General features: G+C 39.6%; 6 protein-coding genes across 8 annotated transcripts; 3 read left to right on the top strand and 3 right to left on the bottom strand.

The window, feature by feature from the left end:
* Positions 1-16,677: 16,677 nt before the first annotated feature.
* On the bottom strand, positions 16,678-18,579 carry plac8l1 (PLAC8 like 1; the record flags this gene model as incomplete). Its single annotated transcript, XM_083927229.1, has 4 exons — positions 16,678-16,809; positions 17,134-17,270; positions 17,422-17,654; positions 18,554-18,579. 4 exons carry the CDS (start codon positions 18,577-18,579, stop codon positions 16,678-16,680), a joined length of 528 nt encoding a protein of 175 aa, XP_083783355.1.
* Positions 18,580-21,504: 2,925 nt separating this feature from the next.
* Positions 21,505-43,679, bottom strand: lars1b (leucyl-tRNA synthetase 1b). The gene is made up of 32 exons (XM_083926629.1): positions 43,555-43,679; positions 42,868-42,989; positions 42,358-42,445; positions 42,165-42,245; positions 41,793-41,930; positions 41,482-41,643; positions 41,148-41,260; positions 40,120-40,183; positions 39,715-39,803; positions 39,341-39,566; positions 38,955-39,042; positions 37,947-38,023; positions 37,595-37,648; positions 37,298-37,438; positions 36,520-36,597; positions 36,230-36,315; positions 35,873-35,938; positions 35,504-35,586; positions 34,236-34,374; positions 33,624-33,836; positions 33,078-33,135; positions 32,741-32,804; positions 31,458-31,641; positions 30,739-30,829; positions 30,329-30,469; positions 29,370-29,510; positions 27,529-27,639; positions 26,191-26,301; positions 25,094-25,198; positions 24,090-24,185; positions 23,669-23,801; positions 21,505-22,502 (listed from the first exon to the last, which is right to left on the bottom strand). Exons 1-32 carry the CDS (start codon positions 43,558-43,560, stop codon positions 22,297-22,299), a joined length of 3,555 nt encoding a protein of 1,184 aa, XP_083782755.1. The 5' UTR covers positions 43,561-43,679; the 3' UTR covers positions 21,505-22,296.
* A 985-nt stretch (positions 43,680-44,664) lies between these two features.
* On the top strand, positions 44,665-62,120 carry rbm27 (RNA binding motif protein 27). Of its 3 annotated transcripts, none has more exons than XM_083926401.1 (21): positions 44,665-44,830; positions 46,111-46,229; positions 47,329-47,456; positions 47,685-47,755; positions 48,368-48,579; positions 49,076-49,372; positions 50,080-50,307; positions 51,119-51,295; positions 52,746-52,892; positions 53,089-53,242; positions 53,834-53,990; positions 54,267-54,500; positions 54,593-54,724; positions 55,082-55,207; positions 55,364-55,438; positions 55,542-55,712; positions 55,892-55,996; positions 57,967-58,194; positions 58,292-58,375; positions 58,519-58,638; positions 59,456-62,120. In XM_083926401.1, the coding sequence occupies exons 1-21, from the start codon at positions 44,772-44,774 to the stop codon at positions 59,552-59,554; spliced, it is 3,123 nt and encodes a 1,040-aa protein (XP_083782527.1). In that variant the 5' UTR covers positions 44,665-44,771; the 3' UTR covers positions 59,555-62,120. The 3 variants fall into 3 exon arrangements, with proteins under 3 accessions (XP_083782527.1, XP_083782528.1, XP_083782529.1); XM_083926402.1 differs by having other exon boundaries at positions 55,542-55,670; XM_083926403.1 differs by lacking the exon at positions 51,119-51,295.
* Positions 62,121-65,490: 3,370 nt separating this feature from the next.
* pou4f3 (POU class 4 homeobox 3) lies at positions 65,491-66,900 on the top strand (the record flags this gene model as incomplete). The annotated part of the gene is made up of 2 exons (XM_083926405.1): positions 65,491-65,610; positions 65,953-66,900. The coding sequence occupies 2 exons, from the start codon at positions 65,491-65,493 to the stop codon at positions 66,898-66,900; spliced, it is 1,068 nt and encodes a 355-aa protein (XP_083782531.1).
* A 12,268-nt stretch (positions 66,901-79,168) lies between these two features.
* rad50 (RAD50 homolog, double strand break repair protein) lies at positions 79,169-100,762 on the bottom strand. Its single transcript, XM_083926927.1, has 27 exons — positions 100,718-100,762; positions 99,383-99,520; positions 99,091-99,174; positions 98,688-98,839; positions 98,394-98,579; positions 98,041-98,245; positions 97,160-97,288; positions 95,855-96,020; positions 95,539-95,597; positions 94,778-95,119; positions 94,491-94,673; positions 94,153-94,310; positions 93,876-94,051; positions 92,925-93,162; positions 91,111-91,300; positions 90,656-90,782; positions 89,896-90,089; positions 89,324-89,434; positions 88,817-88,909; positions 88,477-88,590; positions 87,796-87,923; positions 87,478-87,579; positions 87,000-87,122; positions 81,520-81,605; positions 81,265-81,407; positions 80,035-80,168; positions 79,169-79,877 (listed from the first exon to the last, which is right to left on the bottom strand). The coding sequence occupies exons 2-27, from the start codon at positions 99,509-99,511 to the stop codon at positions 79,691-79,693; spliced, it is 3,939 nt and encodes a 1,312-aa protein (XP_083783053.1). The 5' UTR covers positions 99,512-99,520; positions 100,718-100,762; the 3' UTR covers positions 79,169-79,690.
* Positions 100,763-121,293: 20,531 nt separating this feature from the next.
* Positions 121,294-122,685, top strand: drd1b (dopamine receptor D1b; the record flags this gene model as incomplete). The annotated part of the gene is made up of 1 exon (XM_083927547.1): positions 121,294-122,685. One exon carries the CDS (start codon positions 121,294-121,296, stop codon positions 122,683-122,685), a length of 1,392 nt encoding a protein of 463 aa, XP_083783673.1.
* Between the last annotated feature and the right edge of the window lie 21,494 nt (positions 122,686-144,179).

Below are 144,179 nucleotides of genomic sequence, written 5' to 3' on the forward strand. Positions count from 1 at the left end.
AAGCTGATGTAAAGCATGCTTGTGGCTTCATCTTCCTTTCCCCTCTCATTTCTCTGTTACACAAATATTTGTCTGTCTGTCTTTGTCTTTATCTCTTTCTGTCTTGCTATTCTTATAATGCTCTTGTTTCCTGTCTATTCTTTTAGCCTCCCTTGTCTCTTTTCTGTCCTTTACTCTGTCTCTGTGCGAGGAGCACAACTCACAGTACTAATGAAAGAATGACTGATGTAGATGTCTGCTGGGAGGTGTAGCCTGTCATTTATTTTCCGGTGTTCTGTGGGGCTTGCCTGGGGTCAAACTCACCTCGACCACAGACTTCACCATAAGATCTTTTAGTCCATGCTGAAATAGCACACAAGTGTATGGTACAATGTACTGCATCCATACACATGGACGGACCACACACACACATACAGCCTCTGTCCTGCTGTTGCCACTGTCAGATGGAACCTGTAATTAACTCCCTGTTGCAACTGTGTACCTCCCATCCTCTCTCTCATTGTGGCAACAATCTCTCTTTTAAAGGATGTTTCGTTTACTTGGCACTTTGGCACCCTCTCCTCTATATTTCTTTCAGTCTTTGTGTCCTTCCAGAGGCTACTTTTCTCAGCATTTCTTTCACTATGTTCATGTGGGACTGGTATGGCGCACATGTATGTGTTGAGTATCTCTTCTGGGTAAAATTATTTTAATTATTGTGTATATTTCTCTGCATGTGTCTATGCACACCACTTACATTGTGGGTGCAAATATACATTTCCACATGTGTGCGTATGAGTCTTGTATAGGTGCGTCCTCAGTCGGTCCCCTCCATGCCTCATCGCTCTTCATTGTTTTGCTGTTCGTTTGACTGACATGTCATCCTCAAAAGATGTTTGCATCGCTGAGGCACTCTAGATTGGACACGCTTGCGCGATCCCAGCCTTGGCTGTGTTTGAAGAAAGACAGGCAGTTTGGCTGTGGTTTATTTATAGAGTCCCACACTTGTTCACACTCTGGAGACTATGTTTTGATAAGATGCCTCACACAAAGAGATCAGAGTAACTCACTAGTTACACATTATCTGTAGTATTTGTTTTATAGGTCCCATATTACGCTCATTTTCAGGTTCATACTTGTATTTTGGGTTTCTACTGGAAAATGTTTACATGCTTGATTAAACACATTCATGTTCTCATACTGTCTGTCTGAATATACCTGTATTCACTCTCTGAAACATTCTGTTTTAGCACCTGTCTCCAGAAAAAGCCCCCTGATCTGATTGGTCAGTCTTTCCATGTCTTCCGCATCTTTGCTCTCTGCGTCTCGGCACCCTCATTGACGATAACGGCACTTCAGTGACACTGTCTTCCTATATATAAAGTATAGTTGTGACATCACAGGTGTACAGAAGTACTGATGGCTCATTTAAAAGGCATAGTTCATGAATACAGGCTGTGCACAAAGTGCATTTCTCAGTGGATTGGGTGTTTGCTACTTCCACAGTGTTTATACAGCACCTTCACTTGCTTTATAATCAAAAAAGACATCTCTTTTGGAAATCTCACATTTTACAATATAAGAGCTGGGACATTAAAATTAGGACAAATAAGATCATTTCTGGAAAGTTTTCCATTATATGGAGACAGGTCAAACCTGCAAGAGCTTAATTCAACCACACTGCATAGCACACAACATTGCATTGAGGTACAACATGCACAATTAAAATCAAATAGCAACTACATATAGCTGATTATTAGCATGTAGGTCACTCTAAACTAACACAAGAAGGATATCTTGTTCATCAGCATCACTCACTTAATTTTAAAACTGAGAGCCCCACTGATCTTTATTAAAGGTCTTGAATATTGACTCAAATAGAACTAAATATTCCCGGGGAATTCATTCTATATTGGTATTTTCATTAGCTGTCAGCTATCAGCCTGACGTCCTTCTGCATTGCAATCTCCAGAGATTTTGGAGAAGAGAAAATTTTGGCCAGATTGCCAGGAAATTATGTTATGTTCATGGTCCCCAGGGGATAAATCCTCATGACAACAGTGATCCCCTGATTCATTGATTTATTGCCCCTCACAAGGTTGACATTTGGGAATAAAATGTATGTCCCCGTCAGGATGAACTAAAATCACTTTGTTAATTTTCATGTATGACTAAATACCTGCAGAACTAACAACTTTCTCTTCAGCCTCAGCTAGACTTTGTGGTCAGTTCCAATTAACAAATAGTAGCATGCTAACATCCTGTACTTCGCACAATGCAGTTCAGTTTGTATTTTATAGCTGAAAGGTCGGTGGCAAAGTTATAAATAGTTACAGTCTGAAACCACAAATGAAAGAATTCGCCCATGCTTTACCATCTTTGTATGCCCCAATATCTCCGTTGCTATTCCCCTGACATCCCCTAGGGGTGCTGCATCAGTGGCTAATAAGGAGTCAGGCCCCGCCATATGTGACATCAGCGCTGACCATCCAATAACTCAAACTTTGATTTTCAACACAATTATGTAAGCTGGAGCTGGAGGAGGCATTATGCAGCATGAGAGCAAAAAAACAAAACAGGAAAACGTCAGACTTGATGACGACCCTGTCCCTGTCTTAGCAGTTACAGTGTTCTGCAATGTGAACATGATATTAATATTTTAATATGAAGCTAATAGTCTTTGCCATGGCTACTGAAACTACTTTTTACCAACTCAACCAGTGAACCAACCTTTAAAAAATGTCACTGTAATTACCTCTTAAAGAACACTGTATATGATGTATGGCCATTTTAAAGCAGGAGGGTTGATTGAGGGAGAGAACAGAGTGAGGGATGTGGACAGGTGAATGAGAGCAGCAACCCACCAACCTGTAAGCAAAATTTTCTGGTTATATCTTTAAGTGACAACTTTGACAAGCACACACACACAAACACACACACACATGAACGCACACTCACCTAGAGGTCTATGATAAGGTAATCCATTTACTTGTGGGGGCTGGTATCATGCTGAATGATGAAAACTGGCCTTCATCTTTTCAACACCCTCTCTCGCTCACACACACACACACACACACACACACACACACACACACACACACACACACACACACACACACACACACACACACACACACACACACACTATCATTTTCAAGGATTAACCAGCTTATGAGTATATGTAGGTGCGAGAAGAAAACTCAACCCCACAAAGATAAGCAGATGAATGTTTTCGGTTGAGCCACAGTAGTAGGCAGATATAATGTAATTCGATAACATGTTCTCAAACGGTTGTTTGAAAGATCCTATTCAGATTTTAGTGTCTACATAGCATTTCTTTCTGAGCACCAGAATCTTTTCCAATTGTTCCCAATGCGGGGAGAATATATGGCAAGGCCATGTACGTCTTTTTTTGAGCAGGAAAGCACTGTTGTTATCATGAGTCTGTTCTCATGCATTTGTCGCACATATAACAACGAAAGGTTATGCACAGTCATTTGTGCATTTTCCGAATTTTTGTTACTGAAGAAAGCAATGCAGTAATTTGTGTCTATTCCATGTATTTATTTTGTGTGACACAGAAAATCTCCACTTAAGGAGGCAGGTTGGGGTTGTGGATGGTATCCAAAAAGACAGGACTTCGTTTTTTTGTACCAGGCCTTGAATAGGTTTAATTATGCTGTTAAAACAGCCTGTTTAACATGGGGGTCAATGAGAAATAGTTTAATTGTTCAAACTCCCCTAGTGGCCACTCAGAGAACTGCAGTTTTTGGCACTTCCGTATTGGATCAACCAGGAAGTCGCTGTGGTGGGGGCTTGGCTAAAACCAGTCGACTAAAGCACCAAAAAAGCAACAGTTGCGGTCCACATCCGTCACCATCTGGCAGTTGACATCTGTTCACCGTTTCATCAGCTATCGTACGATATCCTACAAACCTGTTGATGAGAACAGGTTGCTTGGGTGCTCCTAAAACTATGACAACAAACAGAAAAGCCCATTTGTCTAAGCTGTTTTTGGCTGGTGAGTCTTTAGATGTGCTCACTGTAGACTTACAGTTTAGCTGTGTAGTCACCTAGCTAATGTAGATGCCGTTGTCAAAGAAACAAAACTCACGGGCAGCGCTTCAAGGTTCCCCAGTGCCCTGCCAGCACCTTTCTGAATAACAGGTACGTGGACACATGCCCTAATTGTTTACATGATTCTGCAGACGTAAAGTAAAAATATTGAAGGACATTTTTAAATAAAGCAGATTATTATGGATGTACAGACAGGATACTTCAGGTATTGGATTATTTTCTGTGTATTTTTTCAGAAGATTTAGATTTGGAAAGACAAAAGATTCAGGGACACACAAAAACATATACATACCTGCACAAAAGGTTCAAAAACTTCTGACAATTAGTTTATTCTTTGAATTAAGCTGTGGTCCATCTGTCAACATGCATGTGTGTCTTAATGAGCTCCACAGAGCTACTTGTTTTGATGTTTTATTCTATTGTTTATTCTATTTAAATCTTGTGCATTTGGCACCATGCACAATTCTTTGTTTTTGTGTATTTGCGTGTGTGTGTGTGTGTGTGTGTGTGTGTGTGTGTGTGTGTGTGTGTGTATTTGTACAACTATGCATAGGCACTTTATTTGTTGCTAATTAAAAAAATACGTTTTGGACATGGAAGCCGATTGACTAATGTTCCAGTTATAGCCCCAGAGGAAATTCAAATCAACAACAAGGGCCTTATTCTGAAAAACACAGAAAAGGCAGCGTGCAGCTTGATCTCATGGTAATTCTTAGAAAATCCTTGAAGAAGCAGCAAATCTGGTTTCATCGCTCTGTGTGAATATGTGATTTGAAAAATACAAAACCGCAAATAAAAAGCAATGGTGGAATAAGCCACTTAAACATTATCTGTTAACTGACACTGAAGGTCAACAGAATAGAGGTAAGGACACCCTGTATGTATTTAAATGAGTTAATAATTAAAGGGTACTTTAACCACATTGCTTTAAAGTTATTTAGTCATTATGCAGAACTATCAGCTGACAGCTGAAGATTCTGAAATGGGAAATAGATGACACATCAGATCGCATTACTGTTTTTCATTGCTCAAGGGTTCAAATATGCACTCCTCACATTCATGGATGGATTTCTGAACAGACCTACCAGGCCCCTGAGGGGTCAACAGGGCCCCTAAAAAGCAAGAGGTTCTTTGTGAAGTGACTATGAAGATTTCTCATTGCGCAGTGAAATGCCAAAAAATCCTTCTAGCAAATTGAAGAAATGACCTAAACATTCACACCAAAATTGTCACAAGAAAGAAGCCATCCTGACACCTCTAAAGGGAATGTTTATCCCTCAGGTTTTCAGTTGGATGCTAAGGACTACTGCTCTGCACTGACAATATTGGTCCTTCAAGCCTGAAAAACGCAGAACAAGCAGCCTGAAGCTTGATCTCATGGTAATGTGAAAAATCCTTGAGGAAGCAGTGAATCTGATTTCATCACTCTGGGATGAGTAAATATACGAGTTGGCCGCTTAAACACTGGCAGCTTTTTCAGAATGTACTTAAATTAATTAATAATTTAGGGGTACTTGCTTTTGTAAATATGACCACAATTTAAGTGTTTATCACTCGCAAGGCCATAAACTAACATCAGATGCTTCAGGTTATGGTCTTTTTTCTGAAAAGATATCTATGTATGTCCCACTATGTTGAGGCTACTGCTAAGGAGAACAGCTCAATATTCATGAATGTAGCCACAAGGTTATACCACTGTGGCGTCAAGGGAGAAACATTGGGTTTACAGTCGAATACTGTAGAAAGACTGTGACATTTTAACATTACGCATAGGAGACTCTTGAGCCATTAATCACAGCCTGTTGCATGGAAACAGGACTATTAATCAATCAACCCATGTAAACACCCTGATTGGAGTGATGCCTTGCTCTGATTATCAGCCATAATGTGATTATTATGTGCATGTAAACAGAGCCATTGTCCCCTCATTCATTTTTAAAATGCATGCTGTATGTAATCAGATATTTAAAATTGACTTGAAATGAAGTCATGCGCCAGCTAACAGTAATGCGACAGACAAGTGTTAGCCACAAGCAGAAACCGCCACAGCTGAATGTTAAGGTTAATGTAAAAATGCTTTAAAGGACCCCTACTTGAAAAAAAATAAAGTGGGCTGGTATTGCCTCCACACGGCCCTTACTCCAGCAAGAGTGACATACAATGTGAATGAGAGAATGATGATGATTCTTTCTGTCATTTGGGCCAGTTATTTACACTGTACATCACAAAATGAATTCACATTTTCGATGCGTTCATATTTTTAATCAGTTGAATTAACACTATAACAGCCTCAAATGGCCATGATTATTAATTACTCTGATATAATTATCATGCAAGCAGTTGCAGACATGCAAGAGTCAGATTCTTTCATAGTTTAATCATTAGTGTTCTGCAGCTGATATGTTTGTAGTTAAGATGAGGAATGTCTGTGGACCACATCTGAAGCTGTGACACAAGTCTAGTATGAGGGGAATGAGGGAGAAGATGAATGATGGCCTGAGGGAGGGATTGTAGAGAAGGAAAGAGGATGAGCAAGATGAATCCCAATGACTTTGCATCATTCGTTCTCACACTCACTCTCTTTTCCTCTCTGCACCGTTGCAACTGCCTTCACAGCACACACCTACACATTTTTCCACACTTACTAAGACACATTGCAGACTTTTGACATGTAGTAATCACAAACACACACACACACATACGTACACACACACGCACACTTGAGGTCCCAGATGAAAGAACACCTACATCAACGGCAGGACTGGGGAGCGCATGTGTCGCAGAGATAAAAGCATTATGCAACACATGCCAGCCTGTAACAACCCAACGTGTCAGCTATGAGGCACCCCACACACCACACACACACACACACACACACACACACACACACACACACACACACACACACACACACACACACACACACACACACACACACACACACACACACACACACACACACACACACACACACACACACACACACACACACATACACACACACACACACACACACAAATATAGGTCACATGATATTAGGCATAGAGGGACATATAGACATGCAGTACAGTAGAATAATGTGACAGGACTAACTGATTGAAAATGGCCTGTAGGAGTTTTCGGCAAAAACAGAATTATAGACTAAGGCCACCGTGATGTATACAACCAAAGGTAAATACATCCGTAGCACAGCATTAGAGTAGGCAGGCATGAAGCCAGACAGGAAATCAAAATAGTTGATGATTATTACTGTTTTATTAGGTAAATCAACCAGATGCAAAATTCATGACACATTTGCAGAATAAGTAAGATGCAGCTTTCCAAAGCAAATGTCCTGGCCTATACATGTCAACTGACAGAGTTGTTATTAAACCTTTATTTATCCAAGTCAATGTAGCACATTTGACCTTTTTCTGCAAGCTGTCTTGCACTGTTACGCACTGACTGTACAGAGATAGTACAGGATAGAATCCCCAGAGCTTACAGTGAAGCATCATTCTGTCAGAGCTGCATGCCATCTACCCTATGTCACATCAGCCAGCAGTAAACAGAGTGAATAATAAGAAGTAAATCTCTTGGGACAGCATCAGGTTTTCTCTGTTATGACAGTTTCTACCTTTCTGGGCTGTTATGTGGAGTAACACAATATTTTTTGAGACATAGTGAATCATTTTTTTTTTTTTATGGTTCTGGGTTCTGTTTTCCATGCAAATGGGCAAAAATACATCACATATAGAAAATAATTATACGACAATCAATCTAAAAATGCTGCCATGCAGGTAAAGTCATTTTTGAACACTGCAGCAATCATTTAATTTAAACAAAAGGTTCTTTAAAAAGTGTTTTGTTGTTATTTGCTGCCAACTTACTGACTTAACAGACAGTTGCATTAATAAGAATAACAAAGTTTAAATAATTCACTGCACAATTATGCATAATTCGAAATAAGTTAAAAGCTCATATGCATACATTATAAGCCTTTACATGTGATGTATGTGTAATCTGCCCTGCTCGTATGTGATGCTTTTTCCTTTTTTTGATTCATACATTCCTTATTTTATTTTGTAACTCCCCTCTCCTCTTGTAGCAGTCAGTCCTTCCCAAAGGAAGGTAAGAGAACTCTAAGAGATCCTTTGTGTATTTTCCTGCCATATTAATTTGTCTTCCCCGCCCTGATTAGTTTCTCCTGCCCCCCGTTAGCCCTGCAGTCGCCAGACCTCCTGCTCACCTATTCCCTCTTTACCATTAGTCACTTACTATTCATGCTGTCCTCTTTCTTTGTTCCTTTGTCAGTTTGTTATCATTTGCTTAGAGTTTTTGCTGCCTGTTTTTCTATCGCTCTTATACCTGCGTTCGGGAGTAAAGCCTGAGTCTTTTGAAATAAATCATTGAGTTTGTCGTCCTGCCTCCTCATCTGTCATCTGCGTTTGAGTCTGATCATGCTGCCTGCTCTCCAAATTGTGACAGTACTGGAATTGGGATGATCAGCTAGTAGTAAAATGCTTTCCAAAGATGCCACTTTCATGTCTGTGTGTTAAAAATGGAGATGGAGCCAGTACATAATTAGCTTTGCATTTTTAAATCGCAAAACATGTGTAAAGTGTAAAAATGAATAGCTGTAATTTCACACACAGACTCCAAGATGTTCCTTTAACTGTTTTTTGCCAATACATACTTACCCTTAGGAGCAAATACACATTGCCCAAAATGTTTAAAAAAAAACATGACATGCATGAGACAGAATAAGCTATTGGAGAAAAAATACATATGATGCATTAAGGCATTGGGTCTGCATTTGCCTCGAGGACAACCTCAGCCCACTTGGATTTAGCCTATATTATACAAATCCTTCTTTTTTTGCCAAATCTTTGTCTTTGAGGAATAAAAGAATCTAGTTCACGGATATTTAAATAGAAATTATGTTTACATCTGGTGACTGGGGAGGCATGAAAGATACCCGACTTCGCTCTGCTGTTTAAAAAACATATTTGAATTGTTAAACAGTGTGTGTGGGAATATTATCAGCTAGGAGTATGCAAACATCTACCTTGCTCCCTAAAATGGTTTAAAGTTCTTTCAACATTATGCAGCATTTTCAGATACATCCCAGCTGGCAGAGAGTGTGCTGAAGATGTAAAAGTGTTGAGTGAGAAAAAGATGACTCATCAGACCACATTACTGTTTTCCATTGCTCATGCAGGTTTGCACCCCTCACATCCTTGGATGGATTTCTGAACAGGCCTACCAGGCACACAGCAGAGGCCCTGGGGGGTGGGGGGGCCTCTTAGCAAGAGTTTCTGTGTGAAGGGACTGTGATTAAGATTTCTCATTGCACAGTGAAATGTTGGTGAATGTTAAGGCCAGAAGGCCAAAAAACCTAAACATTCACTTTGAAGTTGCCACAAGAAAGAAGCCGTCATGATACCTTCAAAGGAAGAGTTTATCCCCTCAGGTTTTCCATTCGACTTTTAGGACTTCTGCTATGTACTGACATCTTGCAATATTGATCCTCCAAGCATGCAGAAAGAAATCAAGGACCTGTCATTTCATAATCCATGTTCACGTCAAAAAATGCATGTTTTTTTTTCAAGAAGAAGATTCAAATGAGTTGATAACTCATGATAGAGACTGCAGCCAAGACTTCATTTTCTTATTTTGAGACCAAATGTTACTTTTAACTTTCTGAGGTGATTAAAGCTATGTAGAGTGAGCAGCCAGATCACATGGTTGTTTGGGCCATCCTACAGAGCGTCATTGGATAGAGAATTGCATCATACATAGTTTGGCAACGTAACAGTGAAACTGAAGCCAGCATACAAAAAATAGCTATGAAGATAACAGGGAGGAAAATAATATGAGCCCATAAAGACCCTGTACAAACAGGCAGTCATGAAACAAGCATTAAAAAAAGATTGTGGATCGTCAACATCCCTCTTCTTCTCAGAAGACTCAGTGTGCCAAAGTGCAAATCAAGCCGCTTGAAGCTATCATTTGTTCGAGCGCCCATCAAACTGCTGAGCTCCAATGCTTAATCTTAGTGCAACAGAGCAATGTCTAATAAATACACAAGAACTTGCCTCTTTATTTTTTACAGGTGTTTTTAAAGCTGCCATGTTGTCAATGTCAAATGTGTAGTCAAAAGACTCTTCTGGGTTTTTTTTTTAAAGTGAAGTAACGGACTGTAGCACTGTGCCCAAGACAAATTTCTCCTCAGAGAAAAGAAAGTTCTCTCCACTCGACTAGTGTGAGCATTTGGATTTCTGTATGCGAACTCCACAGGGGCTCAAAGAAATGGTGGAAAATTACACCTCTACAAGAATAGCAACATGTATAAAGCAGCATCCGGGCACAACTGTGAGTATTGATAAATCTATGCGGGAGGGCAAAGAATAAATCAAGAAAGCACCTGATTCAGCAGCTTCCGCCTTTTAAGATGTTCAAACAAGAATGAGTGACATTCTTGACTTTCAACAAACGCATTTTTGTTTCCTTTTTTTTTTTCAAATGTTTTTTTCTTTTACATTTTTTTCTTCTTTCTTTTAGCACCATTCAATTAATTTTAAGACATTATTCCAAAGATCTTTTTTCACCTATTATTTGTGAGTAGCATGTCCTCCTCAACCCGTTCTCACTCCCAACTCATTAAGTACAGCCGCTTGGTCGGAGACCTTCTGCGTCTGATAACGTTGCAGAAGGTAGCGTTATGCTTCTGTATGAGACGCACCAGGCTTTCGACTTTTCGACCGTGGAGCTATGAGATTACGTAGAATAAAGACTGCCACATTCTGCATAAGGAGTATAATAATAAACAGCAACAAAGGACGTAGGGTTGGATGGATAGGAGAAAGCTATTTGTGTCATGTGTGAAACCAAAGGTCAATGTCGACTTATTTTAACTTAGTTAAGTTATATGCATGTAACATACTTAACTTGCATGTCTAACTTAATGCTAGTTAGACATGCAAGTAGACATGCATGCTTAGGCTTAGTTGCCTAAACCTAACCCTCCCCTGCACATTGATATATAACGCCAGTGTTAAAAAACGTGATGCCAAGGTATCCTGATCATCTGACGAGTTGAGAGTGAAAATGAGTCCGGATCCTCCTTCTAAATGTGTTTTTCAGTTCAGTGTTGAGTGGTTTTGGAGACTCTCTTTGCACATTAAAGATGTTTTTCTGCAAGAAACCTTATTTGACCTATTTTGATCTCTATTTCTTGCCTCGTGTTGCTTCAGCTCACTTACAAATGTGGTCACATAAGACATCCTTTGAAGTTGACCGTACATCTAATTGAAATGTAACTTTGAAGTCAAATTTGGTGTCTATAGACTTTCAACATTTAGTTAAGATGTACGAATCTTTTTTCTTTTTAAGAAGAATGATTTTTACAAATCATTCTTCACTTCTGGGTAGGGTGGCAATACTAATTTGCAACTATTGATATGAGAAATGTATTTGTTCTTCTGAATAAATCCTCAACAGCTTTAATGTTTTCAGATGACTCATTTTTCTAAAATGCAACTACATCTACTCGGTATGATCCAGGACAAAATTGTAAACATAACCCGTATTTGTTTATTTCAATTAATGCTAGAGGAATAGAAATCCATCTGCCATGATTTTCTAATTCTGGCAACAGATACATTTTAATGACCTCAAAGGACACAAAGCTTATTAAGAAATGTAAGGATAAAATTTCACAGAGAGGACTATAGCCCTATAGACAAAAACTACAAAAGCAGGCAAATCTGTAGAATTATAATCCTTGTGTATGACTGTGGTTTTTTTTTGGAAGTCAAATCATTCCTACAATGTATTCCTCCTCCTGTCTGTCTTCGGGAAGAGAAATCTATAAAACTGCCTGCTTAGTGGTAGTGGAGCGGTGCCAACCAATTCCAAGCTTCCATCATCGCACAGAAACACACAACCCAAAACAAGACTTCACTCAGTAGCAGAGCTTGCAGACTCTCTTACAAACTGCCATTGCTTCTTGCTGCAGGCTAACCAGCCGCCGAATGCCACCCACCTCCCTCCATGATGACATGTGTGTGTGTGAGAGAAAGACAGATAGCATATGAAGGGCACGGATGAAACAAAGAAAAATATCAGAGAGAAAGTGATATGAAGAGGGAGTGTGAGGGAGTGTGAGGAAGTGTGTGTGTGTGTGTGTGTTATGTAAACCCCAGGTGGTGCATGTTGTCCTGGATAGAAGTATCACCGGGGGACGACTGCTCCAGCTTAGCAGGTCTCTCCACACCTCTCTCTTTCCATCTTCCCTCTCTTTTTTTCACAAACACACTAGCAGGATCCAGGAAAACGAGAAATAAATAAGACAAGCCATAGTGAAGGGAGGAGAAGATGTGAGACTATTGAGGTAGTGGAGGGAAGAAATGAATGAAAAGACTAGGGAATAAATGTAGGAGGTAGACAAAAGAGAAGGAAGAAGTTAAATGCCTTAAAATTCCATAACCATAAACTCTCCACCTTGACTCTCCACGGGCGGTTATGATCTGTTTTACCCATGTGCTGTGTTTTTATATTTTATCTGTTTACTAGGGGTTTCTCTGTACCAGTTAGAATTTGCAGTGATCACAGGAGCCTTTTTTGATACATCTGCATATATCACACTCATACACACACATTACAACGCCCACACAAACACAGTTCCCAGAGGGGCTGTTGTCGATAACAGCCTGTGCTCTACACCTGATGCATCCGTGGAGATAGTCGTCTCCATGCTGAAACAGCAGGGGAAAAAATATCAGCGGAGATGTTTTATGGTCCCTGTCCGACTGCTGACTTAGGATGGGGCTTCACTGTTCCAAATCTTGACCTCTACTACTGCTGTAGAAATCCCAACTCTGACCCCAGATCAGCACTTAAGACTGAGCAGCTGTGGGAATAGGAACGGGACAGATCTGGGACAACACTGCCCCCTAATGGTTCAGGTGTGGATGTGTATCTGAGAGAGATGACGTAAGGCCAGGCTGTGCTGGTGTGCATAGTGACACAGTAAACCCACAAGGTGTAAATGGATTTGGGGTTTAACTGTAAGAGGATGTGAAGGCTCATTCATTCATTCGATATTTGGAGTTATGTTCCATAAAAACAGCAGTAGAATACATGTGACGTAATTAAAGGGTCTGCTCACCCCAAATTAGAAAAATTCTATGAGCTGACCCTTTGGTGCCATTTAGACACTAGCCATAAGTCATGCATTATGTATTGCTGAGGCAGGGAAGACTTTTATGGGGGGATTGTGAGAATAGTTATATGCCCCTTGTAATGGCAGCCACTGCTTTGGAAGGTGCAGTCTAACTAAAGTCTGTATGAACATAAAGTTTGCAAGAGCATAGGACATTTTAAGCTTGTTTTTGATTTGTAAAGTGAATAGATTTCTAAATTGCCAGCCAAATTTAAGTTTTTCAGGCTGAGACAATAGCATTTGGTCATTGCACAGGGGGAAAGATGTTACCGCGGTGCCTGAGGGCAGCCCTACTTGAGCCAATCCTGCTCACTAACAACCCCCAATAGGCAGAAAGCAATGGAGCTGCAGGAAGATTTATCCATCCAGGGCTGCTCAGGAAACGCTGAAGCCTAATGCGGACATAAGTAAGATATTGCTGGACTTATTACTGCTGTGGGCATCTGGAACCTACAGTATGTCACAGCTGTCATGGAACTGAAATGGATAGTTTAGTAGCTGTAAAGCAGGATTGTATGACATTTTTTTGTCCACAATGTGGAAATTTGTCTTTGGCTTCACCACATAAAATCACACAATAACATGTCATTCAATACATAAAGAAAGGGTTTAAGTTTATGTGTGGGGAAGTGAGGACATCGCGGTAAACAGACTTGTACTTACATGGTGCCTTTCTAGTCTTCTGGCTACTCAAGGTGCTTTTACACTACTTGCCACACTCACCCATTCACGCGCATATTCATACACCAATGGTAGAGGGTGCCATACAAGATGCCATCAGCTCACCCAGATCTAATCTAATGGTTCACACGTACATTCCCACATGGATGACACAGCCTTCAGGAGCAATTTGGGTTTCAGTATCTTGCCCGAGGACACTTTGACATGCAGACCAGAAGAGCTGGGGATCAAAACGCAGATCTTCCAATTAGTGGATGACCTGCTCTAGCTCCTGAGCCTCTCTTCAAAGCCAGCAGCAACAAGTGTGACGAAAATTCACACAATAACACAAACATACTAAACAACCAGCGCTACATAAAAAAAATCCAGACTACTCCTTTCACACGAATGTATAGCATGTAAGAGGTGACTGAAAGTAAAGCAACATAGCTCTGCATCCTGTAACAACTTCTGTTTCAGCCTTTCTAGCTTCTAATGGATTTAGTGATCTGTGCTAGTTGCCTGTATTTAAGTCTACAAAAATGTGAACACATTATTTTATTTTAAATATGATCTCCAGCTGGGAATTTGCAAATTGCAAAAGTTTCTTTGATGTGCAAAGGAACACAGCAAGGGGTGTTCTTTGGTCTCAGTTTAGAGTATATTCAAAGCGTCCACTGGGTCCCCCACAATGTAAGTAAATTGGTATGTTCTCACTAAAGCTTACAGCATTTATAGGCAAAAATAGCACGCACAATGCTGTGTTAGATTGTATGGTGCAAGGACTATAATTTGTCCTCACAGTGAATGACTTTGCATGAGAGGCATTCTGACACTTCCTCCATTTTTAGTTGAGTATCAGAATTAGAATCAGAAATACTTCTTAACTACTTTAATCCCAGGGGGAAATTATTCAAACACTGTTGTATAAGGATGAAGATTTCTCATATCCTCAAAACCAACAAGAAAATAATCAGATAAGAGAGAAGTGGACACTTGATGATGTCAAAACATTTCCATGCAGCAGACTAAAGTGAAGTGTACTGTACAGTACCTAAAATATGACTAGCTTGTATTATTCACATCGCCCGACACCAAACACATTTCTCTCTTTCCCTATTTCATTTGAAGCAGCTGCCAGGTGACCACACTCACATAAGAGTTAACAAATTACATATTTGCCCTTTGAGGACCCATGTGCTTTGTGTAGAAATAACATTTTCCACATCCGTTTTCACTGGTTGGCATTTCGGGTTCAGGGAACCATAGCAATCAGGACTGGATTAATAATATGACTGAATGCCAGAGGGGAACTAAGGAACAGAGGGATAAAAGAATATTAGAAATATGGAAATGGGCTTTATTATCATCTGACTGTACTTGAACTGTTGGCTCTAATCGGAGCTACGCTGTGGCCGGTTTGCTGGGCAATCAGGACAAGTGGCTCTGCATACTAAATGGTACACTTCCCACATGATGAAATAAATAAAACTCTCAAAACCACTAAGGTTTGCTTAAGAAACCAAATTACTGCTGTTATCAAACTGAGCTGACTAGGCTTTTTTTGTGCTTCCCCAGCTTTACTTGGATTTAGTTTTAAATGTGACGCTGAGAATGAGATTTATTAGTCTGATTTATAGATATTGTCCCTAATGTTGAGTTATGTCCTCATTTCACAATTTGTGCCTCAAGGTCTAGAAAGTTTTATGGTTTCCCCACTTCATCTTCCCTTCATGTCTGAGAGGGACTGCCCACAATGTCTGGTGACCTTTAGAATACTAGACAAAATTGAAGGGTGGGTTTACCCAATTTACTTTTCTTTCATTTTGTACCACTTTCTTTCAAAGAAACCGTCTCTATTAACTGTTGTCAGCAAACTTCATTGAATATCCAGAGCATAGGGGACATTGCTTTTGAAAATAAATGTTGTTCCAGATTTGTTCAAATTAAATTGTCACTGTTTTGAGCAGCATAAACAAACGTTTGCCTCCATTACATTCTGGTAGCCGCAGAAGTTCTTTAGACTGATATTTCAAATAAAACCAAGTGCTGTCCAGATACAACCCATGCTGACTGAGAAAATGTTTTTCAGGATTTGGGTGAATTGACCTTCCATAGAAATCTGTCAATAATGTTATCAAACTAACCTACAATATTTTATATGTAATAAACTGGGTTTAATGACTTTCATTATGGATGTATCCTGAATAAGATTAACAAGAAAAGCTTTAGCAGTTGGAGTGATGCATTTTTGGGTTACGGTAGAAATAATCAGAATTTAAAAAAGTTGATTTTTGAACATTTCTAGTGTCTGATTTTTTAAACCAAATAAGTGCGTGTCCACCTGCCCAACTCTAAATGCAGTCTATGAGTCCTTGTCTCTGCAAAAAAAAAGCAGAATATTATTACCAAGTTTATTAACAATATCCTGTCTAAAGAGAATTCCAACAACAGTTTGGAGGTTTCAGTTACAACCTATAAACCTCTGAGGTCATTATAAGCCCTCCACACTGATTCAGAATATAAAGCTTTTGATTTTATTAGCTTTTAATGCAATTAATCAAGGTGTGCCCTTTCCAGTCTTCTTCTTTTAAGGATAGACTTGATTCATTGTCCAAGGCAAACCCATGGGGCATTTAAAACCTTATAGTATTGATTCTTTGTGCTATCCATACAGTAACAGTAGATTCAGGTGGCCATCTACAGTCTCTGTTGCATTGTAAAAGGACAGGCCTCATTGACTGTCTAGAGTTACTTCAGGAACTTTCGAGGGTGGTGGACACATGATAGGTCTGTGTCTTCATTCTCCTCTTCATCTCTCTTATCATCTGACATACAGCCAGAGGGTAACAGCAACACACTGTGGTCCAGTCCTCACACACACTTCCCTGTGGATGAACATGCGGACAGGCACGCACAAATATGGAAACAAGAAGCACACATGCAGACAACAATGCAGAAGGAACACGTCCAGAACCATGAAATACATGTACATGAAAATAAAGACCACTTTACTGTATGAGCGCATTTAGTCATGTTATTGAATTGATCGTCTACTTCCCTGGTAGCTTTTGGTTTTCCATTTATTGTGATTGCGTGTTCTTAAATCCATTTTGTAAAGGCTACCCGTTTTGTGTGTTAAAGGATGTTCTTAAATAAATCTTCACTTGCTATTGACAAATATGTTTTTGCACTTGGGTACACACACTCACCCGAATCTTGTACCGCTCCCTGATCCCAACTCGCATGGCAAAAGTGGATCCTGGTAGTAGAGGCATGCACACACACTCACCATATTGGTGGGCTAAACTCAGGTCTAGACAGCATGGCACCAGAGCACCGAGAACACCTGCAAACACAGAATAGCACAGTGTGCATGTTAAGTTACATGCGTAGAGTAAAGTAAGAACTAAAAATTATACAAAGATTAAGGGAGTCATAAAGTTGTGATTGGTGTGTGAAAGTCCTGAACGTAGTTTCTGTCTGTGTTTTCATGTTACATGTAGTCTTGTCTCCGCAGATGTCAAACAGGCCAGTGCTCCAGCCTCCTCCTGTCTGCGTGATGGTGGTGATGGTTGTCGTGGTGATGCCTAGGCCGGGCTGTGTTAGCACTGGGTCTGTCACTGCAGTGACATAGTTTGACCTCAAGTCATCTTCACTTCCTGTGGTGAAGCCCCCCACTTCTCCCTCTTGAAACTCTGATGCTGAGGCGTTGATGACTGACAGCTTTTGTCTGAAATTAGATTTTGTCACATATCCGTTTTTAAATAGATGGTTGATGAGCTCACGCCGGTTTGTCTAACTGCAGCCTTGATTAAAAAAAAATAATTGTCTTTTCTGAGATTTTCCAGTAAGCAGAAATTAAATTAATTTCATTCATTCAGCTAATTTCATTTTCTTGGAGCCAGATGTTTTTTACTAAATTGGCTTTCTATGGAATTTCAGCAGCATCCCACTGTAATCACATTAATTCCACTAACAATATCCTACTAGTGTATGTGATACATAATGTATTCTTGCTGTCAAGTGATTAAAGGTCCCATACTGTAAAAAGTCATATTTCCATGTCTTTTTTTATTATAAAGCAGGTACATAAATACTGTGAAAGTATCAAAACTCTCAATCGACAGAGAAATGCACACAGACCATATACAGAAACTGTGCCTTTAAACGATACGCCAGGACTTCCCTACTGTGAGGTCACAGCTATACTATATATAGATAGAAAGTGCCCCTACAGTCATTCACTGGCTGCAATGCAGCAGGGAGGCAGAGTGCAGGTGAGAGAGGCTTAAAAAGACAGGTGCCAAAATGGAGTGTTTCACAAAGAAGGGGCAGACTGTATGAGAAAAAATGTGTGTAAACATGTTCTCGTAGAAATGTAAAAATTAGCATATGTCCACTTTAAGGCCTTCAGTAACACTTAAATCACTGCAAATTTTAGTGAATTAAAAATTAAAGTAAGTTACAAATGTTTGTATACAGCAACAACAAGTTTAAGCAATGTTCCTGTGTATTATAGTGACATAACAGCACCATAAAAAAGCAGAATAAGCTAAGAGAGCTATAATTCCATTTTGCTCAGTGGTGACAACACTGTGTGCTGGTCGGGGAAAAAAAACCAAAACTTACTGTTGTGTGACTGTTGTCTGCTCCATGACTAGAAGCTACTGGCATCCAGAGAAGGGTGAGGCGAGCGAGGAGAGGGTGAGGAGGGAGTCAGCAGGAATGAGGAGGTGGAGGGGGGCGCAGAGTGACAATTCCCCAGTGAGAGGGTGTGTGTCGGAGCAGATAAACCGGCAGTCGAATGGCTCGGCCAGAAGCTGCATGACAGAGATAAGTCTTGTAGTTGTCTTCTGTCTGTGACTTCACTGCGCCACCCGCTAATACAGCAATTGCAGAGAGGGCAGATGCACATCAGGGTGCATGAACATTAATGTCTGGCATAAAATAATCAGATGAGAATGCATTCATACACTTAACACGAACACGCCAGCAGCTCAGAACAGGCTGGAATCTTGTAAAAGGCCATTATTTATTTACATGGTTAATTGAGTATAACAGAGATAGACTGCACATCTAAAACATGCACAAAGATGAGAAATTACATAAAGAAAAAACTAGTTATGTGAAAAGGATGTCAAACATAAGCTCAAGGACCTAAATAAACAATAAGGAAACAGTTGTCTGAACCCTGACATTCATTGTTTCTATAAAACAATGAATGATTGTTGAAAATAATACATACCCATACCCTTAAGGCTGAAACAGTCTTATGCAGTGAAGAGCTGGGAGGTGAAATGCGCATTTAAAAACCGAAGAAATAACTGTGGCTCATATTTATAGAAGGGATCCGTATTCATGCACTTCCTGTGATCTGACATTGACCTTTAAATTTAGACTAATGCATAGTTTGTGCATGCGTGTGTGTGTGTGTGAGAGAGAGAGAGAAAGGGTAGCAGAAAGAGAAGTGAGGGTAGCTTTACGTGATGGAAGGACATGTAGTGAAACTATGGTGGGTTTGGAAGCTCACACAGTTCAGTCACATGCACATTAGGTCTTCTGGAGATACATGTAGTAGGTCTATATGAAAAGTTGATGCTTTTTCACTTCATGTAGCTCCCTCTCATCTCATCTCATCTCATCTTCAAACACTTATCCGGGGTCGGGTCGCGGGGGCAGCAGCTTTAGCAGGGGAGCCCAAACTTCCCTTTCCCGGGCCACATTAACCAGCTCTAACTGGGGGATCATGAGGCGTTCCCAGGCCAGTGTGGAGATATAATCTCTCCACCTAGTCCTGGGTCTTCCCCGAGGCCTCCTCCCAGCTGGACGTGCCTGGAACACCTCGCTAGGGAGGCGCCCAGGGGGCATCCTTACTAGATGCCCGAACCACCTCAACTGGCTCCTTTCAATGCAAAGGAGCAGCGGCTCGACTCCGAGTTCCTCACGGATGGCTGAACATCTCACCCTGTCTCTAAGGGAGACTCCAGCCCCCCTCCTGAGAAAACCCATTTCATAATGAAAATGTGACATTAATTCTAAGTATGCATCATAGAAAATAGCATCAAAAAGGATTAGTTGAACAGGATCTTTGAAAACAACAGGAAAGGCTTTTCTGAAAATGTATCTGTTTGCATTTGATTATTAGCAGTTAATAGATAGTGATCCTTAATGGAAAGCTGTTCTACCAAAAGCCTTTTAAAGCAGAAACCCACAGAGACCAACTGGCAGAGACCCCTAGCACCGTTTGGCTCTGCCAGATATTATATGAGGTCTATTTTGTGCTGCAATCAAATTTTGGTTGGCACATTTTAACTTAAAATGTAGTCATCAATCATCACTTTTAAACACACACGCAGTACAATATACTTCAAACCATACTTACATGAGATTCACTTAGGCTACTTTCAAGTTTAGTTCCAACACGCATCCTTTTTTACACGTACGTCAGTTCTACAGTATTTGGTTTCCCGGTAACTTTAAGGTTAAAGGTTAAAGGAACAGCTCGCTTTTTTTTGGAAATACTCCAATACTTTCACCTGTAACGTTAAACCCAGGAAAAAGGTTTTTTTTTTTTTTTTTGCTGGAAGTTAACTTTAAATTAGATGACTATGTCTTGCCCTGGACCAGTTGCCAGGCAACAACGAGGCTAATAGAAAGTTACTATTCCCAAACATCGACACTTTTCTAAGCATCGACTTTTGCACTGATTAAACTACATAACGTGTTAATTAGTGAGCTTTAGTGGTGCTGGTAGACAGACTTTATCTTTGAAAAGAGCCAGGCTAGCCGCTTTCCAGTTTCCAGTCTTTGTGCTTAACTACGTTGGGTAGCTGCTAACTACGAGCTTCAAATGTAGCAAACGAACGTGGGTATCCTTTTATCAATTCATCATTCATTCATCTTCAACCGCTTGACCCTGTCGGGGTCACGGGGGGCTGGAGCTGATCCCAGCTGACATCGGACGTGAGGCGGGGTACACCCTGGACAGGACGCCAGTCTATCGCAGGGTACATAGAGATGCACAGAGACAGACAACCATTCACACCTACGGGCAATTTTATAGTCATCAATGAACCTAACACGTGCATGTCTTTGGACTGTGGGAGGAAACCGGAGAACCGGGATACAATTTTATTCAGCGTGCCAAATCATAACAAGAGTTATCTTAAGACAGTTTACATATAGAGTAGGTCTAGACCACAATCTCACTTATAATTACAGAGACCAAACAATTCCTCCAGCAGCAGCAAGTTGCAATCTTTAATTATTTATGTATTTTTTAGTCTACTGAAGGAGTTTATTGGCTATTCCATCTACTTTGCACATCCCCACTCCAAGTCATCAATATTGCCTGTATGTGTCTTTGCTTGATACTGAATAATAACCTCTAACCCCTCAGAGCATCCTCACCAGAAGTGCATGCTGATCCTCATCCTATCTACACTACTAGCCTATAGGGGAAAAGAGCCAGTGGCTTTACCAAAACCATGGCCGCAAACAATCGTATGTTCTTAGAATAAATAAAACTGCACAGAGATGTGGCAGGAAACAATAAACAAGCAACCTGAATATTTCATAGGTTTTATTATTTCTCTGGAAAGCCCGAGTCAGACAGACACCATCCACCGCTAGAAAATAGGAAAGCTGTCTGACAAGATGACAAAACATGAGGGAATGGTATTCCTCGCCCTCAATGTATAAAACAACACAGCAGACACATTACCATCTATATGAAAACCACAGGCATTCAGGGGGATGCAAGAGCAGTCTCATAATGTAATAACATAAAAAGTGGCTGGCCAGAGACAAAATAAGACATGTTGGTAGAGGCTCGTTTGCCAGTGCCGCCTTCAGGAAAAAAGAACTTCAATTAAAAGCTTCATTATACAGATAGTTGACTATGAAAAAGAGGGGCCAGTAGAGAAAAAATACACGATTCAACTTAAATGGAAGATTACAACACAGAACAGAATAAGAATTATGGTGTTATCCGCCCATTCCAAACCCTTAAGGAAAAGTTTAGGATGTTTTTCATACCAAGAACGTTATTTAATTACCAAATAATTGTATCAGGGAGATAGAGTTATAAGAACCCTGAACTATCATTGCTTTGTGCAAACCAAACGCAGATCTGAAAGTACTGCAATTGCATGTGTTTTTCTTAAGGAGGATAGAAGCATAACTTTAAGGGCCTACTAGATTTAGATATTCCCCTTGGTTTAATTCAGCAGTGATAAGGTCCAAAACGCATGCATACATGTTCGAGTCTGTGTTCAAAATTACCCTTTTTTTAACAACATTTTATGATGCACTTTGACAAATAATTCACTGCTGAATGTGCCCAACGTGTGCCTGTGTGTGTGAGTGTTACTCTAATGAACCAGATAAATCAGAGAGTCCCCGATGTCCACAGTGAGGCCGTTGTCGGCCAGAGTGACCCTCTTTTCCTCCAGATTGATGCTGAACACAGATTTGTTAGAGATGGGTAGTTTTCCCTGTTCCTCATGTCCCAGGACGGGCACCCGGCGAGGCCCCATGACAGGGTCTTCGTATCTCATCAACTTCACTCTGGACAGATCTGGTGGAGGGGAAGCCGGCAGAGTCACAAGGGTCAGAGGAAAGAGGGCAAGTGGTGGAGGTGAGACACATGGGAGGGATGAAATGATGGCCGTGAAGGATTGAGTGAGAATGTTAAAAGGTAAGCAGGGAACGTGATGATGAAATGAGATTGGGGAGGAAGAGGTAAGATGTTAAGGCAGATAGGAGAGGGAATGGGCTAAACAGCAAAATGGCTCAACACTATAGTGTTCTGTTTTCCTCTTTCAAATCTGACTGCGTATTAAAAATACAAAACCAAAAAAAAAACATGAAAAACAATAGCCTTTGATGAGAAGCCAGAGTGCATGGTGTTGTTATTTTCTAAGAGGAATATTTATATAGAAATTGCTTACGCCTATGTAAGGAAGGAAAGGTTGGTAAATTGTCATCATATAAAGCACATAGCTTGGTTCTGGACATAATGGTGGTTAAATGTGGATTGATATTGCATGCCATAACTGCATTACGTAAAAACCTGGGGCCTATAGAAATAATTTAGAGAGGGCATAAAGACGATGGTGGAGACATTGGATTCATGGTATGTTAGTAGCTAACAGTTCATTTATCATGTAATTATCCCTCATCTTACATTAAACCCACAGTATCTCATGCTATTAAAATCATTTAAAAAAAGATTGTATATATGATAAAGAATATCGTCACCACACTGATCTAAGTTTTAGGACATGCTCATGCACCAGTTCCCAGATACCACTTTCACGGCATCAGGCAATTTAAGTCAACAGCACAGAAAAGCACAGCTAGTAATTTTTCTGGTTCTAGTTAAACTGGAGCCATTCCCTTCCACAGTTGTAGTGGACAATGTGGTAGATGGAAAAGGATGGGAGGGGTAATATGGGACAATAGCCCTAAACCAGATTCAGCTGTTGGATATCACTTACATAACAATGTGTCTTAGTTAGCTGAGCCACCAGCATGCGTGATGTAATTTATTCCATGAATAATCTGTGCACGCCCTTTTAAGCTTTGACCCAACGGTTCAGAGGCATTTTCATCTAAACTGAGTAACCATTTTAGACTCTTTAGGTTATAACATTCATTTATGCATATTAGCAGGTCTATTTCCACTTCCAAACCATAATTCATGAATTTCCTGTCTGTTGTTTATCCATTTATCTTACTAACCTTTAATGAGTCTGTTGACCTTGGCTAGCCTACGGATGATGCTGTCTCCGCTGTCCCCCTGTCGGACTTCAAGCTTTGTAGAAAACTGGCCATTGCACGGCTGAGGGTTGACCAGGGTCACACTCACTCCAGGCTGGGGAAACAGATTCACAACAAAAAGGCACAAACCCACAATTTAATTGTCGACAAACATTTGGTTCATCAGAGACACAGAAATGCTCATAGTTAAACAAGCACATACAGAGACAAACACACAAAATGAACATACAGTGGATATGCAAACAGAAAAGATGCAGGTCTTAAAAGCTGATAAGTAGGTGACGGAAAAACAAGGGTACATCTGTCCTCTAACACACACACGCACACATACACTCACACATGCAGACTGCTTTCAGAGCAGCCACAGAGCCAAATCATTTACCTCTGATCTGAAAACACAGAATGGTTTCCCTGGGCAACAGTCCTCCTTCACTTTGTCATCAGCCTCAGATGCAAACAAGACGTCGATCTGTTCCAACTATAGCACATGTGAAAAAATAATCATTATCAGTGATTCAGTCCACTATCAGAAAGTGTGTACACAGGTGTGTTTGGTAGGCACACTGGCAAACGCTGTTGGTGTTAACCAGGTTCCTGCAGAGATCAGAGATGTAACAGCTGGCTTTACGCTAATCTGTCAAACATTCCAAATCAGGGATGGTGTTTCAGTTGCAGATAGCACAGAGTAACAGGACTGTAAACTAGTTTAGAACAAGTAACACAGACACTTCTGAAACCACATCTGCAGCACAAACCACTGACCATCCTTTTAAAAACAGCCACCTTTCAAGCCTGCAGATTTCAAGTTGGAGTATCATTAAAACCATTTGAACCCCATTCATGGTGTTAGTTTGTGAGATAAGTAATACATCACCATTTAACAGTCCTACATGATAAAACACAATTTTTTTTAATCATTTTTTCTTTTAAGGTTAAATCTGCGCTGGTTTCACAAAAGTATTTTCAGGACTTGGGTTTTACTTTTCGACTAGGCTTAGCTTCTTTTCAGACAAAAGTATTAAGGACTTTCCGACTGACAACTGAGGATTCTGAACTCAGGATTGTCTTCACTGTTTTTTGCAGGTAGTGAAACTCAGCTTTAAAGCTGAGGTATTTTTGAGCAAACCAAAATGATGCATGATGACAAATAGAACCTAATCAAGTGAATGTGTTCTGTTTAATGCTCACATTTGAGAGGATGCTGAATTATAATATACTGCTAGTGCTGAGATATTCTTTTTGCTGCTTGGGGTTGTTGTCTAACCTCACCAACTTTAATATATCATCAGTTTTTAACTCTGGACTCAATAAAATGTAGACACCACTGAGTAGGGTCATCCTTAAATGTCAAATTTGATTTTAGGAGTGTTGGATCACAAAACATACCTCTAGAGAATTGGTTAAGTAGACCAAATTTTCCATCACAACTGCCCGCTCATCATACTCCAGCTCCAGATCCAAGACCCTGGGCCCGTTCTTCTCCAGGTTCTCCTAAAGATCCCAAAGAAAAACCCAAATAGTCAGAATCAGCACAAGCATGAATGATGGACATGAATTCTCCTGAGGAATAAAAAGGAAGTAAACCAGTGTTCAGTTTTCATTTTCTAAATTGAAAAAAAACAAAACAAAGCCAGCAATGAATGAAGCAGCTGAAGAACAACAGGACATGCAATAATTCATCTATTTATTGAAGCAATCAGGTTTTACTTTATAATTGATCATTATGGAGAAAGTTTATTGCTATGTTAATGCTTCCACAATGAGATTATTATGAGGAAAAAAAAAAAGGTTTGTTTTGGTCATTTATACCATAATGTTATGCCCGGATTTATTTAGCGAATGATGCTATTAGATCAAAAGAACACCTTAACAAGAAGTGAGAGTGTTTTCAATGTGAGGAACTTAAAAAAAAGCAGCCAAAATATGAAGGAATAAGAATAAGAATAAGAATTGTGGACAAGACAGCCAAGCTGTTGATGACATTTTTTGAACATGACAAACTAACAGAACAAGTCGAGACAGCCTGTAAAAAGTGTGTCATGTAGTCTTTCAATCAATAAAAACATTGAACTCTGAAGACCAAGTTTTCCAGACATTACTTACAGAGTAACAATGTTTGTTGTTTATTTGGCTACAGTTTTGTCATTGTTCAACACAAAGAGGAATAATAATTTTAAAAAAAACAGCTTTTGAAGATGCAGACTCCAGTCTTTCAACAGAATTACCAGGGCAGACTTTGGACGAATCAGAAGCAGAGCTGTGCACAAAACAAATGAAAAGCCACCTTATGGAGTTGAGTAAACAGCTTCTCAGGCAGTAACAAACTTACTTTTTTTTTTTAAATAACTAAAAGGGCAAATAATTGTCGAAGGATGGCATTACATTCAATATTTATAATAGTATAGAAGGATGGAGAGGGGGTAGGATGTGCCCAACAGAGACAAACACTACTACACTGTCTACCCTACTTCCTCCACATTTACCTTGATCATGGCTACAAAAGGCATGACTCTCTTCATGTATTTCTTCAGTTCAGGCAGGGCCCCCAACTCGGTCGCGATCACTTTGTTGTCTGGAAGGACCCCATTGTTGCTCTGGACAGACAAAAAGAAAAGACAGATAAGACAAAAAAACAAAAGTAATGTTGTGTTCGCACCAAATGCAAGTTTGTCCACAGGATATTTTGTGTTTATTTGTGTTACTGGACGACTGCCGCTTCCAGCGCTACTTGAGACTGGCCAATGCCCAGTTTGATTACCCCATTACCTAGGATTGGTGCCAGGATTTCTCAGATAGTCTACAGTCTCAGCTGTGGAGTGCCTGTCCATCTGTCTCTGATGAGTGGCAGTTTCGTAATGTGTTTGTGTCAAAATCAATAAATATTCACTGTATAAGTCACACGTCGGCTGAATTAATCTGGTTGTGATTTGTATTTAATTTAATTGCGATAAACTCAAAAATAACTTCATCATGATGCAGATATGTAAAAAGTCTGTATTCATGCTTAGTCAGGTCTGTCTGCAAGACAACAAGAAAACAACTTTTAAGATGCTTGTTTTCTGAATGGGGTTCGGATCGATCAGGGCTATGCTATGGTAACACTGTAGCTACACCATCAATATTAAAACAACTATCGATTTGAGAAAAATATATAATTGGGGTTATTTTGACACTGCCAATATGATATTGGAGGAAATTATTATTTTTGAATCATTATTCTAATTTTCATCGAAAAATACAGAATATTCAAAAGATTATGGTGTGATCTTTGCGAGGGTCTGCACTACACAATGATTTTTTTTTGTTACGTCTGCAGATTACGACTTATAGATCGGTATATCTCTGCAACACCACAACACTTGACTCAGAAAGATATTTTGATACATATTGCCTTTAACAAATATTGCGCCCCTCAGCGATTTGGATATTGCACAAATCCATATCGCGATTTCGATAAAATTGCAATTGATTGCGCTGCCTTATAAATTGGGCATAAATATTCCACAATGTGCAGTGCAGATGTTTATTACTTATGAATGGTTCAAAAACGTCAGGATTTCAACCCTGATAGGCTTTTGCAAAACAGCATCACATGAATTTCTTAAATTTCAACTTGTGACGTCCGGCACAAATTCACGTCTATTCGCTTCTTTGCACTGACTTTGTATGTGATCGCACCATGTTAAAAAGACTCAGTCTGCATCTGATGTGAACACCCTTAGTATTTCAGTGCATCACTACACCATGGCTGCTGTGCTTTTGCATAAAACATGTACATGTACGTTGCCACCGTGTATGAATATTGTGTCTTAGTTTCTCACCTTATAGTGCTTGCCAAGCAGGGATAAGGCACTGTGCTGCCATGGAGGATAGCTCTTGGCAACGTAGATGGTGCAGTGGGAGGGCTTGGCTGGGGGCTTTGAGTCACCTTTCTGTTGGAAGAAAACAGCATTAAAAAGGGAACATTTCAGATTAATCTCATGTATCCATGTAGTCAGGTATATAAGACCTTGATGGTTTTGCTTTCATACAGTACAGTGACAGCATATGTGTCGGGAGAAGGTGGCCTCAATGGCAAGCAAACGGTTAATTTGGATTATTCAAGAAGCACGCTGTTTTGGTGTGTGGGATCTTCTACAATGAAGACGATCTGTGAACTTATTTTATGTGACTTTAAAAAAGCATTTTACTGCTGCAGAAAAATGTCATATTGCTTGAACCCAAGGTGTGCATTGCATTGGGGAAGGAAGTATACTTCCGAAAATCAAACACTGACTTTTTATTTGTCAATCAATTAATTCTTAAATATCATTTTGCACAACCATGCATGTATCAAGCATATAATGCATCTTGGAACATTATGGTCAAATGTCCTTTGATATCTCCAGCAAAGGAGAGGCCAGGGTTAAAGAATCTTGCCAACAAAACCTATCTGCATCCATACCATACATGTATCAAATAAATGTATCAAAACATTTTCATTATGATAAAGACAGCCTCTTCTGTATTTCCATGTATCCATTTCGCCTCCATGGCAACAAGCTATTTACATCAAATCTATAACAGAGGTGTGGAAGCCTGAGATATCGGTTGTCTCACATTTTGTCAATACTTGTTATGCTTCTCTCACAACTGCCTACAGTCACTTATTGAAGTGCAAAACTGTTAAACAATAGACTTCCCTGCTGTGAACACAACATACGGTAGACTCTTCAAGTGTATTTAAAGGGCTGGTCACGTCATTTTATTCATAAAGCCAAAATTTACAAATACATTCTTTGATATACCCTAAACCTGCATCCCTCAATATACAGGATGCTGTGGCAGAAAAAGGGGATGACATTTATAATCTTGAAATGTTATGTGACAAACTGTGGATTGCAGACCACTAAATGTGTTATTCCTTCATAGTCTGAATGCATGGTTAATACAGGGTCAATGAAACTGGCCTGGGGATGGTAAAAATCAACTAAATACACTGAGGGCAGGATGCAAGCAGATAATTGTAATCATTATGCATAGTCTTCAAAGGGAAATTGTATGAGTCAGTACCAAGGTAACTCTTTTATATGTGAAATAGCAGTGTGTTTTTTATCAAGTTCCAAGCAGATATAATGCATACTTTTTATTCAGCTCAAAGCCAAATGAATTAATTTGCAAAGACCAAAAAAAGGTAATTGTCTATCTAAATAAAAAATGTCATTAAATGAAACTTGAGCTAGTTCTCAATTTAAATGAAATTACTTTGAAACCTGCATATACAATAAGTGATCAGAAATGACTCAAAGTTGATAAGCAGATTGAATACTGGATTCAGATGTGATAAAATGCTTTTGAACTTCAACTCTATTTCCGGCATGCTGCCAGATATTCACCATCCTTTTATTGTGATGTTTTTATTATTTTATGCCTCATTGTGCTCTTCATCAAACAACCACGAAGCCGTTAAACAACACCTGAGGGAGAAAAGAGGCTTGACACAACGCTGCCTCTGATTTAATTACCAAACTTAAAAATGCACTTTTGAGACAAGTGTTGGCTTTCACAGAAACTATTAAAAAAGGAAAGCAGTCAATTCTGCAATCAATATTAATTTTTAGAATTAAAGCAGTGAAGTACTGTGGCAGTGAAGCATGTTTAACAACACAGACGCATTTCTTACTTTGTTTTTGGGGGGCTGCAAATACGCTTTCAGTCTCAGTCGGAGGTCGTGTGCGGTCTCCATCAGGTACTGAGAGGAACGGATCAGAATCTCGTCTACTGGACCTGCCACAGGCCACGATGCCTTCATCAGAGAACCGGTCTATCACATACCAGACAAAGGAAAGAAGGGAGGATGGATTAGTGAAGGGGAAAGACTGTTGTTAATGCATGTTGGTATCAAGAAGTGTTTTATTTGGAGAACAAAAAACAACAACAAAAGTTTGAGGTTTTTAGAATCATAGCCACACAGCCAGAGTTCAAACAAAACCAGTCACATATCATGTGTTATAAAGCCGGATTAATGTGTGTAACACTGTGTCCACTGAATGCTTCTTAGCTCTTTAGCTAGGGGTGCTGAACACATGATTTGAGAAAACACTGGTTGTGGGACTTTTGTTGTTGCAGTTCAAAACAAGAAACATTTACAGAGCAGAAGCACACTTTCATATTCATAAATCTGAGGGTTAACAACATTCTGGACTCTGTGCTGCTGGGACTGGCAACAGTTTGTGCATTCCTTTAATAATGATGAGAAAAAGAAGCCCATAGTGTGAAGACAGGTGGACATGTACACCAACAGAGGGAATATGTGTGTGTGTGTGTGTGTTAGTAGCAATTTTACACCAGAAAATGAGCAGTGGAAAAAAAACACTACTGCTGACCTACTGCATATGAAGTATGTTATCTTAGCTTGTTGATCCCAGGTGTATTCATGAATGTAAATGAACACAGGCAGATTACAGGTTTCTTTCATACGGTATTTCTGTTTTACTTGCAAGAATAAAAAGGGAGATAAACACCAAACACAGAAGGGACTAAAGGATGAAAGTCACATTTGAACTCACAGTCATGAGCACACAGGCAACTCAGAACATGAAATCCACATTGTGATGCCAAATCCACATTACATTTTCTTACCTTGCCAAGCAGACCCCAAGTGTATTCACAAAGGTGTGGGCAGATGGGGGCCAGGAGCAGAGTTTGCCTCTCTATGAATTGGAAGACAAGGTCTCTGTGCATGCCCTCAATAGCCAGCTCACGGTACTTATCTTTGGCTGCCTGCATACATACACCAACACAGTTAGAAGGTCGTCATCATCGTGTTATAATGTGATCTATGTAATTCATCCCAGACATATCTTCAATTCAGTGAATCCACCAGATACTTGGGATAAAATCAGAAAGTCATGTTATGCTCCGTCTACTGCAGGATTCATATTATCATGCTAAAACGATTACAGAGGATAAATAGCACGCTTGTCTTTGAGACATAAAAGATGATAAAGTGTGCATTAGAGTGCAGTTTTTTTAATGGGCGTTTTATTTACCTGGAATTCAAAGAAGCCACTCTTCAGAGCCTCCTTGTACATCATCCTGTCATAGTGCTGCTCTGTTTTCAAGATGCCTGCATTCATCTCACTAGACAGACAGGAGAAAAAATCCTTGCACTCAGTCTTTAAAGCTAGTTTAATAGTCACTTTTCAGCACTGAAAAGTACAGAGTCAGAGAGGTCAGGCATTTCTGACAAACTTTGATGTCTGGCTTACTTTAATTCTGCTAGTTTTCTTGCCTTTGTGCCACCGTAAAAAACAAAAGGTCACAAAATCACACTGCAATGAAACATTAATCAAATAAATCTCTCTCCACGTTACGACCTTGTACAAAGACCACTGTTTCTGACCAGTGCTAAACATGGTATCATTATATATATATATATATATATATATATATATATATATATATATATATATATATATATATATATATATTTTGTAAACCCATTGAGAAGTTGATTGAAAGTTAAAAAGCAATAGATTAATCTCTTCATTGATACTTCAAATTCCAGACTGATTTGTAGGTTTCAGATTTACCAATGTTGGTAATTGCAGCATTTTCCCATCTAATTTCACAAACACATAAATTGTTTTTTCTTTTTCTTTTTTTTTTTACTGTTAGATAATTACAGCAATTGGAAGATCACACTTTGGTGTCTGGGTCTTACAATAGGTTTTTCCCCCTTGCTTGATTAATAAATTCCCGCATCTACCTGACGAAGACACGATCGTTGATAGTGTCTGCAGGTCCGGTCCTCAGGTTGTTCTGGTTGGCAATCATCTCCTTCACCCACTCCACCCAGGTGTAGAGGCGCAGGATGCCAGCGTCAGCCATGGTCTCTACAAAGTTGGCGTCCTCCACTGTGTCCCCAGCATCGGCTAGAGCCAGACGCATACCTGAGAGAGGAAAACAAAGTTTGTTGAAACAGCAGGGAGACAGGACAGGTGCAATATAATGTGTGAAATTTTTCTGTAGTTATTGTTTCTGGGCAAAACCCTTGCATGACCAATGCCTGAATTCCCATCACTGCCTTTGTGGTTATATTAAGTTAAATATTCACCTATATGGGTCACCCTAATTATACAGTACACATGCAAACACTAAACATAACACTTATTTTCCCTTTCGCAAAATATTTTGACAACTAGAAGAAATTCAGAGGCCTTGTGGAAAATTCGACAGTCTGAGAAAACGTCAAATGCCCAGCAAACATAATTTCAAGAGCTTAGACAGGAGGTCAAATTAATATGTCTATATGTTTTCAGTCCATGAAGGGTTTTTTTTTTTTTTTTTTTTTAAATCCCACAGCTTTTAGAGAACACAACAGACACATATATCCATTATTCAGCTCATTCACAAAATAAAAAAATTACAGAGGGTAGATGAAGTATGGATCGACTAATCCTGAGGTATACTGGCCACAGCAGGGATAATAGGGTTAACCATGTCCCTACCAGGTATAGATGAAAAAGATCAGATAACCATAGCTAGATAGAAAACAGACAGAAAAACAAATAAACATGGATTTGAACAAAACGACTCAAGACTCAAATGCAAATACACAACTGACTGGAGCATTTCTATTGCATAACATCGTAAAACTGCTGTATCTTTATTTGTTGATTCTGATGAGTTCATGTTGAATATACACTGCCTTGCTGGTTAATCTTTGACTTAAGCATTAAATATAAATGATTCAACAGAAACTCATTACTTACAGTGCAGTGTAAGGGATCCGTTATAAGCAATAGCTCATAGCACCAAATATCAACACTTATGAAGACGGCGTGTTTTCTAATTTTCTAAAGCACAAGATGAAAGATGCTTAAAGTATAATCAAGTCTAATGGGCCGAGCACTATGCAAACACTTTGTAATCTATTTTAACATTCACCTGAAGCGTTTTCATCTCCAACGTTTCAATGAGAGATACAAGAGAAAACAAAAGGGAAACAGAACACAGGGGGAGGATATATTCAGAAGAAAGTGAGTGTACCGTCTGCTGAAAACTTGTCAATGGCTTGGCAGAGAGTGAGGAAGTTTCCAGTTGATTTGGACATCTGGTAAATAGAAAAACAGATGTTAGCAGCCAGAATCTTTCAAGCACACCCACCCACACAAGTTCATTACAAAGCTTAGTGGAATAAAACAATTAAGTCGCAGGCTGTCTGTGTTTAAATCAACCAAAAAGAATAGAATGTTTTAAGAACCTGGACAAAGGACCACAGCAGATGGAAACAATTCACCTGAGATTATAACTAAATAATATCAAATTTTGAGATGCTTAGTAAGTTATACAGATAAATATTCCCCTACATTTATGTTTGACACACCTTTTCAGAGTTGAGGAGCAGATGTCCGTTGGCTCGCACTGCTTGTGGCCACTTCCCACTGTAGACAAGAGAAATGTTCTCATTAGTGTCATCTTCACCATCATGATCATACTCAAATTAATCCTAATCCAGTGCTCACTTTTTAAAATCGAATGTAATACTTTGTAAGACCTTTTTTCTACAGCAGAACAAATGCACATTAAGGCTGAGTGATATTAAAATCAATATGATATTAGCGAGGACATTTTTCCATTAATGAGATGCATCTCCATGTAACAAACATTACACAAAATCAAAAATCAAATAAATGGTTAATGCATCACTTCATTCCTTTCATAGACATCCATCATAAAATGATTTTCAGAAAGTGATACAAAATCTCTGCAATATGTTGTATAATGCTTTCCACTAACCGTCACCAAAAAAATGAAAATGTCAAACTATTCCTCTAACAGCCCATCAAACTCCTAAGATCTTATATCACCTGAATGCTATGAATTAGAATACATAAAATGAATCCTTAATGTGTCAAGCAGGCAAACTCACTTGTCTTTGGGCCACATAGCCACATGGTTGTACAGATAGTAAGACAGGTGGTTGGGCACCAAGTCTTTGCCAGACACACGGACGTCCACAGGGTACCAGTACTCAAACTCCCTCCTCAGCCTCTGTAGACACTCTTTAGGGATGTCAGTTTTGGGAAAAGGAGATGTCTTAAAGAAGATGAAGTCCCATACCTCTCTGGTCATCTGCTCTGGCCTGTGGGAGAAAACAGAAGAAAGAAACAAGAACGGTCAAGGGTAGAACGAAGCATGTCTTTAGTTGAAGCAAGGTGAAGAGAAGTAATTAAACACAGCATTTCTAAAATGTTTGTGAAATGCAGCATTTGTCATTGCATGGACATTTTACTTATATATTTCATGGATGAATAGCGAGCAACAAATCAACTTTGTCTGAAAAACAAACCTGTCATTTGAAATGAGCACATTTAGTTAATTTCAGTCTTTTATTCCTCAGGTGAACAATGCATATAGTTGTCTAAAAGCAGGAAGAGGAGGACAAGAGAGAGATGATACAGTTAATCTGCTGGGGCTTAATCCTGGTTGCAGTACACAACAGTGCAGTGTGCAGCCGTGTGTGTGCGGTGTGTGTCCATACCTGATGCCTAATGGTGAGGGTCCCTGTCCATTTAGCACACCTCCCTGGAGGAGGTGGGCTACAGTGTAGTAAGCCATGTAGATGGTGGAGTCCGATAGTGACTCAATCAGCCACTGTTCGTCCCAAGGCAGCCGCGTTCCTATGGTAACAAGGAGGCACACATCACCACAAATCCAGAGACAAAGAATGACACACACACACTCAAACACACCAATGTGTGAGAGAATGCAAAAGAGACACAACATTATTAAGAAATACAATTGTTGTCTCCTCTATGCGCACAATCTCTTGTTGTATTTGCCATCTTGTCAAGCTGGTTACGTTGTGGTGCCAAGAAAAACAGTAACACAATCAAATAAGTCCTGGGCTTTATTGTGTAATCCTTGGCAATCAAGCCGAGATGTGCAAATCTTTAAATCTTTCCATTATCAAATAAACTTAAATCATCAAGTGTCTAACCTGCTACTTTGACAGACACCAAAAACTTATTTTTTCCATTGATGAACAGCATTTTTTACTAATTTTTAAAATTGTGAAAGGGATGGATGTGTGGGTGGACACACTATTCAAAACAGTGAGCTCCTACTGAGATCTTTTACCAGCTTGCAATGGTTTAAAAATGAAACTAGATGCTTGAGTAGTAATTTATTTTCAGTAGCTACATAAATATGGGATCTGAGCGACATTAAATATGAGAAGTTAATATAATCAAAGCCTCACGCTGACAGTTTTTTCATTAATTTGAATTTTCAGAGAAATAAAACATAATACATCACACAATTAATGTATAATATGTCTACATTATTTATAAATTAAACTACATTTACATTTTTGCTTTTGAGTGTCTATCTTTGTTGAAGAAAACAGTGTACCAGTGGCTGGTTGGTGAAACTCTTCATATTGCTACAGTATGAGTCTATAACAGGCCTAGACTGCACTGCACTGCACTGGCCTATGCCTTATGCCAGTTGGACCCCAATCTGAATCTATTCTGTATGGATAGAGAGGCAGACTGTTGCAAGGTGCTTCATCATCAGTCCTCTGTCTCCATCTATAGACCAAAAATATCAGTAACTACAGTAACTCACTAGTGAAAGTCCTGTTCATTTTTGGCCGGGTGGTTAATCTTAATACAAGAAACAATATTTCTGTTCAAATATGCAGCAATGATAGCAGAAACAGAGTTGTGTATGCCACCTACATTAACAGTTAGTGCAATCCTGACACAATCACACGCACACAAACCAGAGAGGCAGGCAAACACTCACCAAGTCCGTAGGTACGAGAGCAGGCATGCTCCTGTAGCCAGGCCAAAGTTGCCTCAAAGTTTCTTCTGGTCTCCTCGCAAAATCTGTGTAGTGTTGTGCAAAATACAGCTCATTAAATCATAGGAAGTCGATGCAAACTTTGGCGTTATGATAACATTTGTTTGCATTAATTCTCTGTATGCATTTGTTCATGTTTGAATTGCTAGGGCAAAAATTGTATCGGAACATCTCTAGTTACAGACGATAAATTAATTTTCTACAATCCATTCTAGATTGTCTCTACCTTCACAGGAGCCCCCTCAAGCACGAACAATAACTACAGAAAGCAAAATATGGCAGGGAAGGGAATTTGGTCAACAGAGGTCTTACGTCTCCAAAGACTTGAGGGCTTCATTAGCCTTCTGCTTCCACTCTGCATCACCATAGTCCAAATACCTGAAAGACGCATACATTAGTATGCTGTTATCAAAGGAAGCGCAAAAGGCCATGAAGCATTCCACGCTTGAAAATACAGACCATCTCCAACCATCTTGACCATATTTTGTCATAATTTATTAATCATTTTATTACCAGCATGAACCCATTTAAAAAAAAAAAAAAGCAACTTTCACTTATAGTTTCAATAACTCTTTCAGATCCACGTAGGGCAAATAATTCCCTCCTGTAACAAATAAACACACTTTATAATGTTACGATTTTTGTGTTCAGAATCCATGTGGCACTCACCACTGGTCACAGAGAGCCACCACACACTCATCTGCTGAACGCGACATGACCTGTTTTTCTGGCTCCATGTAGATCATGGCATCACCCTGTGATCAATTAGTACAGAGCCAACATCATCACAGGTAAATATAGATCAAACGTCTAGTAAACATGGCTTAGAATGAGCTATAAGATACTCTGCAACAGTGCACAAACATAAGGAACACCAAACATAATCTAGGATGAAGTGCAAATTTTAAATTGCTATACCACTCTTTATTTTTTTACATTAATAACAAAGAATGTCTTACCCTCTCAGTCATCATCTTCTGGATGGGTTTTTTAACATCCTGGACCTTCTGCCCCTTGTAGCCATCAACCAGCATGATCTGAGGAATCCATTCACAGGAAGCTTTCATTCATACTGATGCAATTCTTTCACAATTCTGGCAGCTCGGGCAACAAAAAGTGGGTCATGTCTCTGCAGTGCATTCTACAATCACACATTATCATAAACTGCTCAGCGGGATGCCACATACTCAGTGTACACATATAAAATGTGTTCTGCTTGATGTACTGTTGAGTGGCCCCTTGCAGTGCCTACATTTAAATTCTTATTTTGTTCAAATTTACAGACTGCTGACAGTGAAGGCAGCTAAATTTGTACATTTTAACATGACTAATGTCATAATATTTTGAAAGGAAAAAATGGATTGAGCAAAACAATTCTAAGCCCCATCTCTGTTTGTGTGTGTGTGTGTGTGTGTGTGTGTGTGTGTGTGTGTGTGTGTGTGTGTGTGTGTGTGTGTGTGTGTGTGTGTGTGTGTGTGTGTGTGTGTGTGTGTGTGTGTGTGTGTGTGTGCGTGTGTGTGTGTGTGCGTGTGTGTGTGTGTGTGTGTATAACACGTAGCTAATTGCCAGTTAATTTATAATTTAGTCTAGCCTGAAGGTGTGAATCACTTGGATTGTGTCTTGAAAATGTAGCATGCAAGCTTCAAACCTACAGTTAATTCCACAGGAGAGAAAGGGGGCTTAGATTTTGATGACATAAGCAGTTGTTTTAACTTATTAACCACTAAGTCAACTCACCCCTTCATAAAATCCTTTCAGGTAGACTTTTTCCTTTGCCTCAGCCAGCTTCTCCTTGTCATTCTGGCTCTGGATTTTCAGCTCATCACACACCAGAGGAGCCGACAGGTTCCCGTAGCCTGGTATCTCTATGATGGGGACCTGATGTGTGCGCACACATATACAAAGCACACCACTCCATTAAGCAACTCAAACTGAATTTGTTCTCACAGCTTTTTATTTTTATTTTTTTAACTTGAATTGGTCGGTTCAATACAGCCTGACTGAAATCAAACTGACGTTAGCAGATCAGCTTACCGGCTCAAAAGGCAACACCATCTTGTCCTCAATTCCATACTTCTCCCGCAGAGCCTGTTGGAAATGCAAGCGTTAAAAGACGCATTAATCAAATGCAAAAGTTAGTGCATGTTTAAACAATGGATGTGTCTTTAAATGGTCATGTTTTTTCCTGGAGAACTAGGGGTTTAGTTCACAAGAACGTGAGGCAAATGGCACCACAGACTAATATAATAGCAACATCTGTCAAAATTGCACACAAGGTTTCAGATGGGCTCTGTTTTCTGTTTCTCTGCAGCAGACATTATTTGAGGTAAAAAGGCTTCCTGAATGGCAGCATAGCAGACATTTTTTTAAAGGTCTGTAACCTCACCTGTTTTTTCTTGATGTCTCTGAGAGCAGCGATGTCATCAGGAGCATCAGAAGGCACACTGGTTACTATCCCCGTACCTGAGGAAAACAGACAAGGCAAAAGGCCAGCGCATTAAATGTATTTATGCACAAAAGGCAGTATGTTTCTCATTTAAATTTACATTATGCACATTCAATGCTACATTTGCTACATTTCTTCAACTGCGGAGCAACTAACTTATTGTGAAGAGAGGAAGAACAAATAAACACAATCTTGAAACTGATAAATGTGACAGGTCGGCCCAGATCCACCCTCGCTTCTTTCTCTCCACAACCCTTAAGACACACTGGGCACGAGTGACTCGATCTCATTGAAATCCTGACAATTCAACTTAGTCAGCTTTTTTGCAACAGTTCATCAACAGGACACATGGAAACACACAGACAAACTACATCCCTCAAGCACCACAGACCAGAAAATAGATTGCACTGATTTCTAACAGAACAGAGGCACTCTGGGTATAATTAGATCAATTTTATACGTTTACAAATGTTCTCCCTCAGGTCAAAAAAACAGCCATTAGTTGCATCCTTTGACATCACAGTACAGCAGTTATAAATTCTACGGTAACCTTGGCCTACTATTTTGAGACTCCCAAGTACCTTTCTGGAAGCTCAGTGCAGAATTTCTGCAGAAAGTAACACCTAAAGCAATAAGAATAATTATCTTTATTTGAAACACAGGCAGATATAAATGCATGGGCACATTTCGAGAAGCTTCCGTTGAACTATTCACTAACTATCAGATGCATTTCACTCAAGTTCAAGTTGGCACATAAAAAAAGAGAGTTAAGTGCCCCCACTCAAGGACTTCTGACTTCTGCGAGCAACGCTGGCAAAAAAGCCTTTCAACGACGATGCTTTAACCTGTGACTAATTTGTGCCTTCAAAAACCACTTAAAAATCCAAAAGACGCAACCACTCTGAATACATTTATCTCTGCTATTTCTCCTAACTTCTGGACTCCTACCTTTATCCTCCTTGATGGTGAGCATGGGCAGAGCATAGATGATCTTATAGGAGGTCAGAGGAGCACTCAGGGCACAGCCAAGGATATCCTAAACAGAGACAAGATTGATGAAGAGTCTGACTTGAATTACACTGTTAATACGTAAACCCCCTACCTGATCCTGTTTGGAAAATCTAACTTACTTATTCCTGGTGTAAAGGAAAAGGTACAGCAGGATTTACATTTAAAGGAAGGTATTTTTGCAGGTCTGTGCCTTATCTATGAAACCTTATCCTTTCAACTGTATTTACACTGACTTATTTACATGTTACATCTTAACTCTTCAATGCCTGCTATAGATTAGAATTTATTTGCAGCTGGAAGCAAGAAACACACAAAGTCAGTACCTGTCCCAGTATATCCATGACCACTGGCACCACTCCATTGTCTTTGGTGAAGCCCTGGTAAGACATGTTCCTGGCAGACCTACTGGTGCAGATGAAGATGTCTCCGCTTGCTGTCTCAAAGGCAACATACTTCATGTCAGGCCTCACCCAGCAGTTGGTCTGACCGAACATGGTCTCTGGTCTCAGAGTGGCGGCCACCAGGAAGATGTTTTTGCCTTTAATGGCGCTGTGGAGGGGACGCTATTAGCGCTTTACTTTTGTCTCAATTTAAGAATTCTTGATCAAGATGAGAATTATAATTAAGTGCATGTAAAACTTGTTTTACCTTTTTAACAATGTTGGCAGTATAGTGTTCAATGTTTGTAATTTGTTACCTGCTATAAAAGACTTTGGACTTGAATTTCGCCGTGTACGGTTCAACTATTTTCATCTTGATGAGAGTGTACTCCTGAGGTCCAACTCCCTGCAGGTGAAAAGAAGAAAAAGAACAAAATACAGCTCTAAAATATCTGAATTCAATGTAAATAACAATTTTAAAAGGATTAGGCAAACATAGTTAAGAAGACAAACAATCACTTGTGATCCTACAGTCAAGTGTTTTGGATATGACCTATGAGGTAGTGGTAGGTACATTTGGGGTACAGTAAATAACGATAATATTGTGAGAACACAGTTCCTTTTAATGTTTGCTCGTAGGATTTAAAATCGATCATATATTATCATATCACAAATTTGTTTTGCAAAACTCATCCATATTTCATTGAGTCAGGTAAGTGTACCTCTCCTGTCTGCCTGTCATGATCCATGCATGGCTGGCCGTCCTTGGGGGAATAGATGGTATACCTGCAGGGAGAACACTCATTACCATATGCAAATGAAACTCCCTGAGACAAAAAAACATCAAACTTTAAGCTGAAGGCAGTAACTTTCTGTAAAGAATGTGTTTTTTCATATTTGCTGAAACTGTCACTGTATCCTGACAGCACAATGAGACAGACGACTTGTGAAAAAGTCATAAAGCTCTACCTCCACCTTCTGCTCCGAATGGCTTCTGCTAGACTCTACTTCGCTCGACTGACAACCACTTGAGCTGTCTCTGACGCAGTGTCAATGACTCCGATCAAACTTTGAAACTAGGCAGCGCTGATTACATGTAAATAAAGATTATGTTACTGTATTGGCTTTTTCTCACATAAAGTGAGACATATTTGAATGTACCGTTTAGCGGTAACATGAAAAGGTTTGTCTGGCCGGTGCTTGGTTTTGGCTTTACAGTAACAGAATCTTGATTCATATTTGATCAGCGCTGCCTGGTTTCAGTTTGATCAGAGTTCATGAGCAGTCATTGGCACTGCATCCTCTGCTCTGATTGGTCAGTTGGGCACAGTGGAATCTTGCAAATGCCATTGGGAGCACACAGAGAGGGCTGTGAGGGGCAGACAGGGAGCAGAAGGTGGAGGTAGAGTTCTATTACTTTTCACAGATTGTCTATCTCATCGTGCTGTCAGGATATAGTGGCAGTTTCAGCAATTTCAGCAATGAAAGTTACCAACTTCAGCTTAAACATCAGTTATCTACAAATGTCCTAATTTTCAATTTCCCCTATGGAAAGAAATGGCATTGGTACAGGACAATGTTTCAGGCCAGACAGTTCATCTGATCCTGAAAGCAACATAGATAAAAGTGTGAGCCATTATCATACATAATGTGGGGCACTTCCTACTTTCCCTTTTCTCTTTATTACTACTAAGATAGTGCTACAGAACAACTAAAAGAAAGTAAAATGGAAACCCCTAAACCAGCTCACCTTTTGCCAAATTTGATCTTTTTTCTCTCCTTCAGTGTGATGAACTGCCACCTGACAAAGGAGTCATAAAAGGGGTTCACATCGGTCGTGATGAATGAACGCCTCCAGTCCACCTGTGAAGTTATAAAACAAGAAACAGGGATTTAAATAAATAATCGTGTATAATAAATCACCTGATGTAATCACCCTTATGGTCAATACATTCTGGAGAATTCTAGGCATAAGAAAAAGGGTTTTACTTGATATATTTCACTGCATAAAGGGCCATACAAACAAATGGGTCATGGGTACGTAAACAAAAAAAAGACAGTTCGCTACAGTTACGATCACTCACCTTGACTCCCATCAGTTTGAGATCTTTGACAGCCAGAGGAGGGAAGTACTCCAGCCAGTGTTCAGCACTGGCAAACTTGGTTATCTCCTGGTCATTCAGGCCCAAAGACCTCATAATGTCCCACTGGAAAGTGGCAGATCCAGATTTGGCCACTGCTTTACTCTAACAAAGGAATACAAAATAAAAAGAGATGAAAATAATGTCAAATGACACACCCTTTGGGATGCTGAGCCAAAAGATAACTTACGAGCCCTAGTTGTTAGGGACAAACATTCACTAAATTCTGTATTTTTTCTTCCTTAGTTCCTGACCTTTTTGCCTTTTGCTTTGTCCTTGATGATGATTTCATCAGATGTCTCTGGCATCACCTTCTCCCCTTCCTCCTCGTCTGGAAACTGTGGAGGGTTTCCATACAGCTCCATCTCTCTTTTTAGCTTGTCTGCACAAGCCTAGTTGACACAATATGGACATTTGAATAGCAGAAAGGAGGTAAAGGCAGTGTGTGTGAGGGCGCTGAAGATGGAAGATGGTTATATGCTTAATGTTAAGAGTGAAAAGGGTTAAGAAAAAAAGTAGTTTATGATAACATGCACAATTGTGTTTATTGAATGAAAAGAGGAAGGATTATGTGAGGCAATGATACCTAATAATAATACTTATGTGATGGACTGGAAAAGACTTACTTTGATTGGCATTCCAGTGCAGTGCAACCCGAATGGGAAGAGGCATTTCTTTCCTTTCAGAGACTGGTAACCAACAGCAAACTACAAGAAGAAAAGTTGAACAGCAGTGAGTCAGAGACCAGTCACTGTAAATTGAAAATTTGAATCTCAAGTAGCTGTGTTCATCTCTGTCTGCTTTTGGATGCAAACTTACCTCACACTTTGACAAACTGAATGTGTGACCGAGGTGCAATCGGCCATTCATGTAAGGGTAGGGGAAGGTGACAAAGAACTTGTTTTTGCTAGAAGAAAAAAATACTTAATCAATATACTTCAGACCAAAATATAATGATAATATGGCATAAGAAGTGAAATAAAATGGGGCAACTATTAGTTTCGAAGGCCAGTCCCTGGTATATTAACTGCACCATACAACTTGAGCTCAAAGCTTCGCCCACAGTTGCATGTCTTGTTTTTTTTTTTTTATTCTTAACAGCAACAACAGTCATTGCATTCCTATTACAATACCTACTAAGAACACTGCATGCTTAGAGTTGCATCAGACAGTTGAGAGTTTAAGGAAGTACATCTGACATTCCTGAGTACAGCGATTGGTTTATTCACAGATGTTTCAACTATTACTAGGTGAAGTGTGTGAAAGAGAGTTACACTCTTTAGGGGGGGATTGAACATATGGTCCTTCCTCATGAGAACGGATACTCACTTTGTGCTTTCCCCAACTGTTGTTGGTACATCATGCTCAAATGCCTTCTCCTTCTCCCATTTCTCCTGGATCTTTAGCTCAATGTTTCTCAAAAAGTCCAATTTTGCTGTTCCTTTACGCTCCTTGAATACAATGACAAGCAAGGTGGTAATTATTCGGAGAAAGGCCAGTACAGTAATAATCTGAATCAGCTTTAATGGCCAAGTAAGTGTGACAAATACAAGGAATTTGATTCTTGCTTTTTGTCACTACATTTACAAACACAGAAACAGACATAGATCTAAAAACAAGGATAACAAAAATGCACAAAGGCAAACCTAAACATTTAACTATTATGTGTAGATATAGATAGAAGTATACATAAAAAAAGCACAAGACAAATTGCAATTGTAAACATTATAATAGTGCAAAAAATAACTATAAGTAGACTAAATACAGATGATTTAATAATAAAAAATACATTTTACGGAAAGTGTTAAGTACCCGGGAATATAGTGAAATAGACTACAATAGAATAGAAAAGTATAGGTTCAACACGCGTCAGATTTCTTTCTGCGGCTGGCTCGACAGCTAGCTTCTGTTAGCTAACTGAGCTAATAGCTACAGTAAGTTAATGAGACACCACGTACTGCCTATAAACCAACATTAACCATTCTAAACTGTATATAGATGGAGAATTGGACTTACCGCCATTTTGGCCCCAAATTACAAGCAATTAACTATTATACTGTTTAAATAGAAGAGACCGTTTTAGTAGTTTCCAGTTTGACAAGGGAAACCCACGCCACCGGTGCCTTTCTGATGACACTCCACAGTCAGCTTCGCGCATGGCATTCTGGGAGATGCAGTCCTGAGAACGTTTACAGGAGTCATATCGATAGATACCTAATGTTTTGTTTTTGTTATTCTTCATTCCTTGTTTTATGTTTTACGGTCTTTGTACATTTTTATTTATGTTATTAATATTTCTACATGTAGAAATACATTTTGGTATTGTGTATAACTCTGCAACATATAAGAAAGGTAATGTTTATACTGAATGTTAAAAAATAAATGAATAAATAAGATGTAAACATGAAGATTCCAAAATAGTCCTAGTTTATTTCCTGTTCTAGTGAATGTGAATGACATCAACTGACAGGAAGTTAACAAGGACCAAGGCTGTTGCCTAGCAATGGAATTCCGTTGAAAAGGTGTTTTTTTTTCTTTATGTTTATATTTATGAAATGTAACATTTACATTTACAGAAATTCATATTTAAAGTAGTGAATATATACAAGATAAAACAAAAAATACCAGAACAATGTGCCAAAAAACAGACGGTCTATGACTGAGTCCGTATTACAGAGAGGGGGTGACAGACTCTCCAAGGGATGCATTCTATAATTTAATGATACATCTATTATTGTTTTTTATGTCGTTATTATTTTTTTCCAAAATTAACTTAAACATTTTTCAACTTTACTCCTTACAAAGTACGATTTATTTCTCATATATTCGTGTTAAATATATATTATAATGTCCTGCATATGTATTCAATTTAATCAAACATTCTAAACGTATTTATACATTTTATATCCCAAAAATTCATTCAGAATAAAAACAAAAACAAATGAAAAATAATAATAAAAAAACTATGTTATCCCTACATATTTTAAAATACAACCTCTTTGATACAACGGTGGGGCCGTTTAAATGGATGTATTGCATCGCGGCTGTTTGTGTCCTGCCTTGCGTTACGACACCTCAACTTTGTGTTGCTATGCCGTAAAACACTTTTGTCCGACCTGCCAGTGAAGAGAGAGACTGAAGAAGGCCTTAAAGCTTATATATTTATAGACGATGAAAGCAGAGTTATCGAAACGCACTTTCATTTCATAGACAGTATTATAGTCTTTCTCACGATGATCATAGAGAATGTGGAAGCCTTGAAGTCGTGGCTGGCAAAACTCCTGGAGCCAATGTGAGTGTTGAATTGAAATGACATTTAGCTTGCATGCTACGTAGCTAACGTGAGCTAACTAGCAAGGCATCAATGGGGGTTTGCTAGAATCTGATGGCAAATTCTTGCACGAGTTAGCTAACCACCATTGCCGCTAGCTGGCTTTTCATAACAAAAAGGGAGACTGTGATATTTCTCATTATCTAACGTTTACGTTAAAAAAATTAAATTGTGCACGACATACCTTAGAGCATGTTTGTTTTATTAAGTATAGTTAACCACGTTGACTCCACGCTAACGTGACTTTACCACAGCTCTGTAGCAAGCTGCAGCCGATATATTTGAATGCTTTTACTTGATATTAAAGTAGGTGTTGAATCTGTTCAGCGTTATATGATATGTTTGTTTTTTTTATAAATAAATACAAAGTGTTTGCTCATGGAGTTACCATAGTTACATGCACACACACGCTTTCTCACTCTATTTCTGCCTCTTTCAAATGTAAAATCATTGAATTACATTGGAATCACAAGATGACACGAATGCACATACATGCATAAGTGGATTCACGTATTTTAAAGTGAGTTGGTACACAGAGGAGTAGATGGTGCCATCACCAGAGGCAATGTTTATGTGATGCAGAAACATTTGCTGGCTGTGTGTCATAAAGTAATGCTCTTAAAGGTGTTGCACTTTAGTAACTTTACAGTAGTGGAATTGTTACTGACATTAGTCTTAGGCACATTGATCTCTGACCCTGTTGGTTATTTAAGATCAAATGGCAGTGAAGGCAGTTTTGAGAGTTTATAGTTGTGTATATAATACATTAGCCATCTAATTATATATACCTTTGGAGTTGTCTACCCTTTCCTGGGTGTTTGTGTACTTGTGATGTTATTGCAATAGCCCCACTAAGACCTGAGGAGAGTTTTAATATGATCTCTTATTATAAAATAGAACAAAATTCTGTCTTTTATTTGGTTTAAAAGTTTGGATGCTTTTTTCCTAGTTATTTTAGTCATGTTCTGCCTTGTCTGCATTGTCGGGGGTCTCATTTGGTACTGACTATGTTTTGGTTTCTTTTGAAAATGTCTTCATGCATGGGTAGTTTGGCACCACTGTTGCGGTTGGTTTAATTATACATTTGAATTAAGTTTTCTCTCTCTGTTTTCTCTCCTGTCTTTTCCGCCCATGTTTAAGTCACTAAGCAGTTTGACCAATCCTTCATTGGCTTTTCCTTTTGTATTGTATTGTTAAAGTAAGATAGACAAAATTAAAAATGTATATATGTTAATCTACAGATGTGATGCTGACCCCTCTGCATTAGCCAACTATGTGGTGGCTCTGGTGAAGAAGGACAAAGCAGAAAAAGAGTTGAAAGCACTTTGTGCTGATCAGCTTGATGTCTTCCTACAAAAAGGTATGAATGCCACACAAAGCTCCTCAGTGTTACTGAATGCTGCATGTTGTTTTTATATTAACTTTGAGCTCTTGATGCTCATTTAAATAATGCAGAATGTTTTTCTCCAGTAGAGATTTCTAACATTCAGCTAACAAGCCACATTTATTTAATTCAAGTCATTCTAAGTTATACACTTAATGCAAATTTATGCAATGATCACCATACTAGTTGTGGATCCCCAATATGGCCACCAGAGGGGGTGTGTTACATCACACACACCCCCCAGGTCTCCAGCCTACACCACATTAAGCATTAACTTGTTAAGCCTGACTTGAGTTTAAGCACTTTTTTTGATTGCACAGTACAAATATATATAATATGATTGGGTTGGTGTGGAAAAAACATCTCAGAGGTTACTTTATTGAGAATTAGGGTTTAAGCCTTAGTAAAGTTAAAGTTTCCTGACACTTTAACCATTTCTGCACAAAAGGAAGTGAACCTGTCAGAAGTTAACTATCGCAGCCCATATTCTTTGGAATAACCTACTTGCTCTCCAGATAAATTATTCACATTACATCGTTGAATATACTCTCATTTTTTTGTGGATTACATTTTCTCCTTCATGTTCTTTTGATTGCATTTTTACCAAGCAGCTTTACCTGTTTATTCCCTTTGCTGTGTCTGCGTTTGTGTTAGTACAATAATCTTTTGTTGCTACACTACCCAGACTCCTGATAATCCTGATCTAAATGGTGTGTGTGTGTGTGTGTGTGTGTGTGTGTGTGTGTGTGTGTGTGTGTGTGTGTGTGTGTGTGTGTGTGTGTGTGTGTGTGTGTGTGTGTGTGTGTGTGTGTGTGTGTGTGTGTGTGTGTGTGTGTGTGTGTGTGTGTGTGTGTGTGTGTGTGTGTGTGTGTGTGTGTGTGTGTGTGTGTGTGTGTGTGTGTGTGTGTGTGTGTGTGTGTGTGTGTGTGTGTGTGTGTGTGTGTGTGTGTGCGTGCGTGCGCGTGTGTTCATGTTTGAGGGCAAATTTGCCTGCTCAGGAGGAATGGAGCAAAAACTGCACACAAATTCAGATAAAATCTATAATCTATTCACATGATTGATCTTGTGTTCGCAGAGACAACAGGATTTGTTGATAAACTTTTTGAATGTCTGACAACCAAGAACTACCTTGGAAATCCTGCTACCAAGGAAGTTCCAAAAGAAGAGGTCAAACCGCCTGCAGCTAAATCTGATGTTGTGGAGGTAAGAAGCCTTAATGGGACAATTATTGGCTACACTAAGACTCTGAAAAGGAATGTGTCACCCATTAAAGCATCTTTTAAAGTGATTTTGTAGATTAGTAAGCAGAGCATAACCCATGTTGATTCTGTGTCTATATGGGGCTTTGGATCAAATAATTTGATACATATCTCATTTTGAAAAGTCATTGTAATTCTAAATCTTACGTTTTTTTTTGTTTTTTTTAACAAGGCTGAAACTCCAGAGGAGGAGAGAGAAAACAGGCGGAGGAGAAGTCCTCTGAGAAACTTCAATGAGTCCAGGTATGGCTGTGGCTTCAGGGATATGTTTCAGCTCATCTCAATGAGCAAGCATAATGCTTATGCAGATGCTATTCAGACTTGCTTTGAAAAAAATTGTCATCTCTTTTCAGTTTTTTAAACTGATAAAATTTTCAGGAAACGCGTTTTAACGATTGGACGAAAACTGTATTGTTTAGAGCATGGTACACAAAACAAAGATTAATTAAAAATGTGCTCACTGAAGGGAAGCAGTTTACCTCCTTTATACCTTGAGGTGGTCCTGTCTTTTGTGTCCTGTTTTGATCAACCTCCCTCCATCATTAATAACTAACCAAACTCTTAGCTGGCACTCCCAGGGGTCAAGCTTGAATCATGCATTACTTTTAAACAGATGAGGCTGCTTCCTTTGGTGCAGCCTCATCTCAATTGCCTAATCTCAATTTATGGTTCCTGCTGACAACCAGTGGATTGATTCTAACACAAACAGATTTTCTGGATCCTTTAATCATAACGTTTATACTCTGGGGCCAATCAGGCAAATGTTTGCTCAGGGTACATGGTACAGATTCAGAATGATCAACAAAGTGCAATACTGATGTGTATAATTGTATAATTTCCCTTACAACCACATAGGGGCCGCGATGACAGGAGGCGAGATGAGCGCAAGCGCCGTGACTTCGATCGGCACGGGAAAAGCGGCAGCGACTCACACCGCGAGCGGGAGCGGCACGAACGTCGCAGGGGCAGCCCCCGGGGGAGGAGCTACAGCCGCAGCCGAAGCCACAGCCGGAGCAGGAGCGGCAGCCGAGGAAAGAGCAGGGACAAGGAGCACAGAGGAGGCAGAGGTGAGAAAGTTCCCCGACAGCCAATAACAACAGCACAGGGAGGGGGCCACACCCAGGAGTGGAGAAGTTCCTGAAGCTCCTGTCGACACAGTTGATCTGTGCATTAGTGATGCAGAAGTGACATCCTGAGGGTGAAATGCGCAGAGGTGCTTAAGATTTTTGAGAGGAGAGTTCTGAATGTAGCTGTCGGGATTATATTCTGTTGAATTATTGGTCAGTGTTGCTGGGAGTTGTGATCAACAAGGAACAATGTGGACAGCTTTGCAATCACATCATTGGGGATTCAACAACACGCCCTGGAATTGGCTTTATCACCCGCAAGCTTACGGTAATCTACACCTCTAGTGTTTGACACGACGAGAGAAGAATCAGTTTTTTAAAAAAGCTTAAAATTGACATGGTTTAAATTTCAGCTCTGTTTATTACTCTGCTGTAATACTTATTTGTGTTTGTGCTAAAATACCTCTATCGCTCTCCTCTTTTGATTGTCTAACAGACTTCAAGTCAAAGTTTGAGTTAGAAAGGAAGGATACAGACTGCTACAACTCCTCCAACACATCCGGCTCCCAGCAGCAGCACCCACCACCGCTCCTGCCGACACCCCCGCACCCCTTTTCATCCTCGTCGACCGTCTCAGCAGTTGGAGGTGTTCCCATAGTAACACCGGCTCACCTGCCTGATAGCACTACAGACAGCTGGTCTGGCTACTATGGCGCCCAGAGGCAAGACGGCGTCGGCAAGCCATTCAGCACCAAGAGCGTTTCGCTCAAACAGCGCTGCAGGGATTACGATGGTAGGAAGAGAGTGAATCGTCTTTTCCTCCTTGCCATAGATTCCTGCTTTCTATCAACTTTTTAGGTTTTTTTTTTCAATTTTGCTTAATCATTACCTCCTCTATCTCAGAGCCTATTGATGCTCAAAACAATTTCTCCAGAAAATGACGTGGTCATTTTAAGGTTTGCTGTTTAAACTGTTATCTTCCCATGACAGTTATTGGTTGCATTGTTTAGTCTCCTCACTAATGACCACTGTTTAGCACTCACACTCTTCTCCCCAGTGAAAACCAGGAAAGCAAGCAGGCCCTCACCTACTTCTCCCCAGAGACACAAGGGTTTAAACTTACCAACTGTCCCTGAAGCACACTGCTATCTGTCACAGTGCTCAACCACTAGGGACCTGGTTTCTTAATGAGACTGTGGGGTAAATACATGCACTGTATGACTTAGCTACTTTAGTCTTGGACAAGCTTTCTTGTTTATTTATTCTCATTTTCCTTCGCCTTTGGTCCTAATTTCCCTTCTGTCATATTTTTGTGAATGGCTTTGACTTCCGGGGGCCCTAACAGCTTATAAGGATTACAGCAGGTTACAGATAGATACTCAAGAGTAGCTGAGGGGAAAAAAAACTAGATGATATTTAGGTCTTGCCTAGAGGATGTTTGTTTCTGCTGTCCTAAACTTCTAAAATACCTACATATACATATCCTTCTCCTTCACACAGAGAAGGGATTTTGTGTCCGTGGCGACCTTTGTCCATTCGACCACGGCAACGACCCTCTCATCGTTGATGATGTCAATCTTCCGAACATGATTCCATTCCCTCCCCCGCCTGTTATGCCCCCCACTGGTCTGCCCATGCCCCCGATCATTGAGCCACCCCCTCCTCTGAGGATGCCTGCGATGCCCCCCTATGGCCAGCCACCACCCCCAGGCGTCTTCCCCATGACTGGTAAGTATTACTGCCACACTGGTGCATAAATGGAAACTTACCATCTCTGGTAATGTGCTTTCTAATCAATTTCTCATAGTGGATAAAAGTGACTGCCCTTTTTCTGGCTTCCACCATCAATTGAGTAAACATTTTGACTCTTGTGTAATGTCATAACTGCAGTGAGGGTTTGTAGATAAAACATTTTTTGAGTGTAGCCCTTCATTTAAATGACACTGTGTATAACTGTGTCTACAGCTGATTCAGAGGCTTCTGATAAAATATTTTACACACAGGTATTATTTCACAATGTTGGTTGTTTTTCTTACCCTTGTTTATTTCTTTGTTGTACGTAGACATTTTATACTGAAAATCCAGCTTTCCTGTATACAGTGTCTATATTATTTATAGATATTACATCATTATTATTTGTGAATACGCTCTAAACAGACTTCACACTCTTCTGTAGAGACTTTTTTTTTTTTTTTTTTACCCGGTAGAAGAAAAAGCCTTTCATGAGGCTGCTCTTCTTCTTCCGTACAATCTTGTCTAACTATCTTATTCTACCCATTACACTAATTATGCTGGTTCTTCAATGGTGTTCTTACTATGAAGTTTGTTTTTTGATTTTTATAAATCTTATGCAACATATATATTATATTGTAAAGTTGAAGCATTTAATTCAACAGTTGTTTCCACTTCCTGCCACCTTCTCTATGACGTTAAGGCAACCTGTGTGGCAGTAAAAACATTTTAGTAGCACAAATTGAAAGAGTCACTGTCATACTTGCGATATACCTGAGACATTAGCTTGGGCTTGTGTTTCCCTCAGGACCCCCACTGATAGCAACCAGTGGGATTGATACCCCCAACCACCAAACAGCAATCACTTCTTCTCCTCCTATTGGACCGCCTGGTGTGGGGCTGCCACCTACTCTTCCTCCTCCTCCACCTCCTCCCTCCTCGTCCTCATCTGTATCTCTTCGTCCCCAATATGTCCAGTCTGAATGTAAGCAGCGATGCTTTTCCTATTCAGATTGGCAAATTATGTTCTTTTTCCCTTTTCTCTTGCCTGCTTTCATTTGTCTTTAATTATTGTAGATGTTAGACATAGTACAATAATGTTATGTTTCTACACTACCCAGACTCCTGATAATCCTTATCTAAGTGGCAAGCGAGCCTGTAACCTGGTGCCCTACTTGGGTGCGTGCATGCGTGCGTGCGTGTGCGTGTGTGTGTCATCGCCAGGTCACAGCTTTTGCTTGACACGACCAGGTCACACTGACCGAACATAACATTGTGGGGGAAAAAAACAAATGCACTTGTATAAATTTATTTTCATGCATTTTGAACGTAGTGCAAGTGTCAAAGTAAAAAAAACTGGAAATTGAGGCAACATTTTTCCCACTGGCAACTTTGATAAACCATTTTCAATATGAAAATAAGGAACATCTCAAACACCTCTGTATTACACTGAATGAACACTTTCCCAAAAGGGAACCGGCCACAATAGGCTCTTAAACTGTAAAAGTATATCATATGCTATGACTTTGAAAATACCAAAATACATAGATCAAAAGAATTAAAAAAAATGTGGCTATATTTAAACAATTAAAGCTGACAAACATTTATTGTCCCGGTGATTGGCATGTTTTGGGTGATGCTGTCACATGTGCGTTAACATGTTGGATGTGGTTTCATTCACATACCCTACACGGTGTAGCGTGTACCTTACCGTGACTCCATACCATCGTGTACAGAACAACAGAACATTTACAGCCCTAGTAGATATGATTAAGTTGAGCTATAATGACCAAGCTAGTGAGCCTTTAGTTGCTTTTTATGAACTTTTAAGTACCATATCTTTCTTTTTCTGTTGTCTTCTGTCATAAGTTTTATGTGTAGCGTCGTAGATGTATTTCTTTAGGCTGCAGTAATGGCTATTGACCAGAGGGTAGCACTGTTTATTAACTATAGACAAAGTATAGGCCAATAACCTGTTCCCTTCCACATATTATTGTGTTGAGTGCTTTTCCCATAATTCAGCTCATGAATAATTGCAGTTAGCTAAGGCTTAGTTTAAATGGACTGGGTCTATTTTTAGTCAAATAAACTTGGGTTCTTGGCCTTATTTGACTTATGTCTTAAAGTAAACTGTGGCTCAGGTTAAGAATTTATCATCTTATGGTGTTTCATCTTGTTTATCATGTTACGATGATGTATCTTTTTTCTATTATTTTATTTTCTCTATATATTACATAATCATTTTAATCCCTACTCAGAGCTATATTTAACATAGACCGTCACAGGTTGCTGTCAATCCACTGGACACATTTAAACTTGTTCTTTTTTATACGACAGTTATTTCGTTTTTGTTTTTTTTTACTTTTTTAAGACACTAAAAGGTTGTTTCATACGCCCTAAGTCTTGGTGTGTTTGTGTTTACTTTTCCACATAAGATAACTATGATCCAGAGGGCTATAACCCAGAATCACCAGGCCTGACTGCAGTAGGTCGTAACCCGTACCGTCAGTTCATTCCCCGAGTGCAGACACAGCGCTCCAACCTTATCGGCCTCACCTCCAATGAAGGTCAAGGCTCCAGAGGTAAGTATTGGTTTGCTTCATACTCGCACTCTTCCTAAAACTAATCCTGGGCAATGGGCACTGTTGGACCGATATGATTTGTTTGGGAAAGCATGCTTGTCCAAACATGAAATCCCTGTATGGTGATACAAAATGCAAATGCTCTTTGCGTTTATCCTTATTTCTCTGTGTTTTTGTTCGTGTGTGCGTCTTCCAGCTGCCAACATAGTGATTCAGACAGAGCCTGCCACAGTAGCCAGCACTCCTGGAAGCAATGTGTCCCGTTTCAGCTCAGAGCAGGACAACAGGAAGAGAACCTTGGGACCCAGTACAGCTGAGGGACCGGCAGCTAAAAAACCCTGGATGGAGAAGTAAGGATTTTAAAGATACGCACATTTAAGAAGACTTTTAAGCTTGGATTGTAAGTAAACAGTAGTGCATCAGGAAGGTTTTGTGTCCTCACTTGAAAATAAAGCATTGCAAAGCAAGGGAATCTGTGGTGTGATCAAAGACACATTGGCTGAATAAGTTCTTGTTTGAGAAGTTTGAAGAAACTGAACGGTCAGTTGAAATTTGATATAACAAGTGCTTCCACCACTTCCTGTTACTGCAATGGGAGCCTTGTTTCACGTCAAGGTGACTCATTGGTCAGGAGCTTATCTTTTGTGTCAGTTGTGTGAAGCAGGTGCACACACACACATCCCAATGTCTTGAATGCTTCCACTGGCCCTACTTCCATTCCCTCTTAAGTGTCAAGTATAATTATAACTGATAAATTACTGGTATGTCAATAAGAAGGCAGAAACGCTGCCCAAGGTCATCAATCTAGGTTTCATGTCACTGCGGTTATCTGTGATCTTGCAAAAAATGATTAGCTTGTCTGCTTTTTTCCATTAATTTCTCTTTAGTATAAATACTTTGACAAACTTCAGATGTTAACCTTAGTCTTCTTCTCGTTTCAGGCCAAGCTTTAACAACCAACATAAGAACACTTTCCCCCCCAAGAGGTATCACTATGTGAATACCAAGTTGGAAGTGCGCAAGATCCCACGTGAGCTCAACAACATCACCAAGCTCAATGAGCATTTCAGCAAGTTTGGAACCATCGTCAACATCCAGGTAAAATGGATAATGTGCTGCTTTGCGCCAAGCAAACATGCAAAGTGCTACATTGTTGAAGAGGTAATTTAAACCAGTGTAGGCTGGATTTGTAGTAGTGGTAGTGGACTTTAGTTAACCAAAAGGTCTAGAAAAAGACGCATGACAGACATACAGGGCAGGATTCACGTTTACTATATGTTGCTCGCCTTTAGACCCGCAACACAACTTGCACAAATTTCCGATTCAGATCTACAAAAACACATATCTAATCTGTACACTCTACTCTCAATCCAGGTGGTGTTTGGCGGAGACCCAGAGGCAGCATTGATCCAGTACACAAAGAATGAGGAGGCCAGACGGGCCATATCCAGCACTGAGGCGGTCCTCAACAACCGCTTCATCCGGGTGTACTGGCACCGTGAGCCTGGCACCACCCCCACAGGGCTTCAGCAGCAGGAGCAGAGCTCAGGGAGTCAAGTGGCCGGGTCGGCACCCAGCCAGGGGCTGCAGCACGGCAACATGCATAAGGTTACTATAAAGAAGTCCTTTGTGTTTTCACGCTGATCCTACCATACTTTTGCAACCCCGATTAACTATTTCTCCCTGTATGATATCTGCAGGGGATCAAGCAGCACCATCCAGCCGCTTACGTGTTTAACAAGACTGTACCCAAACATCGCCCGGCATCATTGCCTGGGGTCACAGCTACAACAAAGCTGGACAGCCTAAACCCAAACACAGACGCCGCCACTGTACGTTTTTACAGTTGTATGCATGTGTGTCAGGTGATGCCAGACATGAAATAAAATAAATGATTTGTTTCAACAAGCTTGAAATACCGTACTTGTTAATATCTTCAGCAGAATACAGATCATGTCAGGCATGTTATGTCTCTCTGAAAAGTTGATCAAATTGACCAACTGACATGGCTTTGCAGCTGTGACAATGCTAAGATGCAGATAACATCCATTAAAGTAGAGGCCCCAGAGACCCAAAGATTGCTTTCCAGTAACACTGTCCAGCCAGTCTCACAGAATATAAAAATTGGAGCAATGCAGACGTCTATTGCTGCTGTATGCAAGCTCATTCTTGTTCTCTGTGGCACTTAGGTGGCACCTGCGCTGACAAACACGCAGAAGAGCTGCTTCACTTCTGCAGCCCTCAAGTCATCCTCAAAGAGCTTTGGGAAAACGGGAAAAGCACTAGAAGCACATGAAGTCCATAAGAAGAAACAGGTATGTGGCTTAATTTTATAATACATATGTTATACAATTTATAACATTTTGACTAGTACGAGAATAACAGAGCTGGGGCCATCATTGAGAAATAAAGTGTACATCCACAGCAACTACTGTATTTTTCACCTCTGAATGCTTCCTTTTTTCATTTAGGAGGCATTCAAACTCCAGCAGGACATGAGAAAGAAGAAGCAAGAGATGTTAAAGACACAGATTGAGTGTCAGAAGGTAAGACTGGACTCCACTTCTTATCTATTTATCTCTGCTTTTTTTCGCTGTCCATGTCAATTTACACCATATTGTCGCTCACTGCTTGTCCCTCTTCCTCCAGGTCTTGATAAACCGCCTGGAGAAGAACCGAGGGATGAAACCGGAGGAGCGAGCCAACATCATGAAGACCCTGAAGGAGCTGACGGAGAAGATCGCACAGCTGCAGAATGAAATGAACCCTGCCTCCCAGGTATCCAGTGACAAACCCAACCATGGCAAGACCAAGACTGATGTAAGTTAAAGTCATTTTGGTCGGGAAGATGACAGGAGTGTATCATCTCCTTTACGCAGAGATAGGGAAATTGAGTTATGTCCTGCCACTGTAGATCTGCTTTGAAACTGTATTTTTTTTTCATTTTATTTTATGTGTTAAGTGAATATGTTTTCTCATTTAACATGTTGTGTGACCAGGCCCAGAAGGAATTGCTGGATGCTGAGCTGGACTTTCACAAGAAGATGAGCTCTGGAGAGGATACAACTGATCTCAAGAGAAAACTGGGACAGTTACAAGTGGAGGTAACACACATCAGTATCAAATCATACATTTCCCTTAGAGGTCTCTACAATCTGTACAACAGATTTAGACAGTGACTGACTGACCATGTGCTGACTTGGAGGGAGTCTGCAAATAAGATAGTAGTCACATACTGTACACCACTCAATACTGCCTGATGAAGTAAGATATAACTAGAGAAGAGAAACATAATGTGCACATCCAAATAACTTTTGGATGGATCAGGTGCTGGGAGAAAAGCGTATCTACACAGCGAGGATACAAGTAGTTCACACTGTGTGAATGGCTATCAATAATAAAAATGATCAAAGCAATATATTTTGGTACCTAGAGAGGAATAAATGATACAGACAGAATCCTCAGTTTTCAGTTATTTGTATTCCCACAATCAGGTTTATGTTGTATCATTTCTAGGGAGAAAGCTAGTAGGACTAAGTTTTTACAATACACCTCACATGAATTTGTGAACGAAAGAAGCTTTAGCTGAAGAAAATGTGTTACTGCTGCAAGCATGTCAATGGATGACTTCACAATCGTATGAAAACTCATTGAAACTAATGTTATAGTTTAGTTATAGTTTCAATGTGAGCTTTTGATCACTTCTGAGTTAGACTTTAATGTATTAGAGTCTAAAAACGGTACTGTTCATTATAATGACTGCAGTTGATGTACTGAGAATTATGAGTTTGTACTGTGCAGATGCTGTGTCATAGATGTAAGAGGATTCATTTATTATTAATTGAATGCATTATAAAATAAGCTTAGTATAGTAAGTCAGTGTGTAATACTGAACATTTTGAAAGATGAAAAGAGGTAATATGTAGATTAGATTAGAAAACTATTAATCCATCCCAATGGGGAAACTCTTTTGCCACCATGGCAACTCATACAAACAATATAGAAATTACATTCACAGTCCTCAACAGACAAATTCAGACTACAATAAATAAATAACATAAAGAGCTATTTGAGACATGATCAACAGCTGAAAAGTGCAGTAGAACACTGAGCTTACTGAACGAGCTTTTGAGTCTGTTAAGAACACTGTGTAATGCGTGGTCTTCAAAATAGAGAACTGTTCTTTCCCTTAAACTAGCGCCGCACACGGACAAGGTCAGCTGTGTCACAAGATCAGCCTAACAAGAACACTGCTTTTGTTAGCAACACCCTGCCTAGCATGTTTTTTCCCCCCTCTACCCCTCTGGGTCCTAAATTAGCTAGTTATTAAAAATGTATATCCATCCAAACCCAACCCCTCTTCTGCACATTAAACTGCAGCCACTTAAGCAAGCCCAGAGGAATGGCCGCTAACGAAGCCAAATCAGACACAGGTTCTACACTGATGGAGCCCCATCTCATTAAAATTTGAGCTGCTGGTCCTTGTAAGGAAATCGCAGGATGACAATTAGAGGGAGATGTGAACGAGGGACAAATGGATGAGAGAGTGGTTGTGGAGTGGTTAGGAAGCGAGGAGATGTCACTTTAAAAATGGAGGAGTGACAACTAATGGTAAAGGGCAGAGAGTGACAGAGAGAGGAGGAGGCCAGAGTCAAGTGTAGATAATGTTTAAGGCTCGAGGCTTTTTATATTTTTTACATGCACAACAACATATCATCAAGGTTTCCACATCTGTTCGTAATTATTATTTGAAAACAGCCAGTTGGCGCCCTTATATTCTTGTTAAAGTGTATTGAAAAAAGCAGCAGCCAGTCAGTTGTTTTATAAAACCTACTGAACTGGCTCGCGGCTATGGTGCAGAGGTAGAGCTAAAATTCAGAAGATCGGTGGTTCGAAATTGCGTGTGAATGTGGTTTGATTGATTAGATTAGATGAAGTGCAGCTATTCACTGCCATCAGTGTATGAATCTTTGTGAATGGGTTAATGTGGCAAGTAATGTAAAAGCACCTTGGGTGGTCAGAAGACTAGAAAGGCACTTTATAAGTACAAGTCCATTTACCATTTCTCTTTTAGGCGACTCGGTTGGGTCTGATCCGGTCTCCAACGGGTCGAGGTCGGGGCCGAGGGAAGATGGCGCTGGAGCACGGTTCAGTGCACATGGGTCGGGGCAGGGGCCGAAGCCGGGAGATGATGGCTCGCAGCGGGACCGTGAACCGCATGGTGGTCGACCACAGACCCAGAGCCCTGGCTATTTTGGGGGTTACTCAGGAGGAGAAGGAAGAGCTAAAGCCGCACTTTGTGGTGAAGACCTTTTTTTTGTATTAATTATCCAGAGAATTTTATTGACTATTTAAAAACCGCACTGCAATACATTTTTTTATTATTATTTTCATCTTAGAAATTTGGTGAGGTCGAGGATGTCCGTGACCAAGACGCCAACAGTGTTGTCATGACCTTTAAGACGCGAAGCGAAGCAGAAAATGTAAGTGCCATGATTCCAAATCCGACCAGTCTCTTTGCCTCTTTCTTGCTCCCTTTTATTTTTTCATTGCCCCGTCTAATCACATTTAATTAACAATAAAATATAAAAAGCATAACTTGCAACTGTCCTGTTTTGTTTTCTAGGCAGCTAACCAGGGAGCTAGGTTCAAAGGTCGTGTTCTGCAGATATCCTGGTACAAGCCCAAGACGCCCTCTGTTACAACAGAGCCAGAGGAGGAAGACGCTAAAGATGAGGACAATACGGTATGACACACCACACACAAACCAAGGCACTTCATGTGGAACATGGAGTTATGTGTTATAGTAATAAGTAACACATATAGCCACCCAGAAACCAGGAAAGGAAGTCTGTAAATTACAACTTGATATTCTGAGTAAGAAAACTTTTGTAAGTTTTAGTTATATCCACAGATTTTACGTGCACATTCCTTTCCAGTGCTTCTAAATTTTTCACTACCGCTCCCAATGGAAAATCAGGGCGAGCCTCTCAGTGCTAAGAGCGTCTTAGCCCTTTGAGGGAAACTACATTACTGTCAGGTCAGGTGAAATCGTCTGTATTTTTATGTCTTTGGTTGGGTTTTCGAGGTTGCGCTCTAAGTTTTACGACCTAAGGGTCTACTTTTTATGCTACAGGCACCAGAATGATTCAACAGAGAACCCATTGATAAATGGCGTTACCAGGTCGGCATCATAGGTCTCAGAGATAAAGAGACAGAAAATTTACTTAGACAGTTTAGTAAGACCAGCAAGACATGTAGTTTATGTGGGAAAAGTCACAAGACAGGCATGCTTCTCATTTAGGTCGGGTAAAACTAAATCTTCCTCTGGTTGTACGATTCCAAACTGCAGCTCAGTTAGATAGTTGCTTGCTTCTCAAGTCCCACCAGCTATGAATTATTATGTGTATCAACCATGACGAGTACTGCTCCCATCTGACTAAAATCTCCACGCTGTGTAGAGCAAATATGTGACACAATGTAAAGAGCCATCACATAATCTCATCAGTTTAAGTGTTCAAAGCTAAGCAATAGATCTGTGTGTTTTTTTCCCATTCAAACAGAAGGAAGCTAGCTCTTATTTGCCTGTCGGGGATGAAGAAGAGGAGGAAGAGGACGACGATGAAGATGACGAGTACGAGAGTCGATCTTGGAGACGATGAAGACACCGTGATTCGTCATGACCTGCTCACCAGCAGAGTCACTCATTACTTTTCCCCACATGCAGATGAAATCAACATGGAACTCACTTTTTTTTCTTCTTTCCAGTATTTTCAAAGTAATTTTAGACTCTAATCAAAGTAGAAACGCCTTTACTTACTGTACGTCAAAAGAAGTTTAGAGGGCCGAGTTTTTATATCCCTCGAATGAACAATTATTTAAAACATCTCACTTTTGCTGAGAAAGATAAATGTTAAGTTGTTCTTATAGATAGAAAATCCTATGTAAGTTTCAGTGTGCATACCAGATGATTAATATCAGTAATGCACAACATTTGTGTCTACTGTGAATAGGTATTTTTATACATACTGTATTTAAGCTCTTTTCTCACCAGTTTTTTGAAAAATCTTGTCCTCAGTTCAGGGACAGCCATTCCTTCACCAATAGAACGTTCTCTGTTGCTACCAGAGAGATATTTATTTATTTTTCCACTGCATAAATGCACTGTGCCGTACCTTTATTGGCACCGTATGGTATGGTTTTGCATTTCACTTTGCTCAGATTGCTTTGGTGTGGGTAAGCCCAAATTGTTAAAGGATCCAAATATTTTTGACAGTGAGTCACTTCGCTGGCATGAATACATGCTAGTTTGTGCATGTTGTATTCTAAATAAGGAGCCATCTCTGCCCAGCACCCAGAGGTGCTGATATTGTACCATAACCATATTAGAGCCAGTACAGGTACAGAAGGATACCAGTGCAATAGATAAATCTAAACTATGTTTACAAATTGCCGTGTCCATGCACGTTATTTACAGTCTTGAAGTAAATCTTCAAATTTTCCCCACTTGTGTTTTGTTGCTCATGTCCGGTGCCACTCTGTGTAAATATAAACACCCACACAGGTGTTCTACATTTGCTAAGGAGTGTCTCACATTTTTCACTTGTTTTATTCTGTCTCTTGGTCATCCAAAGGACCTGGCAGGATAAGGATCAGCTCACCCATTTAAAAAATGTGAGATCCATAGACAGGTGTTTGAATGTAATACTGAACAGTTGATTTTTAATATATATAGATATAATTTCTTTGCCTTACACAATCAGCGGATGGCTGAATTTTTACGGGATTTGTGATTTACTTTTGTACATTTTGTAAATGCTTGAAAGAGAAATTACTGTTGTACTACTTTTTTTTTAAGTTTCTTTTCCTGTCATTTTAAACAGATGACAAGGTTCAGTCAGGTAGAAAAGGTCAAGCAAGAGCGCTTAGCGTCTCTGCTTATTCACAAGAAATTTTCATTTGTGTTAAACCAGTCCACGTTATTTCACTAAATTTGTCATCTAAGTAGCACATTTCTTTTTAAACTTTACGAGTTGTGGAAAACACTCAGTTGAAAGACAGAAGTCATAGTAATTGTGCATTAGTGCAGCTTTGCCTGTATCTGAATATTGTCAGACAGTGCTCTCAATCCACTCTGCAAGTGCAACTACAATGTGCGTCTTTCATGACAAAAGTTTTATTTTACATTTGCCTTCTTTACAAATACTGTATTTTAGATTCCTCTGGGTGGGAGGAATGCAATTAATTAAAGTGAATATGGAAATGTGCTCAATGAAAGAAAATCAGTGCTTCACTAAACAAATAATGTTTACATGCAGCCTAGCAAAGTGTTGTAACGCACACTTATAACACAAACTAATCATATCCGATAACACGACAGGTCAGATCGAAGCACCAAAACAAAGGAGAGATAGTGAGTTATTAGTTAACCGTAGCAGTCTCACTACTTTACACACACATGGCAGGTAGAGATCTGCATGTATATAGAAACCTGCATGTAAATATTCATGCAGATTTCTGTCTGCGATGTTAACGGACGCCACATGTAAAGGGGTGCAGAACTCTTTAAAACACTTTGATTTCCTCTCACCTACTAATGTTGGTAGCGCTCTTGTTTTGATTGCATATCTCCCTGTAGATTGATAACTCAGAAGCCTCCTGCCAGTGACCTCATTGTCCCATTAAAACCTTTGAGTTTCATGGCATTCAAAATTAGATTCAGGTGTGTGAAAGGAAGCTGCGGCACTTTGTACTTTAATATGATTTGCGCGTATGATATTTTACTTTAAATGAAGTCACTGGCAGTTGTATAGCAGAAACCTATACTAGCAGGGTTCTTGCTTGTGTAGATGAGGATTCAGACGTCTCTCCCACTTTTTTAAATATCTTCTGTATGCTACTATCACAATGGTGTAAAAAATGTAAAATGTTTATTGGATAATAGTTTTGGATTTGTTACTGTTTATATTTGCAGGATGTGGATGTATTTTCTTCATGTATTTTGTTTGTAAAAAAAAACGGATTTCTAATTTACTAGCATGTTTGCTTTTGCCAATAAAGATGGAGGAATGGGGTGCTTGGAAGACGATAAAAAAGAAGAAAAGGAAAAAAAAAGAACATTTCAATTGGATCGGGGAGAAAAAAAAAAAAGAAACATTTAAGATAAAAGCAGAAAATTGACCAAAAAAGAAGTCAACATTGGCAATGGGAAAAAATGAAGCAAAAGCATTCCAGAAAATATAACCTTAAACTCTTGTGTTGTCTCCTTAATTTTGCATATCTGATAGAGATGTTAAACACCAACATGCTAACATTTAGCAATATCACAGCCAACTAGGCAAAGCCCTCTGTGTCTGAGTTTTGGTGTCCTTGTATTTAAAAATGATCGCATCTGCCTCATTCATTGTTTCCACGTACTGGAACATCTTGGAGGGCATTGTTGCACTTATATCATGGGCACTTAACATAAACAAAAAGAAAAACTGTTCAGATTGACATTTTAAAAAATAATATTGTAGCTCCTTTGCAGTGGGCTTCCCACTGAGAGCCTGTTTGTGCTTGAGGTTTCTATCCATCTATCCTATCTATTGCTCAAAATAGCACCAAACCCCATGATAACAGTCCCTACACATATAAGAAGCACCACCAACAACGTAGTTAGTGAACCCGGAGTTTATTGAAAAAGTGTTTTACAATGCTTCAAGCCTTAGCAGTCGGCTATGTCTATATTGGCGGGCATTCTATCCAAGTCGATTACTGAATTACTTATGTGGTCCGCCTGTCAGTATAGACCTAGCCGGCTGCTAAGGCTTGTACCATAGTAAAACACTCTTTTTCAATAAACTCCGGGTTCACTAACTACATTGTTGGTACTTTGTTTTATGTGTAGGGCCTCTTATCATGCTACTGAAGTGGTTTGATGCTAATTTGATCAATATTAGTGGTAAAAAAAAATAACGTTTCCAATGCGTTCATCGCACCGCCCTGAGCTAATCAGTGTTAGCCATGTCTGGCTGTTAATGACTCTCTGGGATTTCTTTCTTAATAGTTGATCAACTAAAAAACTTTCTTGATGGCTTATTTGATGTATAATCATGCCAAAAAAGTGCATGGGGTCCATTAACGCCGGACTTACACTATAAGGGGGGTTTTTCTTGCCCCAACTGCTTATGGGGTAATGGTGAGTCGCTGTATATAATAGAGTATGGTCTAGACCAGCTCTATATGAAAAGTGTCATGATAACAACCGTTATGATTTGTTTTGTTTAACCCATGGCTAGGCCAGGGGGTCATTCAGTAAACTGATAAGTGACTGTAATATTGTTAGTAGACCAGTTGTACATGGATTTAAAATGGCAGTTTGTGGTGACCTAAACAGTGTTATTTTGTTTCTTGCCAGCCAATCAGAAACGTGGCAATTGTACAATTAAATGTACCCCAACAATCAATCCATCCAGGCCTCTAGATACCTAGATATTCCTCAAAATACAACCAGGTCAATCAATCATAAAAATAAAAAACACAAGATGCTACTTTTAGTACTATTATGTTATTGCTACTATTATATAATCCTGTGTGGGGCTGGTGGTAAACATAATACATTACCTTCCATTGTGTCCATTCCCCCAAACAAATCCCCACCCTGTCACAGTGCAGACTGTGACCTCTGACACTCACAATTACAGCAGCCAGCAACTAACATGAAATACCCCTGAATATTGCAAGAGTGTTTCTTACTTTAGGAAGTCAAGTAAAAACACTCAGAGTCTGTTTAGTTTAATGTAGGATCTTCCGGCTCGCCCCGGGGAGAGGGATTCCAAACTGGGACCTGCGAACTGTTCCAGGAAGAACCCGCAGCAACCTGGTGACAGGGAGGTGATGGAACCAGCACTGGTGTAATTGGGTTCTATATATGCGCAGTGTTTGCCACATGTAATAAAAACTAATACGATTTTGCATGGATATAGTAGAAAATCACTCATATTGGCAAGAAATACTTTTTGATGCTGTTAAATTTAGTAAAGCAGGCCCATTTTTTCAATTATCAAATGAGAAACAAAAAAAGGGGCAGCTTAGTTGTTGTCATCTGAAGTTTGTATTTAAACCACTCACCACAGAGGGTAAAGTACTGCATGCTTTGCAGTTACAGCATCTGGTGGAGTGTGCAGACCAGATGTGGGGTGAAAAGAAAACAGCCCCTGTCACACTTGGCCACAATATGACAACGCAATACAATATGAAAAAGCACACAGACGACAGAGTTGTAAACAATGGCTACTAAATTACGAATGGTCCCAGCTATATAATAGCTTTTAAGGGGGAAGGAAAAGGGAAGGGTGAGAAAAGGCTTTTATTCTAACATCTTATAAAGTCATGGATCCATAAGTAAAGCTTTCTCACAGCTTCTCAAGTGTTGCCTTTTACATTTTGTATACATATTCTAAAAATAGATTCGTTTGATTAAAGCTATCTAGGTACATTTCACATACAGTCTCCAGGTAGAATTTCGATGTGATAAAAGATCTCAGCCTAACTCTTTTATGTTTAAAAGGTATATCCATCTGAAAAATGCACAAATCCGAGTCATGTCTGTGTATTCTCTCCCTCCTGTCTATCATCATGTAAGTAGCCAACATGCTGCTCCTAAAGTCTCACTCCCCAGCCTGCAACAAGTTTGCATGGTGAGAAAAGACCCCGGCTGTTTTAATCTGTATAATGAATAAGAACATGCCAGCGTTGTAATGGATGCCTGCCACCGTACAGCTAAATTATTCAGAGTCTGGGGAACCAGAGAGGCGGCCAGCAGGATCGGATGGACCCCGCTGTGTCATCGGTTCGCCTCTGCCCGCCTGGCTCCTCTTTCGGCCCGTCCACCCCGGCTTCGTGAGTTTAAACCATGCGGCCACATGAGATGGCTGTACAGCAGCCCCGAGAATGGGCGTTCACATGGGAGGAGAGCAAACGAATGTCCTCCGGTCACCTGGCCAGCAACCTGCAGGCCTGAGATACAATTCGAAGCATGTAGTACCAAAATGATTGATCAACCATCGTAGGCTTTGATCCATTTTACATTGTATTGAATCTAAAAGTGATAGACTATTAGGGAACACTGTCAACACATCGGATAGCGCAGGAGCAACCTGCTATCCGGAGTAACCTAATTAAACTGTCGCTTCAGCGGTGCTGCGCTGTCCATGGTGCTGAAATACTGGAGCGTTGTACCCGATGAATCCTTGGTTTTATTTTCTCAAAATCAGTATCAAGAAAACTTTCCAAAATGCCATATGAAGTCATAATAACGTTATCATACATGTCAACGTTTTATTAGAATATTAGTGGTGTTTTTTCCTGCTGGTTTATTTGACGCTTGCGCACACAGGCCAACATTTTGCAACTTGTAAGTTGAGCAGAAGAGCAGGTGGGAGGGGAGGAGGAGGGAGACTGAAAGAAGAGGAGGGGGAGGCGGGGGGATGCCGGGAGGCGCTGCCGATGTTAACAAGTCAGTCTGGTGAAGGAGAGCAGAGGAGCTCTGTATAGCTGTCCGCTGCCCGGCTTTCATGTCAGGGGCCACATTGCTGAGGGGCTTGCAGGGAGGAGGATGATGACCATGAACGGCAAGCAGCATTTCTCCATGCACCCGGCTCTGCACGAGCCCAAATATCCCGGCCTGCACTCAGGCTCGGAGGGCATGCGCAGAGTCTGTCTGGCCGCCCCGCAGGTACGTTCAGGTCGGAGGAGAAGGGCTGTGGAGTATACTGGGAAAAAATATCACACTGGAAATGTCTGTAAAGTTGATTTGACAGGACTTTGTTCTACCCGCTATCTCTCTCTTTCTCCTCTGTCTGTGCCCCCTCTCTCTCTCCCACCCCCCACCCCCTCCCTCATCCACATGTCTTTTCAAGCAATGCTCTTGCTTTCATATTAATTTTTATGACCTGCGCTTTGAGGAGGGTTCTCGTCTCTCCTCAGTGCTGCTTGCCTTTGGAAAATGTTTTTTAGATCCTGAGAGCTGCCTGACAGAATTCCCCACTGACTCCAGTATGCGCACTCTTGCTTGCAGCTGCAGGGCAATATATTCGGAGGCTTTGATGAGAGCCTGCTGGCACGGGCAGAGGCTCTGGCGGCTGCTGACAGCATTGTCTCTCACGGCAAGAGTCACCCGTTCAAACCAGACGTGACTTACCATACCATGAGCAGTGTCCCCTGCACCTCAGCCTCCTCTTCTTCCTCCACCACCGTGCCCATCTCCCACGTCCCCTCCACCCTCGCCTCCCATCACCATCACCACCACCACCACCACCTCGGACAGACCCTGGAGGCCGGGGACCTCCTGGACCACCTCTCCACCAGCCTGGCCGTCACCGGGATGGGTGCTTCGGAGCCTCCCGGGATGACCACGTCGGCGCACCACCACCACCAGCACCCTCACCACCACCTGCAGACCATGGGGCAGCTGCACCAGGCGATGGCCAACATGGCCCACCCTCACTCCCTGTCAGTGCACGGTGGCATGGCGTGCGTCAACGACGTGGAGTCGGATCCCAGGGAGCTGGAAGCTTTTGCCGAGCGGTTCAAGCAGAGGAGGATCAAACTCGGAGTGACCCAGGCGGACGTCGGGTCGGCGCTGGCCAACCTCAAGATCCCCGGAGTGGGATCTTTGAGCCAGAGCACCATCTGCAGGTTCGAGTCCCTCACCTTGTCCCACAACAACATGATAGCGCTCAAGCCGGTTCTCCAGGCCTGGCTGGAGGAAGCAGAGGCTGCGTACCGGGAGAAAAGCAGCAAGCCGGACCTTTTCAACGGGAACGAGAGGAAAAGAAAGCGCACCTCCATCGCCGCGCCGGAGAAGCGCTCTTTGGAGGCGTACTTTGCCATCCAGCCTCGGCCCTCCTCGGAAAAAATCGCGGCAATCGCTGAAAAACTGGACCTGAAAAAGAATGTGGTTCGAGTTTGGTTTTGCAACCAGCGGCAAAAACAGAAACGAATGAAATACTCTGCGGTGCACTGAGTTTCACACATCATGAATTAAATAGCCTACTACATTTTTGATCGAGTGATTAATAATAGCCTAAGTAGCCTAACTAACAGGGATTTATCAACAGTCCTCCTTCACGGCTCATCTGGGATTAACTCCAAAAAAAGACTTTTTCATTTCATGTCACTCACTCTTCATTGTTGCACTTTTTTTCGATTTTGTTATTAATATGGGACTCATACATGATTGTGTTATAGATCTATGGGGAGGGTGATTTTGATGTTGTTGATGATGTATCTTGCACACACTAAATATGAACTTCCATCAAGTCCACCCTGGCAGTTTGTCACATTCAGGGATATTAACTCACTTTTTTTAAAGTCATGAAATGGAGTTTAGAAGCTACGTTTATGGTTGAATTGTCAGCTGTGTTAAACTGATGCTGTATGAAGAGTTTTAAAAGAGAAAGACATGAGGATTTTCGTGAAATAGATAATGGATTGTTTTGTAATGTTGGCCGAGTTTTATCCTCCACATCACTGGCTCACATGTGCAGAAGTAGCCCGCGCCGTCATATGTTGAACTGTGTTCTCACTTCTCTAGAGTTCCGTTATGAGGGGTTCAAAAATGCACCTTTTGAAACCACCATTTCCTTTTTGTTTTGCAAACGAATCTGCTCTGTTCGTGAACTGTTTGATGGCCATTTACGCACAAATATGATTAACTACAGTAATGTTATTTCACATGCTATGACACACTGAGTCTGTTTATCTTGAATTATTTAGAAATGGAAATGACACCTTCATATGAGGCACATCCTTGTGGCTTTGGCTGCTGCTATATTTGAGTATTTTGATGTGAACCTGTTTTTTGGAGCATTACAGGTGAGCTATATATTTATTATGTAGCCCAGATATATATCACCTCATTTAAGTATTTATTTTTTTCCTCACTATTGATTTCACTTGGAAAAAAATGTGTGAAGTTTAAACTTAATAAATTATTGGTCATTTTGTAAAAAAAAAAAAAAAAAAAAAAAAAATCTAAGGCGACGACTTTATTTTTGTGATTTATTAAATTGTATTATTTTAATCTGGATGCATATATATGCGGAATATAAATTGTTTTACTATAGACGGTAACAGACTTGATTCCCTATATCCACACATCCCGAGCTGCACCAATGGGCAACACAATCTTTGTTTGTTTTGAGGAAACTCGCCCGACTGTTTTATTTATGACTCGCCAAACCTCTGCTCGGATTAAATATGTATTGTCGTACATGATATAAACTCACAGAAAAATAAAGGGCCTCCATTATTTTACAGTCATTTTCACACCGCGGAGCTCAGAATGCGCGTCATCTACACGCTGCTAATGGCCCCTTCTCCCCCCTTTTGATTAGTGCGCTTTTAATTATGGATGCCCCCGTGTCACCGGGTTATGTCGTCCATGGGGTTTGAAATTATTAAGTAATGACGATGCAATATTAATTATATATTGGTATAAAACGAAGTAATGTGGAGGGGCTGGTAGTAGAAGTCTGACTGGGAACTCTAGGGAGAGACGAACTGGATACACAACAGGTTAACCGAGGAAACAGGGACATTCAAATAGTTATTTCTTTTTTTTTTTTAACTCGTTTGACTGAGTAAGTATTTCCCCCCGTTTATTATGTTTTTTTTTATTGGATTTTCATTTTTGTTTCATCAGATAAGGGCACACTTTCATTATTTTAGTTTTTGTTTTATTAGCTATCTATTTAAATAGGCCAACAATGCTCTTATTATTATTATTATCATTATTATAACAATATTAATATTATAGTCAAAAGTGCGATGCTTTTAACTTATGACTTTATAACTTTATTCAAATTGTTTAAATGAAATCTTACTCACAACCTAATTCCTGATTTATACTCTGCGTATAGTTTCAGCTCACAACAGTGGCATGTGTCTCCTCTAATGTTAACCAAACAGTTCTAATTATAATAGGCCAATAATAAAAAGCTTCCACCGGAATCCTGCCACAGCCAACATGACCTGCGGGTGTGTGATTTTTCCCAGTGAGACTGTTGGCGGGTTGTTTCAGCCAGGGGATCAATACTGTGCAATTACGCGGAAACGTTTGTGGCTCTTAATTAATATTCTCTTTGATGCGGAGAGGTAATTAATCACAGTCTGTAATTTATGGTTTTAAATATGATTTCTTTTAAGGAGAAGGCAGGATAAAATGCTAATTGTTGTCATTAGTATGCCTCTTTCGAAACTGTGTCTCATATCTATTTGGAAATACATGTTTCAGTCGATTTTTCCAACATTAAAAACAAACAATCAACCCCTCTAAGAAGGATAATTATTAGGCCTCAAACGCCCCACATCTTCGTGTGTTTCAACGTAAGTGTAAAGGTTAAAAAAGGGAGCTTCGCCCTGTGAATAATTGATCTTTGTAATACCCGTATTGATATCATAACGCGCTATATGTAGTAAACTGAGCTGAAGGCTTGTTAAGTCGACGGCATGTGGCGACTGAGGGCACTTGAATTATTCATCCGCAGCTGAAAGGTATATGACAGTTTCTCATGCAATAATGGAGGTGCGTTGGGGCCATTTTGTGCATCATTTTTAATAAGAATCCATCCTTATGCAAGCTGATTCATAGATAAAACAATTATGAACAAGTGGGGTAAAAGAGCTGAGTTAAGATCGGTGTTTGAGACAGTGGAAACTATAAAGATAGACACACAAACAAAGAAAACGAGAGCTGAGAAAGGAAGGATGTGAGAGAGATAGTGTGTTTCCTAAAGACGTTGTCATGCAGGGAAGACCCTTTTTGACAGAATGAGGATGAAAGCTCTGTTTAATTGCTGAAAAATGCATGCACATACATATATATACACTCTAACACACACAGACACAGTGGCTGTCATCCTTGGGAGCAGAGTGAGGGAATGCAAAGAGGGGAGGGGAATGGTGGGAGCCAAGACACCCCAAACTCAATAATTTATCCGATGCCAGTAGCAACAAATGAGAATGTGACCAGAGCGAAGGGAGACAGCTACCTCTGCGCTCTCTATTAGTCACCTTCTATTATCATCAGAAGCCAAAACCAGGTGACCGACCTACTGCTGGAGTCTACACGCACACCTGTGAGCCTAACACACACACACACACACACACACACACACACACACACACACACACACACACACACACACACACACACACACACACACACACACACACACACACACACACACACACACACACACACACACACACACACACACACACACACACACACACACACACACACACACACACACAGGGAGATTGTGTTACTCTCTGGAAACTTGAGGCCAGGGTGATGGACGTCTTTTAAAAAGTAGACTATAGCAGGAGAGGCTGTCCATCTGTAGCTCCTGTTCCCTTCTCACTTTTCTAAAATTTGGCGCGTGAATGCACAGTTCATGTGTGCTTCTACTCATATAATTGCAAACAGAATGCATATTGCGGCTTTATCTGTGGTGGAAAAGAACTGACATTCACTCAAGTATACTGAGGTTTTTTAATTATATGGTCCTTTATATTTCTACTTTTAAGGGGACATTTTTATGCCTGCAGAATAGGATCTTAAAACTATAAAATACAATGCAAGTGAAACTACCAAACAGCATATAAAGGCTGTACTTTTATATTTATTGTAACATGCGCTGATAAAACTATTTTTCTTCTGTTTTCCTTTAACTTTTCCTTTAACTTTAACAGTACAGGTTTGAATGGGATTAGAGTTTCAATATTTCTTCTACCTCTTTAGCGAGTCTGTATGCTATCTTACAAAAAAATCTTGACAGAATTGTCAACTTTACACACGTGGGCCTATTCAAAGGTCTGAACCCAGGCATACAGTGGTGAAACAATTAGTCAATTGACGTAAAATTGAGGAGTCCTTTTTTAATACAGGCATCTCAAATGTAAGGGTTTCCTGCTTTTCTCTGTTATATCATTGCAAATTGGATTTTTTTTCACTGTTTAACAGCTTTGGTATATAAGATAGGCCTGTCATTGGCATTTTTCACTATGTTTTAGTGATTTCACAGGCTATATAAATGAATTGAATTCATTGACCGAAATCAAGAAAATAGTCACGACTAAAATTAAATTTGTCACAGAGTATTTTCAATAATTACAATCATTTTGTGACTTTTTCCTCACTGCATTCTGAACTACTACTAAGTGAATTGGAAGCAAAACCCCGGCTCCCATGTCGCTTCTACTTACATTTTTATTAAATAAATGACTAAAATGAAATATCAACACTCCAGCTTCACACAAGATCATTAATCTGAATCACACTGAACATCGGCTATGCAGAGAGACCAGTGAACTTCTGTGACGGAGAAACATTTAGAGTCTCATGGTCTGTGTGTGAGGTCAAGCTGTCTGCCAACTAACACACCATGCATTATGCAGAGACTATTGAGATACACACACACACACACACGCACGCACGCACACACACACGCACACACACAGACGTGAGCACAGGGAGAGAGAGACCCTTCTTCTAGCCATTACAAGGGATGAGAGAGACAATTGTGTGATCTATATTTCAGCATACATTAATAGCATCCATATCATTTTAATCGCATATTTTCTTCACTGCTGAATATTTTGTTCTAATTCCAAAAATACTTAATAAGGGCATAGAATTGGAAGGACAACGGAGGGGCGCTGGTCACTATATTAGAGACACTCGCAAAAAAAACGTACTTACAGGCACTTGTTTAATTCATTCAGCAGGCTTGAAGAACAGTATTATACACCCCATTCATTATTTAAGTCCTCTCCATTATCAAAGCGCCCAGAGAAATAAGATTAACCCAGCCAGAAATAACTCACTGTGGCGTGATTTTTTTTCTACAAAGCACTTAGCTGGTTGGGTGCAGGTATGCACACGAACTCAGATTAGAGTATATGAACATATAATAACCATACAGTCTGCTGAACATAATAATCCTCTCCAAGAAAATGTGGCTGTAGTGTAGAGAATGAGGAAAATGAGCCAAGAGGGGAAGAAGAGTGTAAAAAAGTAAGGAAAGAATTGTTAGAGGGAGGCATGAGTTGACGAACATGAGGAGTGTGTTCACAGCCAGGAAGAGACGATGAAAGACAAAGAAAAAAAGAGGGGACACCAAGAGACAGGAAGGGCACAAGGAAGGAGTGAAGTAAATAAAGGGATGAAACAAGGTAGGAAGGAAGAAATGATGCATGGAAGAAGGAAGGTGGGTAAAAGAAAGAAGCCAGAGAGAAATTATGGGAAAAGAAAGAGTTGAGAAAAGAAAAAAGGAAGAAAAATACTAAATCTCTAACGGTCTGTCATCCTGACTGTTTGGATTTAGCTCTTTTCATTTCCAAGTTGATCATGTCAAGGTGAGTGTGTCCCGGACGGCCGGAACAGTCTGACACTAAACTTCTGTGACAGGAGGAGCACCCAGAGGACCCACAGTCAAGACGAGAGGAGGTACGAGGAGGCTACAGCCTCCCACACGGGAGGGACATCATCCAATCCAAAGTCCACTTACACAGCTTGTTTATTAGCATTTCGCTTGATTCATTTTGAATTTGTGCGATAGAGAAACTGAATATAAATACCAGATATTGCAGTTTTACATTTGTCTGGAATCATGTTCAAAAGATAGAAGGAAGCACCCTTTTTAAATTAACATGCTGACAGCTGTGTCTTCTTTTTGTTTCATTTACAAACATGTAAATGCAACCTTGTTGTATTGCTACCACACACTGTTTAATGTCTACTCCGCCAGAAAGCCCAGAATTTCTTTTCTCTTAAATGTTTAAAATGATGGCAGAGGACACACATTTTTGTAATAACAATAAAGAAATACCATGTTAAATTGTGAAGACCCTGCTGTGCTGCCACACAGTTTAATGTCTAGTCTACCAAAAAGCCCATCATTTCTTTTTTTTAATGTTTAAAATGGTGGCCGAGGACACACATTTTTGTGATGTTAAGTTGGGAAGATCTTGCTAGGCCCTCATCAGAATATCAAAAGTACCATATAGGCCGTGGAAAATACAGTCTTATTCAGTTCACCTATATGGCTGCTTCTACAAATTCTGCAGGCACATCACCTCAAAATCCACTGGACTTGGTAATATCAAAGATGAATAAATAATAATGCTATTACAGTATAAAAAGTACAGAAAAAATAAAGTAAGTCATAACATTGGATGGAATCACATGTGTTCATAGTGCTGTCAGTATTTTTAATCCTTGAGGGTGAGAACATGTAAACAAGGAAGTGAGAAGCAGCTCTGTGTTGACACGCTCCTCAACCTAAGGACTGTATACAGACTGAGGGCACATGGGAAAATAACAATGGCAGCGCCACTGTCGACAAATTCTCTCTCTCTCTCTCTCTGCTTTTGAAGACAGACATGAAAACCAAGGCAGGCCGCAGTGGGGCCGCTGAAGGAGGTCCCCTAGCAGAAGCAGCCAACCTCCCTCCCCCCGTTTGCTCCCACTGGCCCTAAGCCCTGAAGACAGCCCTGAGGCTAATCGAGTAACACAATAAAAGAAGCAGCAGAGGCAGCCGGTGCTGAGCACGTATGTCTGATGTGTATGTAGCCTACAGATCGAGAGGATTAACGTAACATACTATTTATCAAGCCACCCCAAATACAAGAACTGATCCTGAACCTTTTACACCCTTTAAATAGATTCATGTATACATGGTTCTATTCAATGAGCTAAGCTTCAAACTGAGATGTTTGACTCAGTGAGAAACCGTCAGTCGACAGCACAATATCCTGCTGGATCCTATCAGATCAGGTAGAAGAACAAAGATAGTGTGATATGGTCGAATAGCAGGTCATGTTTTATTGCCCTGGGGTGATTCAAGTTCATTTGCATACTTTCAAACATTCCCACATGGGGTTTGGATTGGTAGTCATGATAACACGTCTAAACGAATCTAAAACAGATTTTATTTTATGCTTTAATGAGGCCACATGACACCTCTGGTACGGATTCCTTTAAATTACTTAAGTACATATGACGTGGTCAAGTGTTCTGATCCAACAAGCAACAAAAACAATGAATGGTTGATCTGAATGGGTTGACCTTCAATTAATATTAACCAAAGATAAATGATTAGCATTGATGAATAATAAACATTATTGGTATATTGGTAGAGATTTGAAAATGTACGATCGCTTCATAAACTATGATGCATTTAATTTTTCAGAAATTACGTAGCAGTATTGTTAAAATTAGCTTCTTCTCATCATGCGAAATGGTGCAACTGTTAATGCATAAGGAAAAAGAATGAAAGTATATAAAATAATAATGTAACACTGACAGAGATCATTGGGAGTAGTTTTACCTTTGATAATTAAACTAATGTTTGCTGATAATAGAACTTTACTCTTTCAATGTCCTTGCGGGAGTCATCCCAAAGGATCAACAAAGAGAAGTCTAAGTCTGAGTCTTAATAGACTGAATAAAGGACTTTGACTCGTAATGATTTCATTGCACTGCGACTTTTACTTAAGTAAAGGCTCAGAGTACTTGTTAATCATGGTCTACAAGAAAATTATCATGCGGTGGTGTCTTGTATTTATCTTCTCATGACACAAACTGATCTAAGTTTATTTGTCCTTTGGAGTCCTTCAAGAAAAGCACAAGAGGGAATGTTATACAAAGTATTGGGAATATTCCAACAGTTCTATAAAAAGCCCTGTTGAAAAGGAGTGATTCTCTTTATTTAGTAATGAGGGAGCCACGGTTCAGTAGCGCACATACACACAAGTGAACGCCACACACAGACCCAACCACCTCCAAGAGCAAGCCTCCCCGTAGCTCTCACATTGCATCAAGTCACTGAGTGATGGGTACATTGTCCAAGGCAAGGGGGAAAAGAGTGGTGAAAAATGTTTCTCTCAGAGAGCTCCTCAGTCAGTCAGGCAACCAGCTCACCACAGCCAGGCAGAGAGCATCTACACAAATGTATTTCTGGGGCGCACCAATTGGTTGAGTGCACTCCACGAAAACAGGGTTCTTCAGAAGTTCTTTGGGGGCTGAATGATTTACAGAATCATTAATATTTGAGTTACCATTTGAACTTCTAAACGTTCCTGTATTGCTATTTCTGCACACACATAAATAACACAATACTTGTATTGTGTGGTTCCCTCTGGCCTTATTGAAAAGTAAATGATTAGTTGATCACAATTTCAACCAGTTTTTTTTAATTTTTGTTTATAATTTTATTTTCAGTAAAAATTCATTAATCGATTATGAATTCAGTACAGTTTGAGACTGTTTAAGCGTTGTTTCTTTTTACAGCAGGCTATGATGAATTAAATGATCTAAAAATACAAAATATACATTTTTAGTTGACACTTTTCTGACACATTTTGATTAAAATGATACACAGCACAAAGCATTTTCATACAAACTCCTTTCAAGAAAATAGGATTACGATAAATAGCATTCAAGTAGGCATATAGGGTTTTTTTTCGGAGTAGTTTTTTTAAAATAAAATTAAAAATGGGTTAATTTATATTTGGGTGGGGTTCTGCTATGAAAATTTGGTATAAAATGAAGCTCCGAGTTTATGACTACAAATGACATTTCTTTCTAGTCTGAGTCTCCTCACCTCCTATCTGCTGCTGCCTTCAGTCAGATGTGATACATCTTCCACAAAGAATACCTGCGTCATATATTTGAATGAAATAAATTACAGGCACATTATTATTAATATTATTTTACATGAAATGCTTTTAAAGGATTAATCATCAGTAATTTGAAATTACAAAGCAAGAAAAAAGTTTATCAGATGAGTTCTTACCTTAGTTAGAGATGCTCTGCATTTTTTTTCCAGCCAGGTCAAACATCCAGTTTAGGGATAAAACAGTTACCAGTTTAATGATAAATCACAAAAGCCAAGTCTACTGTGGTTGGTCAGCACTTTCAGGTCGAGCTCGAGGCCTATGGAAGACACATGAGCAGTAAAATCTGACCTGCAATTGCTGAGAGGCTCAATGACTGGGTCACCGTCATAGAATGAGAATACTTTAAAAAAAAAAAAATTGTATTCTTTATTCCTTTTTCTGTTTTACTGTCTTTGTACATTCTTGTTCATCTAATTATTTCTACATAAAAAAAATACACTTTCAGCATTGTGTATAACTCTGGAGCGTGAAAAGTGATGTATCTATTAAATCTTTTCAATAAAATTTGAGAAAAAAACCCTCACCTCCCATGTTCTACGGTAGCTCGGCCTGGGTCGGAATATATTGTATTTGAAAAATAAATATATGTTTATATCTGCCAGACTGAGTGACAACAAAGATCCCCTGAGCAGAAACCATCACTTTATTTCTAGCGCCATCTGCTGTAAACCTCAAACAGCACAGCTCCAGTTCAATTGCCATGTGTCATACCCCAAAGTTCGGACAAAGTGACTCAGCTTTTTTGTGTCTGTCAGAATGTTCTAGTCTCTGTATTAATGCATAGGACTGAGCTTTAAAAAAATAAAAACCTGTTAGTAATATAAAAGTAATTATAATCATAGACAAACTTATAAAACGTCATTATATGCTGATGATTTTACTCTTTACTTATCAGATGTAGAATCACTAAAATATCAGAACAATGCATCCTCAAGCCTCCATAAATTTAGCAATTTATTGTTGTAGCAAGGGTAGCTATAAAGGAAAATGGGCCATTATACACAAGTTATTAGTTAATATATCTGGGAATTATCACTATAGTCAGCCAAACTGAAGCCTCTTGAATGAGTAGAGAAACATCTTCCATTCACAATTCTGTCCTGTAAGCTGTTCATTCTGCATCGCTTTCCAGTAGTAAAACTAGTTCTCTCTGAGTCAGTTCTGCAAACAGTTACAGGTAAATAAAACATTTCACTGTGCGGTTCCCCACCAGTCATAAAGAGAAGGAGAATGATCAAATAATCAGCTGGTTAAGCAGCCAGTGCTCTGAAAACCTTTTTTTTCTTTTTTAATTCTGCAGTTCTTTTTACAAACATTTTGGTTGAAACCATCTTGAAATCAACACATATGTAGTTTGATTTTAAGGTAACACATGGTACAGTGTACAAGGTCATTGTTAAAAATATATTGTAAATAAATTAAGAGTAAGAAATAAAAAAAATTCTCAGGACAAAAAATGAAGCAGAACTAATTTTGTGCCTATGGATACAGGTTAAGCTATAGTTCAATTGCCTTCATTATCACCAGTTTAATTGCAATTCAACACACAATTGTTTCATATTGCAAGGTCAAAAACGTATGTAGCCAAGTACGTAGTTTGAAGGACCCAAGATAACTTCAAAAGTACAGAATTATCAAAAAAATCAACCATTTTGACAAAAAGCTTCTTTCTGTAAATGCTGACTAACATGCCATACATCAAGCATTTCCACACACACTTCACTCATGGGAAAAAACATTTATTTCAATGCTGTACGATACGATTACAATAAATATGTCATTCAAATATATAAAATAGCCTTAAGTTAACTTATGTTAAATACAATGAAAAAATATATATGCAGGTGTATTTGATAGTGCTCAGACCAGACTTAAACCAGGCCTAAGCCCAGACCATTTATCAAGCTGCTACAGTGACTGCTGTGCGTATTTAAAATAAAAAAAAGGATAACTTGACAGTAAATATCTGTTAAATTATTATTTATTGTAATGTGTTGTACTTTACTGTTGATCTGTTTTAGCTGCGGTGGCTGATTGTGTGTTATTTTACCCGTTAACGCAAGAAGTAATAAAATAAAATAAACTAACATAAATCATTAAATATCTCAAATCCCCTCCCACAATAATTTGGTCTTGGTCATTATCAATGTCAACTTTTTGAAAATGTAAATATCGGATTTAAAAACACTCGAGGACAGTCAGGCCGCAGTTCTGGGAGGCATTCAGGCGTCGCTTTTTTTGACCAAACTGAGGTTTCTTTGCTGGATACAAGTGGTGAGGTATTCCATCATTTTGGGAATTGGTCTGGTTCTGCCTGTGGATGTCACATTCTTTAGTAGGTCTGTGCAGTTTGCCTGAAGGACAAGAAATCAAGCATTAATCTATTACTGTTGCAACACAGATTTGAGCCTCTAATTTTGCAAATGTGATGTCAAAGGGGATTCTTACATTTCTGCCGTTGATAAAAACATTCAAGTGTCTCACAATCGCCATCTCATCCTTCTTTTTACCAAAGTGTTCATGCTTGTGCAGGATGTTGTGCACTTTGCAGAAGAACTTATCCTATATGGTAAATAAGCAGGAATACATTAGCTTTTTTTTTTTTAAAAAGAAAAAAAAAATCAACCAGGCAGACATCATATCATGCAAAATGGCCATTGTGATTTGTCTACTTCAGTTAGCATGTTTGGTAGCAACAGGTATAGACTAACAAAAATACAGGTTAAAAAAACAACGGTGCTACTGTTAACACTCTTCTCACCTCACATCCATCTTCAACAAGATGCGACACATCTTCCACAAAGAATTCCTGCAGAATAGATTTTTTTTTAACTTCAGGCAGTTCACCTCTGACATGAAAATAATCAAGATAATGCACCAATACATTGTTGCAAAAACAAGTTAACAAGCAAGGAAAACAATTTTGCACATGAGATAAGCTCCTTACCTTAGTGAGAGACTCATTGTACTTCACCACCAGGTCAAATATATCGTTAAGGTTATCTTCAGGCTTGTGACGAGTAGGACTGGGAACAGCCAGACTGACCAGCGCTACCACAGTGGATACCAGCAGAAACATCATCTTCATGATACTAGCTTGTTGGCTGTCAACCTGTGCAAGTTGTTTTTTGAATTGATCAATCGTCAGCTTGTTCTAAGGTCTTGGCTGAGGGACCACACAGCTTTATACTTGCTTTGCCCACGCATTTGCCACGTTTTTCCCCTCATTACAAAAAAAAATCCAATGAGTGTGCAGTTAGTGAGAGATAAGATTTGTTTGATTAAGCTGTGGTTGATGAGCAACTTCAGCAAAACTAACGTATATTTCTCTGAACTAAATCTTTAGGGTTTGTAACAATCTTTCCAACACACAATCACTTAAGACAGAAAAGAAACACATAATAACCCATTTCCTTCACAAGAGATTTAATGACAGAACTTTATGAGCGCACAAAGTGACAACATATAAGTGCAATAGTTTCCCATTTTTAAGCAGAACAGATCCTTCTGTTACCACTGCTGGTCAGCAGATGGCTACTGGACACTTTATAAAAGACTACTGGATTTATGAACTTTTTGTTGGCACTTCATTGAGTACTTTCTTGGTGGAATAGAGGATTAATATAGTGGAGACTATAAATTAAGTTTGGGTTATTAAAAGTGACAATTTTAACACAACATGCTTCCAAAGAGTTTGTGGAAATGCATTTTTAGCTGGATTATGAAAAAGACAGGACGGAGACTCAACCTGTGTGGAGGTGATGAATAAAACAAGGCTGTGTTGTTAAATTGTGTATTATGGATATTTGCCAGTTTCTTTGGTTTGAGTAGGTTAAGTATTGTGCAGATCGTTTATCTTTCCAACAAGTTAATACAGGGAGTGACTTGAATGTGGATTTTGTCAAGCTTCAAAAACACATAAATATTGTATAATTACTATTTCTAAACCAAACCAACTGAACTTGGGTTTTAACATTTTAAACTGACTTTGCCCAGATGAAATGAAAGCAAAAAAGATAACTGATTACTGTATGTCTCCAAAGGATTTTGAATGGTCATTTGTCTGCTCAGTGGAGATAGGATGAGAGAGAGTTGATGCTGCACTTTGTGATTTCGGAGTTCTGGTCCTGGTTCTTACGGATGCGGTAGAAGTGCTCAATGTAGCTGGACCGACCCAGCAGCTCCACAAAGTCCTCATCGTGGGTGATGATCAGCAGCTGGAAGTTGCGCTGGCGAGAGCGACTCTTAATGATTCTGCAGAGAGACAGAGGAGAGAAGTACATAATTTCACACTGTCCTACTAAAAACCTTCAAAACACACTTCTGTTAACCAGTTTATTAGCAATAACAGCCTTAAAGCCAAAGTAAGGTGCGTGTGTGTGTGTGTGTGTGCGTGCATGCGTGTACTTACTCTACGAGGGCATGTGCTAGTGACTCAATGTTGTCACGGTCCAAGTTGGTGGTAGGCTCATCCAGGGCCAGGATCCCACAGTTCAGACAGAAGGTCTCCGCTAGAGCTAGACGGATGATCAGGGACGCCAACACCTAGACACACATACAATTCAATTCAATTTTATTTACAGGGCCAAATCATAACAAAAGTTATCTCAAGACACTTTAGAGTAGGTATAGACCACACTCTATGTCTTATTTATGATTTACAGAGACCCAACAATTCCCCCATGAGTAGCAATAGCAATCTTGTGCACACAATAGCAACAAAAACGTTCCCTTTAACAGGCAGGAACGTCGAACAGACCCAGCTCTGTGGAGGACGGACACCTGTCTTAACCGGTTGGGAAGGAAGAAAAAGAGAGAGAGAGACGGACAGACAGACAGTTCTAATTTTGAATCAGAAGTTTGACAGAAGAACATGGAAAGAGTATTCAGAGTTTCAGTATCAAAAACATCCTCTACTCACTCGAAGATCAGATGCCGATATTAATTTCTCAATGTTTTGCTTTTAACATGATTATTTCAAGCAGCTGATGCTGTCACAACATTTGAGATTGTTTTGCATTGGACCTCATTCCAGGTGACCAAAAAAAGACCAATTTACAATTTGTTTACAGTTTGCTTCCAGTGCAGTTCTTCTGCTGGATGATTATGTGAATTGGGGATTCCTCACAAGCAAAAAGCCGTTAAATGTTTATTACATTAAGGAAAAACAAAAAAACAACACTAGAATGAATGATATAAAACATAATAATCCCCATGTAATGTGGTTATTGCGTTTGGTGCTATTTGGCGAGATGGTGGTTTCAGCATTGGCGTAGAATGAGGTTGCTGTGATTTAATTGCAATAAATGTAAAAAAAAAACGTAATCCTATTATGTCACACTGACAATAATCAGTTTACTGCCAAAACAAAATGGCAATCAATTTTGTAAGCTTTTTTGGGATCATATTTAAGTAGTACAGATATTCGGAAACAGGAGACAATACTTGGCTCAAACACCTAAAGTGCCTGTTCTCTATCTGTGACCGAATGACCAGATACTTTCAATTCCTCTGATCTAGTCAAGCCCCAACCACAGCGACTTTCTGGTTGATCCAATACTAATAATAGCAATAATAATATTAACTAAATAATACAATTTATGTGCTATATTTGGTAATAGAGAAAGTACTTTTCTGGTACCTTCTGACCGGCACTGCAGCGACCTCTCATATCCAAAGCTGTGTCCCCTTTCACCATAACTACTCTGTAGTTGTAAACCCTGCGCCTGACTCCAGCAGATGAGTTTTCGTCCACATGAGACCTGATCTCCACGTACTCAATGTCTGGAGATGGGGCAAGAGAAGTCAAGAAACAATTAGAGAGAGAGAGAGAGGAATAAGTGAGAAATACTGTACAAATACTACATAAAATCAAAGATTTAAAAGTGAAATGCACCTTGACCCCTGTAGGTGCTGCGCCATAGGTCTCTGATAATCTTATTGATCTCATCCATCTTCATGCTGTGGAATTTCATGATGGTTCTGAGGAAAACAAAAAGAAAACAAAGTTACACACCCAGTAGTAGACTAGATTCTTGGTTTACCTTAACAAAAGCCAGACATCGACAAGGCAACATTAACATTTTGTTGAATATCTCACTTTACCCAAGTGTCATTTGTGACAACTTGACACAAGCACGCTTATGATTGTGATTCATAAATATCAAATTGTACATCAATAGTAGAACACATTATAATAATATAAACACCACATAGGTTAAAATGAGGGCCATTACGTCCCCAGTTCACAATGAGCACATTTGCTTCAAATAGATGTCAAGGCCAAATAAAAAGTGTCACTTAATGGGTCCTGGTTGGATAGTAAAAATGAACAGTGGAACAAGAGGATATAACTGTGTTAATGTAAACTGTCTTTATGCTGGGTATACCAGATGAAAGGGGAACACAGTGCCGGATAAGAGCATAGCAAATTAAACTCAGGGTTGATTCAAATGTGAACACAAGCATGCATGCATAAAGGGCAGTTGTTGTTGTTGTTGTTGTTGAACTCAAGCTAACACAAATGGATAACCACTATGAAGCTTTATTTCAATTAAAGAAGTGTGCATCATTCTCTTAAAAATTGTTAACGACAGCATTCCATTTTTTTTTTTTTTTTGGACTAAATATTGATATAATACAAAGATAAATGTTGACATATGTTCGGAAATGAAGGCAGCCAACTGGATGCCGCTTTCCGGCATACCAAGAATAATTTTGTCTATAATCTAGCGAATTTAAAAGAAACTCGAGTGTGGTTTGAAAACACCAGAGTGATAACAGTATACCCAACTGCGCTTCTTCTGAGGCCCATATATGGTGGATAAATCAACAAACCGTGACAAAAGGAAGAAAAGACAGAGGGAGAAGTGCAGTCCTTATCCATCCATCTCACCACATGTATCATGTTTGTATTTGCACTGCTTATGCAAAAGAAGGACGTCATGGCTGATGACTTCCTATTGCAACTTCTAGGAAAGAAAATATGACTTGATTTTATATTTGATATCTATTATATTGCTGATAGGGCCTAGAAGTGTTCCTTGGACTTTTAATGTTAGTTTAAGAATATTTAAGTACAGTTACATAACTTGTTCGTTCATTCTCCCAATCATACTGGGTTTTGGCCAGATGTGCAAAAATCTAGTCCAAAATTCAGAAGATAATTAAAGTATGAGGCCTCAGTAGTCTGAGTCAATCAAATCAAGTGAGTATCTTCCAAAGTTAGGGCCTGTTTGTTAGGAATTCTAGTTCTTCCTTAAAAAGTGTTTCCTTTCTTGAGCTGCGGTGGAGGGGGAGTTAAACAAAGTGTGAATTTTGTACCAATAAAACTAACTTTGGACTATACGATCAAATTCCTGGTAGATTATTTATAAATGTGAAAACTATATTTCTACAGATAGCTTTTTAACAAAATTTGAATGAGGTGGTGGTTGTGTCCAGTGGGTTACATATCAGAAGTTTGATAACCAGTTTACTGCAAAAACAAGACAGCAAGTCTTGTTGTAACTTACTACTTGTTGCTTATTACTTGCTATTTCCTAATAATAATTTCTCTCCTCTCTGTCTGTATCATTCATGTCTCATCAATGCATGTTACTAATTCAACTTCTTCCCCGGAGCTGTTTGGGGTTTGTCGTCTCGCAGGTCTCTGCTGATCGCGTTGGTGCCTGCTATTAGTCATATATACTGTCACTAGTCTTGTAAATTATAAAATTTGTAGCCATAAAAACAACATCAGTGGTATGTCTCGCTGTACCATAGCTGCTATTGCCACTATTCATCATTGATCATGTTTGCAATAATTATCCTCATTTTCATATTCTATCACCTTAGATGTGCTTGTTCCTACTATTCTGCTGCATTAACTGCCATAACATATGAGTCATATTCACATTACTATAGATATTATTATAGTTACTGTTACTCTTTGGTTGCTTGCATCTCTGGAAGTGTGTCTGTCTCTATGTCTTTTGTCTGTCATTGTCTTTCTATCTTTTTCTCTCCTTTTCTTCCTCCCTAACTGGTCAAGACAGATGGCCATCCTCCACAGAGCTGGGTCTGTCCTACGTTCCTGCCTGTTATAGGGAAGGTTTTCGTTGCCGCCGTAATCTATGGGGGAATCGTTGGGTCTATGTAAATCATAAATAAGGGCGACGACGACGACTCCGACTCAGTGATGTGCCTTGTCAGGTCTGTTTGACCACAGCTGTTGCCAGTGTGGAGGCATGAAGTTCAGGTTAACATGATTTTGTGACACTAACAAGTTATGGCCTTGTAGGTTTGAAGTGCATTTATTTGCTCAACTGCTAACTTCTCCACAAGAATGCAAATGAAGATTAATGTGCACTCTTAACCATAAATTAATAGACACACTCACATGAGTTTTGATTCCAAGTCGATTAATTAACGACAATGAAACAGAAATTATTGTGAGCATTATCCTATTATGCACAAACAATCGGTTGCAAAGTGAGCGAAAGAGGAGTTTCATATTGCCTTTTCTGCCTCCAAATCAAAACATCTCACCATGAAAGCATTTTCTGTGTATTCAAACAGAAACTGTAACCTGGATGTATGGTCTGCTGGAGGGACGCTAAGGCTTGCTTTCAATCTTGATAACAGCCACTGCATCAATACTGAGACTGATGTTTTAACCCACATATATGGGTAAATGATGCTGATGCTCTCTTATCAGATGGTAACTGACGTGAGCTCACACTTCCTTACTCAGGCAAACGTATACCTTTCATCCTTGGTTAGTGTCTCTGTCAGACTTAACCATATATCCAAGAACATGAAAAGGTTTGCCACCATGACTACACATCATTTTGATTATATTTTGGAAGGGATTAAAGAGTTTGTTTTTTTTAAAACTCCACGCCAAAGAACAAGCAAAGGCCTTGAGGCCTGATTAATGGCCTAATAAAACAGTAACCTATTGGTGCTTCTTTTGCAATCAAACTGTTGTATTTTCGTTTTGCAATTATAACTACTCCAATACAGTGCTTCACAATTTTGAGATGTGTAATGCCATACTGTGCTGCCATGCTGATCATTTTTTTAATTATTTGCACATTTTTTATCACAGAAATCCACACTGCAAATGCAAAGCCGAGGATAATGATGTCAACGATAGCCATGTGGTCATATTTCAAGAAAAGAAACTATCAAGTTTTCTGCTCGTAGTACTTGCAAAGCATTGGGGTATTTTCTTGGGCTAATTCAGTTAATTTTATGTATATGCATTTATGTAGCCCTAAGAAAACATTGTTTAAAATTGTCTCTTCGGACACAGTGGTTACCGTTCTCTAATTTTGCTCACTGCTTTTTTTTCACAAATTGAAGGTTTTGGTTAAAGTACCTTGGTTATTTAAAAGAAAACATACAGCAGTGGTCTAGCAACAGGGGATATTCTATCAAATTCTGAATACTAAAAAACTATTTCAAAATAAATCAAGTATTAATACTTTCTCTAATTTTGAGGTTCAGTCTTTATGCTTAACTCTTGAAATGCGAACTAAAATGTTTCAAGCTTTTTTTATTTTAATTTAGAGAAATACAGCCTACAGCTAAAAAAAAATTGAAAAACTTATCTCAAAATATTATAACATTTAATTTCCAGTTTGAGTAACTCACTATTTATTCAGTATAAATACCATGAATCTCTCAGTCTGGTTCAGTACACACAACAAGCAAAACTGATTTAAGAAATTGGCGGAGCTTCACAAGGAGTGAACTGAGGCTAGAGTCAGTCACCACGCACAGATGTGTCCAGGAAATGAGCTACACATGTTGCATACAGAGTGTCAAGTCACTCCTGAACCAGAGACAACATCAAAAGCATCTTACCTGGGCTAAGGACAAAAAGTACTAGACCGTGGCTCAGTGGTCCAAAGGCTTCTTTTTAGATGAAAGTCAATTTTGCATTTAATTTGAAAATCTTTGGGTAGTGAGTCAGGGCTCTATGATAATTGTTTTACCAAGCAGTACCATTCAGTCCTGAATGAAAAGGTTTAGGAGCACACAAAGAAATATAGGAGCACAGTAAAAACTTTTCAAGTAACACAGTTTACTGAGAAACAATGTTCTCTGTTTAATACATATTTACACTGCCTGTGTGTGTTGGCGAGTTACGTCTGACTACGTTTTGATTTCCAACTAATAACATGTGACTGAGTCAGCATTGTGTTAATGCTACTGTTGACAGTTTTGAACTGCAACGACTTCAGGTAACATTAGCATCCTGGCTTCCTACCTCCTGCTTCACTGGAGGTCTAAATGAAAAAAATAGCTTTATGGTGATGAGCTTATGATCTGATGTGTTTAAAACTAGTTTAATGTACAAAGAGTACATCTAAAATCCACGCAGGAAAGCTCTAGCTGGTTGGCAGGTTCGAACCCAGAACATTCTTGCTGTGAGGTGACAGTGCATCATGGTGCCCTCCTCATTAGTGATTTGTAATAGTCAAATGTTTACCTGTGCAATCTTATAGCTGAGACATTTCTAAAGCCCCCAGTGCTACTGCCTTAAAGACTTACAAGTTAACTGCTCAAAGTTTTTGATCACCACCAAAGAACTGACTTCAAAGGGGTGATAAGGAGGACACAGACAGATGTCTCACAACAGGAAAACTGCTAGAGATGGTTTGTCAAAGAATGTGTTAAAACTGAAACTCTATCTTATCAACACTGTTTCATACCTCAGCACTAAGCCCCTCTCATAGACAACCAAATCAAATCATGTGTAGATGTTATCTTTTCAATAAACTGCATAAATAAGAAGAAAACTGCAGAACAATTGGAGGAACTGATTCCAGAGCTGTTTTTGATACTCTGTAAATAAATATTTGATAATGTTTTTGCTGTGTTGTTCTCGGTACTCTCAGCTTTCCCATCATGGTATGTTACATTCTTTATAAAGTTCTCCAGTCTTTTAACATGCGGATACATTTGTCAAATCAAGCATTCAGATCTGTTTCAGTTTGGATGTTACATTGTATATGTAAATATATACTTTCCCAGGCTGAGTTAACGTCTCTGACATTTACTGGTACGAGGACCCCCCTCTGATATTTTAGTGGAAAATAATCACAATAACCAGAAGATATTATTGTGATATTAATATAAGGCATATCAACTGGAATGGTCACTTTCAGCTGGAACTCTCAAGCATCAAAATTACAGGATGAACCTGTCTTTGGAAACTGATTTGTGTTTGTTAATTCAGACGACAGTATTGATTCACCATCAACATTAAAAAGGAGAAATATCATGACTAACATTTATATCTATGCTCCACTGCAATCCCTGATTAATTAGGTAAGTAGTTAGTAAAACCGGTTATTCCTGAGTACATGTTCGGGCAACACTTACTGATCAAGGGCCTTGTAGTAGAGATCCAGATCTTTAATGACCAGCTCTGTTGTCCTCATTGTGATCATCTTGTTTTTGTAGCGCTCATCAGCTTTGTCATACTGATCTTCTCGGAGCTCTTTTCTGCAAGCAATCAGTTCAAAAAAGGAAGTTCAACTGATTGAAAAAATAATAGTAATAATAAAAAGGGTTGGACAGAAACCAGTGAAACATTACCTGTGTTTATGTTGCTCAGTCATTAAGAGATGAGAATGTTATCAGTAAATCACTTGTTTTCTCACACTATAGGTGCACTGACATAGGTCATCATGAGTATATCAACGCACACAAACCTAATCGGTAATCGCCAGATGCTGGGCTGACGGTCAAGAAATTTTAACCCCAGCCCAGTACTAGATTGATATAATAATGAACATCTCAGCTGAATTCAGTGAAACTTTGTGCTGTGTAAATCGAAAAATAGATCTAAATATCTCACCTGTAATGCAGTATCTCCTCCTCGAAGCCTTTTTGACGACCCAGTGCAATACTACGGTTCTTTTTCAACTCTTCCAACTTTCGTTCAGCTTCACGTCGTTCTCTGGACAACCACAGGAAGCGATGAGGTAAAAACAATATGGTTAACTTCTAATAATACCCCCAGTCGGACCACAAGTAACCTTTGTAAATGTGGCATCGTCAAGGAAAAAGAGTTAGGGATGTCATGAACAGTTAGTCTCTGTGCAGCTTGATTATCTTCTATAACAACGAAATTTATTGATCTTAAAGATGATAATCAATGGTGTAGTGTTCTTACTGGCGTAGCTGCAAAACTTGCATGTTGCCCATGTCTTTCATAAGAGCATCGCGTTTCGTCACAACCTCCTTCAATTCCTCAATACGCTTCCGCAAGGTCAGGTTGTCCTGTAACCAGCGCTCCTGGACCTAAAAAAAGATTTTAAAAAAAGTTATCCTTTCAAACTAATTAATTCTCTGTGCACCTAGTAAGTAGGTGAAGTTGTACCAGAAACTCAGATTCTACTAAGGCCTTATTTACATTTATAAGTAAAAAGGTGGATTGAGTTTCCAACTTTCTTTAAAAAGTAGAAGAAAAAGCAATGTCAGGAGTTCTGAAGATAGTCCGGAGTTTCTCTTCCACACATGCAGCACACAACCGGAAAGCGTGCAGTCTCTCCAGCTCGACATTTTTGTTGCTGCCTTGTAAATCACCCCTTTCCCCACCCATCCTGCTGTTAGCCGACAGGGTGAAAACAGCTGTATTCATACATTAGCTCAATCAAAGATTACCTGGTCTTTGTACTAGTTAGCTAAAAGGGTAAACTCTGTTTGATGAACGGTGCAACTGACTCGGATATTCACTTTCACACATACAGCCTGCTGGTGATAATTTCGGGTTTGAAGTGCATATGTGAAAAAAAACCTAAAGGGACAGAAAGACAGACAAGAATGAAGAGAATACTGACTCAGGAGGCTGTACCTTTTGAGTGTCTATGTCCTGGCGGATGTTTCCCATCTCCTTGTTGATTTTATCTTTATACTTCTCAGCCTCATGGAGCTGAGTGTTGGTTTCTTGAAGCTCAGATTCTTTTTGCTGCAGCAACAACAAAACAATGTCAATAAAGTTGTACAGTACTTTCAAAAATGAATAATGCAACACATTAGGGGCTGAGTTTCTACAGCTAATATCAAAAAAATGACAGACAAGAGAAAAAGGAAAAGCTGGACTCTTTAATGATAACCATGTGTTTATAATGTCCATCAGAAAAATGGCATATAGAGAAACACGAATTGAACAAGTATAGTGGCAAACATGCTACCTCTTTGTATTCGTCTTTGCCGTCATTGACGTATTTGGTGATGTCTCTTTCCAAGGTGGTGACCACCTTCACTCTGTCTTTAATGGAATTGATCTGTCAAAGCAAAGTGTTAGAAAAAGTGAAAACTAGATAAAAATAAATCATACAGAACAAGAAGAACTGTCATCCCCTTACCCCATCTGCGTGGTGCCTAATTTGTTGTAAAAACACTTTCAGAAAAATGATTCACCGCTGAATATTAATGTTTCACTATTAAATATATCAAGTGGTTATATGTAAAAGGAATTAAACAGAAAATAAGTGCATAAAAAGGCCCACTCTCAGCTGTTCCTGTTCAAGTGAAGGTAGAAGGGAGTAACACCAAAAGAGGAAAGACATAATAATGAGAGGACCTACCTTGTCCAGTTCTATGCATGTGAAATGACAAATTGTTTCTGAATTTCTGCTGAGTTTTCAGTACAGCGAAAGAGTACCGTGATAGATAGACAAACATGAGAATGTATCCACCTTTTCCTGCCCCTCTTCTTGCCTTTGCCTCTTGCGCTCCACTAGTTCCTGTTTCTCCTGTTGCAACTTCTCCAGAGCAGCAGACAAAGGGGAAAGCTGTTCCTTCGATTCCTGGTTGGACACAAAGTTAGAGAAAAAAAAAAGATACATATCCAAAGCACAGACTTACTTTTTTTTAACCATAAATCTAGAACAAAGAAATGAAGAAAACAATAACGTGTCAAATACAAACAGATAAATTAAAAGTAACATCCAAAAGGTGCACACTACAGAATTATTTTTACTATGTCCATATATACATATACATACTGTATATATATATACTGTATATATGGACGTAGAACTCACAAGGTGAATTAATGCAGGCCATGAACATTGAGAACGTGCCAAAATGATTCTGCATGTATATAGAGATATGTGTCTGTGTATGGAAGAGGAATGAACTGTTGTTGTGTAAACACAACAACAAATCTTGTGTCCTTCATATTGTGTGAGTTACAGTAATACACAAATGCCTCTATGTCAAAATCTTAGAGGTAGCAGCTCAAATAAACAAAAACAATAAAATGTACCCTGATGTCCCTGGTTAAGGCCTGTATTTCAGTGGTGAACTCGACACACTGCTCCTCTAGCTGCTGCTGTTTCTGCATATCACTGCTCAGCTGGAGTTTCTCTGCTCTCGTCTCATTCACAGCACTTTTCAGCATCTGAATCTGATCCTGCTGGTCCTGGATCAGCTTACGTTTTAGCTCCATCTTGCTGGAAGCTGCAGGGTCACAAAAAGTTACAAAGATTTTAAAAAAAAGCAACATTAAAAATACTTAAACTCGATTCCCCCTTCCAACATAATTAGAACTGATCTCAGCAGATGTATATACAGTATACCAAAACCGGCAACTCACTAATGTGAAATAACAGTGTTTACTTAAAGGGATATTTCAAGTATTTTTTAAGTAGGTTAGCATGCGGTAGTTATCCATAGTCAGTGTTTTACCTTCAGTATATGAAGCTCAGCATGCCCCCAGTTTGGAGAAGCAGGCAGAAGTCCTGACAGAAGCTAATCAATGTACTGCTGTGGACAGTGGCAGCAGCAAAAGTGTATTTCAGCGACCTAAAAAAAGGCTCCATCCCCAGCTACATTGCTTAGCTCTTCTGCCTGCTTCTCAAAACTTGGGACACGCTGAACGCTGTAGATGTATAAAGTGCTGTACATCTACAATTGAGATATTTAGCCCCAAAAATCAGCAATAAAAGTAAAGATAAAGTAAAAACAAAACTACAGCATAAGATCAGCAAAAAAAAAGAGGGTATATTCATATGATGTCATCTTACTGGTGTCCAGCTTGTGCTGAGTTTCTTGTTTCTCCTGACTGACTTGCTGGATGGTTCTGGTCAGGTCTACTCCCTGGAGTTTGGCTGCCTGTTGAGCTATTTTCCTCTCCAACTCTTTAAGATCCATCTGGAAAGATAAATATATATTAAGGTGAAGAAAGAAAGACTCATTGGAATAGGGGGTGTATAGAAATGTCAAGGAATTAGCAGTGTCTCAAAGTGATGTTATTTTTCAGTGTCACAATTTCAAATGCCAAGTGTATGACTTTTCTTGTCCAATAGTTCAGTTATTTGTATTTCTGATATCAGAAAAGAAAATGTCTTATAGGCTTTATTTATCTGGAGGAAGATGGTGGACTATGGTGGAAAGAAAGAGAGTAAAGACATAGCAAGGAACTGGTTCGAGTGTACAGGATGGGAAGGGACAGAGATGGAGACAGATAGGATGATTGTACCAGGTATCTGTCCATGAGAGATATGTCCTGCAGGCAGGCCTTGGCGGTTTCCTTCTCTGACATCAGGGTATCAAGGAGAGTCTCCTGCTCCTCCACGTCGCCCTCGAGCCTCTCAATTTCTCTATTCACAGTCTGCAAGCGGTTTCTTAACTCAGGTAAGTCCTTTTCCTGAAACTGTACAATGGATTGCCTGGGAGGCATGAAAGAGAATATAAATATACTTTAAACAGAAAATGGGTGTACTTTACATTTATTTATTTACTACCATCTAACATTCTCTCTTCTTTGACTCCCTGCAGTTATTCACAGAACAGTTTTCTCTGAAGCCTCCTGTGGCTGGATGAAAGGAGGCTCACTTTCTGGTGGAATTTGTACTGATTTACACCACAAGTTTCAACACACAAAGATCATTAGACAATGGTCTAGGATTTAACATCCTAGGGATACCCCTAACCCTAAAGGGCTAAGAGGAGGCATAACCAATGACCTACTTAGACATTTCACTCAAGTGTGCAAAACCGAAACTTGGATTAGTCTCCATTATATTAGTAGATTAAGAATCATTAACAATCTTGGTTTTTAAGATAAATAGTAAATCTGTTAACTAAACCACAACCATGACATCTAAACAATATCAATATTTTGTGGATGATTAAATTAAATGTTTAACTTCGGTTTACTGAACCCTTGAAACACAAGGTAGTTGTTTACCGGAGAAGCGAGGTCAATCTAAACCCATATTTATGCTTTGTACTTTATTTATCTATTCTGGATGAGCTTTCCTCTGCAATTTCAATAGATTCAATCGCACTGAATATCATCTCACTTATTGAAAGGTCTGATATGAACTTTTTTTTTTTTTTAATTAAAGGAGTGGCTGCTATGTCTCTACAATCTCAATGGTAGAGTTCTGTTCAGGTCATGAAAAGACAGTAGAGAGAACAAGACCTAAAGTCTCAATCTTATGAGAATCTAGCTCCATCTAGTGGGATACAAGGCATAAAACATGTGCACTAATCTAAAAAAACAAAAACAAATGGAAGGAGAATAAGGAAGTAGTAGTTCACTTTTATACTCTTAATCTAAAAACAGACTCCAATTCAATAATACAATACAATATGAAAGTACTGTTGGATACTTCATATCAAGAAGTGTTCATACTTTGTGTTCTTCGTGGTGTAAATATTCTGAAAAAAATCAGAATTGTTCAAGATGCCAAACACAAGTTTAGTTTTTATATATTTTATATTTGCCTTTCTTTTTTTTTCCAGGGTCATTCAATAATTTCATGACTCACATTGAGCACAATAATATTGTGGTGCACAGCTCCAGTGGGCTGGTGAGAACGCATCCTCTTTTCTCTTCATGCCATACTGCTTGAATGAACACAGTTGAATATCTTTTTTGTGACAAGCTGTTCTACAGTCTGTTGTGTGAGCACGATTGGGTGATAGAATACATTAGGGATTTTTGTTTACCGTTTTAAATGGTCTCGATCATGGGTAATTCATGTACCCTTAGTGCAAGACGCATAACTGCGGAACGATATCAACCAAGGCTGTCAAAATTGTTCAAAAATGACGTTTGACTATTTCCTCTAAAAAAGACATTTGCTTGAACTATTTGAATATCTATTTTTGTGCATTTTGTACATAAGAGATCAACCCAATACATCAGGAGACATAAACTAGAGGTATATCTCAATGTCCTATAATGAAAATTTAATTTAAAGATTTTAGACCTATCTCTGCAAAGTGGTTGGTGCTAGAGTGAGAAGACAATATATGTCTTCCCACAGCCAGCTTTCTGCATACCTGACAGGTCTGAGAGCCATCATCTCATCTCTCTTCCCTTCCTTCCTCTTTAGGTCCTGCTCTGTGTTTTTCAGCTTGTCTGGCACTAGGCGTAGTTTGGACTGCATGTCACTGATAACTTCCTGCAGATCAGACTCTGAAGGGAACGTCCGCTGGCACACAGGGCAGCAGGGCTCCCTCTCCTCTGTCAGCTGGCTGATGAACTGGGTGTACACTGCTGTGGCTCCGGCAAGCATTGCTATAGAAACACAAGTCGAGGAAGAAAGAACAAATCTGCGTTTCATACTTCTATCACTATGGGGTTAAAATAAGCACATACATGACTTCAACTGCTACTTGTTCTTGTACAGTACTGTTTCACAGTACAGTGCCCTGCTCCTTGGTTGTTTTATGCAAAGCTTACAAATGAATGTTACGCATACAAAAAGATTCAACGGAGCTTTTCTTACTGTCTGTACCTCTATCACACACAGGTGTATGTTCTCATAAATTGAATGCACTTTAAAGGGCAAGCATTGCAGTATGTTGAGTAAAATCAGTTTTTGTTCCATCATGGGAATTTTACAGAAACCTCACACTTAAAATTGTGTGATCATATAAAATAGTGGTAAATATATGTCATAGACAAAAGGTAGAATAGGGTGTGACTTCAGAGATAAATTTACTTATTGAGTTGCTTAAATACAAAGTTTAGTCTGACAAAGGGAAGGTTTTCATTATGTTCATACACGATGAGGTTAGGAGCATAAGAGGATAACCCTGACCCTCTTAAATCAGGGCAGCAACTATGTGCAGATTCTGGCTTTGTTTTGGACTGATCTCGTCATCTAGTGATGTCCCATAAGCTATTAATGCAGCTCGGGATGCTTGGCCAAATTTGGCTAGTTTGTCTCTTTTTTATACCCTCCAAATGACAGCTTATCTCTGTATGAAGCTGTTCTTAGCATTCACCTCTTTGTTTGGAGATCTTCTCCAGATCTTCTCGCAGTTTGCCCAGGTCCTGCTCCAGATCCTGACTGCCACACACATTGAAGAATTTCTCCTCATCCCTGGCTAGCTGCTGCTCCTTCTTCCGTACCTCAGCGGCAATGTGGCTTTTATTCTGCTCACTTGATGCCAGATCCTTACTGAGAATGATTCAAATCATGACATAAAACTAGTCAGTGCCACAAAAGGTAAGTTTTTGTTTGCAAGTTTGTCAGCTTTAATGTAAATAAATCCTGCTAACTTGAGTTCTGCAAGTCTGTCTCTGGTACTGTTGATTTCTTTAGACATGGTATAGATCCAGTCTTCCAGCTCTCTCTTGTTGGGGAAGTGGCCCAGCAATGACACCAGATCATCGCTGTGACGAGACTTGATCTTCCGAACCTGCTCCTCCTTCTCTGTCTGTAGAAATGAAAAAGGGACCATGCAAGGAGATCCGACAGAGAAAGGAAAGAAGACAGAAGCAGGTAAGGAAGACAGGGAAAGATAAAGAGAGGAACAATTTGTAACATCTTTATATATATATATATATATATATGTTCCACACCAGTTGCCTCACAGTCATTTTGAATTACACATTACCTTATCCTTTCTCAGCATGTCCACCTGCGTGCGTGCAGTGGTGTGTGTGTTGAGCATCTCCATCTCTTGGTCGTGCCGTCTCTGTGTGCGGTCAAGTTCAGCCTTTTCTCTCTGGAGCTCCAGGACCTCGGCCTTCAGCTCCTCCACATTGGAGCTCTGAACTGTACTCTGCAGCTCACGCTCCTGCAGAGCGAGGGAAAAACAAACATGTATTCAATCATTCTTTAATGTTCCTGGAAAAAGTTGACATGAGACAACTTCATCATAGCCATTGTGTGGACACCCACAGCTTTAGCCAGTTCATTCTCCAGTTCTTGCAGTCGGCTAGACGAACCCTCCAGCCTCTGCAGCTCTGATCTGATGTTCCTCAGTTCTTGCCGCTTCTTTCCTTGCAGGTCTCGCTTCAACTCCACAGTTCTCTCCAGGCCAGTCTTCTTATCCCTCATTTCATCAATGGACTGCTGCTTCTGTTGCTCCTTTTCCTGCAGGTCCTGCAGAACCTGACTGACTGTCTGTTTTTCCTGCTCCAGTCTCTGTGTGACGTGACGATGAAAGCTCTCAAGCTGAAGTGTGGTGAAAGGTGGTCGGTCGTAACCCTCCATCTCCAGATAGGACGACAAAGAACGGACCTAAAAAAGAAATGTATGAGCACTTGCATCAAACTTGTTTCAAAATTATATATATTATTTATTTTGTAATACATGTTTTTTTTATTTTTAGGTAAAGGCCATGCACTGAATATTTACAATGACACTAGTTTTGCATTTTGTAAATTGTTTTCAACTATACTAACAGTCTTTAGTTTTGTCACTGTACATGGTTAGAGAAATTAAGAGCACATTAGTTAAACTCACAATCAGGCTATGAGTGATTGAGTAAACAAACATTTTATTCATTTGGCAATCACTTTTGTCCTTACTGTAAGTGCATTCAACCTCCATGAAAACAAAGAGCTAGATGTCATCAGAAATGTAGGTACACCTCTTCCAAACTGACAACTAATGTAAGAGTGTGTTTAATGTTGCAGTGCATGTGATTTATCTCTCACCTGAGTGTCGCGGTTCTTGATGTTTTGAGTGTGGCGGTCAGCCTCTAGCTGTAGACGACCTGGGGAAAGAGAGGGGGGTTTCAATGGCTAATTTAATCTTAAGGAAATATCTCTCTTTATCCACGTGTCTGTCCACCCTTATTATTTTTGCTTTTTTTCTTGAAAAAACAGCAGAGGATATCAAGAATGGAAAACATATAATTATACATATGGGTGAAAGGTGTGCTTAAAATCTAGGAAAAATGCTATTTTGGACAAAGTTTCTAGAAGTGTATTAGCTACCTCAGAACAGAGAGTTGTACATGTGTGCATGTACCTTGTTCTACCAGGAGATCAGCCTTGACTCTGTTGAGTCTCTGACACTCCCGACCAGCTCTCTCCAGCTCCTTCTGGCACTCTGTCAGCCTCCGCTCTTTCTCCTTCACTGTCCTCTGGTGGTTTTGATAAATCTCCTGCAGCTGCTCATCTGAGCCCTGGAACACCTGCGGCATACACAGTTCACTGGCTTAGAGTGACTCTGAAGCTCAGTGAGTACAGCCCAGCAAACTGTCAGATCAGATGTTTTACTCCATTGAGGCCCTCCATGATAAGAATATACACTGGAGATCAAAATATAATAATAATAATATAATATAAACACTTGATTTATTTGGATAACAGTTATATTTATATTTCAGAAAAAAATCAAGTATTAAAAAGATTCTCTAATTTTGATCTCCAGTGTACATATTGCAACGGGACTGTATCAACCAATCATGCAAGTTCAGGGTTCGGATTCGGTATCAGGAAAGAAAAATGGTATTGGACCGTCTCTATTTGCAACATAAATCAAGCTGTAACTATGGTCATAATTCTGACAAACACAACATGTTTATCTTTTACACAAAGAGCCTTAAATTTCCAACATCATGTTATCACACTAAAAATTAACCTCTGTCACTCCGTAAAAAACATGCAACACATACACAAAACGGCACTCGGTTGCTGACGCTTTAAGTCCCTCGAAAAACAAGCACTCTTCAAGCACAGACACAAATACAATTGAGAAGTACCAAACAGATGAAAGGAAGAGATTTCTGGCCTCCGTAAGGCAAAGGGAGTTGAAAAATCCAACAGTCATTAAAGACATTCATATCAATACAGGGCATTGATGAATTGGCTTATCATTACAACAACATCATTCGCCGTCTGCAGTCTTCCTGTGAGTGTCCAATTTAGGTTAATGATCCGTACAGAGTGTTGTCTGGAGTATTGTTAAGCAGGTTTTTGGCTAAATAAACCCTCAGACAGAGATAAATGAGAGACTTGCTGCGTTTTCCATTTTTAACCTCATCATCCTATCCATGCATTCAATTTTCTATCTCATTTGGGGTTTTTTTGTCTTTTAATATCTTTTAAGCATATTGTCAGGTTTCCCAAAACATTTTAGTGTTGCCTCTACAATTACTGATAAAAACAGAGGGTGAGCAATAAATTAAGTACTGAAACCAGTGTTTCCTCCCATTTTAATTTCTGTTTCTACAAAAGCTCTAATTGTCAAATTTTACATAAGAATAAATACCTTGTGTTTGTTTACATGTGTGTGTATAGTGTGTATATATATATTACATATTTCTGTTACCTGTTCCATTGTTTCCTCCAGCTCCTTGTTGTCCTGCTCCATCTGTTTCTTCCTGCCGTCTAAAGCCTTGATGTCGTTATCCAGCTTCATCACTTTCCCCAGTTTCATGTCAATATCTGTCAGTCGATTCTGAAAATTGTTATTAAAAGTTGGTTTAAAAAATATTGTTATAATCTAGATAAGTCTACACCATCATATGTAAACATATGATAACCTTCCTGGGCTAACTAGATTTTTAGCTTAAACCATATGATTTCAGCCGCTGTGCTTTCCACTTGACCAAGTGCCTTTATCTTCAATATCTAAAGCTAAAACTCGTAGTTTATGGACTTTGTGGCTACTTCTGACACCCTTACTTGGACGACACACACATCTTCGTACTCAGCCTTCATTTTGATCTGAACTACACACCTGTAAGGTTGACTGCATTTTTTCACAGTTGAGATGCTATTGCGTTGACAAAATCTGTCCACAGACAGAAATATAAACACTTAGCAAAGTACTTGAAACTGCCTCTGTGGTAGTTCCTGCTACAGCGGGTGTCTCCAGGACCACATTTTGCTGTGATAACACACACACAGACTCACAGGTTGAAAATGTAGCGGCTGGTAAATATCTCAAATGCTTGTTAGGTTAAATATAACATATTTGCTGATTTCAGCTGTAAAATGAAAACATAAACATCTCTGTCACATCATTAACTTGGTGAGCTGCTGTTATTTTTGGCATTCAAAAGTATATTAATCCATTAAAAAAATTGTGAAAATTAGTTAGTTACAACTCTAAATTACAAATTGCTGACCTATCAAACATAAGCTCTGTCTTGAAATGTGTGTATCAACACAGAGACGCACACAAACATAGATACATCATCAACCTACCTCCAGTGGATCAATCTGGCTCTCTATCTGCTGGATGCTATCTCTCGAGGCCATCAGTTGAGCCTCTTTGGTGGCCACGGTCTCTTTAATCTGCTGGGCTTTCTCCTTGTTCTGCTTCAGGTAGCGCAGCTCCACCTGACACTCTTTGACTGTGTGACTCTGTTTGAGACGCAACTGACGCATTGTCTCCAAAGCTTTGATATACCTGAGAGAAACACAAAGGTATAGTATATCCTTATAGTTTTCCTTCTAATAGAAAAATCTGAATGACAAATGCATGATTCTAGGTAATCTGATGCATTGCATTAAAAAAAAAAAAAAAAAGACAAAATGTAAGAATGCATGTTCTTTACTTGGTTGCGGCAAAGATGGAGTCAAACTTGTCTTTGAGTGCTTTGCCCTCGCTTAGGGGCCAGTTAGACTCTTCTTGGTGGCAAAAAATAACATGATTCAGCACAGGCTTTGACACACCCAGTGAAGAAATCATCTCCCGATCCAGTTCACCACACTTTGACGACAAGCTCACCTTCTCACCGTCTCTGTATTAATGACAATAGAGGTCCCATGTAAAGAAAGGGGACATGTAACATTCATATATTTATATACCTTCAATAATAGACAAAAAATGAGTAGTTAGACGTGCTTACTTTACTCTGGTAATGACCTGCTCCAAGCTTTTGAACGAGTAATTCTTTGCCTTCTGAGTGCAGGACATAGAGCGATGGATAGTCACTTTCTCTCCATTGACGTCACTAAATAAGAGTCGAATCTGGGCTCGCACGTCTGTTTCATGGGCATCCTAAAATGAAAATGAGACTAAAATATTAAAATGTATTATCTGGCTGTTAAAAGTTAGGATAGCTGGAAGTGTTCAAACTATTTAATTAATAAAATATTTGTTCTTTTGATATCATTTCAGTGTTACTTCAAGACATGAGACATGCATTATAATGTGAGAAATTTGCAAACTTCGAAAGTGTGAATACAGTACTGTTGACTGGAAGAAATTGTAACATAATTAGCAAATAAAGCACAAGAGAGCAAGCTTACCTTTGGATCATGAACAAATGCACCTCCTTTAGATCCAGGGGGAAGTTCTCCTGCTGTTGCATACTTAAGGCATTCAATAATAGTCTGGAAACAGAAAAGAAAACACGTACAAGAATGGAAACATGAGATTTTTTACAACTTTCACTGTGGCTATTTGAAAAATATGAAACAAAAGAGCACAAATCACCAGACCAGCTAGCCCAATCTCAATGCATACTGTCATCTTTCTTGTTCATTCTCAACAAGTAATGCTTCAGTCAACCTTTGTTCTGATCAAAATATGTTCTCATACCGTTTTCCCTGCTCCGTTGGGTCCAACCAGCACAGTCAGTGGAGTGAAGAAAGAGATGACTTGTTTGTCTTTATCCTCGATCCCAAAGCTCCTCACCCCTAGGATGCTCATCTTGTCGATTTTTGACATTGTTGCTTTCTAAAAGAAAGTTGCAGTGTTATGACTGCACTGATGCACAGGTTTATCGTAACTACTAGCAGTATCTGTCGCTCTGCTGAAATTTGGTTTTGAAGTTGCTGTCAGTTTGCGATTTGCAGCAACTGATGTGTTGAAGCAGATTTGCTAAATTGGTAATGACATATCATACAATATATGAATAAGTATTGTGATGAAAAAGTGCCTCATTTCCACCATGATATCAAAAAGAAACTTGTGAACTGCTGTTCAATCGAATAAAAGTCAACTAGGGAGACCAAATGTTTTACACACAATTTTTCACCTCAAGATGGATAGTAAAACTATGAGAAACAGCATTTGTAGTATGCACTCCAGTTATATGTATTATTCATGTGTTTGTAATAGATCTAGAAACCAACTGAGGCCAATAGCACGACATGATGAATTATGGTATACATAGGAAATAGTTGTTTAGGTTACAGTTTTATTTTAGTGTTTATTGTATGATTTTCTCGGTAATTTTGTCTGCTTCTACCGTCGGTTGCTCGTCACTTCAGTTCCTTCATTTTATTAGTTCTGTATTATTTATTATTTTACTTTTCAATGCTATAAGCGCTGTTCTTCGTGGTTTTCTTCCCATTTTTATGCTTTTCATGTAAAGCAATTTGAGCTGCATTTTTTGTATGAAAGGTTCTGTATAAATTAGGTTTATTAATATAGTGGGTTTTGCTGACAATATGAATAATAGGATTGCAAAGCTGTTGACACTATTTCTCTGTTTATATGCATTTATAGCCTTGGCATGAAAATGAGGGGAAATTCTGGACGAATAGGAAATTAAACTGTATTGTTATACATCATCATATAACCACTACTCCAGAAAAAACTAAATATAGGAAAAAAAACACGAGAGAGGGTTAAAGAAGCTCATACCTTGTAATGTGTTGAGGTTATTGGGTGTAAATACGCAGTTCAGGTGGTGAATGTGTAGCCTGTGAAGCTTAGGTGTCTCCTGAAGCTAACATTAACACATGGCTATCTGACAACTTAGCAGGCGAGCTAACAACATAAGTATGCCGAAATGCTACTTTGCAGTGTTTGACAGTCAGCGACTCGCTGTCAGACTGCTCCGTACTGTCCGAGCTGCAGTGATACGAGAAGGGTTTTCGTTAGTAGCACGGAGTCTCCAGTCATATGAATGCTTTGAATTCAACTCACCGTGTTGTTGTGGTTCAGATGTGAAAGTTTTCGCGCTGTGCTGGAGGAGCGGTGACTTCTGGCGACTTCCGGGAGTAGGGCTTCCGGGAGAGCTCCCAATCAGTAGTAGTGGTGTCAATCAGAAGTACCTCCCCGCCCTCTAGAATCCAAAACATGTGCTAAAGTGCCCTCTTTTGAGCCAAAATGCGTGCTAAAGTGCCCTCTAGGAGCCAAAACACTTGCTAAATTGCACTCATAGCAGCCAAAACAAGTGCTAAAGTGCCCTCTAGGAGCCAAAACGTGTGCTTAAAGGTCCTTTTTGGAGCCAAAATGCATGCTTAAGTGCTCTTTAGGAGCCAAAAAATGTGCTAAAGTGCCCTCTAGGATCCCAAATGCGTGCTAAAGTGGCCTTATGGCAGCCAAAACATGTGCTAAAGTGCCCTCTAGGAGCCAAAACGTGTGCTAAAGTACCTTCTTGGGAGCCAAACCGCGTGCTAAAGTGCCCTCTGCAGTGTCAAGGATGTGTTATATATGTGATCCTTTACCTCAAACTTTTGCTTTCTGTCACCCTGTGGCACGACAGCATTACTACACACACAGATGCAAACGTGTGACAAAACCATAGGACAAAAAAATGTTTCCCTTTTCCTGGAAGAAAAAGGGTTTTCGGGAGCCTTCTTTGGGGGTGCAGTCAACAAAGCTCCCAAGATTGATGAAAATTGCTTTGGAACCAGACTAAACTCACTGCTTCTGAGTTTTGCTACATTAACACTAATCGTACTGAGCCTTAAAATTGTGGCCTTGCAAACAGAACGACTACAGATCTTACACTGGCCTCACAAGAAGGGACCGATACCCCATTAACACTGTCTGCTGCTTTTCACTTCAGTGTCAATAAGTACACATGGTGTCTCATGTGAAGCAGGGACTATGATACCCCTGGTCCGGACTGACCAGAGTCCGCCTTAAGTTTATGCTTCCTGTTTCGATCACTGTGTTTGCAGTGTTATGGGGAACTTGCTCCTGGCTGTCGAGCCTTGAGATCCTTCAACAATCAACTTCTTTCACTAGACATCAGGGAGTAACTGTCATTTCAACAGAAAATATTTTGTGTGTGAACCTTGGAAAATGTATAGCTATACTCTTAAGTGAGAATGTTTTAAACACCAGGTCACGATGAGATGGCCTGTACACCTGAGTGGGGGGTCTAAGAGAAAAGAGGCTTGATTTTGTGTGATTTTTATTTCTTTGTGTTTTATTGATCTCATCTATTTTTCTTGTACATTCATCTCATTTAATTTTCTTGTGATTTTGTTCCATTGATTTTTTTTTTTGATTTTATTTAAACTATTCAGTGATATTTTTATGATGATTATATACAAGAATGGCTTCTCCAATAGTCTGAGTATATGCAGGCTCTTCCCTTTGAATGACCAAATGCTTTCAAAAATTGTAATTACCTTTTTTTTAGGGAGCATTTTCTGTTCTTTATCTGAGCATACAAAGTTCAACTCTGTTTATCTTGTGAGATACTTCCTATCTTGTGATACAAGTATGACAAAGGTTATTGTCTGTTCCGATGCTACTGAGAAATCCTATGATATGAATGTGACTAATGATACTGCTTTGCCTAAACGCTGATTATGTATTCATGTTTTGTATAAAAGGCAAACTGCCCTTAGCTCTGGGTCTGTCTCTCTAGCAGCCTGTGTTTGTGTACGTTAGAGCACAGTCCTTTTCTGCAGACAATGCCTTGAAAATAAAACCACGGAGAAAAGCCAAAACTTTATTAATCTCTGTTGGCGGACTTTTCTAATAACACATGGCACTGCAGTTTTAGCAGATGGTAGCTAAAACAGGAGTATATAGTGCATTTTGTTGGGGATTATTTTCAGTGGATTAATGCACATTTGGTGCGCTGAGTGTATTTATTTGACGGGGTATGTTGGATGGGCTAAAATAAACTACAGTGTTCATAATGAAATGTCACCCAGTGCAACAGTGTGGCTTATTTATGTTTTTTTCTCGAAAACAATTGATTTCTTCAGCACACAGGAATAAGCCTACACGTTATCAGACTTTGGCTACACAGGCAATACTACTTGTTTAGGAGGCTGATGAATAGGATTCGAAAACTTTTTTTTTTTGTCTTTGGAGGCCTTGTTCCTTCCAAAATGTCTATAAGTTACCATGTTTGTAGTTTTGATTGCCACATAACAAATCAATAGTCGTTATGTTTGAAATGTATCAAGTGTTGGCTGTTTTTAATTTTGCATATACAAAAAGCTCATGTTTCGATAGTGCAGAACAGATCTGAACCGGTTCTTCTACCGAAAGATTTGTTATGCTTCATGCAGGCCTATTCTTGTATGTTCATCATTTCTTTTGTTATATACTTTATTGCAATGTTTCTGTCATAATTGTGTTTACTTAGACTTAGACTTAGACTTCTCTTCATTGATCCCTTTGGGCTGACTCCCACAAGGAAACTGAATTTCCAGCAGCTTACAAAAACACAAGGGAGGTATAAAAAAAATACAGTATAAGATAACCAATAAACTCTTAAACTCTTACTCAAACAATTTGAACATTTTTATGCTTTTTATATATGCTAAGTTATACATTAGAGACAATAACTTAAATAGACACAAAAAACAATCAAACAAAGCAAAGGTTGGTATGGTGTGGAGTAGGAGTGGAGATATTGAGGTTGAGGAAAGTACGTGTTTCATTCCTCATCCAATCTCTCATCTCAAAATGTGTAGGCTGCCACAAGAGGACAGTGTTTCCCTGTGGATCCCTGTGGAAAATCCATTGCTGCCAAATCTCTCCTCTCCTGTCATCTACTCTCCTCTCCTCTCCTCTCCTCTCTTCTCCTCTCCTCTCTTCTCCTCTCCTCCCCTCTCCTCTACTCTTCTCTCCTCCCCTCGAAAGCACCCATTTATTAGTATGGATGTGACAATTCTAGTTAGGCTGTTGGCCTTTACGGTATCTCACTTATTAGAAGACGTCAATATGCAAATGAGATGCCATTCTGTTTACTCCAGCTGTCATTTCCATAATTGACATTATAAATTCAATAGTAATTGGAAGCCCGAATTAAAAAGCAGTACAATTCTCAAATCATACAGAGAAGACAAATACGTTTTCTTTGAAACTTATAAAGAAAATAAATAATCCCTTTTAAAATAAATATATGTACATTTATTGAGCTCTTCTTACAAATTCCCGTACTTAAGCAAAACTGAATAAAAGACAGATGGCATGAGGACATAAAACCTCCAAGATTGTTGAGAAACTGTGTGTTTGTATTTGTGAGAAAGGAAGGGGTGAGAATAAATGTAATTGGGATAAAGGGACATGAATTATTTTGAGCCTGTGTTTGGGGTATGAAGAACAGTTTGCGGACATTCACAGGGACCTGCAGGGCTGGTGTTCACCACCTGCAGCTAACCGCCTAAGAACCTGTGAACATCATCTCTGTGACTTCCTCCCCACACACACACACACACACACACACACACACACACACACACACACACACACACACACACACACACACACACACACACACGCACGCACACACACACACACACACACACACACACACACACACACACACACACACACACACCAGCCTTCTGCTTTCAGCCCACTGATTCAGTCTGTCTGTGTTATCAGCCTACTGACTCATTGTGCCTCAGTCTGTCTAGCTCATGGCTCTCTTTCTATTTTCATCCTGTCCCAACATGAAAATGCCACGACCTTGTGTCTTCTATTAGACCACTGGAGGTATATGTGTATGTGTTTGTTATTATGTTTATGTGTTTGAGTGTGAAAGCCTAATCCTACATTGCCTACAGTCACCCTCTCTGTTTAAACGGCTAATGGAATTGGTTTATTTGGCATTTTTGATGATCACACGGACGAATCAGGAACCAGCTGCTTCCAGAGCAAGGCTATTGGAGAGAAATGATGAGGGGGCTCAAAGGAGCAAGGGGAAGAATGTGAAAAGCAGAGAAGGTAGTTGTTAGTAAAAGCTATATTTTTCTTCTAAACAAATAAATGAGATGTTGTGGACTGGCAGTCAACAGCAGTCATCAGTAGAAGCGGAAAAGACAGATTTACTGTCCGTTTTTTGTATATTTAATAAACTCCTTTCACAGAAATTGCAGCACCAATATTTTTGATTTTATTAAATCCTGGGGGAGTGTTTTAATTGCAAAAAAACCTTGTAGTACCCACTCACTGGAAAATGTCTGGAGAGAAGAAAAAGGCAGAAACGCTCATTGATTTGATGCATCAGAAGATGCTCCGACTGCTGCGTCATGAATGGAAATTATATATCCCATGGCAAACTAAATTTCACAGCAGAGTAAAACATTTAAACCAATTTTGACAACCGTTTTCGACAACAATCTTTTCCTATTCAGTGAATTCCTGAACTTAATGACTACCCAACTGAGTGGTCTGAGTAGGGCCCATTTTAGCCGGTGGCTTTAAAATGATTCCAACCCAAAAATAGGGTTGAGTTCTAAAAAGCAACATTTTCCCCCTCATCTCCCCTAGCATTCAATGAATAGTGACTTGTCCTCCTCTTGCCACCCTCGGTCCTGCTTTCTCTGCTGTTCTTTATTTGATCCATTTCCTATGTTTGGACAATAAGGCTGAAATCCTTTTAACTACAAGAATTTAAAAAAACACAGCAGTTCAATTGAACTTCACTGGTGCGGTGCCTGTGAAATAAGCACAGATACATCTGTGTATGACTCATCTTCCAGCAGGCTATCAACAGTATTCTTGTACATTTATGCTCAGGGCTTTATAAGCACCGCAATGTCCTAGATTATTTTTTCTCCTTTTTGATTTAAGAAGTTTGCTGCACCTCCCACGCTGTCAGGATTTGTCAAAATGAGTTTCACTTTGAGTGGAGATGGCCTGATTTGCTAAAAGGTTTTTTTGTTTGTTTTTATTGGGACATATATTAAAAAGTAGTAATAATCCCAAATTTGATTTATTTAATTAATGATGAAGCAAACATTGGATTAAAGTGACATGTGACACAGTAAACGTTTCTGTTGCACCGTTCACTCCTGTGTAGTTTCACTTTACTTTACTCCCATCAGCTAACAAGTACATAAATACTCCCATGGCTTATACCAGGGAGTTTTTTTTAGCCATTTTCAGTGTGCTCTTCAATAAAGACCCTGCTCTTTGTGTCACGCGTGGCTACACATTTATTCACTCAGTTTGGGTCGAAAAGGCAGCCAAGGACATGACTGATGTCAGTATTAACTATTATGTAAGATAAAGACAGGATACACAGACTGTCCCTAACTGAATGTGCATTTATCAACAAAGGCAGTATAAAAGTTGGTGGCTTTGTAGCCTAATAATTATTTTAAATGTTATGTTAAATCCTGTTTTAATTAAATATTTGTTAAATCCTCTGTTATTAAAACCTGTAACTCCCTTCCCCACAACTTTTTAAATTATGTTACTTTCCAGAAAAAACAAAAAAATGGTAATCTGACATTCACACTTAGTAGCCGACAAGGATCAACTGTCCAGGTGTGACGAGGCAAGAATGTATGGTTTAAGCTAATGTCTACAGACAGGTCCAACACTATGGATAAGAAGGAATGTCAAAATACATGTGCTTTTGTCCTCATATTTGAATTATTATATCAGTCTTAATATCTCTCCAAGCTTTTCACTCTGCTGTGAGCGTGGTTTACTAAACAATGGCTTGCCAGAGTAGCATGCTTGCCCTTGGATGTGTTTCCACTTATGGTGACTTTCTAATCATGAAGAAGAGAAGTGGATGCTATTGATTTTCAACCAGGCAATCATGAGAATGTGGAGAGAAAGCGATTGTGAGGGATATAAGCAATAGGTAAAGAGGTGGAGGAAAATAATGAATAGGTCCTGGTTGTGAATGGCAGCAATGGGGTCATTGCAGGGTCCTCTGTGCTTTTGTCTCTTCATGTCCAATTGCCAGGCTGTAAGTCTGTGTAAATTACTGCTTCATAACATTAATAATGTAACCTAAGCCACAAAAACTGTATAATGGGCACAGCTGCAACCAATAAAATGAATGATGGGTAATTTTGATTTAGGTGAGCCAAGTGCCAATATCTGCCTGCTTGACAATACAATTGACTATTGTCAGTGCTTGGATATTGGCACACTTGAATCACAATGACCCATTATTTATCCTATTAGCTGCAGCTGTGTTTAATGACACCTCTTTTAAAAAATGTTTGTCTTTGTGGTCATGCAGCAGATTATAGGTTACAGGATATGGCTTTTCTGTCACTCTCATTGACTGCATAAACTCTCAAATGTTATTCAAACGTAATAAAATTAGCTATCTTTAGGATTCACAAGCCAGCAGATTTCTTCCTATTCTGTAGTGGCCAAATGTCTGAAACATTTTGCTTTGTCTCCAAAGAATAGATGAGAAGCCACATAAATTTGTAGGCTATGCTAATGTTAATGTTAAAACTGTCCAACACAAAAAAGACTAAATGAAGCACATGGCTTCTTAGGACATTCAGCAGGAATGACCTACCTCTAAATTATGACGACTAGCCCAATACTAATCACCCAAATAATTTTCCACTGGTAGCCTATAGCTACATGCAGTTCAGATTTAGATTTGACAACCAGCTCATCAATACACACTACTTATTATCTAATTAAATGATGTCCACCTGTGGGTTTGGTTGGAAGGATATGTTTGTTTATCAGCTGGCAGCTCATGGTGACACGATACAATTATTGACAAAATAGGAACTGATTAAGCATATGTTATGATAGTTCTTTAAAAAAATATGGAAGAGATTGGAGCTCAAAAATATTGTTTTAATTTATTTTCATTTTTAAAAATGAACTGATTTATAATAGCCTAGTAGAGAGGAGAAAGACAGCAGTCACAACAGAGACAGAAACAGACAGAGAGCAAAAGCAACACAAAGCAGGGGGGTTACAGACTCCACTTTTCTTCTATAACAGAAAGAAGTGGACTTGAAAGAAGTGGCTGCTGGGTAGAAGGAAATAAAATGATATTGAATGACAGTCTCAGTACACTCATACCCAACACAAGAGTGTAAATTGTAAATGTATCCTTTCATAACTAATGGATTCTGCCGTAAAATTCAGCATTCAACCAATGTCAGACTATTCAATGGGCGTTATCAGTTGCTTATAACTATAATGTTCTTTAGTATTTTAACTAAAACCTAACCTTTTTCCTAAACCTAACCACATAGTTGTTTTGTATTTACCTAACCATGCAGATTTGTTGCCTAAACCTAACCAAGTAACATTTTTTTTTGTTTGAATTCACAACACAGCTCCCAGGCTGTTAAAAAGCGATGCCAAGGAGTCCTACGGCGACCGTTACAATGTGAATAGATGATAACAGCCTTCTAAACCAGGCACCTTACAACCCATGTGGATGACGCTGATGACCACTGATTATGGCCATTCAATGGAATGATAACATCCAAAGCAAATCTTCCTTATCACACTGTTGATCGATGAATCATCGAAAACAACAGTGCAGGTGTCCACAGGCTGGAACGGTGTGAAGCTGTGGTGTGGTCTGACTAGTGTCTGAGGGCTTGTGCCCTTTTCTATCCAAAGTTTGTGACGTCAGGAGGGGGCCGGAGAGGTGGAAGGAGGCAAAGGACTCGTGAGGTTTTAAAACATGAAGACCAGGGCACAAATAAAGAAATAAAAGGAACAAGAAACAAAACACCCTGTGTGTGTGCATGTTATTTACATTACTGTGTGTGCGCAAGTGATGTGGTGTTGGGAGAAGTGCTCTACAAGTTCATATATTGGGCTATGGGGGCTTTGGGGGTTCTGTGAGTGGGGTCTTTGGCCAGCTGCAGCATGAATGACATGGAGGTATCAACTGTGGTGTGTGCGTCCTATATCGTTTTCTGGGTAGAAGTATTGTTTATTGCAGTTTTCATGTATTTCAGTGCCTTGGTTTCCCTGTCTAATGGTCTGGATGCCAGTTATGGTGTGGATGTAATGTTGCTGATGTAGGACAGGAGTCTGTGAGCCAGTTTCAGTGCTTTGTTTTGGTGATCCAGGCGGGGACAGAGTGGTCTGTATGTATGTAAACTTCAATGACTGTTGATGGTGATGCACCATGTTTTCCACAGAGGGCTTTGAGGTGGTTGAGTCTGTTGTTTGCTCTTTGTTCTTGGTTATTGATGTGTTTGGTCCAGGTCATGTTGTTTTGAAATGTTATACCAAGGAATGTTGCTTCTTTGCTGATATTGTTTTTGTGATTGTGAGTGACAGGTTGATGTTATTGGCCTGCAGGTGTGGGCTCTCGGTGAAGAGGATGCATTGGGTCTTGAGGGTTCAGTTTGATACTCCACATGTTTGTCCAAGTTTCTGTTTCAGTGATGCAAGTATGGAGTTTCTTGGCTGCTAGTTTCAGGCGTTTTGAGCTGGACAAGTAACAGAGGTCAACTGCAAACTGTAAAACTTTGGCTATGGGTCCTCCTTTAACAGCCGCAAATGCCTTTTATCACACCTAGCATAACCACACCTCCAGCCATCTTGCCAATTAATTACTAAGAAAGTAAAGCAAAAAGACAGACACACAGACAAACTGACTCCTACTGTAACACTTAATATTAACAATGCCTCTGTTAGATGCAAGTGTCCCAGTTTGACATCTAGTGTGACAGTGAGCCAGCAATACGAGGACCCTGAAAGGAAATTGTACTCAGCCATCATTAATTTCATTGTTTACATCTGTGTTTTCCTACCATGTCAAAATGTCTGGAAGTGACAGGGCCAAATGCAATGCAGCCATTATTAATGCTGTTAGCCACACCTGAGTTAACCTGTCCTCCACGAGAAAAGCTGTTTACAGGGGATTTTAAAGGCACACAGCACTTGACTGAATTATGGCTCTGCCAAATATACCATTCAGTAAATGAATGCATGGCAAATTGCCCAAAAGATAAAGGTTAGTACAATAATTAGAAAAAACACATTACTTGAATAAGAAAACCAAGAGAGACAAGAGATGGACACATATCATACACCCACACTGCTCTCTCAGCTTTTATGGCAACAAATACTGCAGACAGAGATAGACCATGTGAAGCAGACACAGGCACACAAAGACGGTGAGAGAAGGGTATATATGTGCTGGACTTGGTAATGGGAGATAAATTACCTTCCCTCTGCGGAGGAATGTCAGGAGATAGACGGCATCGATGGCACAACAGTGAGCAACAGGACCACTGCAACAAAGCAAAGGAGAGAGGGAGAGGAAAGACAGAGGGAGGGAGAAAGAGGAAGGCTGCAAAAAATATGAGTCTTTGAATGAATCTTTTAATATCAATCAAGTTTTTACATTATGTGACATGGTACAACATCAGTACACTTTTTATCCCTTTTACTAGGAATGTAACGATACTCTGCAAAACAATAAATCTGCGAGACAAATATGTGACGATTCGTAGCGGTGAGATGAAAAATGATTTGCGATGCTATTTTTCAAATGACATAATTTACTTTTGACTTTCATGGTTGTTCTTCGTCCCTCACGTCAGTAGACAGTGGTGCCAAGATGGCGGCAGCTGTAGCGGACAAAGATCACAGATGTATTAAGAGGAATTGAGGATGCACCAGCCTGCTTTAAATCAGAGGTGTGGCAGCATTTTGGCTTCCCTAAGTCTGAAGGTGAGAAGACAACCGATCAGACAAGAATGTGAAGTTATTGCACTGCAGTGATGATCTGCAAAAATAGTTTAACCAACATGATGCATTGAAACCACAGTGAGGTGGTCCGGTTGAGCAAAAAAATTTAGGCTACTAAAAGGTCAAACCACGCTGACAAGCAGATTTGCAACCCCGCTTGTCAACACGAGCGCATGAGCAAACACTACACACCACTTCTGAACCCAGCGAAAGGTTCTGCAACAGGGTACATTGTGAATATGCAGAGATCTCAGCTTCTGCCTGAAATTTAGATATGCTGATATTCCTTGAAGAACAAAATTCCAAGCTACATGTTAGGAACAATACACAGGGACACTGGACCCAAATGCAAGACACAACATAGAATCCAAAGTGAATGTGATTTAATGTGCAACAATAAATATACAGTGCCTGGGGGTTTGGGGAGGGGTGGTGTGACCAAGTGGTGAGTGGTGAGTGGTGAAGAACTCTCCTGAGCGTGCCCAGTGGTTTGGAGTCCAGTTCTCAGACGTGGTGTACCTCCACGTGGTAATGGCGTCCTTCAGTGGAACCAACAATCCACAATCCAACTCAGAACACAAAGGTAGGCAAGCGGAATGGTTTAAGCAAACAACGGGGCGAACTGCATCAAAAGAACACAGAGCAGGGTTAGCTACACAAGCTTAATACACAGGAAATACATCAGACATAAGCGGAGCCAGGATCTCAACAAAGTACCGCTCTTGCTGACTGAACGATCTAGTGACGACTATCTTCTTATACTGAAGGGAAGGTGATTAGCACTGATGATCTCTACTTGGTGCAACCTACTGAAGATTGCCACGCCAACCAGCTCTCATACTCACACAGACAGGGAAACAGGGGAGACACATGCAGGATAACACACAGGGGAAAACAAACAAGGAAACAAGGGGGTAAAGGAAGGCTGCCATGAAGCCATCAGGACACTAGGAACACAGAGATTCTTATTGTTACTCTGATCCTTTTTCGCCTTTGTATCGAAACTGTTGCACAATAATTTCCCTCGGGATAAATAAAGCTTCTTGAATCTTGAATCTTGAATTGTGGGAAAATCATATCATGAACCCAATATAAATTGTATCAAATCATATATATTGTATAAATCATATACATTGCATTTTGTTAATGTATACATTCCTACAGTTTATTACTAAGTCAAATTTTACATTTTTAAATTAGTGACCTTTTCTTCCAAGTATCCTATGTTGGCCTCTATTTATGTCAGTAGTAAAATTGGACTGAAAATTTGTTTTTATGGATTATATCCTCTTCAATTTTGTTACTGTCTCAGCTGTGTGGTGATTGAAGCCTTGATTCAAACCGTGAGTCCTGTGGGGTACACCTGGTACCAAGCATGCATTTGGCTGTACAAAACTATTAAATATATTGCTATTAATCATACATGCGGAAAATGATCACAAACAACCTCTCTGTACAAAAAGATAACTTAGATCCCAGGCAGAGGTTTATTTGAGACCTACATTATGCCATCTCAGGTATTTGTGGACATGAATTCCAACTACTGCAGACATGGTTTGTTTCATAAGAGATATAGATGAGCAGTTGGAATCTGTTGCCATGTTTGTTCCTGCCACCTTATCTCAGCTGTGAGCACGATGTCCCACTTTGATGGAACTTGCATGATAGAAAATGAGCTGGTGCGTGAAATCTGCAGAGGTAAAGTTGCCAAGTGAGTTCACCCAAGACAGCCAGCTAGGAAAAGGAGCAATTATTATGAACAAGAGAGGTGACCATGCTGTCTGCTCTTTCTGTAGCTGATTCAAGGCACTCATCCTGTTATTCATTGAATGTTCAGTCTCCTAGAAATTATGTTTATATACAACTGCAGGGTTGCACACACGCTATTTCATAATGTAATACAATATAATGTAAAGTAATATAATATATTTTATTATAATATAATATAATATAATAAATAAAATAATTACAATTTGCTATATATATGTTTTCTTATGATCTTCTGAAAAATATTGAAGTGGCAGCCCTTCCTTTTTTCACAAATTGATAAAGTTGTCAAATTACGGAAGTGCTCATAAAGCATGGTTTTTAAAATAAGCTTTCAAATAAAGACATATTTCATGTTTTACATGTTAGGTGATGCATAGACAAATATATATTCCATTTTTGCTGAAGTTATTGAAATTTTCAGTTTGTTATTTTAAATAGTGAGAAAGAAAAAAAGATCTCTGACTTCTTTTAAAAAAACTTTTAAAGTTTTAAAGTTTTACAAAATGAGTGCTAACACACCAATAACGGAAATCCAAACACTTATTTAGGATTTGGGAGGATAGTGCTGCATAAACAGCACTGTTAATTCCAGATACAGAGCTTATGAACATATGTTATATTCAATCATGGTTCCAACTGTGGTCTCTGCAAACAGGAATAATACATAATTTTCTGTGGCAGATATCTGAAAAAAGCAAACAACAAATCTAACTAAAAACAAAACCACACAGTATAAACTAACCTCACTTAGAAAACATTTTACACCACATTTGTGAAGCAAATTTATGGCTAAATTTACACTGAAAGCCCAAGTGCTACCTTCTGATTTATTGCCCAGATCACATTATGTTCACATTATTATTATTATTAGTCAAAGATGGGTGCGGTACCAGCAAGGGCACCAGAAGCAGGGGGTAGAAAATAATAAATATAGGGGCCATGACTCCAGATCTGTATCTGATTTAGGATCATATATGAAATGTTAAGTCAAAGATAATGTAGACTACATGTTCATCTGCCATGCTTCCTTACACTACATGTTCCACAAGACCATTAAATCACCCACTCATCTCTATTTCATGCATTAATTATATTATCGTGAGGAAATATATTTCTCTCACCTTTCAGATTTGTTATTTTAAGTGCACTTATTAAAGTGATTAGAATGATTGTTGGAATTTGTGAAACCTGGATGTCAGCCAGCTAACATCTACTGTGATTCATCATAGTGTGGTGTCACTCGTATCCAGCATCCCACATACATTTTTTCAGTGATTTTCTTTCACCAACATATTTGTTTGGTATTCGTATCAATCTTCCTGAGTGTGCAGGTGTTGACAGTTCCTCTGAAGCTTTATTAAAGACCATACTCCAGGACATACTATGTTGCCAATATCAGAGTGACAATTGATGAAAGTCTGGCTTTCACAGCAGTGGATGAAAACAGCTGGATTGATGTGTTTTTGAGTGATGTTTTGATCTTCAGAGCCCAGCCAGGTTCACTCTCTTCCCTTGAGTCAATTCAGACCAGATGAGAAACAATCCCCTAGAGACTGTGATGCAGAGGAAAGACAAGCTAATTTAAATAGCATCAGGTCTAAACAGTTGCTAATACAAATAACATTCATGAAATGGTTACTGAATTAATATATTCTCATTTAAGTTTATATTATGTTATTAAACATTGTATAAAGTTCAATTTGGGTTCATACTTGTATTTTGGGTTACTCCTAGAACTTCTAGTTAACATGCTATAATAAATAAAAGCGCATTATTTTCTAATACTGACTGTCTGAATATACTTGTATTCACTGTCTGTTTGAAATTCTCTGTCTTAGCGCCTGACTCTTTAAGTCCCTTTTTACAGTATGTGACCTAAAAATAATACTTGGCCAAATGTTGGCCAGATTTGAAGATGAGAACAAAGCTTCTTTAACATGAGGAATCCACATGAATGGAACCACTCATTTTAAAGTGATTCTTTTTTTCACCTCTGATACATTTGGATACTCTCTATGGGCTTTCTGAAACAGTATCTGTCCAATGACATGATGAAATGACATCATATAGATGTATGCTGTGGTTCTGCTAAATACTACAACACAGCTGGTTTCTAAAGCTCATTTGCTCATCCAGCTACCAGCCCAGACTCTCAAATGAAGCAATTTTTCTCTCTCAAATACACTTACAGTTCCTAATGGCGCAAGTCGATTCCATTTTTGTTATTGTAATAAACTGTCGTATGGAATAATCATCTTTGGGAAAATTATTCTCACTCCAATTCAATGTTTTTTCCACAAGATGACTGCCTTCTCTCCTTTCATTGCTCATTGTTGAATATACCCTGTGGCTGCTTCTCCCCAGGCCCTGAGAGGACCAGAAATCCTTTAAGCTTTACAGCCAGAGGCCACATTAAAGGATCCATATTCGAAATAGCATATTAAGCACGTCAAAAAGGAAAGGTGTCACCACACTAGGGTGTTACAGTAAGATGCTTCATTCATCATCCTTTTCTTTGTAATGCATAGCTTCACGCCACGGCACATACTACCAAAAGCAGAACATCCTTAGCTTGGAATTAAATGAGGTTAAATGTTCTGTGTTCATTCCGCAGCAGGATATAAGCTGCACTGGCTTGGATTTAAATCTGTGCGTATTTACAGTAAGCTGAGCTGCAAAGCCATCTTGATAAAAAAGGATGCAATACTTTGTGAAGTGTTTGGTAGCAAGCAATCCTACTATGGTGTATGTGTGTGTGTGCGTGTGTGTGTGTGTGTGTGTGTGTGTATGTTGTGTGTGTGTGTGTGTGTGTGTGTGTGTGTGTGTGTGTTGTGTGTGAAAAAAACGTGCCAAACAGAAATGATTGAATTCCCTTTAGCAATTAAAAATCATAAAGAGGGCGATTACATTTTTTAACACTGCAAGATCAAGACAAAAAGCTTTTCCTTAGTTGTTTAATCCTTTCAGGACATCTCTGAGACAAACTGACCACGAGAGTATTATCACATTTAAAAATACAAAACATAAACTTCATCCAATCAAATCACCTCATTCATTACATAATAACATTCCATGTCTTTGGGCTTGTGACACAAGCTATGATATCTGAACAAAGTAGTTCCACCGAGGGAGAGTCTCTTGTCAAGCAGAAAAGACAATTACTGTGAAAGGTTTTGAAAAATGAATCATTCAATCAAATGTGACATTTGAAAGAGAAGAAATCTGTTTCTGTAGCCCTTGAGAAAAAAATGTATTACAGTGTTGGACAAGAGTAAAAAAACTATAATATTGTTGTACCCTAATGCTTTCATGTAGGTTGTGTGGTTGCTTTGCACAAGGTCAATAATAAAATACCCTTTGAAATGAACACATCAACATGTGTATAAAGTGACGCAGCAAACACCTTTCACTGTTTATACTGACGAGGAAACAAGGAAACTTGTTGACCATTGAATGTCACTAAATCTCGCTGCAGTGAATAATCTCACTACAATGCTGCAAATGTGTGAAACCTGAAGGTGAGCTGACTGATAGAGAGATAGATAGATAGTGTGTGTTTGTGCATGTGTGTGTGTGTGTGTGTGTGTGTGTGTGTGTGTGTGTGTGTGTGTGTGTGTTTGTGTGTTTGTTTGTGTGTGTGTGTGTGTGTTTGTGTGTTTGTTTGTGTGTGTGTGTGTGTGTGTGTGAGCATATTTAGAGATTGACCTTTTTCATTAGTGCCCTCTACTTCTTTATAAACTCACTTTCTCAAATGAAACTGCCGACAGATGGTCCAAATATTATCAACTGCACTGAATGCATCATCTGAAAAAGCTGTGAATTTTTAATCTGTCTCTATTTTATAAAGTAGATTGTTTTAATTCTGACTGAGCCATTTTAATGCTACAACTTTAAAAGCTTGTCTTATCCTGCCACTTACCTTTTACACACTAAATACATGCACACATCAACATCATCATCATCATCATCATCATCATCATCAGGTTAGGATAACGTTGCCAATTTCCACAATGAGGGGAATTATGTTCATGAAAGGTCTGTGAGTGTGTGTGTGTGTGTGTGTGTGTGTGTGTGTGTGTGTGTGTGTAATGGTGAATCTCAGGGGTGGGATTAGCTCACAGCATTTCCTTCGAGCTGGGTGTCTGGTGGTTAGAGGCCTCACAACAACAACAACAAAGACAACCTCGAACCTGATGGATGTCACACTGACAAAGAGGATTTGGAAGAGAGAGAGAGAGAGAGAGAGAGAGAGAGAGAGAGAGAGAGAGAGAGAGAGAGAGAGAGAGAGAGAGAGAGAGAGAGAGAGAGAGAGAGAGAGAGAGAGAGAGAGAGAGTGAGAGTGTGTGTGTGTGGGACATCTTTGCCAGGATTAGTTTCCTTTTCATTTCATCCTTTTCACACACACACACACACACACACACACACACACACACACACACACACACACACACACACACACACACTCTGTTACATGTCAGTAAAATATTAGAAAAGCATGAGTCAAGCATGAGTAATGTCTGACGGTTATTGTTTTTTGATTTTATTTTCATTTGGTGATTTCACAGAGAATAATCGAATGCTGTTGACAGGCTAGAAAAACGGTGTCATCCTACAACGATCACCTTGATAGAAATCTCATAAATTTCCACTGATGTTTTATTATCGCCGTTCAGTGTTCTTGTTCTACACCGAAAAACCAATGTGCCTTTGAAAAGCAATCTCTCCTGACGCCAATCATGAAGTCTAAGAGGAGGCATTAACGTTGTTGCTGCTTCAAAAAACAAACACTATTCTGCTGACCACTGGCGTCTGACAAAAGACCTCTGACTGTGTTTTTTGTTGTTTTACTCATTTGACTTTGTTTATAGATGTCAACTATCCTGATGATGCAATATTAACTTAACATTTTTTAACACTAAGTTATGTAAATAATAATATCATTGATATAGCTGATTGGATCACAGGTGGATAAGTATTCACTGCTGTTAAAGGTAATTGCCCCAAGAAGAAAACAAATAGGCTCCAGCTAATGAGTAATGAAGGCTGCCTCTGCTTAATGTCATAAAAGAAGCTATAATTTTTAATTGGTTCCTACACGTTGTTGTAAATTTACTGTACCAGATTTGAATTTCAAATGAAGGCAGCCACTGAACATTTAGTAGACGGACTCAGGGACGTGCCTGGAATGTGTCGTTTCACAAAACCAGCATTGATAAGTTGATACATTGTGCTTTATTCATTTAAGGAACATGCTTTAGAGCATCTGTGTGCCGCTGAGTAATGCCCCTTGGCTTCACACAGCCCTTCTGGCAGCAGTTATCCTTTATGATAGCAGCAATATAAATATATAGGCATGTAGATCATTGCTGTCTGAACCTTATTCAGTATTCAAGTGTAGGATGAAATTTGTCAGTGCCAAGAATTACTCTCTCAACTGTCTGCAGATTTTTTTTCCCGCCCAGTATCCTTAAATCTTTTGACATTTCCATAATGGCTTGAATGGCTGAATCTCTGCTTGTGGTAATATTTTAAAATTGAATTGCGGAATCCTTGAAAATGAAAGGACGGCACTATTTCCCCTCCATAGGATCTGCGGGTACTACTCAGGTGGTGAGAGTTTTCCGGTTATCTCCTCCATATCATTGCCTGTAGGAATAATTGGGGGTCAGCAGAATGAAGACACCTGATGAACTTCCTGTCAGGAGGTGAGCTGTCAAACTCTCTGGGCATCATGAAAAGTTACACAAAAGTTACCCAACGTTCATTAGCAAACTTGCTGAATTAATTTGAATTAAACCAGCAGACGTGTGAGAAAACTCTTGCTGCACATTTCAAATGCATCAAGGATATCCAGTTAATTGTAGAGACACATGCTGATCGGAATTTTGATGCACAAGGCCTAATGCTTTCGTTTTTATTTTCTATTGTTTTTATGTAGCAAACTGGAAATAGATTTTTTTTTTTAGCAAATGGAATACTGAGACAACTATAAATGTGTTTTGAAAGACAAATGAACATCTGACCGATATGCAACGTCTGATCCATACATGTATATGGCAAGAAGTCAACCCAAAAAGACATTTCCAATCTATTTCATTCTATTCTATTTTGTTTGCTTTTTGGAGCAGACATAAATTACCCTGCATGATTGGTTGTGTGTGCGTGAGTGAGTGAGTGAACGAGTCTGTGTGTGTGTGGTTTTTTTTGTGTGTGACGTGGTCTTGGTTTGAACTTTGTCAGCTGCACGCACACCCTGGCTCTATGCTACAGGGAAATGTGGGCGTTGTGTCTGCCAGGCCTCTTACACTTGGCTTGTCTACATGCATTACTCACACACACACACACACACACACACACACACACACACACACACACACACACACACACACACACACACACACACACACACACACACACACACATACAAACACACAAACATATGTACACATCCACAAACACAGATATGCTCAATCGTAGATGCCCACAAAGTCAGACACACAAGCATGACAAGACACACACATGCATAACAAGACACACACACACACACACACACACACACACACACACACACACACACACACACACACACACACACACACACACACACACACACACACACACACACACACACACACACACACACACACACATATACAGGAGGGCAGAGTCCATTGAGGATTTTATCTTCTTAAATAGTTAATATTCTAACTGGCCAGGCCTGCCTGGCAGCTGGCGGTATGATAGCATTAGCTTCTGTAATTCACATCTACCCCTCTGACTGTCCTCACACACACACACACACACACACACACACACACACACACACACACACACACACACACACACACACACACACACACACACACACACACACACACACACACACACACACACACACACACATATGTCAACACCCACTGCCTCTGCTCCATGGGTCTCCCTGCTGCAGTGGCTCATGGGACTAATCTAATTCAGAGCTGTTCGGTCATGTTTATTAAGATGACGTTAATGCAACAGCGCTGCACTCTCTCTTGGCTCCCACTCTCTCATAATCTTCCACAATCTTGTATCCAGTAGATGGCCTCATTGTGCCTCTCTTTGCATGCCTGCTGGCTACAAGTTCAGCTCAGGACATAGGCACCTTCATATTTAGCTCCTCTTTTCTTTTTGGGACTTTACAGCAGTGATATTATTACAGTTGTTGTCACTGTGGGTCAGATGTGAAATAAAGTTCAAGCAGATAAAGGGACATCATTATTGTGAATGTAACACATGTAACAGAGAGTTTATGATGTAACCTATTGGTGAGTCATTACCAACTGGGTTTCACACAGAAATTTACATAATTTAAGAAACAGGAATTATATTTTCCCTCTGTGTAAATTATCTCATAGTACACCTTTTTCTCATGAATTTAGCTCCTTAGCAAACAGTAATAGTGCTGTAGGTGTGAATCTGAACGCCTTTACCCTTCACAACCTCTCTGAGTAGATGGAGTAGTTGTGGCAAAGACCGTGGCGCACAGCAGCAGGCTGCAGCTGAGCGGAGAGAGAGGAGCGCGCATGGAAACGGGGCTTGGAGAGACCAGAGTCATTCCCATCATTTCCCGGCGGCCAGTCAGACCGCAAACACATCACAGAGTAACTGAATGTTGCACAACAGAGGATGATCCTAGAAAAGAGAAGCATAAGGACTGATTTAAAAAAAACAACAAAAAAAACACCTGAGGACCGTCGTAACAGGGGACAGCGTGACTGACTTCTCATGGGGGAGTGCGCAGAGAGGGTGAGCTCCTTCTCCTTCACTTGGTACCGAGATACAAGTTGGATGTATACCGAAATGATGTGGATTTTGCTGGACTAAGTTTTTTTTCTTTTTTCATAAATTCGTCCAATTGGCGTAGGGCATTTTGGACGGAATTATTTTCAAGCTGACCTAAGACCGGTGCTGCGGGTCCTGAGCTGTCCACATCCACAGAGCGGAGCGCACGCTGTCTAAAATTTTATAAAATAAGAACATTAACTGCGCCTCTGACTCAAAGACGTCAACCAGGGATTGCACTGCCAGATATACTCTAGGTGGGTGGCCAAAATAACTCTTGAATGTTTTTGAAAGCTGAGCGGCCGTTTTGCTGTGTCCACACAAATGGGCACGCGAACTAAACCTAAGTGGGGGGAAATGACCTCGCATCTGGATTACGACATGTCAGCATAAAAAGAGTTGTGATATTCATGTACTTCCCTACATGTTACGAATTAGACATGTAATATGTATAATCTCCCTGAGATCAAAATGGACTGTTGACACTTTTGAATGCTGTGTGTGGCTCACCACTCAGGGGCAAATGTTGGCTGGAGACAGTGGCATGTACTAGTAGGGAGCTGCGTTCAAAGAGAAAAAGAAAAAAAACCCACATCAACACCTAATAACCGGGCTGGATCAGCGTCAATACAGGCACCAATATAATCCCACGGACACGCCTAGAGGATCATTAAACAAATCGGATAAACGCAGCGCGAAAACCATCAATAGAAGTTATTGATGAGGTTGTATATAAGGCTACAGATTGGCCAAGCCTCTGTTTACTCAACAGCTCGGCCACAATACGGTGTGAAACTTTCGCTTGGCAGCTGAGGCATCCAGAGAGAGGAGGACTCCACTTTTCATATAATTTTCACTGCTGCTTTACACCATTCTATGACTACAGTTCTGATTAGAAAAACAACTGCAAACAACAGCTGGAATATTCCTCCTCCTCTTCAAACTAGAATGTCTACTGTCTGTGTTGCTGCTGCAGGAATTTATGAACCAGGCATTTTTGGGGGGCGCATTTCCAAAGAGATCTTTTTGAAATATTCATAGCAGTTCGGGTGCAAGGATGGTGGTTGTGACAAGAAGCCTATGGATGACCCAGTCTGTGGGAGAGCTGGTGCCAAGACAATTGAGCTCTCCACCAGCTACGCCGTGTGTCTAAAATTCCTCCCCAGAGAGGCACAGCTGCTACAGGCTGGGGATGTGATGGGGTGACTGTTGACACCCCCCTCACCCATCCCCTATCTTGCTTCATCAGCAGTGTAATATAAACAATGGATCAGAATTTCTCAACGGTTCGAGATGGAAAGCAGCTGCTACCAGAGAGAGACTCGTCCAAACGTGTGCTGACAGGATGCTTCCTCTTCCTTCTTATCTTAACCACGCTGCTAGGCAACACGCTTGTGTGCGCTGCCGTCACCAAGTTCCGACACCTGAGGTCGAAGGTCACCAACTTCTTTGTCATCTCGCTGGCCATCTCTGACCTTCTGGTAGCCATCTTGGTAATGCCGTGGAAGGCAGCGACTGAGATTGTGGGGTTTTGGCCGTTTGGTGCGTTCTGCAACGTATGGGTGGCGTTTGACATCATGTGCTCCACTGCCTCCATCTTGAACCTGTGTGTGATTAGTGTAGACCGTTACTGGGCCATCTCAAGCCCATTCCGCTATGAACGCAAGATGACCCCGAAAGTGGCATGTCTGATGATCAGTGTGGCGTGGACTCTGTCTGTCCTCATCTCCTTCATTCCTGTTCAGCTTAACTGGCACAAAGCTCAGACCACCAGCTACGCAGAGCTAAATGGAACATACCCCGGCGATCTGCCCCCTGACAACTGCGACTCCAGCCTTAACAGGACCTACGCCATCTCCTCCTCCCTTATCAGCTTCTACATTCCCGTGGCTATTATGATCGTCACCTATACCCGGATCTACCGCATCGCCCAGAAACAGATACGGAGAATATCTGCCCTGGAGCGGGCAGCGGAGAGTGCCAAAAACCGTCACAGCAGCATGGGGAATAGTTCGAGCATAGAGACTGAGAGCTCATTCAAAATGTCGTTCAAACGAGAAACCAAAGTCTTAAAGACACTCTCAGTCATCATGGGAGTGTTTGTGTGCTGCTGGTTGCCCTTCTTCATCCTTAACTGCATGGTCCCGTTCTGTGAGCCGAACTTGCCGGACGGTGCCACAGACTTCCCCTGCATCAGCTCTACCACCTTCGATGTGTTTGTGTGGTTCGGCTGGGCAAACTCTTCGCTCAACCCCATCATCTATGCCTTCAACGCCGACTTCCGCAAGGCCTTCTCCATCCTTCTGGGCTGCCACCGACTCTGCCCGGGGAGCAACGCCATTGAGATCGTCAGTATTAACAACAACATGGGCGCCCCTACCTCGAACCCCAACTGTCAGTATCAGCCCAAGAGTCACATCCCAAAGGAGGGCAACCATTCAGCCAACTACGTGATCCCCCACAGCATCCTGTGTCAGGAAGAGGAGTTACAGAAGAAGGATGGATGCAGAGGGGAGATCGAGGTGGGCATGGTAAACAACGCCCTGGAGAAACTCTCCCCAGCCATCTCTGGGAATCTAGACAGCGATACTGAGGTCACACTGGAAAAGATCAATCCCATAACACAGAACGGACAGCATAAAACTGTGCCATGTTGAGACAAGGCAAAGATGGATCGGAGTACACCAAGGCATGTATGTACAAACAAAGGGAAAGGAAAGCATACACAGGAGAACAGTAAACATAACAAAAGAGACAGATATCTTTAAGACATGCCTGAAAGGGAAACAGTGAGCTGGATACACAGGATCTTGAGACTTAAAAAAAAAAATCGACATGGAAAAAGCTACAGAATGTTTTAAAATAAAGGCACTTTATCCTGGATATAACTATCTGCAAAATACTCTCAGCATTTATTGATGAAATTGACACATTTGATGATAAATGTTGATAATGTGAATATTAAAGCGGAACACTAGCTCATGTATACATTTTTATATAAATATTTACAAAGATGTATACATCTGCATGTGTATACTGTACAGTATTGACACAGTCCTGAAAAACACAGTCTACGGTATTGGAGGAAGATGTAATAACTATTAGCAAAATGTCTTGTAGGTCGGTGCTTTGTATGTGTTTCATGGAAGAGAGAGCAATGTGGGTCAATTGTTTTTTGGTACAGTATTATTAGTTGTTTATTGCAGTTATTTCTCTTCAGTACATTTCTAATAACAATTGTATAGCAAAATCAAAACATCTGTATTGCAGTGGTAATTGTGAGTTGAAACTGCTTCAGACACCAAAGTAACAACATTCTGATTCAATCTAAAACTGGCAGGGGGGGAAATAATGGAGTAGAGTTCTGTAAGCCAAGTTTTCAGATAGTTATAAATATTTTACTGTTACACCCCCTACTCATGTTATCTTGCAGCATCTCCAGATTCCAAATATCTCTCCTATGGTCTACTTTCCTTCCCTTGTATCCTGTTCTGATCCATCCTCAGTTGTGCCCACCTGGGACTGATCAGACTGGCTGACATAAAGTTTTTCATCCCCTGTATTTATTAGCTTTGTCTCTTCAGAATCCCCTCTAGGGCCCTACAGTCTCCTCTCCTATCCATTTTCCTGCTCCCCTTTCCTCAGTCAGCAAAGTCCCTTTCTCCCTTGCACTGCCCTCTTTTCTTCAGCATCTTCAACCTCTTCTCTCCTCTCCAGCATTTCCTCAGTCAGCATGGTCCTTTACACATGCACCATACCTTCCTTTTGTGTTTTGCTTTCTGTTTGCCTCCTCCTTACTGTCTCCTCTGGCAGCCCTCCATTTTAGGTCTTTCTTCTGTCCACTTGAAGTGGTAGACTACTTAGGATTCTATCTTTGCCAAGTGCTGTCAGTCCTTAATTAAAAAATAATGTAAATGTTTAAACTGAAACCCCCACATCTGGACAGAGGTGGCAGCAGGAGCAGCAGCAGAGTTCACTCAGCCGTGATGAAAGTGACGCTTGATGTGACCTTTTGGAAACTTGCATATATCTGATTTTGTAAATTGCTCATGCTGGGAGCCATGCTGTGCTGCAGTGGCGGTGTGGAGCATGCAGTGGGACAGTCACTCTGTTTCCAGGGGTGGAGTCCAAGACAAACCACCACAATGGGGATGACCTTCAAGATACTGAACAAATTTTAAGTGCAGTCATTGTTTTTACCCTGCAAACCAAAAAAATTAAAATTAACATTACAATGTAAGTGTTAACATTAAAGTATTTTACAAAAGGCAGTTTTAAGCAACTTAGTCCCTAGGATAAACATATTTTATATGAGCTGTAAAACTAAATTTAAAATATATTTTTTACAGTGCTCAAACAAGCCTTCCTTTCCTTCAAGCCGGCATGTCATGTCATGTGTTTCAAAAATCCGTGACTCTATAATGTCCATTATACAGCTACATCAATCTATAATTTTCTACATTAGCTGACATTAGCCACCATAGGCTACTGGCCTTACCAGACCAAATATGGCTGCAGCATTAAAAACCTTTGACTGTATTTAATTTAGCTATGGTCTATGTTATTGCTTATGTTATGAATTCAACTTTCCATTTGTGAGAGGAAAATTGGTATCGCTCTTTCAAACGTTACCTAGTTTTGCTTTTAGTTTTGCTTATTTGTGTGCATTAAAAGCAAACATAAGGACAGAGAACATAAGAATATGAATGTATTGCGTGTGTGTGTGTGTGTGTGTGTGTGTGTGTGTGTGTGTGTTTGTGTGTGTGTGTGTGTATTAATGTAAAATACGTGTAGTTCACTGTTCTTATTTATAGGTTGGATTAGGCATAATGTTCTCTCTAGTCGAAGCCTGTAAAGATATTTTTTCTGTTGAGTTCAGTGTGGCTGGGGAAAGAATGCTCGAAAGCATGCTTTCAGACATTGTATGCTGAGTGTCCATCATGTGCTATGTGTGTCCATGAAGGCGTGAAACTGTTGCACATCAGAGAAAGGAAGAGTTGATCCAATAGAAAGCAATTGGTCTTGAATGAAACATTTGATTTTCCTGCTCTGGAAAATCCAATGCTATCTAGATGGCAGCAAAGAGAGGGGGGGCTTTTAGTTCAATATGTGACTTGGCTTGACACAAAAGCAACTCACTGTCCTCTCTGCCTCCCTATCCTCAGCGACTGCTACCTGCTGCTCCATCACTTTAAAACAGGCATTTATGAACTGGAGTTTGGTTTAGCTGTTTGAATTGAGTTAAATCTTTGCAATGCCTTTTTAGAAAGTCTCAACCATATCAGCTCAGTGACCCTCCCTGTTCTCTCTTCATCAGTTCCTCTTAATTTACTCATTAATTATTTCCAAACACAAGCCAGCTCAAACATGCAATACACCATGAGCTGCATATAATCTGTCAGGTTTGGACATGGAGGGGAACTGCCTTAGGTAAGATTTCCCCCCTCCACATCCACCCCCACCCTCTACCCTCCTTTTTCCTCCATCTCTTTTTCTTTTCTCTTGACTGCCTCTGTCGACTAGATGAGCGTTCCCGATGTTAACACAGATTGAATTTATTATTAAACAGACAGGGCCTACTGTTTCCCTTCTGAAGCTTGAGTTAAAATGCTGAATCAAAGCCCCACCTGGACGTTTGATTATTATAGTATAACTGTTATTGCTGTTGCCAAAATTCCTATTTTTGGCTGAATGTTGCTGTACTGTAGCTTATGCTGTGATTTAAAAAGTGTTTTTATAAGGGATAAAAGATTAGTCTGTCATTTATTGTGACATCATTGGCATTTACAAGTTTACCAGATGTTTTTCGTATATGCTGTATGTACAAATTTATAGAAACATACCTCCAGCTGTGAGTTGAAATGATCTCTGCTGTATCTTGGCTCCACGGAGCCATCCCCCACTCCTCCCACACACAAGCCCTCACCTTGTCAACTCAGTGAATCATCTCTCCAGATGCCACTGCTTTGATTTTGGAGAAGGGCGATGTCAGGCGACAGTCCCACAAGCGAAATGTTTTGTTTGAACCTGAGCATTCCCTCCAGTCTGCCCTACATGTTGCTCTGGGGAGCTATGGTGAAAGTACATGGTCTCTCAGTCCGTGTAGTTACAAGACGTATGACAACTTAAGCAAATCTGACAGTGCAGAGTCCCTCCTCTCCCTCCGATGGAGGCCCAAGAGATACAGCAGACAGGCAGCAGGGCCGAACAACGCTCCAAGGCCCTGGGAATGTGGCGATGATGTTTCAACTTACCTAAACTTTCTAAGATAATGACGGAGTCCCTACCTCGACATCAATTCAGTGACAAAGCTTCATGTACAAAATTAAATTGCAGTATTTAGGGTTGGCGAGTGCAGGGATAGAGTATTGTACAATGATGTTCAAAATGTAGTCGTGATGAACACGAAGTGCTTTTTATCTTCAAAAATCCTTAATGTGTGTAGCAAATTTACATGCTGTATGTCTTCTCCAGTGTGAGTGTATAATTTACGGTAAAAATGCAGCAGTCACTGACTATTTATATATTTATTTATTTACATGTTTCTGGTGTTCAATCATGAACGTAATGTCAAAGATTATAACCCTCGGAATAATTACAGTATTTAGTTTACAGTTTGTACAAAAAAAATGTGCCCTTCTTGTAAAATAAACATGTATGTATTTTTTTTTTCATCTGCACTCACTGAGTTGTGTTTATTTGAGATGAGTGTGTGGATGTGAGTGGAGCTGTACCTTTGACACTGGCTATTGGAAGATCATGTCGCTGTAGAGAATCAATGGAGATTGATTTTGAATGGTGACGCATATTTTTTTCCAGCTCCCTGAGCGTGGTGTCCTCACTGTGCTCCTGCCTTTCGCTCCACATTTACATAACTGACAGCCTCTTGATAGTTGTAACGTCCTCTTGCTCTGCTCTCTCACCTGCCTCATCTGTTACCTTAAATGTTGGCACAAACACATGCACATGCTTAAATGCACACAGAGTAACATTTTAGGAGCTAATACCTACAATAAAGGAAAAAAACAGGTGTTCATGCACTTGATGTAAAATTCCAGGCCAAGGAAAAAACGGCAAATTTTTAAAACAACTTATTATGACCTGTATTTATGTTTGTTTTAAGGTGGCAGCCTCTAGTGGCTATATTAATTACAAAGGGAGCAAAGGAGGAAGTTAGGTAATGTAGTATAAAGAGAACCAAAGTCGGCATAGGGAGGATGTTAGGGTGATGCTGGGTCAAACAAACACAGGACTTTCCCCAGGAGACCACTGTTAGTGTCCCGTGTGAAACCAAAAGTCGATGCTGACTTTGAAAGTTAAAGCTGGAGACGATAATTTTTTTTAATTTTAAGTCAATTCATAATCTTTTCTCCGAACCCTAACCAGGTTTTTTTGTTGCCTGAACTTAACCAAGTAGTTCAGTTTTGCAACGTTAACCACATGTTTAAAACTGCAACTTTTTAAAATGTGGCCATATACCGTTTTGGGAGGCTATGAGGAAGTGTTGCAGAAAAATTCTGTAAACAATTTACCTAATTTACCGAATAAGTCTCAACATCAATATAATAATATAATATCTGTTTAAGTGTGTAATTGGATTCAGCCCACAGCTTAGAGGTCCCCACCTTATTATTTTGCCTCTATAGAGATGTGAATGGATCAATAATCTTTTTCAGCTCACTTGGAGGGAGCTTGTCTCATCTGATTTTCACCTAAAGCAAAAAAACAAAAAAAAACAAAAGCATTCTGACTACTCAGAAAGACTTGACAAAACCCATGACCTCAAAGTTAAACTTCCTGATCAATTACAGCCAAAACACTTGGGGCATGGACGTAGCGTCACATAGGCGCAGTGTTTCTGTGTTTCTTTTACTTTGACTCTGTCTTTTGGTAAAGTTTAATAGTTATGCAGTGTACTGTAGTAAATAAACCAATGTACTGTACATGTAGGAAAAAATGCACACTCCCCCTTACTCATTTTGCAAAAGCAGACTATTTTTCAGAGACAATGCAATGAAATAATGGGCCAAAACAAAAAGAATAGCGGGCTGACGTGACTTGAAAGACCATACAGTATGGCTGTATAATAAGGAGGAACGAAAAGGAACCTGGGCTCACGTTCACAGTGAGGGTACACCCTAGACATTGTAGAGAAAGGCAGCAGCGTGATTATGAATAAAACATAGTATCATAACAAGAGAGTAAAGCTCCTTAAAACACAAGTTTACAGAGATACTGTAGATTCTTCCTTCTTCCCTCAGATTTCAAGGACCTGTAAAATCTCAGTTATACAACTGTGACTGTGACTTTAAAGAATAGCTATAGGGAAGCTATACTTACAAGCTATACCATTTTTCCTTCTTTACAGAAGAACACATATTGTAATTACTGTAACTCTCTTTATGTGACAACATGAGTCCTTTTTTTTCAGCTCGTCCAAACCTCTTCCTCACCTTTTCCTAACACGAACAAGCCTTATTTTGAAAGCGTCTCTACTGTTACTAACTTTCTTTTCAAGAACTGCTGCTTAATATTTTTCTACTTGATTGCTGGAGTGAAGTCTTATTGAGGTTATTGCCAGGCTTGATCCATTTCTTGATGAGATAAAGCACTTCACACCAGAGGGACTGTGAGTCTCTCCAATGCTTGAGGACAGGAGAGCGAACGAGAGGAGGTGAGTCAGAAAAGAAGGATGAGGAGAGTTTGGAAGGAGAGACTGGTTAGGAGAAAAGAGGGGAGGAGATGAGATTAGAGGTTGAGTGAGTATCTAGGCTTTACACATTGTCAGGAAGACCTCATATGTAATATAGCACATAAATGTGTTGGCACTGACACATTTCTCAAAGTTTGTGTCTGTAAAACTTGTAACAGGAATAAAGGCAAATCCCTTCAAATTTGTGGAGTTGCATGGGTGTGTAAGTGTTCAAGTAAGGCAGCTATTTTAACAGACAGACTTGTGAACTTCTTCGGCTGACTTGGCCGCTTGGGTTAATGGTTAAGGTTAATGATGGATTTTCTTTTACAAATGATATGTGAAAGATATGGGCAAAACAAAGCCCCTTTTACACCCATTTTACACATGTACAAACCTGAAATAATCTACACATTACCCAGCAGATCTGTATGTGACAACGTAAAGGTCCAAATTAGTTAGGAACGTCGCCAAAATCCTCAGGCAAGTTCAAGAGACTCGGTTGTTTATGACCACAATACAAATTGGCCATTATTCCAGTAAGATAATGTTATTGTTTGCTAAGTGTGTGAAAGAGAAACTGATTCTCCTAACATTGCCTGGCATTTATTTGTTAAAACGGTTCAAGACGCCGACAAAAAAGTGAATCTTGCCTCGCTTCACAAGTCATGCCAGCGCGGTTAAAATCAAATTACAGTCTACTTCTTAAAACTGTGGATGTGGGGGAAAAACCTGTGACAAGACAGGTGTTCGTAGGTAAAAAGCTTGCATCTGTGCAGTTTACAAAAACTCTGCAGAAACAATATGCAGGGGACAGATGGAGGTGTTCATGCAAGATGCTCCTAAACTAATGGCCTCAAAGCAGCCAAACTGCTAACAGTGATAGATAGGGTCCTGTCAGAGTGCTCATACCCGAATCAGTACTATTTAAAACAAGAGTTATGGTGGTTCCTTAAAATAAAGTCCCTTAGATCTTTAAGAGTTCAATATTATAACGTTTACAGCACTGTAATGATGTCATCTAACAATGGCAGGGCTATATTTCTACCATTTGTTTTCCTTGTTTCGTTACTCAGGAGAGCAGAAGAGTCAAGCAGAGTGATCAAAAGCCCCAGCACCTCTGTGTTAAGCAGAGGAGCTTGAGTAATGTTGGAAGTAACTGTCAAAAAGGCCTCTGAGAATTAGCTGGCAGAGACAGAGGTAAAGATGTAGCTCAAGGACATGTTCCTTTAAATGTATGCAAGTCTACATCGAATTAAATGAAACGATGCAATAAGATGAATAAAATCAAACCCAGGTCCCATGGGCGACGGTTGGAAGACAAGGTGGTTACAAATATCATGGATCTCTAGCGTAATCAAGAGCAGCAGTTCAAGGCAAGAGAGATCTTGGGTGTCTCTGAGGGATAGCAGAGGAAAAGCATCTCACTGTCAGAGAAGCAACTATTAAAGAACGTGGGAGAGGATTTGAGATCAAAACTTGTTTTTAACCAAATGTAGAAATATCCTCATAAATCAGTGGAGCCCAGCAGGTATCACAGATGAATTCATTCGAATGTCTTAAGCAGCGAAAAATCTGTCCACAGATCTGTGTCCCATATGTCCCAAACTGTGGTAAACCCAAATGGCCCATTGATCGTTCATGACCTGATAACCTTCCTTGTTTAATTTGCAGCATGTTTGCAGTCGAATCAGGCCAGACAATAGTAATGAAAAAGGGCAGAAGTAACACGTCACATCAATTCAATGAGAAAGAGTGTGTGTTGACAGAAGAAATGGCTTAATTTAGCTCCTTTCTAACTTACCAGTGCAACACCAGCCTGTACCTTCATCTCCCGCTAATATAATAACTTGACTGAATTCATTAGAGGTACATCATTTTGCAATGTGAGGATCCAAATTATTGATTTGAGGGTAAGGATAATTCATTTGTTCATGCAAGCTATTAAATATTTAAACCATGTTATTTGCTGGGCTCTGTTAACATGCTGGGCTAGACCAAGGTTTATCAGGAAAATGCAAAAAAATCCAAAATCTCATACTGGAGTCATTTGGTCATTCTCTGTGGATTTTTTTCAGCAAATATGAAGGGTTCTGAATTTTTGATAAGATGCTGCCTGCTGCTTCTGTTAAGTTGGGAATGAGTGCTGGTGTAGTTACATAAGTTCATTACAGCTGGGTGCACACACACACACACACACACACACACACACACACACACACACACACACACACACACACACACACACACAGAAACAGCACTATGGGTTGTGGAATTTTGCTGCCTGCAGTCTATCATTAACCTTGACTGTATTTCCACTGTGACCCACTCCTGCCTCTCTCTCTCTCTCTCAGGCTGGATCAGGTTAAATATCAATACACTGGGCTGTGCCAGCATGAGCATTTAAAGGATAAACTTTGTGTTTTTTATGGTGTATTTTATTTTTATTGTTCTTGAATCCAGTTTAATTTTGTAGTTTCCCATCATTTGTGAATAGCATAACCTCATGAGCTTTACCTCTCATAAACACACCAGCTTCTCACTGGTTTGACCGTCAAACTCCATAAATCTCACTTTCTAATCAGAAACGCTCATGTCTTTACATGTTCTATAATCACAAACCTTTTGTTCAGGTTTTGCTGAATTACTGTTTCTTACATCTTCACCAGAAGCTGTACAAATAAAATGGAAAGCATGCCTGGCAACGATCTTATCAGAACATACAGACATGTAGATATTTGACTATAGTGTGAGCTTCCTTTTTTTAGAAGGAGATTTATCTTGGTGTTTGAAAACTAAAGCATCGTCCTCTAGGCAGGGGCGTGTACAGACTTTTTGGACTGGGGTAGCCCAAGTGAGGCAATGACTTATGCAGGAGTGGCATGTACAATAACATCAAACTCTTAATGTTCCAAGTAGCCACTAGCGGACACACCGACTATTTGTCTTCCAGAGGCTGTAGGGAGCTCAATTATATATCTAGAGTGAAAATGTTTGTTGACGAAGCCCTAGGTCTCTGCGGTTGTTAAGTTTCACGAGGCTGTGATTATCTTAGAGGTCACAACCGGTAATTTTATACAGTGAGCTCAAGTTTTTTAAAAAAGGCTCTCACTACAACGAAGTGGCTGCTATGGTGACTTACTTCATCACACATGAATGGAATTGGGCTCAATGAATCCACAACATTCTCAGCTTTCCAGTCAGTTCAATTAACGAAATTCAAGCATTATGGATCCCAGAATACAGAAATATTCAGATACACCATATTAGAATAGGCCAAATAACACATTTGTATTGCATGAGAAAAAGTGCATGAACTTTTTCCCCAAACTATCTGGATTAGCATAAATTGTTTATGTCTGTAAAGAGGAGACTCGTGGGTAACCATAGAAAATATTTTCATACAGATATCTTGAGGTCAGAGGTCAAGAGATCCCTTTGAAAATGGCCATGGCAGTTTTTCCCTTGCCAACATTTAGCCTAACTGTTGTGTGTGAAAGATTGACACGCACAGACGTTTTACTTCAGAACATACACTGACTTTTTACTTCAGCCTCATGTCTAGATCAACAATTCCTTGTTTTGTTTTCACTTGCTCCATGCGTAACGTAGCATCCCATAATAATCACAGTCTCTTAAAGATCCATTAACCCCTATTTAGCAACATACAGCAAACCCCATGTATCACGGTGTGACCATGTTATTAGAGCATAACACTAACGTTGGAGCGTTATTTAGCCTCCTTCCTGACAGGTTAGCATGAGGTGGTTGGTACCGACGGATTCCTTTGATGATTTAGTTTGTTATGATACCAATATATGCACTCTAACATTAAGCTAGACAATGTTATAGCATCTTATAGACAACAACAATCATTGACTGGGTTGGTCAATGAGATTTCAGGCCATCCCCTAGAAACCCCTCTGCCTATAGGTCTTTGTTTAAGCCAGGAGAAGAACTCCAGCAAGACATAGGTTAATTACCTATTCTTTAAATGTCAAGTGGCACTTCATCGTAAAATGACACACCCATAGACAAGTGTTGCTTGAATCCTTGTACTGTCTGAGAACATTTCAAGGTCGTAACATTCTCGGTCCTTTCTTCAGTGACTACTTCAGCTGCTGTATTTACAAAAATCTTGACTTGAATGGATTGAAAGGTTACTCAAACACACAAAACTGAATTTAGTACGTTTTCAATGTTTTTTTTAAACAAGAAATTAAACAGAGAACAAATGACTGAAATAACTTGCACTGTAAATGTGTGTTTATGTGTTTGTGTGTGTGTTTGTGAGAGAGAGAGGGGGAGGGATCAAACAGATGTTAGTTAAAGCAGTACTGGCAACTGCAGAGCAGTCAGCAAACTGATGAATCCAGCCTGCCAGTGAGGCATAATGTCAATGTAAGTGGACATCATTTCACAAACAAATAAATAAAGTAATGGAAAGAGACACTAAAACACGGCCATTAAGAAAGTCACAGATACAAAAGACAACAAGCTTCCATTACAAAAAGATCTTCATTATATTCAAATAGGTACTTGTGGAAAACAGAGAGCACTCATTACATAAGCATGTCCTGTTAATCCAGAGGACTAATCACCACCTGTTTCCGGTGTACTCAGTGACTCTGACTCTGCACAATCTATCAGTTTCAATGCAGTATCTCTCTACTATTAATTAGAACAGACTGATGACAAGGTGCACAACAGAAAGGCAGAGAATTAATCTTCACCTGCTTGCATAATTCTAGCTTGTCATCAGTAGGCCAGAAACACCACTACAAATGAATGCTTATTACCAGCAGCGACAATGACGCTGGTATTGTTTTTTTACATTGTGAACAAAATGTGGTCCTGGAAACACCTACTGTACTGTTTTGAGTATTTTGCTAGGTGTATGGTATGTCTGTCCACAGCCAGATTTGTCACAGCGATAGCACCATAGCCATGCAAGAAAGAATTTGAAACCCACACCTTACGCCTGATAACCGTGCAAGATGATATAGAAATTCCACACGCAGTACTGAGCTGCATTGCAAATGAATCTTCAGGTTTCCAGCTTTCAGTACACCACTTCTATGGCATCTGCTGTTGATCTTTTATCAACCTCTGAACATCCCAATGGGTCTATGGAAAGAAGAGATGACTGGGAGAAGTTGAAGTTTTGCTAATTAAAACTACTTTATATACTGTTGAAATGAATACATCATATTTTACATGATTATCATATTTTTGTAGTCAACTTTTAATGAGCACAGAAAAACAGCCCTGTTAAATTGTTTCATGCTGATGCATTTTCCAGCTAATCCAAGAGTTTTTAATAGTTTATTCACTTTAAGTAGTAGGATCATTTTATAAAAATCCACAAAATAACACTTAATCCTGAATCACATAATTTAGAGATACATGACATTTACTGGACAGGAAGGGTATGAAGAACTGGAATCTGAAAAGTAGACTTAAAAGTTAGATAGAATGCAAATATTCAAATAATATCACGATGGGGCGGCCGCTGGCTAAGTGGTTAGAGCAGTCACCCCAGGTAAAGAGGCCTGTCCTCCAGGCAGAGCATGCGGGTCTCCCCTCTCTAGTCTAACCCCATTTCCTGTCTGTCAAAAAATAATCTTATAAAAAAATATTTGTCACAATGTCCACCTGCCCCTACCCCACCTCCTAAGTCTCTACTTCCACCATCCTGAGCTTGCAAGCTCCATTTTATTTATTCAGTCTGGTCGCTCGACGCTCTGTTAGTACGTCATACGCTTTGTTGTGATTGGTTGATCTGGCCTGTCTATCACAAACAGATAGACAGATGATTTATCCCCCCTCTCCAGGACCACATTTTGCCATGATGAAACACACGCGCGCGACACAGACTCAATGTGGAAAGAATACTATCCTCACTGTCATGGCTGGGAAATACTGAAATATTGGTATCACAATCACTATTATCTTAATTTTTCAAACGACACCCGACCCTACCGACCCTGACAAGTACCTCAAACCTTGAGTAAATGCATTGAACTACATTCCACTACTGCTTTCCATTACCACTTAGGAGGTTGGTGGTATGTAACAATGGATTATGATGGTGTAATCATGTTTACCTGTGCGTGTAAGTTGTTTGTATCACTGTGCTGTTATCGGTACAGTGTGTATCTGCATGTGTGCAGCTGCTGCCTTTATCTCCTGACCAGTGCTGTGTTTGCTGTGTTCTGTGCTGCACCTGTCTCCTCTTTGCTTCCTTTAATTTGTAATGTAATGATTTATGCCCTAACCTCCCGAGGCAAAGCTGCCGTGCCCTACTTTAGACTACACAAAGATGTTTGGTGGGAATTAAGCAATAACTCATACCATGATTTACTCCCTCAAATAAATTGCTCTATTGACCAGCCTTTTCCCTCGACAGTACCTCATACATTACATTAATATATTGTTTTATTATGCTGTACATTACATTTTGTTTCACTCAGTTTTTTAATAAACTGTTTTATCCATTTATTTTAATTTCCAGTACATCTTTGTTAAAAGCCTCTTGTATGTAACCACTTAACAAACGAGGCATCTCTCTGAGTTTTAACTTAAACACGACATTGTCCCATTGCCTCATAAAAGTTCAGTTAACTTTAATTAATTTTATTTTATTTTCAGAGCCGGAAGTAAAACATACAACTTGCAGATTCTTAACAAGTTAGAATTTTAATATCTGTTGCCATCAGCAGCTATTAGTCTCCAGTTTGTTCGATGCATTTCTTCATTCACCGCTCGCACCGCAGGTACCTTTGTTATTAATTGGACTATTTTTGTCGTGATCTAATCTAAAGATAATTTGCCTTTGCACTTTAAACTAATCATCTAAACCCCATGACTTCTGCATAGTCAAAATAAATTATTTTTATTATTTCTGGTACTCATTATGACACATATTTAGATGTAACCTTAACGATTTGCTAAAATATCTTCATGTATGCTGACACAAGTATTCCCCTAAATGTAAATTTAACATCATCCTCCTTTAAAATCATGTTTGAAATGTTGTATATATTTAGTACATTTATGGCTCCCAGGCATGTTTCTTCCAGAAGGGGCCCTGAACTTTCATCTTGGCTCATTGAACCATTAAACTGCAGGCTGCAATTTTTTTTTTTTTTAAATCGTAAAAGAGAATGAACGGAGCAACACTTGTATCATTAGGAATAAGCTATACATTACAACACTATAAACCTCTAGTCAGTCATGAACATAACACAGTAAAATAAGTAGTTAGTAAGTGTTTTTTCCTTTCATTCCACTCAGCTTCTTGTTGACGCCTTAAGGCAAGGTCACTAAGCTTATCTGCCGTCCTTGGTTTTATCCCTATCATAGTTTCATCAGTAAATCCAAAGAAAATTGCTTTCCTTTCTAATGAAGTAGACCTCAAATCCCACTTTCTTACTTATCACGTGTGCTTGCCTACCTTGAGTGGTGTTTTACCTATTTGTTACATCAATATCAGAAAGCGCAGGTTAGTTTGTTATGGCTAATTCAACTTCAAAGAAATGTAACATAAACTTCTATAAATCGTAAAGGTACCCACCATTTTTTTTACAGTGTAAATTTCATTAAAAGCACAATACAATTTTTAGAAGAAGGTTTTCTGTTATCTGCACTTTACATGTGGATGCATAACTGGGCCGAAACAGGCATGGATTTTGTCAAAGCTCATCAAGAGCCCACTGCAACAGCGAAGTTGATCTTTTGAAACTGCAACTTAAAATATAACAAAATAAGCTTTTTATTACGCTTCTTATATCTCCACTGTGCTGAAAGCATGCATCCTGTAGTTTTAATTGGTTTCCCTGGATGCGGTTCCCCATGAACAGCCCTTGGGTTTGATATCTTCACAGCATCACTTTTTGCTGTGTTGTTGTGACAAATGTTCACATCATTGAAAGATATTGGCAGGGACACAGAAAAGACTACGCTTAATTGCTGTGACAGGACAGTTTTCTTATTGCAAGTAATCTCGCAGACCATATATTGTGTATGCTTCCTTTATTGGTTCCATTAATCGCAGCACTTGGCAGGGAGAAAAAATAACAAGGCTCATGTTCAACTGCACTGCTATTGAGGTTTTGCTCTTTAAAAAGTTGCTTGTTTTGCTTCTATAATACATCAAAATATATACTGTATATAGTGTGGGGTTTTAAAATCAATTTTTTTCACATCTAATTTATCATTGCAAATATTTTAAAGTGAACCGTTTCAAGGGAGGCTCATTAAAGACAACTGCCAATTTTAATTTGACTTGAAAATCAAGCAAACATTTGTGAGAGTCTTGTGTTGCTGGTCTTATCTGCAGAATATGGGAGTTTTTTTGTTAAGTATGTATTAGAGAAGACAGAGTTAGGTTTAGGGTTTCATATCTCATGCCAACTGAAAACCACATTTCCCGCCAACTCTGTTTGTTCCCTCTGTATTAGCCTGACAAACTAACAGTCAATACAGATAAAAGCAAAAACATTTTTTTAAACGTTTGTATTATATCTGAGGTTAAGGGAAAAGACCATGCTTCGTTTTCCCACTAACTGACTCACCTGCATCTCTAATTCATTCAGACTTGAACCCCAGGCGGCTGATGAAACCATAAGCTCCGTCACACCATGAATCATTTTGACTCAGTTTGACCCCATTCATCCCCATTCATTCCCCACCAGTCAACCACATTTCCATCACTCACCTCGACCCATATCATCAACCAAGTCACCAGAATAAATTGTTGGCATTTTATTTTTACACAAACCACAGAAACATTGAATCTCGACATTTCTGAACCACTGCCACTCATTCTCATCCCTTACTCACATACAGATGTTTTGTCAGGACCCCCCGTCTAATGTACTGGGAAGTGACATTAGACGGTTGCAATTTTAATGGTTAATGTTGTAAATTCCAACAAAAACGACTTGGTTAGGTTCAGGAAAAGATTGTGGTTTGGTTTAAAATAAGGGACATGAACCGCGGTTTCCTGGGTGACAGTCTGGTGAGTGTATGACCAAACTATCCACTCAAGCTCGTTTTACTACATCACCTGACTTCTGAGCATGTAATATTGACATGCATTTGAAAGTTAGTTCAAAGCCCGGTGCGTCTCACACAGACTAAAGGGTGCCAATTATGTTTCATACCAAGGTTGTGTGGATTGCAGATGAACAAATCCCAAAACAATTCTGATGATTGGATTGATATCATCCTTCTCCTTAACCCTTTTCATCCCTCTCCTTGACTCTAATCCTCCCACCAAACACGAACCTCATGCTATCCTCCCCTTACCCTCCAGCTATTGCAATTAAAACTACTTTCATACCATCCAATGGCATGGTCTTGTTGTCCAGACTTGTGTAAACTTGTGCAAACCTCTAGTAGGAAAGACATGAAGCACAACAGAGAGTGGTCCTTTTGCATGCATGGATGTGTATATAGGCACTTAACTTCACACTACTTCACAAGGTGATGAACAAGACTCTTGTATGAATAATTGAAGATGCTTGAAGGGCCTTTGCTCTTTGTAACACACACTTGACCCTTACTCTCCTGCTCTAAGGTATGAGCAAAGTGCTTTGAAAGATCCTTTCATAGGTCTAGCAGCTCTGAGAAGTGAAGAGGGTTTATCTAACTTGTCCCCTGCCATTGTAGTATTCAGGTATTGTATCCATGCATCATTTTCTTTCTAAGGTCTAGAGTATATCTAATTCATACTCTCCTCATAGTACAACCCTGCCTGCTTATATATAATCTAAACTATTTTGATGTATGGGGCCAGATGCATAAAAAAATAATAATTATGGAACTGGGTGAACATGCAAAAACCTTATTTCCACCCCCCACAGTGAGCCATGAATTGATGTAGAAATGCTCTTTAACGGCAATTTGCATATCAATACTTGTGCCTGCTCAACCATATTAGACCTGTCAATGAGAAATATGGCAAAGAAGTGCAGTTTCACCGCCTGGATCTCCAACAGCATAAAGCACTTTCATCATGCATGGCTGTGGCTATCATTAAATTCTCAGTCATCATTATTATAATTAAATATCGGAAGGCTGATCAATGATTCATACATATTGCTCATGTTGAAACAGACTTTACAAAGTGCTTCAGAACAGGATCTAATTATACAATCGTTAACAGGGAGATGATGGTCCGATTGTTAAGAGAATGATGAAATCCCTCACTCATAAATCGTTTACAGTGAAGTTTATAAATGTGCCTTGGATTGACATTTTACAGAAGGCTGTATAGGCTGAACAAAAAAATTAACACATTCAATGAAATTGGCAAACAACCTTAAAACAATGTTGCCCATCTCTCAACTTAATGACTTCAGTCTCCTCATCATATCACCTTCAGCTGTCTCTGCTGATCTGAAGTCTACATTCCTCCATACATTGTTCCTTTTTTAACATTTGTTAATGTGTGGGAAAAGGCATGGTTTTTCTGCATCATTTGAGTATCTGGCCCCTGGTCTCCCGAGGTTGAAAAGTAAATGAAAGCCTAAGTAAATGTGTCCTGTGGCAAAATAAAAAATAAACTTAACCACGGTCTTTGTTTTGTATTTAGATGCACAGGCAAGAATGCTCTTCACATTATCTCTGATGATTTATTATCTCAGAGACATATATTCTCTGCAGAGGGATTGTTCTGTCTTTCCAAAGTCTTAAATCTCTAATGTGGCTTCCCAAAGCTGTGCATCCACTGTGTGAGGTATTTTCCCTGCATTTGCGGAGCATGTACTTTATTATCTCATTATGTTTTGGTGGCTATAGCTATAGCTATCTTAATTAAAACAAGAAAAAAAGTGCCAAGTCAGAGTCAGACTCGATTTTTATTAGCCGCATTGCAATACAAGAATTCAAATTAGCTTGACTAATTGAATTGAATAAGCTTGTAAACCCAGCTATGTGAAACCTAGCTGTGAATATCATATTTTGTTTTGTTGTGCGAAGCCAGGGACAGCAAGGCAACTACTCTGAAATTGGCAAAAATGACAAAAATCACAATAATAACAAATAAACTACTGATAAGGTAAAGTTTGGCAATTAATACAGGATGCAAACTAGACTTAACCATGAAAATCGTACTCGCAACACAACTTTTGGACCTTACAAGATTCTTGTGCACTGTACGTTGGTATTCAGAATCATCCCACATTAATATAATTCCTAGGATAGTGGTCTGAAAATAGCCGAGACACATATACAATATTGATAGTCACTAATGTTCACACAAGAGGTAAGGTCTGATGTATATTGTATAGTGACATTTTTTTGTTTTTTAAGTTAAAATAGAATGTACAACATTTACACATGTTATGGGTCTCCCTCATGCACTGACTGTGGCTTCATCTATGCTGTAGACCTTTAAATCCCCATATGCAATGAAGCTGCTTAAGCCTTTGTGGATTTGTAGCTTTGGTCAGTCACACCAGCCAATACCCCAAAGTTATTGTGGGATTTCCTTGGTTCAAGTGCCAGGTATACTGATATTGACAAGGCAGAACACAGGCTCAATACAGGGCATTATGCACAAAGAATGACCATCATTACAAACAACAGAGGATTCCCTGTGGGGTATAGGTCGCTAACCGTGGTCAGATGTTTGGGTTAGTGAATTCAATATCATTGGCTTATCCATAGTGAGTGACAGTGTCTGTCTTACAGGTGGTAAGAGTTCATCAATCCATCATCTTCAACTGCTCATCCTTAACAGGGTCGCGGGGGGCTGGAGCCGATCCCAGTTCACATGGGGCATAAGGCGGGGTACACCCTGGAAAGGACGCCAGTCTATTGCAGGGCACATAGAGACAAACAGAGACAGACAACCAGTCACACTTACATTCACACCTACAGGCAATTTGGAGTCATCAATTAACTGAACACGTGCATGTCTTTGGACTGTGGAGGAAGCCAGAGAACCCAGAGAAAACCAACGCAGACACAGGGAGAACATGTAATCTCCACACAGAAGGAGCTAGGAACCCTCTTGCTTTGAGGCGACAGTGTTAACCAACAGGCAAGGCTAAATTCTAAGAGTTGTAATTTAGAAATAGGGAACTGGCCAGAAAGTGACAGATGACAAATGTGCCAGCCAAAAATCCAGTAAGGACACTGTCTCGAGTACCTTCACCATACTATCTCAATAAAGAAAGAAATGACGAGTGCAGATTGCCCAATTTCTAAGAAGGAAAAAATATATTGTGGGTTTGGGATATTAATCAGAGCAAGACACGACTCTTAAAAAGGGCATGAAAGCCCACAAGGACATATGAGAATGACTAAGACCATCTTTGTCGTGCTCCTTTCTGTTTAGTCTCCTGTATGTTTTGTGTGCATGTGCAAGTATGTGAGTTTAAAAGACTGATTTAACATGCAGACATGATCGAGGAGTGGTCACACTGGGGAGATGTGAATCACTCAACAGCTGAACACTGCTGAGAGAAGAAAATGAGAAAGGATGGGTGTGTTGAAAGAAGAAGAGAGGGGGGCAATTAAAGGGACAAAGAATACAATGGATTCAAGGAATAAAGAAATGATAAACATAGGTAGACTGAAAAAGGTGCTAATTAAAGGTAGATAACTGGTTTGAAATGAGGCATGAAAGAAAAGGGAAATGAATGCCAGAAGACAGAACAAAAGAAAAAATAATGCCTTTTGTTATTTTTGCATGCTGTTTCATGCTGAGTTTAAGATCTGTCCCGATTTTGCTTTACGCAGCACACACTGCTGCTTGAGTCAAAAGTTCACCGTCTTGTGGCATATTTTTTCAGAAGTCTTAACACCCACTTATTGTTTATACATAGATGAGTGGCGGAACCTGGGCAGATACTGTGAAAGCACATCATCACATTTTTGTTTGGTAGTGAAAAGATACCGGATGACAAAAAAACATTACACTTGAGCACCACAGTGAAAGAAATATTCAATGAGCCAAGCTTTTTCTAGGTTCAGTAATCACACACACAAACACAAAAGTGTATATGTGATGATGTTCCCAATGTGGTTATTTTACTTGACTCTCCATAATAAAACAAGTTATGGTGGCACGACATTGGCCATAATAATCACATTTGATGGAGACAATGGTACAGAAACAATCTATTGTTGTGCTTTGCAAAACAGCTCAGTCTCCTTATCTGTCGAGGATCTTTGCTCTATCAAGCTTGAAGGTCCTGTATAAGGCATTCACATTAAAACAGCAGTTAACAAATATTTGCTGTGTAAAGATATAGTAAAGTAATTGTCCTGAGCAAGAATTGGATTTACACTGTGTGTGTGTGTGTGTGTGTGTGTGTGTGTGTGTGTGTGTGTGTGTGTGTGTGTGTGTGTTTGTGTGTGTGTGTGTGTGTGTGTGTGTGTGTGTGTGTGTGTGTGTGTGTGTGTGTGTGTGTGTGTGTGTGTGTGTGTGTGTGTGTGTGTGTGTGTGTGTGTGTGAGTGTGTGTGTTCTTATCAAAGCTTCTTTGTTTTAGTAGCCGGTCTTGCTGTTAGTGGAAATGAGTACCTCCCTTTTGGCATTGGTTTTTCGGCGACCTGGGAAAGAGACAGCCTGTTCACATTCCCAGGGGGGGTTACAGTTGAAAGCCCGGTGCCAAATGCAGCTGTTTTGTCACGGCCCTCTGCATTTGGCACCAGGCCTCAACTGTAAACCCGTCTGCGGTGATATAAGACGCTCAGAGCAAGTGCTCTAGGATTAAAAGCGGAAATCCATGTAAAGGTTGGGTTTGTGGATGGGTCAAACAAACATCAGACTTTCACCCAGGTGACAGCAGTTTGTGTCTCCTTCATGACCCATTCATGCCCCGTGCATCCCAGCACTAATACTGTAGTTATGTTAAATGCATACAGTATAAAAAATGGTCTCTCCATTGAGGTCCGTTCTCTCAACTTGATCTAATTGTGCTCGCCTGCAGGAGTCGCCATCTTGTCAGACTTTGACTTTGCCTCATTTCCTCTCACCAAAAAAGGGCATGTATGTGACGTTGGGGGGAGGGAGATACGTCCATCTGGCTGACGTTTACCTCGAATGCCACGTCCCTAATTATTCATAAACTTTAACCTCCAATAAAATAAAAACTAGCCTGGTACAAAAAAATTCACCCCCTCAGTGTTGTCATGGAGATATGACCTAAACATTCAGACTTAAATAGGTTTAATTATGCTGTGAATACGGCCTGTTTAACATGGGGGTCAATGAGAAATTGCTCTGTTATGAAACCTACCCCTAGTGGCCACTCGATCAAACCAGGGTTTTAACCACAGTTTTAACCTCACCCACAATCTTTTTCTCACCCAAATCAGGTGGTTTTGTTGCCTAAATCTAACCATGTACTTTTATGTGAGTTCACAACGTAAACAATGTGTTACCCCTGTTTAAAACAGTTCCCGGGAGCTCCATGCTTTTGACGTGCAAGGCCAGACAGTGTGGCGACCAGGTCCTGACAAAAAGGAGATTTATGACTAGTCGGGATGACAACGGTTTGAATGAGAACAGGTTGTTGGAGATGTTGCCTCCCTAGCATTATGGCTCAGCCACCTCCATGTTTGCTTGTTACGTCAGAGTGTGGATGTATAAAGCATCAGAGGTGAAAGCCATGTGCAGCCATTCCTGGCCCACAGTCTGAATGCCAATCAAACTCTTGTGACATTCGTTTGGAGGCAATTCCAGCTTTCCAGAGTTATATTCAGTATTTCAAGTACTGCACCTGTAATTCATTCATTCCTTCCTTTGATTCACTTTCTCAATATAATCTGTATATTAGCCTACGGCATGAAAAGAGCAAGAAACAAAGAGAACATACAAATACAGATGAGGCAGCATCAGGATGACAGCAAGGTGAAAATAGATTGATGGATTGAGGAATGGTTTAAAAAGTGTCATCGGGAAACAAATGTGACCTTTGCTGTGTCTCCACTTTCTATAAATTAAAGAAAAGCATAGGATAGATCTTTAGACTCCAGTTCTGGGATCGTAAACGGAGCTATTTCATGGGTTCAGTGGTCAGTTAGTCTTGCCCATAACCTCTGCGGAATATTACACTGAAATTGTGCTGTTCGGGTTAGAGCAGTGCGAATCTCCTCCTAATATGAATGTCAGTATTATCCTCAGCAATACAGCAATTTCACACTCAAAGCTGATTGCACTCCTAGCCTCTCAAGACTATAAAACTGCCTCACAAACACAGATTTACTCCTTTAAGTGCTTCACAATGATGCCATCCTTAATTAATTATACATGTTCAGTCAGAGAGATAGATAGTAGCCAGCCAATAGAGGCATTATTGAGTTTTACAGCTACATGCGATTAAAAAAGTTCCTGAAGCGATCGTTAGAACACAGCTGATGTTACAAAATATGCAGTACGGTAATAAATATCATGTTGTAAAGTCGTCTTTCTTCTGGCCATTTTGTCCACTAGTCCTGCA

This window comes from Echiichthys vipera (assembly GCF_963691815.1).
Source record: "Echiichthys vipera genome assembly, chromosome: 14".
NCBI classification, from domain to species: Eukaryota; Metazoa; Chordata; class Actinopteri; order Perciformes; family Trachinidae; genus Echiichthys; species Echiichthys vipera.

Excerpts from the sequence above, each read along its gene's own strand:
- rbm27 (XM_083926401.1), top strand. The coding sequence starts at position 44,772 with ATGATCATAGAGAATGTGGAAGCCTTGAAGTCGTGGCTGGCAAAACTC. Across the intron at positions 50,308-51,118 it reads AGGCGTCTTCCCCATGACTG|GACCCCCACTGATAGCAACC; the intron begins GTAAGTATTACT and ends TGTTTCCCTCAG. Across the intron at positions 54,725-55,081 it reads CAAACACAGACGCCGCCACT|GTGGCACCTGCGCTGACAAA; the intron begins GTACGTTTTTAC and ends TGTGGCACTTAG.
- lars1b (XM_083926629.1), bottom strand. Across the intron at positions 40,184-41,147 it reads AAGATCAAATTTGGCAAAAG|GTATACCATCTATTCCCCCA; the intron begins GTGAGCTGGTTT and ends TTCTCCCTGCAG. Across the intron at positions 35,939-36,229 it reads GTGGCTCTCTGTGACCAGTG|GTATTTGGACTATGGTGATG; the intron begins GTGAGTGCCACA and ends TGCGTCTTTCAG.
- rad50 (XM_083926927.1), bottom strand. The coding sequence starts at position 99,511 with ATGTCAAAAATCGACAAGATGAGCATCCTAGGGGTGAGGAGCTTTGGG. Across the intron at positions 94,052-94,152 it reads GACAGACTTGCAGAACTCAA|TAAGGATCTGGCATCAAGTG; the intron begins GTTAGCAGGATT and ends AATCATTCTCAG. Across the intron at positions 91,301-92,924 it reads ATGGCTCTCAGACCTGTCAG|GCAATCCATTGTACAGTTTC; the intron begins GTATGCAGAAAG and ends CATGCCTCCCAG.